General features: G+C 34.9%; 1 protein-coding gene across 1 annotated transcript; it reads left to right on the top strand.

The window, feature by feature from the left end:
• Positions 1–38,713: 38,713 nt before the first annotated feature.
• LOC131066853 (uncharacterized) lies at positions 38,714–105,772 on the top strand. The gene is made up of 8 exons (XM_058001727.2): positions 38,714–39,299; positions 48,606–48,639; positions 48,837–49,073; positions 59,619–59,708; positions 71,227–71,292; positions 71,419–71,510; positions 105,270–105,317; positions 105,447–105,772. The coding sequence occupies exons 1-8, from the start codon at positions 38,950–38,952 to the stop codon at positions 105,562–105,564; spliced, it is 1,035 nt and encodes a 344-aa protein (XP_057857710.2). The 5' UTR covers positions 38,714–38,949; the 3' UTR covers positions 105,565–105,772.
• The last annotated feature ends 38,407 nt before the right edge of the window (positions 105,773–144,179 follow it).

Below are 144,179 nucleotides of genomic sequence, written 5' to 3'. Positions count from 1 at the left end.
ATAACCTCGACTACAGTAGGGTTTTCTATGTATTCAAGTGCAGAGGTGGATGCCATGATGATAAATACCTTTTTCTGTCTTTGGATGGATTGATTGCGTGAAGTGCTTCGCCTCTTTGCTTGAAATCCCTTAGCTCTGCAAATTTCACGCTCTACGAATGTTTGAAATCACGGTGAAATGAAATAGAGCCAAAACCAAAAATTTATAATGTTTATTTGCCATCTACCACATTTAATGCATGTCGGTTAAGTAGTCACTTAACATTGTCTGTCGGTAATGAAGTAATTTCCAACTTCTCATCTCTAAGCGAGGGAATAATAACACATGTGTCATTAGATTGCCAAACCCTCAAGGAAACTTTCTTCAATTTGATGAAGAACTTCCTGTCGATGGAGCACTACTCTGTCCTATCAGTGAAGCATCACTCTGTCCTGTCGGTGAAGCATTGATTGGTTCTACTAGTGGAGGAGTATTCCCAACATGTAGATCAGCTTTTCTAATCCATTGTTTTGAGAATTCTTTCTTAACCTCTTCAACTTTTTCTTTACCTTTCAAGCTAGAACTTTTGTTGTCTGCCGGTGATCCTTTACTTCTACAGAATTTTGCAATATGCCCAATCTTGTTACATGCATAACAAGTCACATTATTCTTCCGAATAGCTTTCCCATAACCTATGCTGGTTTGTGTTCTGCATTGATTAGATAAATGTCCAAATCTTCCACAAACATAACATCTCACATTCATTCTGCAATTTTCAGAGTTGTGACCAAATTTGTTGCATTTTGAACATTGACCGGTGGGTGTGTTGATATTCTGATAATTTCTAGATCTACATTCATTTTCTCTATGACCATACTTATTACAGTTAAAGCATTTTCCATTGAATTTATAAGCATTAGGTTGCCTTACCGGTTTGTTGTGATCCTGTGTGTTTGCAGTACCGGAGCTTTCACCAACTTCAAAGCCAATTCCAGAAGTGTCACCTTTAGGTTTTTTATTCTTCAGCAAGTTACCAAGTTCCTCTGAGCTTTTATTGAATTTTTCTTTATGTTGATTTGCATTTTCTAGTTCTCTTTCTAAGACTTCTTTCTGCCTCATCAATTCATTGGAGTCATTTTGAGTGTGCATCAAATCTGTCTTCAATAAATCATTTTCATAGCTAAGTCTTGTGTTCTCATTTGCTGCATCACTTAGTCTTCTAGTCAATTCATCTTCATTCTTCTTCCTATCTTCAATTTCCTTACAAAATCTCATAGTCATATCCTGCATCTCATTATTTGTTGTCATGTTCTCCAGTTTCAGCTTGCTTATCATATCATTAAGTGATTCCTTTTCATCATTCTCATTTTGCATCTTTTCACAAAGTTCTCTTCTCTTATTTCTTGCAATAGTAAGATTCTCTTAAAGTGCTTGAATGATATCCTGAGCAACCTTTAGATCATCTTCTAGTTTGATATTTTTTAATTTTTCTGTATCATAGTCTGAGAGAGCTCCTTCAAGTTGCTTCATCAGATTTTTCATCTCTACCGGTGTCAAGATCTTCCTCAAGTTGTTAGACTTCTGAAAATAGAGGACCAGGCTCTGATACCAATTGTTAGGATTCCCACAGATACTGAGAAGGGGAGGGGGGGAATCAGTATCTAACCAATGAGGTGAATTTCTTAACTTAAAACATACATAACATATTATAACAGTGTACCGATATGCAAGAAATAATGCAATAAACGGAAATGAAAGTAACCACATAAGAAACACACCATAACACAATGTTTTAACGAGAAAACCCGGTGTGGGAAAAACCTCGGTGGGATTTGTGACCCACAATATTCACTTACTGGCCAATAAGAGAATATTACTGCTACAAGAGGGGCCTACACATGAAGGAAGGCCAACTACCTAGAGCTCACTGCTCAATGGGAAGTCTCACTGACTTACAATGTGGATTATACAAATCCAATATCTTGTACTACTTTACAATAGCATCTATAATTCTAGATCCAGTACCGGTTTCTTCTCTGTTCTTTACATAAAACCTTCAACCTATATTTCGCATAATAGGTCTGACTAATATCTTTTTCTTATCTCTTTTTAAAATGTCTACAATGATCTCTCTTATATATAAGAGTCATTTTACAACTTGCCAAGTCGACTTACAAAGTTTTTACAATAATAAACAAAATATAATATATCAAAAATCTTGTTGGCCTCTGTGCCGGTATGCTTTCTTTCTCTGTGGTGTCGGTGGTTTGAGTGTCGGTATAGAGTTTGATCTGTTGATGTCGGTGAACTATCTTGTTGGTGTAATCCCTTGTCGATGCCATAGGATTGTAACGTTGCCATCAATGACAAAACCTTCAATCATCTACAATGTCTCACTGGAGTGTGCATATGCCAACACTTTCAATTTTTCTTCTTACCCAATTTGAGGAAAAGCTCAAAACAGGGCTACAAGAAAAGGGCCCCAATTAGCCCTCCAAAACTACTAAAATGCTTTTAACTCCACAAATTGCCAAAAAAAATCATGAAACCTTTGCATTTATGGATACACTTTATGGATATCTTTCAAATTTGTGCTATTAGGAGGTTTGACAGGACCGTACAACTGATATCCTATAAATGTGCCTAAAAACAAGGGTTTTCAAGGGTTTTTAGTCTTCAAACACCTTATCACCATTCCAAACTCTTCTTCAGACCACCAAATATTTTGATAAGGTCTATACCATCATTTTTAATCCTTCCAACTTCCTTCCCTACAAGCATAAAGACAAACATTTGATGTGCAACCAAGTTTCAAGAGGAAAAGTGCTCAAAAACCATTGTATTTCAATACTTTGGCTGCTCAAAATGCATTTCTCAACTAATTATTCATTGGAACACTCTTCCATATGGATTAAGAGATTTGATAAAACTTTATTCCACCTTTGGAAACCAAAATAAGGTTCACTTGGTGTGGGTTGGTAGAGCAACTTTTTTTTCACCATGAAAGTTCACTAAACGGGCTATGGGAGCTCGCCTAGTTAGCAACAAAAACCACTTTATTTGCCATTGCCAATAAAAAAAAACTTGTATGTACAAGAAGGATATGTATAGAAACTTGACTCTCAAAGGCCATGGAGAAAGAGCCAAATAAAATCAAGTTCCTTCCATTATTGAAGCAAAACCCTTAACCGAGAACAGGGCAAAAACAAAATAATTTTGCTACAATGCCAAAACTCCACACCAGCACACAAACCCAGGTGAGAAATATTTACACAAAATGGAACAACTACCCAAATTAAAACAATATAGACAAATTCTCAGGAAGTACGGACTATTATACCATTTGGAGCAAACAAGTGTAAGGAAAATGACAAAATCTTGAGTTTTTGTATTGAAAACTTCTTTTCTTCGAATGCCAACCTCATAAAAAGTTGTGTGAGGATTTAAATAGTCACTCAAAACCTAAGTCATTCCCAGGTATGGACCAATAACCACCTTTTGCATTGTTTTTAAAAAATTTCCAAATATTGTCAAAATGTTGCTTGACAACATTGACAATTTTTGGTATAATGAGCATTTTTTACTTGTGAGCCAAATAGAGTTAACTCTAACATGTGAAATGGTTTTCTAGGACCATACAAACATGTTTCAATGCCCATAAAGGATTTATAAGGATTTTTTACCATATTTCCATATTTTGCCCATTCTAGGCTTACAAAGCATAAAAGGTCAAAAATTGACCAAAAACTCAATAAACAACAAAACTAAGACACAAAGGACACTTAAACATACAAAACATACCCTTTGGACATACAACAAGTCCATTATTCAATTGTGACCAACATAGAACATTTCAAACCAAAATTTGATGAAGTGCTCCATGAGCTTCACTAGGTTCTCTTGCACTAGTCTCACTGACTACAAGCTTTTGCTGAAGTAAAACAATGAAAATGAACTCACAAAATGCATCTGCTATGCCAAATAGAGTTCTAGTTCTAGCTCTGCTCTATACCGGTTCATAAACCCTGAACACTACTATCAGTATCACCTTCCCTCCAAGAATGTCTTACAAAACATTTACAGATCATTGCATGATACAATATTCACATACAAATGATCTTCGATTCACAATCCACATCCACAAGTTCTATCCTCATATAAAATCATGATTTATCATAATGACCTAACATGGTGACCTATATACCCATTACAAACAATATGCCTTATGTCGACTTACAATACATTACAAAAGATATTCAATATCAGCCTTGATAATAATTACAAAATGATTTTCTAAACAAATCTTCCTCAATGTCGGCTTCCTTGAAGTACTTGATGCTAGTGTCGGTGTCAGTGCCTGTGTAACCCTGGATACTCCAATGCTGGTGTCTATTGGTAAATGCCTCCTATTTTTGGTATATGACTTCCATCTAATCTTGTTGCCATCAATGACAACAAAATGAATCTCATGAGTGTCAATTGCCAACAATCTCCCCCTTTGGCATTGATGGCAACACTCATGTGAAAAATGGATTCCCTGCCGATTCAACTGAAATATGCTCCCCCTGATAAATACACTCCTTTTAATATTCTGACATCCTTCCCATATATTTTTGTCTGATATTTTTCACATATATACACTCCCCCTTTGGCATCAATGCCAAAGACTGGTGAAAGAATTGAAAGAATTCAGAACAAAAGAATGAATGAATACTGTTTGTTTTACCGGAGCTTGACTAACTTCAAAATTTGCGGGTAAGCCTTATCCAGTAACTGTAGATATGTATCCTAGCTGGTTTTGAAAGTTTCAGATAGATACTAGTCCACTTAGTAATTGTGTCAGTGTTTCCTTCTCTTTGACTTTTGTCGGTGTGGGTTTAGCAATCATGTCCATACACTCTCTTTTATGTACACCCAGTGAATCCAATCTGGGACTCACCAATCCTTTAAGACTCCTTTCTCTCCAAATGATTTTATCTCTCTCCTTCTCAAAAGCAAAAATTTGGTTCTCCAAGGACAAAATTTGTCCATCAACAGATGTTGTCAATGAGGTTAATCCATCAAAAGAATTAGCAATGCTAGCTACTTTATCATGTAATTCCTTTAATCTGCTATCTACATTTGCTGTAATAATTTCTATGTTACAACAGACCCTGTAGATATTTGTAAATTGTTTCAAACAATTCTCAATAAGAATGAGTTTAGCTTCAATTTTCTTTTTCTCTATTTCAATGATCTGGTCAAAGGCAGCTTTCTTAGCCACAATAAATCTTTATGATGCGTGTCGGTCTGATATCTGCTGCGGTGATTGAAAATTGTTAGATATGTTCTCTGTTAGTGTTTTAAGCTTTCCGGAAGGGCTTGCTTCATTCTCAATTTGACAATCAAGGATTCATTTATGCAACATTGTAACTGATTGATCTATTATTCCCTTATCTGCAGATCCCTCCTTTAATAGTTTATAAGTAGCCATCATCATTAACTCAGTTGGACCCATCTCAGTGACTGATTTCTTCTCAACTTGAGAAGTGTCAATTGCCAAAACCTTTGTTGGGGAATCAATATGAGCTATCGGTGTAGACTCAATTCCCTTTACCTTATCTTCTTTAGCACCATTGGCTTCGCCACTTGGTGTAGTGTCAATTACTGTCGGTGGAGTATTATCCATAATATATCTTGTACATTTCCTTGCTCAAAAATAATTTATGTCGGTACAGACTGTACACTTTCCTTTACTGTCGGTTGTGTCTGTATATCTATAGTTACTACTGATTTGGTCAAAATTGGAGTTGAACTTCCCAAAATACCTTTCCCTTTTGATTTATCTGGAATGGTGGAAGTCGTTGCCTTAACAAACTCTTCATGAGATGTAAGAAAGTCTGAATTCTTCTAGAAGAATTTTTCCCAACCCTCACTGGTCTCATTTATCACCTCATTAACTCTACCCATCACTAGGCTTATTTGTCAAGGTTTACTACTGAAAATTGTCCTATTAGCAACATCAATACATCTCTTAATTTCATCATTACTAATAGCACCACATAAAGTCAAAAGTTCTACCTCTTTGATCACCCTATCTCTCTTGATTGTGTCAAGTCTTCTAGTATCTAGTTTATTGTATAATGACAGAGGTATTTCCTTCAAAATTATTACTAAGGATTTCTTATAGATATCTATATGCAACAAAATTGCCTCTTCTATCTCATTCTGCTCACTTTCTTCTAAATCCTCATAATACATAGATACATTTTTCAAAATTCCATCCTTTGTAATTTCATCAATTAATTTAGCACAAGTCATTTTGGTCTTACCGGACTCAACATCATCACTCTTCTACTTTTTGCGTGGGGTTCTCGGAGTAGATGTAACTAGTTTTCTCTTTTGTATAGGCTTCCTTGTCGGACGTGGCGGTGCAGTAGATTTAGTTTCCTTTCTAACAAGTCTCCTCCTAGGCTCCACCTTCTTCTGCTCTACCGGTGGTTGATCTACTTTCTTCCTTTGTACCCTTCTAAAAGCTAGAGGTTCATTGTCCTCAGGGTCAGAATCAGAAGTGATGGTAGAAATGTAAGCTTCAGGCTTCTTTACTTTTGCAGTACTAACCACTGCTCGTTTGGATCCATAACCCATTTCAGTATCTATTATGTGAATGACATTCTGCACAAATGTAGATATATTTTCTATTTTCTTCTCCCTTCTCTTCCTGTTGAAGCCAGTTTTGACTTCAAAGGCCTTCTCTTCTGTCATGCCAAAATGCTCTGTTTTGTCATCCAATGGGGTATCTAGCAGCATTTTTGCATAGAGGTCTAGAATGTTATCATCCACCTCATATCCAAGTTTTGTAACCCATATGGTCCTTGGTTCAACTGCTTCCATGAGAGTTTCATCGGTCTTCACCATGAAATAGATACCAGTGGAGTACTTCTCCACAATGTTCTTTGATAACCTCTCCCTTTGCCTCATGTTTTCTTGGAATGTTTTGAAATAACCCCAAAGTTTCTCATCTCTGTCAGTACCAAGATTGGTGATTGCTTCCTTGATCTGCATACCTACCGGTATGTCATGAGCCCAACGCTTCTTCCCTAGACTAGGTAGCTCATTCAAAAAGTAAAGCATTAAACAAGCAATCAAATTTTCATATCTAAAAGTTCCTTTCTTAACTCCCTTGATCTTTCCAAGGTTTAACATCAATTCACTCCTCAACCATTCACATAAATCATATTTTGCATCATTCCTCAACATCTAATATGCAACATGAATGCAAGAACTAGCAATAGAATTCAATCGACTCGATTGAGTTACCTTATAACATATTATCATGCTTGCAAATTTTACATCAATGTCGGTGATTGTGCTGATCCTCATTGATCTTCTATCATGAGTTGCACTGGTGAGTTTCTCAACCTCATTGTTGGAAATTTTCTTGTCAGGTTCTTGTCCGACTTTGGGTAAGCCGGTGACTGCTTGAATAGCCTCCTTGGTGATCATGTAAGGCCAATCTAGCCAGATGAACTCGTTATGAACCCTGTTCAAAAATGTATCTGATGATCTCATCTTTGAATTCTGGTATGTATAGAATACTGGTTAACCCTAGATCCTCAATTTCTTTGTATTCTGGCTTGATGGTTCCGGAGCTACCTAGTATCATGGATTGATACATGCCTTTCATTTCCTCTATGCCTAGATCCTCCAGGGTGCAGTGAATATATGCCCTCAAATCTTCAACATACATCACGCCATCAAGAACCCTAGAAAATCCTCTTGCAAAGTCTTCTTTCTTAGCAATCAGGGGAACCTCCTTGAATACGGGCCTCAGTTAACTTTGACAATCATTGGATTTGCAATAAAAGTAGGAGCTGAAGATCCAAATGCCATTTTTGAAGAATACCTAAAAGTGAACGTCGGTGGAAGATTGAGTGCTTCTCAGATAACTGCTCGAAATCCTTTCAAAATTCCTTTTCTCACTCTTAATTTGCCTGAAATTGGTCTTTACTTCACTCTAAATGCTTAAATGCAGGGTGAGTGAAAATGAATCCACTTTCCCCTTTTATCAACAAATAAACCCTAATCTTTCTCTATCATAAATGCATCACGATCTACCCTATCGGATGCTAGTTTCACAGTCTTATGTCAGGTGAACCTTCAACAATGATGAACTCAACTCTCCAGATCTCTTCTGATCTCCTCCAAGGGAATATGCAAGATTTGCAATGAATTTGCCAACCCCTAAGTCCTATGCCTCAGTTATCGGTGGAATTTCCTGCTAGTGCAGGAATACTTTGTTCCACTGGTGGAGTTACCGATGTTGTTGCATTTCCACTTGGTTCTTCAAATTTTCTAACCCATCTCTTGGTGTGATCTTGTTGTATTTCATCTACCTTCTGCATTCCTTTCTCATTATCTTTATCATTGTTAATCGCTTGAGTCTTGCTTCTGCAGTACTTAGCAATATGACCTATTTTGTTTCTTGCATAACATGTAACATTGTTCTTTTGAATTACTTTGACATATCCGGTGTCATTCCTTGACCTACAATGATTAGAAAAACGTCCAAACTTTCCACATGCATGACATTTAACATTCATTTTGCAATCTTCTAACTTATGACCATACTTCTTGCAATTTGTGCATTGACCGGGAACAGAATTGTAGTTTTGATTTTCTCTATTTCTACATTATTTAGCCATATGCCCAAATTTATTGCAAACAAAACATCTACCATTGAATTTATAAGCATTAGATTGTCTTACCGGTTTCCTCTGTTCTAATGAGTTTTGCACACCGATTGTCTGATTTGTAGTACCAAAGCTTTCACCTTGTACAAATCCAAGTCCTCTAGAATCATCACTATGCCTTTGTCCTTTCAATAAGTCATCCAATTGTGCAACACTGATCCTAAACTTTTCTTTGTACTCACTTGTAGTAGTCAGATCATCCCTCAAAGTTATTACTTGTCTTTCACGTTTTTGTTCATTATTTTGGGGTTGCACCAAACTAGTTTTCAACATATCATTCTCATGAGACAATCTGTCACATTCCTCAGATTTGTTCTTCAGAGATGCAGCAAGATTTTCTTCTTTCTTCTTTATTTCTTCAATATCCTTAGACATCCTCATAGTTAGGTCTTGCATTTCATTTTGCATGAGCATGGTTGCTTGACTCAGTTTCTGACATTGTTCCTTGAGAGCATTATCATCATTTTGTTTTTGCAAAAGTTCCTTCCTTCTAGCTTGAGCTGATGATAACCTTTCTTAAAAGATAAGAATGAATTCATTTGTAGAATTAAATTCATCTTTCACTTTCAATTTCTTCATCCTTTCAGCATCATAATCCTCAAGAGCCATCTCAAGTTGATTTTCCATAGCCATGTTCAAAGATTCTAGTTTCAGGATCTTCTCAAGATGTTAAACTTCTTCCAAGGTACCAAGTTGTGATACCAATTGTTGGGATCCAAGAACACTAAGAGGGGGGGGTGAATCGGTGTTCTACTGGTAAGATAAGATTTTATCCTTTTATACCATACACATATAAACCGATAAACAAATAAACATATAACTTGAAGCAAATAAACCATCCACATGAATGAACACCATGACACATATAATTTATACGTGGAAAACCTCAAAGAGGAAAAACCACAGTAGGATCTGTGACCCACAATATCAGTTCACTGGCCATATTAAATATATTACATATAATGGGGGCCTGCACATGCAGGAAGGCACACTGCTCATCACTAAAGAGTCTCACTGACTACAAGCTTCTGTTGAAGTAAAACAATGAAAATGAACTCACAAAATGCATCTGCTATGCCAAATAGAGTTTTGGTTCTAGCTCTGCTTTGTACCAGTTCATAAACCTTGAACACTACTACCGGTATCACCTTCCCTCCAAGAATGTCTTACAAAACATTTACAGATCATTGCATGATACAATATTCGCATACAAATGATCTTCGCATTCATAATCCACATCCACAAGTTCTATCCTCAAATAAAATCACAATATATCATAATGACCTAACAGACTGACCTATATACCCATTACAAACAATATGCCTTATGTCGGCTTACAATATGCTACAAAATTTATTCAATGTCGCCCTTGACAATAATTATAAAATGATTTTCTAAATAAATCTTCCTTCATGTCGGCTTCCTTGAAGTACTTGATGCCAGTGTCGGTGTTAGTGCCTGTGTAACCCTGGATACTCCAATGTCAGTGTCTATCAGTAAATGCCTCCTAATGCTGGTATATGACTTCCATATGATCTTGTTGCCATCAATGACAACAAAATGAATCCGATGAGTGTTAATTGCCAACAATTTATACTTGGTATATTCAGTTATATTATGGTTTGATGTGTCCAGTTGAATTATCTTGTTTAGATCATACTTTTTGGTCTAGATATGCATTGAAGGTTGAGTTAGAATATTACTATGGGTCCCACCATGTTGGGTGGAGATTTGCATTAGGTAATTTTCATTGGAAGATGTCTTTTGGTCGACTAAGTGTTAAGCCTTATTGTTTATCTACATATTTTGTTTGGTGGAAACTTTGAAGGATGTGTTAATGTGTGTGGTTCATTGTATTATTACTTGGAAGGATGTATTGTGATGTTTTTGGGTCCCCTCTTCCTCTTGGAGTGGACTACTTTGAGTGTTTCGGTCCAACTGGCCTCTTTTGTGTAATAATATTTATTTTATTCTTGATCTATCCTTAATTAGGTTTTTGATGATCTATCTATTTTTAATGAGTGTGTATGTATGAGTTGTGTATAAGATAGTGTGTGAATTGATGAGAATTGAATGTCAATTATATGCAAGCATATTTGAGACTACAGATGTGTGAAAGTCATTTTGTGAAGAGCTTTGAAGGTGATACATTCAATGAGACAGTGTGTTGTGTGGTGATTATCAGAGATGTTTGCCATGATGTTGGTCACTTGACACAAAGGTTTAATGAAAATTTAATGATTAGCAGATTCTTCTCATATTAGTTCTAATATTCTTTCTATTGTCAAAAGATATTGGCTCTCTTGGCAACCTCCTATGTATCTTGCCCTAAAATAGTGTGCCTCGGTTGAGCAAGTCCATGTATCTTACCCTAAGGTAGTATGCCTTAGTCTTGCAAGTCCATTAGGTGCATGTTGTTGTTGGCTTGATGATGATGTTTTGATGTAATAGGTTGATTGATGACTTGTTTTATGCTGCTATTGATAGCAACTATGTTTTGATAGTCATCTAAGTCTTTTAGGCCAACCGGTAAAGCATAACCACTAGAGGAGATAGTTTATCAGTGAACCGACAAATAGGACTTAAACCGATAAATAGGAACAGAGTTGTATTCAAGAAACCGGTATGAGTGATCAATGAAGAGTTAGGTGGTTTGGTTTTGTAGGAGTGTTGGAGCTTGTATCAGGTAGCCATGTTTTATACCGCAATGGCAGATTCAATAGGATGAGCAAGTTATGTTGTACAGAGCATTGAATCATGAAGAACAACAAACTGATAGAACAAAGTCTTTAAGATCGATAAAGCGGTACACATAATGTTTTATTTTTTATTTGTTATGTCAGTGGCTGACATAAGTAAAGCATGAAGTGCAAGATTGTCCAGATTCATTGAACCTAGGAAATTGTTCCAAGGTTAGTAGCCAACTAAGTTGATGCCTATAAAAAGTGTGATGAGTTATGAGATGAAGTATGAAATCGTGAGAGAATATTGAGAGTTTGATTGTGTGGTAATCTGAGAACCTTTGTATTAATGTATTGTTGAGCAGAACTAAAGTGGATCTTATCAAGCACATAGGTGCTACATGCATATCATTTTATTGTTGTTTTCCTAACAGTTGCAGCAGTCAAATCCCTTAACTGGGTAGGTCCTAACAGGCCTGAAATTGTAAATCCCCTAATAGGGTAGCTCATTAACTTGAATCTAAATCCTCTTGCGAGGTTGCTCCTAACAGGGCAAAGCTTTTAATAGGTTTGAGGTAAATCCCTTAACCGGGTGACTCCTAACAGGGTCTGCTCCTAACCAGGCATATTTGTAAGACCTTAACCGGTCAAAGATTTCTATTCTACAGATAGTGAATCTTGTGGGTATTAACTCCCACCATGGTTTTTCCCTTTTGGGTTTCCACGTATAAATATTTGTGTTATGTGGAGCTTGATATATTGGGTGTTAGCTTATGTGGTGATATTTGTTTTATGTTTATTAAGCTTTAAAATATTTAAAGTGGTGATCAGATTTGTGTTGTGGTTTTCGCTTGCACTGATTCACCCCCCCCCCTCTCAGTGCCTTATAAGTTTATTAGTTTCTCCTTATCACTAAGCCTAAAACTTTGTAATCAATTATATTTATATTGTGAGTTTGATTCTCACTATGGTTTTTCCCTAATTGGGTTTTTCACATAAATCTAGTGTTCATGTGTTGATGGTTGATGTTTTTACTATTATTGTTAATTATTGTTTAACATAAATTAGATTATATTTGAAGTGTTTTAGATTGATTCACCCCCCTCCTAGTCCTACCATGGGTTTAACAGGTTATTGGTTGCAGATAGTTTGTGGATGTCCACATCCTTGGTGTTTGATGCATGCATTGAGTTGGTTGTATTGAGATTGTTGGTAGCATTGATGGAAATAATGGTATGTTGATGTTTAGATATTAAGATGGGGATTAGATGCATTACAATATAATGAAGATGATGTATTGAATGAGAATGCATTCACTAGTACATTCAGGGCTAATTTTCAATGACTGATGGTCAGAATTGTGACTACTTTTTGTCGGATGTCGACAAAAGAAGTCGTCAAAAATCATTGTCGGACTTTCTAATGATGCCTTTGAACGTCAGAATTATGACGACACCGTTGACTCTGCCGACGATGGGCATGATCACTCTTCCGGTCAAAAAAGTTGTCGGACATACAGCATCCTCATCGGATGTTTGTTTAGTTTGAGTCAGAATTTCGATGGAAGCCTGAAACTTTGCACCAATGAGAATGTTGTTGGTCTGACGATTTGGTCGTCAGTCTAGTAATATGCATCAATGACCGTCCGACAAGGAAGTGTCGTCGGAAATACAGCATCCTTGTCGGATGTTTGTTTAGTTGGTGTTGGAATTGTGACGGTAGCCAGAAACTTTGCATCGATGAGAATGTTGTTGGTCTGATGATTTCATCGTCGGAGCAAAGTTTAGTCTCCGTCGTAATTCCAATGACTATTTATTTTTAAAAAATATATATTATTATCTAGAAGTAAATCACACCTCACTGATATGTACAATGAATGATATTATATCCCCATCAACTACCAATAGAGGGCATAGGTTCCAAGCTAATATGAGGCACACTGGTTTCAAGCTAATATGATTAGGCGCACCATGGTTGAGATGGTCCAACTCCTAAGGGGACTGTATGAACTACTGAGTACTGGTAAACCTATTAAAAATGGTGTTGATAAGGAATTAGCTAACCCAAATACAAGAGCCTTTAAAGCCAATCAGGGAGATGAAATGACTTTATCTACCTTATCTAAGTTAGTTGTTCTTGGGAGATACCAAAACTTATCTACTATATATATACATGAAATGAATTTATCTACTATATATACATATATTTCCTATAAGTATATCCCAAATTGATAATCTCATATAAAGTGTCATCCTATGTCAATACATGACATATACCTATTGAATGACATGTATATATGTCATACTAAGTAGTCACTCATTATTATATATTCAACATATATTCAAAGACGATAATCATGCATTTCGGACTACATGAATATCCTCTTTAATAAAATATATCACATGTACAAGGTCATTGGGTTGATCGAGTCCAATAGAAAAGTACAATAGGTAAAGATAGTACTAAAAATAATATTACTAGCATCTTAAAAGAAAACAGAAATGCATTATGATCACCCACAAAACACTTGATATAAAATAGTTTCAACCTTTCTTTTGTTTAAGTAACTAGGGTATTTGAATTTAAATTTTGGTGTAAAAAAATAAAATTTTAAAGGTCATCTCGCCCCCTGTATAGTTCAACATGTCCACATGTTTACTCTTAAAAAATTTCAACTCATTTAGATATCTTATTTTCTAGTTATGAAATTGATCTTGGGACATGTGGGTTATGGGCCCATAATATACTTAAGTGAAGTTAGCATAAACCATATCAATTATGTTCAATTACATCAATCTCCACTTGGAGTGTTTAATATACATATCATCAATGATTACAATGCTTATTTCAATATACATTTGAATTACAACTTGCAAGAATAGATGAAAGAGAAAGAACATGTGTTGAGGGAGGTGGAAGTGCTCTCCAAGGTGATCACAAATTGAGTCCATCGGTCCCCAACGGTGGTTTGCAATGCCACCCAACCACGTGGAATCCTTAGGTCCACCCCATCGTGCTTGTGGAGATAGTTCCAAATATTCAATCAAAGTATACATGGGGGATGATAAGCTCACAGATGCCATACATGATGCATACATGACACAAGTAATGGAACAATACAGTGCAACATCAATAGAGAAGGATGATACCAAGTCATGAATCCACATAGGGTCACTACTTTAAAACTACACAAGGCATTAGATTCTAGAGTGCAATGGAGGAAGTGTCACCGTATGTGCTCATGGGGACGCACCATGTGGAACCAAGCATTCTCTCATATGGATGAGAAGGACGATGGTGAAATCTTTGTGCTACATGAGCAGGCATGTCTCTTTCGACAAGTCCCAACACTCCATGTGTGGGCATGCATTTCATCGTATGTGCTCATGGGGATGCACCATATGGAACAAGGCATTCTCTCATATAGATGACAACAATTATCACACAATCCCTATGCTACATGAGTGGGCATGTCTCTTCGCACAAGTCCCAACGCTCCATGTGCAGGCTTGCCTTTCATTGTATGTGCTCATGGGGACGCACCATATGGAACCAAGCATTCTCTCATACGGACGATAATGACGATCACACAATCCCTATGCTACATGAGTGAGTATGTCTCTTTGCACAAGTCTCAATGCTCCATGTGTGGGCATGCCTTTCATTGTATGTGCTCTTGGGGATGGACCATATGGAACCAAGAATTCTCTCATGTGAACGAGAAAAATGATCACATAATCCTTGTGTGAGTGGGCATGCCTCTTTGCACAAGTCCCAATGCTCCATGTGCGAGCATGCCTTCCCAAGACACCCTTGGTGTTTTGATAGCGCTCAAGGCATGCTCAAGGAACCAATTATCTTGTTATTTATTTTAACCCAAGTCTATTGTTATGTTATCACTTGATTACAAAACTCCCCAAACACGAATGCCAAGCGTACCACTTTCAGATGAGGGACACGAGTGGGAGCCACTCCCTCGACTCACTCTAGGACTAATCTCATGCCATATCTAAATGCAAGACATCTCAAATACATCAAATTGTCTCAATTGAAAAATGCCATTTTCATACATAAGCAAGACATAATCAATTGGGCATAACACCAAGAGAACGGATCCCAATTGATCCCTTATCAAAATTCACATATATGTTATCATGATTCCATAATAGAATATCATCTCAAAATCATCAAATGCCACTTTTCAATAATTCCCAAGTTTGGACCAAAAACCAATCATGAGGCCAATTACCATTGATGAATGAATGATTTTAATGATGTCCATGAGACTAAATACTCTATGGGACCAAGACAAACACCCTTAATTGATGGACCTCAAAAAGCTTGAAATTTAAAAGTGTATAAAATGAAAATGCAAGAATAGCCTTTTGATTCTAATCAACTCAACAATACAATACTCCCTCGATTTTTCATTTCAACATCCCAAATAGAATTGAACAACATAACCTCATATATACTCGTAATTTCCAAATTTGGTTCATACAAATCATATAATCATCCAAATGGAGAGATTTAAATTGGAAGAATACTTTAATTCACTCAACAATTCATTTGCAACAAAATAAAATCAATTCAATTGAAAAACAAAGGAGTAATTTGAGTTCCTCCCTCAAACTTGACCAAATCTTCAAATTGACAATGTAATTGAACATAATTGAGATGAGACATGAGTTTCTTAAGTGAAGTTACCCATAAATTATGTACAATTATTTGAATTATTTTAGCATAAACCACAATGAATCTACACCTATAGTCCAAAGTAATCTAGTGAGGCATGTTATCTAAAATCCAAAATCATGAGTATTGGATCCAAGAGTATAGCACAAAAATTTGGTTATAGCAATCTATTATACATAATATATCAAAGCAATTTGCAACCATATCTATTTAAGAATGGTTCAACATATAAACTCTTATCTTTATTTTTTTGGTAAGCATTATCAGCTATAATGAATATATAATACTGTAAAGAAGTCTTTATTGTTCATTATATTCACATGGTTTGATGGTGCAGGAGCACCCTAGGGACCTAGGTTTGGCCAAAATGCTCAAAATTTGAGAGTTTAGTTTTATTGTTTTATTACATTTAAATAAGGCCATTTGAGGCCATTGTGATGTATTTGGGCCTAATTGGGAAAGTTTGAGGACCATTGGGCAAAAGTTGTAAAAATTGTAAAAAGTTGTCATTATTGTCATGACAACTTTTTAAAATTTGGCTGGGAGGTTGGTTTTTGGCGGTTTGATATTGTAACCCACTTGGATGGGCATAAATAGGCCTTTGTCACACCACCCAAGTTTGTCTTATTGAATTTTGAAATTTTTACTAAATGAAGTTGGAGATTTTTGTTCATATAAAAATGTTTCAGTCTTATTCTCATTATTTTTAATTGTGAAATTCATCATATTTTCATTAGAAGTCGATCGGATATGGTAGAAGTGACTTACCTTAATTTCATATTTTGTATCATTGAGATCCATTGAAATTTGAAGAAGATATCACTATTTTTCCAAAAACAATCAAAACACTCACTAGGGTTTCCAATGAGTGGGAAAAAAATGTATTTTTGGCCTTTTCACCATTAAAAACTCACACTACTAGTTGGAAAGGCTCTTGTAAATATGTATTTTCATTTCTCTTTCTTGCAGGTCTCCAAAACCTCTCAGACGCATGCTAGATTTGATTGATTGGTCTGATATTCTTCATGTATCGAACCTCTGGGATAGCAACATAGAGAAAGTGGAATATAAGATAGGTGAGAGTGAAGTGCCTTGGATGTAATGTTGGAAGAGATGTGTGGGACCCCTGCACACCCCATAGAAGCATTTAGAAGCCATAAAAAAGTGCCATAGACCAAATATTAATGAATGTCCTAAGGGTACCAATTGCGACAATCACAATTGTACCAGTGATACTGCCTATTCAAACAAGTTGTGTTTGGAAACCCCACTAGGTGTGGATATGTAATGGTAATGAAATTTCCTAAGAGTAGCCCTTACACCAGTATGCATAAACCTTGGTGTCACAATGATGTTGGTGTGGCCTTGGGCCAATGGTGATTGACTGTTACAATAAGGACAATGATCTCAAACACACTTTACAATGTTTATAAATCTAATGTCCCAATATACTTGTATATATTTTCACAAAACAACAAACAACCCAACCATAGCTATTAATAAGATTTCCCCATAAAATGCATGCAAAATGTATCATCATTGATAGGATAACTAACTTGCATTTAGTAAGAGACCTCAATGAGTGGAGTTTCATGCTGAAAAGAGTACTTGCAATAAAGATATTGAAATCAATGAGACATTATGCATTCAAAAATCCACAAGGAAGATCTAATATTTATGAATGAAATTGCAAATCAATCTAAGTTACATGTTTGATGTCTTACTTATATCATGGCAACATAAAATGTATGTATGCACTCAACATACCTCTTTGCTTGTTTATTTGAGAATGTTGCTAGCAATTAATAGGTGAATGATACATTGATCTACACATGAATCACTTGCACTTTCCCGATACTTCCATCCCTTGGTCAAGGCCACGTACCACCTATCACTTGAAGATTATTTCCACCCTCTTGATTACTTGAAGTCCATGCTCAAATCACACTAAATGACAATAGTTAGTACAAAATAGTGACCATAGCCAAGGAAGCCCAAATTTACTCATACTCAACATAATAAGAAATAACTAAACCATCTGGACCATTATTCGTAACATAACCTCTTTTTCATATCATGGAAGGCCAAAATTACAAGGATCACGCTTCTTCAAAGGAGCCATTGTTTAGAGCCACCAAACTATCAACAAGAGTAAAATCTATTAGGCTCATACAATTTTAGGACATATAAAGAGTTGAATCAGAAGCGAGAAAAAAAAATGAAAAATTATTGAAATATACTCTTCACAATTCTGTCATCACAAGTGCAAACAATCCAATGAGGAGGAAAAAGTTGAATAGTGTGCTAAGGATTAGAGCCATCCAATCTAGGAGGCATAATATGAGACTCTTTCTAAACCAATGCTAAGGGCTATTATGATTTGAAGCTTCTCTTAAATCCTCACATTTTGTTGTCACATAATGAGGTAGAAGAGGCAGATTCAAAGTCTTGAATGAGGTCAATATATATATGGATGGTAATATATGAAATGATATATGAAAGAGATATGAAGACCATGGTAGAAGAGAATAATTACTTCACACTAAGTGAAGTTATGGAGGTAGTTGCCATGGATGTAAAGTGGGGAGTGTAAAGGAGTATTTGGATTCATGAAGAACATTAAGGAGAAAAGGTTAGTTATATCAAGGAAAAATAAATAAAAAGGGAAGTGATAAAGAAGGGAGGAAGAAAACAGGAAAGAAAGTGAGGAAATAAAGAGGGAGATCTAATTTATTTTGGTATGTAGCCTCTACTACTCTTTTTCTTGTTGAATGATTTTGCAATATTTTGAGAAGACTGCAAGGCATGAAGTAATGCTCATAAGGCATGAAGGAGCTATGTAAAGCACAAACTATACATATGAATACATGCAAGGCATGAATCATACATGTAAACCATGAAGTAAAACATAAATACATATAAGATACAAGAATATATGAGAAAGGTTCTCATGGAGTGGACATGCTGAAGACACATCAATCATGAAGCATACAATAGAGAGGTATTCATGGAATAGACATCTGAAAACATCTCATTCATGAAGTGACAAAATGCTAAAGAAAATGACAAGTAATAAAAAAACTTACAAGGATGAGGCATATTCATAACTTTTGTAGTCCCGCCATGGATATCAACACTAGAAGCAACTCATATTGTTAGTGTACATACAAGACAATATAGGAGTTCATTATACCCAACAACTTGTGGTGTTGTTGTTCGTGTTGGCTCTGTTGGACCCTACAATTAAGATTCAATATACATTATTCAATAAGATTAACTGTGCAACATAATGAAATATTGAAAAGTTTGTTATCTTATTGAGCTTCGCTTGGTTTCGAGAATAGTTTAATATTCTCTACTTAACATGGCCAACCACGTGAAGGTGGAAGCTCATTTGCCCCCCCCCCCCCAACATCACTCTAAATTCCCCATTAACATCTTATAACATTCATTCTACCATTAATAAAATATAACATTCATTCATTAATATCACATAACGTTCATTAACACATAACATTGATTAACATTAATTAACATGCAATATTCATCAATATTAATTAACACATATCATTTATAACCATTCATTAGCACATAATTACATTCATTAACACATAAAAATCAGTCATTATCAAATAAGGTAGATTACAATCATTTCTTTTTTGTTTTTTCTTTGAAGCTATGAAAAGACTAAGTGGAACATTAGTTTCTTCATCATTTCCCCCCTCTGTAGTTGTTCTGCCCTCTACTCGTGATCTCGATGTATGCCTAGTCCTATACCGAGGATGAGGACACTGAAGCGAAGGGGGGTCCTCTTCAATAACAAAGAAATGGGTTAAATTCAAAACATTTTTTATTATTGTTATAAGTATTTCATTAATTTAGAGAACATCATTGTTGTGCTCTTTACCTGATGGGGCCACATCATTTTTTCTAGCCTCAACCTCAACATGTTGAACACCCTCTAGATCATCTGGAGCTGAAATACTAAAGGTTAAATTAATGTTGAACAACAATTGCAATTATATTTGTTTAAAGGAATAACAGTGGTCCTCTTTACCTGATTGGGGAACATCACGTTCCTGATGTTGTGTACCCAGATCATGCTCCACTTGGTCACCCCCGACTACATGCTCTAAAATATTAAAAAAAAAAGGTTACATTAATTACTACTCTAATTATAAATTAAGATGTTTAATTGTATTAATAACTACATAAATAAATTTGAATAGAAAATGAATACCTCCACTACTGGGATGCACATCCAGACCTTCATGTGCAGGTGGTGTTTCACAATTAGCAAGTTGCATTCCAATGTCATGCACATTGTTATCATTTCTTGCTTATTTAAAACAAATATAGACACTTTATGTTGGAACTCAACATCAATTAGATTATTGGTAAAGTATTCAATTTGAAACAATTTCCATTTAGCATATTTACCTGTATGACGGATGCACTAGAATATTGTGTATGCCCACTCAATTATTGTAGCCGATCAGCCACGGCTGTATAGCCTTGTTGGTAGGCAATTCTCTTGTCATCTTCTGTGGGCGCTCTATTGAATTCAGAGCCCTACATTTTTGCTTGGTATTGTGAATTTTGCTTGCATTGTTTGATAATAAAAAAATCGTTTGCAATTTATAAATATTTTGATGCAATATTTAATTTACATGAGATACTTACAATTCATGCAACAAGTTTCATATAACCACCAGAACCTAGTTTGTGTTGCTCGTGCTTTTCTTGTCTTGCCTTGGTTGCCTTTGACGTGTCACTCAGTCTATGAAAAGTTTGAAATATGTTAGATTATATAAATATAAAGAGTAATTAATTAGTACATAATTACATTATTAATAGTATCTCGTACCTTCTTTTAGCGTTTGGTGGTGTATTTCCCTTTTTCCTTTCAATTCTCTCCTTGGCATCCAAAATTAGGTCCTTCCACTCCCTCTCTGGAATCATGCGGGGACGCTCATACTTTAGGTTCTTCTCTAAATGGGTCTTGTATTGGTCCCTCACATACTTTAGATATGTGCCAAATTTTTCAAGAGGCTTGGTTTTGTCAAAGGTGTCATTTCCAAACCACTCAACCATATGGTTTGTCAATTCATCTTTTAACCTTTTTTCTTGGTCATTCTACCTTTTAAAGAAAAAACAAACCTATTAGATTCAGAAATGAACTGAAGCTACATTTATTATAGTTCAAGAAATGGATCAAAGGAAAACTATTCTAGCAATGATATGAAATCAAAATAGTGGATTAGGGTTAGTTCACATATGATGTACCACCTTTTACGTATGGTGGGCCCAAATATCTGCAATGCAATGTCACTAAGATGTTTATTAAAAATATCATTTTCTACAAAAAATTCATGGGATCATTAGTCCAAAACAAGTGATCAGAAAGTAAATTACAATTAGACTATATATAATAATAATTTTAAAGTACCTGGAACCTTCTGTATCTTTAAGGGAATCATTTCTTCGTTGCTCACCACCAATGTGGCCTGCAACGTTCCCATACTAGCAATATGAGAAGATCCAGGAAATGATGGTATGTTATCAGTAGTAGTCACCTCTGGCGCATCCTCATGTGCATCTCCTGCTGTGAAAAATGAATCCACTATGAAATGCCCCCAAGAAAGAACGCTTGAAGGGAAATAAACACATAACAGAAGATAGAGAAAAAGAGGGATCTACCAATAGTGGGCGAGCCAATATGATGTGCAGTAGAGGATGTTTTCATGCTACGTGTTGCCAAAATTGCAGTTGGCAATAGAGGTGGGGCTAACCTCTGATGAGGCGTCGGTGGCATTTGCACAGGAACATTGGCAGCACCTGAAGAATAATACATTAAATATATGAAAAGTGCAAGAATTGTAAACAAGGATGAACCTTTATTATGAACATTGACAGTATCAAGTATGATGTATTTTGGGTACTCAAAGTGATAAGCCAAGAAAATCGTCATCACCTGAAGTACCTGCAACACCCTGATCATGGCCACCAGATTCATGAGGGTGAATAAATTGTTGTAAAAACAACACGTACATATTTTAGTTAATGACATAAAAGAGAATAAAATATAAACCACTATTGAACTTTTGTTATAATTAAAGCTTTCATTACTGCTTACTTGCAAGTTTTTTGTTGTCTGAATTAATACTTGCACCCTCTCTCGTATCTCATCAGTCTGAGGATACATGGATGCCAAAGCAACAATCTCTCTACTAATTTTTCTAAGAGGCATTTTTATCAATTCCATAGGGTGTGTGGAATTTCCAGGGTCATCATCGCTTAATCCTATTGAGTCCACATCCCTAGAGAGGTGCTCAGGTACTGCAGCTTCCTTTCCCTTTCCCTGAACATCCATCTACGTCAAGAATATCATTAACAATTACAAAATTAGTCTAAAACACTCAAAAAAAAGAACATAATAATGTAACAGTTTGCTTCTATCTAATTTGTACAATTGCAATGAGTTTTACCTGCTTGGTAGAAGTGTCGCAACCTACATTCCTATTTGCACTATGTGATGGATCCATGTCACCCTGTGACAAAGAAAAAATATAAAAACGTTAACGAAATTAAACCAATAGACTTAGAAAAAAAACTTCATAATAAAATGGTATATTGGAGTCATTAATTGGAGGTTGGTTAATTTAAATGGTATATAGTACATACCACCCCCATGATATTAACTTTGTTTGTATCTATACGATTCAAACTGTAATCGATTAGAAGCTCTTCGCCTACACATTGATTTTATCACACATACGAATACATGATTTCCCTCGCGCGCCTCAAATATGCAATTGGGTTTTTTATTAGTTGACCCAGGTCACGTACTATTTATAAAACCTACAATATTCCCTGTTGCTTTTGGCCTTCCATCAATGTATACAGCCACTCATTTACTTTGATCATTATCTTTTTGTTGTATATAATTTGCTGACAGTGCATACCTATGCATACTTTTTTTATATCAAACAATCTACATCCAATTATTGTAATTGTAACAAGGTCTGACAAACTCCATCAATTCAGCAACTTTGTTGTAACAGACCTTTATGTCGTCCATGGAAAATAGGCTGAAACCATGTAACAACGAAGGTGCTATGCGATATATCCTATCGTTAACACAAAAATCGGTGTTTATTGGAGGAAGTTCCTTGGGTACCCATTGTTTCTATAAATGTTTGTACCTCAATGGCAGCTCAATGTCGCCTTTGGTCTCGTCATCATAAGAACATGACCCCCCTTGAGCAAGGAAAAATTTCATGTGTTTATTGAATTTTCTACTAATCTTTTGACCTCTAGTTGATCTCCCTATTGTAGACCTACTACATGTCTCACTTTCATTTTCTATTCCTACATTTCCCTCACTCGAGGAAGACACATCTGACAAATACCTATTTGGTGGTACTTGCACTCCATCAAATGAGAGAGTTAGTTGTTAATGAGAGAGAAATTTTGCAAATGAGGGCAATGTTGATGAAGTCTGCCCTAAAGTTGATGTTGGGATTAAAATGTGAATAAGTCCAACCGGGGCCTCAAGTGTTGATAATTGTGTTAGATTTGCTGCTAATGTCGAGGTTTGAAAAACTGAGGAAGTTTTTCTTTCCAAGTAATTTTTAAAAAATAAATTGTTTCTATAGGGTGTATTGACTAGTTATACCTATCGATCCATGAGACTGTGCAAGATCCTCGTCAAAGGGATCAGGTTCCTGCACATGTAATTCGATTATCTTATGTTAACTAAAAATTACATAGTACACAACATGAACAACATGAAATTTGTAGATAAAAAGAGTATTAAATAATAAAAAGATGATGTCATCAAAATCATTGAAACTTTTTTAATTCCTTACCTTTACTTTATGTAGACTATGTGGGATCCTCAACTAAATGGTTGACAATGTCTGTAGTCAATGACCTATTTCCACCAAGGGTGACAACATCACACAGGGACTATACATGAAATCAACACCATCAATTGAGCATCATAAGCATTACATTTGTAAGTTGATAAACAATAAATACATACGTATCATAAGAATCACATGATGTATCATCATATATGTAATTGAGTATCATAATTAGCATCACATATGTGTCATCATAAACATGTAATCCTTCACATATGTATCATAAATCACCATCCATCACATAGGTAATAGACAATCCACATTCTATAAATAAACACAAAGTTTAAAAAATGTCACATGTATCATCATAAACATGTAATCCATCACATATGTATTTTAAATCAACATCCATCACATAGCTAATAAACAATCCAAATTCCATAAATAAACACAAAGTTTAAAAAATGTCACATAAATAGTCACTCTCCCTATCTCCATCTCCCTATTAAAAGGTACATCATGAATTAATTATGTAATGTCATTAGAGTTCAAAACATAATGAATTAATTATGTAGCCATATAAGTCAAAAAAAATTCTATCAAGAAATCAATATTAAATAGATAATATACTAATCACATACCTCATACATTTCATTCATCATCATGAACATCATGATCATCATCACCATCATGATCATCATCATCATCATCATCATCATCATCATCATCATCATCATCATCATCATCATCATCATCACCACCACCACCACCATCACCACCACCATCACCACCACCACCACCACCACCATTGTTTTTGTGACCATCACCATCACCATCACCATCACCATCACCATCACCATCACCATCATCATCATCATCATCATCATCATCATCATCAGCTTCTTCTTCTTCATCATCATCGAGAAACTGTCGATCGTGATCATCATCTACTTCATCTTCTACTTCTTCGATATCTTCTTCTTCCATCACATTATACTTTATCGACCTTCCTCTTGGATCATGTCTAACAACAAATGACCAACTCGGTTTATGTGGAACCTCTGAGTAAAATACCTGCTCACATTAGCTTGGAAGAACATAGGGCTTATCCCCAACTGGTTCAAATGACCTTGTATTAACCATTGTAAAACCATTATCATGTTCAATAACAGTTCTATCAGGATCATTTTTATTCAATCATAGCCTATACCGTTTGACGACGAACAAAACTAATTTGAAGGAATTAAAGTCACACTCAAGTATATCATCCAAAATGTCATAGTATCAATTTTGAGACTCTTGAGGATGTATGTCATTTCTCGATGAAATATTTGTCACCTCAAAGACTGCAGTGATGCCAGAATCACAAGTTTTCTTCGTATCATCCAACTTTTTGATGCAAAATTTATGGCCATTACAGCACATAGCGTTGTGGTGTTTGACCTACGATATGTCAAACATGTAAAAATTATCACATTGTGAGTTGATAAACATATGGGTGATTAATAAATTTATACGTTCCTGTTTATCTCTTAAACCATATGCTAAATCAATTTCCCTTTGCGTAACATTGGAATCTCCATTACGGTGAGCTTCTATAACCAATGAAGCCACATATTCCCATGTTAATGTGTGACTAGAATGTTGACAATGTTCAATCCATACTATCATCCAATCAAGATTGTTTGCAATATACAAATGTCGCACATCCCACTCTCGACCAACTGTACAAAAAATAAATAGACGTCTTACAACCGATTTATTTTGAAGATTAAGAATTAATTAACTACAATAACATCTTATAATTACCTCTCACTTTCCTCAATCTACCTTTCCCAGTCAAGTACTCCCCTTCGAATTTGTTAATGGGGTTGGGATCCCAAATGCGATCCATGTGGATCTTTGCTGCAAACTTAGGAAGATATTCATAAATGTACACCATAGTCTGGTATACCATATATCCCTCCACCATAAAACCCTCAAGATGTGCTCTTTGTCGAACCAAAGCCTTCAAAAATTTCAAGTGCCTCTCAACTATCCACATTGACCTAGTGTGTATAGGTCCACACAATTTAATCTCCTCAACTTGGTGTATGAGGTAGTGTTCTTGTGCATTGAAAAAAGTTGAAGGTAGACACTTTTACATTTCACACATTAGATGAGGAATTTTTCTCTTCCAATATTTTATATCTTCTTTATGGATTTCTTTACATGATAAATACCTACAAGATATTCAAGACGCAAAAAAATATATTACATAACAAGTAAAACAAATCGCAAATATAATATCTATACAACGAACTGAACAAATATCACTACTTACCTCATATATTTTCCAAGATCATATATGACTTGCTTGACATTATTGTCGAAGTCGTCTGGGAGAGATAGAAGTAGAACGTACTGCAACAATTATAAAATTATCTTTTCATTTTTTCTAACATAATACAATGAAAAGTACATGCGTGGTACTTAAATATATAGTAAAAACACAATAACATGAATTACCTTAATGAAGGTATGTCAATCATGTGTTTTCATCCCTAGCCCAAATTCACTTTTCTTTAATATGAGATTGTTTATGTTCGCAACAAATCCTGTGGGAAATCGAATTTTTCGTATGACTTCTTTTATAGCATTGTTTTGCTGGTATGTTAATTACCAAGGAATCTCACTTATATTAATCTGGTCTCCATGACTATTTGATTGAATGACATTTTTCATTGCATGATTGGAATCCTGAATGTCACTACAAATTTTGACAATTTTTTCTTTGTCATGCCTTCCACCAATATTTTCCATAATGTCTCTGTTATATTCTTTCCAACATGCATAGTATCAAACAAATGCACAATTTGTAACTGCTCGTAGTAGGGCAACCTACTAAATTGTCGGAGATAACTTTTTAGTCCCTTAACGACCTTTATGCCTTCACGACCTTCACGATCATCAATCACATCATCAGTAAACAAAACACAATAGAAAAGATGTTTTATGACATAAACCATTAGATGGAATGGCATTACCTTGACAATTAATTCTATTATATTCCAACTTCCACAGGTGAGGTGTCATTCTTCGTGGCTTTGATGTATTCTCTTCTTTCCCATTGAAAAGATATTTTTTCAGTATTTTGATACTTATGATATTTGTGGAGAAAGTGCCTATACTCATCAAACACTTGCTTTCCTAAACTTTTTGAATGATGAGATTTCAACTTTGGACCACAAATTGGACATGCAAATTTTCCCTTTGTTTGAAGATCTACAAGATAATGTATAATTGGATTAAATATGTTAATTTTTTGAATTATAATTATCATGCGCAACTTGAACACTATAACATACCACAAAAATGTGTTAGCCCTAGGGCATCATGTATTGTCCATAGAAGCATCACATGGAATTGAAATTGTCTTTGTCCTATTGGTCTAGAGACGTCATACATAGTGACACCATTCCATAACTCCAGCAACTCGTTGATAAGAGGCTCGATATATACATTCATATCTTTAACTTGGTACTTACCTAATCGAATGAACAAAAACATTACATAATTATTATGACCATTTTACTGCAATATTTATAATTAAATGTAGACGACTATATTTAAATGATAAAATACTTGGAACAATCATTGCCAACATTATGTGCTCCCTATTTATTGACATTCATGGAGGAATGTTATTGTTGATAACAAGCTGAGTAAATAGATCTCATCTCTCCAAATGGATTGACACCGTTCGCTGTCAATGAAAGCCTAAGATTACAAGGTTCTTCTTTAAAGTGTGGCCACTTTTCCTCTTTGTCCATAAATGTTGAACCATCCACAAGCATTCAAATAATGTCATCTCGACTTCTATTGCATGCATGGTAATCCATAAATTGTGCCAAGCTAGTGCACTTGAATAATCATTGCATACGTGGAATAATGGGAATATAGCGAAGAACCTTGCGAGGAACCCTTTTTTTATTTGATCTATTTGATATCTACTGATATGACATTCAGGGCATTCAGTTCGAAATTCATGTTGTTTGTGATATATAATATGATCATTGGGACAAACATCTATTGTTTGATACTCTATTCCAATATCTTTCATAATGGCAGATAATTCTCGGTATGAGCGAGGTAGAATATTTGATGGTGGTAACAAAAACTCACCTATCAATCTACAGCAAAAAAAATATAATTTGTTAATATAAAGAATATTAATGGTACAACATGATTCACCATTTATTATGACATATATGACACACCTTAACATACGTGAGATTGTTATGTTGGATAAACCATTCATAACCTTCAAGTTCACCAAAAACAATACAGCAGAGAGAAGAGTTATCTGGGAGCCTTCGTAAAGGGCCTCAGATGCCTTCTCAAGTAGAGGGACATCATGAAAAACATCAAGGTCATCTTCATCATCATGATCAGTTGCGCCAGTACTAAATGTGTCATGGATCAATGTATTTGTACCATCATCTTCAATTGTGTTTTGTGGCTCATGATCGTCATCTTCCATGGGATCATTATCTTTAGCTTCGATATTCACACCTGTATGTTCCTCCACTTTGAAAACCATATTCTTCGGGTTGTGTTGATTCATATCATGTACTCTGGGGTGCTTGACCTATATAAAATTGATAAACATAAATAAACCATGATCATGATCTCATCATCAAGTGATTTCTTATGTATATAAATTGTTAAAACGATATAATGAAAAACTTACCAATGGATGATAATCATGTCCACCTTCAATGTGACCATGCAACCTACAATGTTTCTTAGTTGTTTTGATTAGAAGTCTTCTAGTCTTTAACCCCTTACAAATTTTGCAGGGACAATAACATTTTCCATCACCTTTTCTTTTCAAGTTAGACCACAATCTAGCAATTGTCTCCTTATTTTGTTGTTCATTGATATTGTTTGACATGGTCTTTCTTCACAAGCAAGAAAATCGGGCTATAGAACTAGTTATATAGAAGTTCAAATGTTAATTATGAAATCACGTTTCAATATAATATACCAAATTAAATTACTTGAACATAGAAATTATGCAAATTGAACCAAAACCATTTAACTCTTTTTTTTCATCTCAAAACATATTTAATGGCTTTGTGGTATGCAATCCTTGTATCATATCTTTAGTTGACTAATGTCTAATTGGGGTAATCCATGAGTGTCTAATGTGAATTCATTATCAATGTTGTGAAGTCATCGAGAGTATGGTGATAGTCATCCTTATAGGATCCTCTCAATACTGTCCAAAACAGTCTAAAAGGAAAGCAACTATCCATTCCCATGCTCATGCATACTTACATGACTAATGTTGTCCTTGTGTATCCTAAACATTGGAGAGACCTTATTTGACTTGCCTAATCAATGTGGTTGTTGTCCTAATATGAAATACTGAGTTCTACCCTTGCCTCTACATCAAACTTCTCACATCATGTTTCTTCAACAAAACACACTAATATGGCAACTAATCATAATACATGAAGATGAGATTCACACATAAGTGTTGGCTCTCAACAATGCCACACTTCCAAAATTGCCAGTCTCAAGACTTCTCCTATTGGGTCAATCACTCATTGATGGCCACGAGGCCAAATCAATGTATCTAGGCTTCAAACTCCTTACTCTAGGCTTGGAGGACTCTACACAAGGTCTATGAACACTCACTTGGTATTACAATAGAAAGAGCCTTCCTCGAGAACTTTGTTTGCAACACACACATAATTGGTAATCATTGTTATGATGGATGGTCTATTAGGATGGTAAATAAAATGCTTATTCTTTTTCCACCATTTGAAACTACAACAAAGTATTTGACTTGGCAGGGTCCCCACACATCACTTCAACACCAAACATTAGGCAATTCAACCTTTTGCCTTCTCAATGCATTTTTTTTTGTCTTTCACTGGTTTTCTCAGTCTGATACATAGGGATATCAAACCTTTCATGGTATCATCACAAGCACCTTCCAATATGTAGTCCTTTCATATTTTAGGTGCCTACACACTATGTTCTTGTTAATTATTGATGTAGCCTTACGACATATCATGACTCCATTACATGTCCACACTTGGGTTTACAAAGACAACTCTGTCAAAACAAAAACAATATCACTAGTAAAACTATGACTGTGACAATTAATACCCTTAGGACAGTCATAGAAATTTAGTCTATTTCATTTGGTTTTGATTCACAAACCCTTCCGAAGGTTGCATAGGGTCCCCTCACCCCTCTCTCTATCATCAACCACTTCAAAATACCAATCACTTGGTCTTCCCACCAAATTCTTCACTCTTACTATCTTTTACTATCGGATACATAGAGATATCAGACTGTCCTCATGCCCAAACACATACCAAATCTAATTTGGAGCCCCGCACACAACATAATATGATACATAACACGAAAAAAAGTCTTCCCACACATTTGGGTGAATTTATATGCATGAGAGACCAAACTATACATTATTTACTCCTCTCGGTAAACACTAGGCAAGGTTTTGACATTTTTTTGGAAAAACTATGATATCTTCTTTAAAACACAATGAAATTCAATACCACAAAAAGACAAAAAGAATTTAACTCACTTATCTACCACATCCAATTGACTTCCCATCAAATTATGATGATTTTCACAATGAAAATGAAGAGAATCAGACCAAAACATCAAAAAATGCACATAAAACCCCAATTTCATTAAGCAAAACTCTTGGATGGCATGCAAAAGGCCTATTTATTCCCATCCAAGTGGGTTACAACCTCAAACCACCATAAACTAACTTTCCAACCATATTTTTAATAAGTTGCTACAAGAAATGCAAAAGTTGTCATGGCAATATGACAACTTTTTTACCAATGGACCTCAAACTTTCACAATTAGGTCCCAATACATGAATATTTGAATGGTATGGGAGCTTCCAAAGAGGGTAAATCTTTCACACAAATTGAACTGACATAAAGATTACAATAAAATATTTTTTTTTTAATGCAATTAACAATCTCCATGCACATCAATCCTCTTACACATTTAATGTCTCTCCCTAGCGTTTCAATTTTTTAGATAGTTATTGATTTGATCAAACACATGGCAATTATATTTATGGTAGAGTTCAATTATATTTATGGTATTTTCTATTGTTGTTTCTTGCATAGCCTGTCTCTATATTGTGCCACGCACCATCTCTACAGCCTTCCAAAGTAGTGTTATGTTTGTTCATTGCCCCTTTTACTAAACTCTAAAAAACTGCAATCTTGTATTTATTTTTAATCGATGTTTTCCTACATTGTTTGATCTTCCATCTTGTTAGAAATCTCATCTCTATTATGCTTTGATGGATGTCGCATCCTGTTACAAACCTCACATTTTGGCACTGGCAAAAAGGATATTAGCAAAGGTTGTGGAATATGGCTTTTACATCTACCAATTGTCATTCCATCTTGTGTATTGATAAATAGGCCATATGGTGGATGATAAGTGAAGGATGTAAGTACTAAAGGTGTGGTACTAGTGGCTTTGGTAAATGAAGGTGACTATATGTTGTGGAAGGAGAAATGGTGGAAGTTGGATCTATGGTAGAGGTGGGAGTAGATGTTATTTACACATGAAAATGTTAAGCTAATACTCATAAAATAGCTAGGAATCCAACTTAAGGCATTCTATTTGTTAATAAAACTCTCTACCATTGAGCTACTACCCCCTTTCTTACCATTCCATTGTTGGCTTGAGTGTAGATTATTTTCAACACCCATTATAAGACACATTATAGGTTCTTGGGGCTCCTAACCTAACCTAGCTTTGATAACATTTTGAGCTACTACTCATGGACTGGTTAGGTTACCAAGATACGACATTCTATTTGTTGTTAGAATGTGATCTATGACTAAGTATTAGAGGATCTTACTAACTTGGGCATCATGCTTTTATGTGTCTCTGGCATGACTCCTAGTAACTATATAAGGATCTTACTAGTCCTAGATCTATTCCTTGTCTTTTTGATATGGTTCCTAGTGAGAATATATGAATCTTACTAGTTCTAGATGTCATAACTTTGTGTTTTGCATGATCCATGTGTGTTACCAATCTTACTCATATTACTCACTTTGTACTTCCCTTTTATCTCTATATTGTAGATTGACAATATCATAAGTCTTGGGAGCTACCACCTTTCCAAACTTGTAGTCATCTTGACTCTTCAATATCTTGGTGAAAGAATATTTGGTATCTCCATATTTTTCCAAGAGTACATGAGCATAATTTCATACTCTTGCTAAGAGGGAGCTAAATATTGCATCGTAAGTTGTATCTCTTTATAAATATACACTAGGTTTGGACTCACTTTAGTGGTTGTGCCTTATTTATGCCTAATTGTACTAAGGTTTGAGAATGTTTCCATAAATTTGGTTCATTCCCTTATTCATGATGCTCCTCATGGCTCAATTTTCTAGGACTACTGTCTTGGGAACCCTTATTCATGGAAATTGGACCTAAAATTTGAAAGATGAATGTTGGATTCACAAATAGTAGGAATTTTCTCTCCAAATTTGGACTTTTCCAAAAGTTCAATTTGAAAAGGTGCAAGCTGCATATAGATACAAGTCTATTTCTCATTTCAAACCCCTGTCAACTCCAACCCACATCTACCAATTTTTCAATCAAGCAATTCAAATCAATTGAGCATAGATCTATAATCAAGGAACAAGGCATTCAAAGATACAACTTTGTTACATCAGTTATGATCAACTAAATTATGTTTTTCCATGATGAAAGCATACACTAACATTTTCTAGAAACATTAAAGCATTTCAAAATTGAGGTATATTTGTCAATTTTTTATTTACATTTATGTTTGGAACATATTAACACAAACTGTAATCTTATGAAGCTTCCTCTGCTAGATACCTCCCTAGAACTGGTTCAAGATGACTCTCACGCACATTTATAAATGTGCAAGGAAACACAATAGACAAAAAAAATAGTAGAAAAGGAAGATGGTTTTTCAGCTAAAGACGTTAACAAAAAACATGAAAAAATTAAGTAACTATCTGGAACTACTTCACTGTTAGAGGGGGTGTGGTTGATAACTACAAAAATAGTTTGACAATGGCCTCTCCTACTCTATCTTCTAAATAGAACTGGAAACTCATCAATGCTACCCGCAAAAGGTTGATCCTTTAACCGGTTAGCTCGTTCTTCATTGTGTATACATCCTAGTGCCATGGTAGGGGCAGGATGGGAGAGAGAGAAAAGAGAAAGAGAGGTCGATTGCCCTCTGGGCCGTATAGAATTCATGGTGGCAAAAGACTTCCGATGATGCTGACCTAGGAATGACAAAGCACGGGTAGTTGTGAAATACAGTGGATAGCTCAAGCAATGGGTGGGACGCAAGCAATTCCTCATATATGCAAATCAATGAATGAAGGTGAAGATTCAACTACCTTGAATGGTGAAGATTCTACCCAAGCAATTCCTCATATTATGCAAATCCGAAATTCCTAATGCAAATATTATGCAAATCCGAAGATTCAATGAATGAAGGTGAAGATTCAGAAATTCCTCATATTATGCAAATCTGAAATGAAGGTGGCGATTCTACCTCGAATGATGAGTGTGCGAAAGTACCTCGAATGGTGAGTGTGTCGTTTGATCTTGCCAGGGGTTGAGCTCGACACGGAAGCCTGTGCGGGATTGCGAATGCACAAATGACTTGCCCTCTTTTGTTTTTTTTTTAAGTATAATTCACATTGTCATCGAAATTTTTGACGATCGTGAACACTTTTTTTAAAAAAAAAACAAATTTCATTGCTAATGCCTTCTCTGTCGAAACCAAATGTGAAATTACCGTCAAAATTCCGATGAATTCGGGCATTTCTTAAAAAAAATCAAATTTGGTCACAATATACCTTCTCCGTCGGAATTATAGACCAAATGTATTAGTGATTGTTTTCAAGACATTTTGGTTCCTAGAAGCCTAATGAAATAAGTTGGTATAAAAGTATATATTGATGTGTGCCTGAAATAATGCCATGCATTCCTCTACTTTTGTAGATATGGTCTTATGAACTTGTATATAATTTTTATGGTCCATGAACATTGCACTCCTATCTTTTCAAGTCATTGGTGTTGCAACTAATGTGGTTAGTAATTGTTGTTGGTTGATAGTCTAGTTTTTTGTTCAAGAGTGGTCTGGGAAATGGTTTGCATTTATCTGCATTGATGGTTCTAATGTTGCAGCTTGGAGAACATGTTTACAATGTTTGTTTTGTGTCCCAGATCAATTATTAGATGACGTTGTGGTCTGCAAGTAATGATATTTTGTTTTGTGATTGACTGGCTCTTCAAAATGAAGTGCTTAGTATCAGTTATGTTGTGCCATTATGATCTTAATATGAAGAATTAAAGGAAGGATATGGTAGTGTTGTTCGATGTTCATGGAACATCCTAGTATTCTCCACATATTGGTAGAAGGTTTGTTTGATGATGCATGGTGATTGGAATCTGCATTTTAGGGTAATTGCTTTGGTTCAATTGACTAGTGTGGGTCCTTGGCATGCGGTGAATCCTTTAATGTCTCCACTTGCTAAGAAGTTTATGTTGCATTGATTTTGGGTCCTACCTTGGCATGTAAGGATCCACATTGGGATTGTTCACACTTCATATGGAAGATATATTTCGGGCCAACTTGTGGCATGTTGTTTGGTGTTTCTACATGTTACCTAGTTGTTCACCTTTAGAGGATGATTGATAGTGTGTCAATTGTTCCTACCTTATTATAAATAAGTGTTAAGATATTTTAGGTCCTCTTTATTTCATGGATTGGATCCCTTTCACCACAATTATGTTTTGGTGGCTGATAGGACCTATTCTTGTCCTCTATTTTGGTCAACATAATCAATGTTTGCAATGAGGAAGAATTGGTGTTGAACATGTGCATGGATGCATGAGTGAGTGTGTGTGTGTGTGTGTGAAAAAAAGGAGTCTATTGTGCCTACATGATTATGTCATTTGTAGAAGTCAGTTGTGACAAAGTTAGTGTGTGGTGATTGCTATGGAGTTGGTTGCTTGAAACAAAGGTTCAAGGACATCTTTATGTTTGGAGATTGTCGGAGGAAGTATTGCTAAAGGCCTATTTGTTTTTAATTTATATATTCATTGTACATTTCTCTAGAGAAGTGATATTTAGACTATAAGCTTTGTATCTTTCCTTAGGGTTGTGCGCTCTATCCTGCAAGTCCCTTAGGGAGCAGTGTGCTTCCTTGGCAATGAACCTAAAACTATATTGTAATCATTTCATATATTGTGAATTGACTCTCACCATGTTTTTTTATTGTTTGGGTTTTCCACTTAAATATGGTGTTCTCTTGTGTATGGTGATTCATTTTTATATCTTTCATTGCTACGGATAAGAATAAGGTTAAATATTTTGTGGATTAAGTAATAAAAGTATTAGGTCCAGTCTAATTCACTCCCCCCTCTTAGTCCTAATGTGTGTTCAATAGTGGAAATACCAAAATGTGGTTCTAACTATGATAGATCTCTAAATCATAGCACCAACATTTCATCTTCATTCTTTGTATCTAGGTTTGTCAAGGGGAAGTGCTAGACTAGTTGGAGGCTACATTCGCTACACCTTTGTAGTTTTCCTCTTCATCATTTTCATCTCTTTTGTTAGTGTGTTATGTTCAGTTTGTCATCATTTTTTGTCTTCACCATAGGTACTGTGTAAAACCCTTGGTTTTTGGTCACTCTATACTTTTTGTATGGGTGTCTTTACTTTGTCCATATAGGATGCCTGCATATCGTGTTGTTGTCCTTGACTTGTGCACGTATCTTGGACAAAGAGTGTACGAAGCTTAGCAAACGATCTTTGTGATTAGTGCTTTCGGGTTCTATAGTCAAAATATATTTATCTATTGGCATTAGTTAGTTTTGTGCTTTCATTTAATTTTAATGAGTAAACTTAGAGGTTAGAGGACTTTGACATTTGCTTCAAGTGGAGAGGAGGATAGTGATTCCTTAAGGGGTTTGACCACCTTTCATAGCACTTCACATTTCATACTCTACAACCTTGTGCATACATTTTATCACAGCTTATGAGTTTACGATTTTTATTTTGTACGTATGTGTGTGTATTTGTAGGTATGTATGTGTGTATATATGCATGTATGTATGTACGTGTGTATGTATGTATGTATGTATGTATGTATGTATGTATGTATGTATGAGTAATGTAGAACATTATCTATCTATATATGTGTATGGTAAAAATCGTTCATTTTTAGTTGTATGGATGGTATGCCATTTTCATGCTTAGTAGGCATGATCTTAAGTTAGAAAAAGAAAAATATATATGAATGCATGGAGATGCATGTAAATAATTTCTTATACTATTTAGTATTTCATGCAGTTACAAAGAAATATAAACATATAAACATGCACATGCAGACATTTGTATTTGATTTATTACCTAGAAATGAATGCTAGCATATCTAATTGGTTCAAGTATCACAAATAGATGGTGTATAAAATATAAGAAAAAATATTAGAACTAAATTAGGAGTAGGGTAAATTCAGTTTAGTAAATGTTCAATTCAAAGTAGTACCATTGGGATAAAGATTTTAACTAAAAAGCTAAAAGATTTAGTTGAAGTCCATATTGTGGGTGAGAAAATTAGTAATGCTGAAAAAATGATCAAGGATCAACCAAACACTAAAATCAAAAGTAGCAATGAAATATTTTGAGGAAGAAAACAAAGATCTCCAAAATTTTGTTAATTTACATGAGAAGTTAAGGCTACTAATATCCTTAAGAAAATGTAGTTGGTCATATTTCTTTAGTTTTTGTTTTTTTATGCTTAGGTTGGGTGTTCCTTAGCTATTGATGTTTGTATTTATCAGATGTGAATGTTTTGCTTTTTTTAAACTATGTTTATGCTTATCTCTTTCTATTATAAAGGATTCTAAAGCCCCTTCAAAATTTGTGTTACCCTTTAGTCAAAGCCTTAAGGATAGGGCATGTCAAGAATTTGGTAGTTATTTTGACAACCTATAAAAAATAATGTGTTAGTATATTCTTTGTGTTCCATTTTATGGTCATTCTGGAAGAGTCAAGCAAGAGATATTTGAACAAATGACCCTCATCTAAATGTAATTTAAAATTAGAATTTTTTGTCAAATTGATGTTATAGTTGTGTAGATCATTATTTCATAGTTACTTTCAAGATTGCATGTTAGTCAAAAGTCATAAATAGCAAGAGAATATTTGGGGTTTGTGCGACTAGTTACATGTGATATTGATTATGCATTTCTACACTTGGTTCTTAGATTTGGTTTTACTATAGATGTAATTACCCATCACCCTCGTTGAAGGGTTAGGCCACTTCGAATAAGAAGATGAGCAAGGGACCAACTAGCCTATGGTTGGAGGTAAAGCACTCAAATGATTCTCTCCCTCCATACAACTTGACAACCACATTTCTTGCACTTAAATGAAATGATCCTTTGACCATGGAACACTCATATGTAATGAAAAAAATATATTTTTGTAATCATAATGTACACTTGTAGATTGATAGGAAAACAACCCTTATTTTGATTTGAATATCATTGTGATTGTAACATGTATCAAGTTGTACTATGTAATTGCTTAATGTATGACATCTATATCTTGAGTTATGACATTTTATATGTTGATCTTAAATAATTTGTCCTTTATGTATAACTTTTAAATCCATTTCTTTCCAAGTAGATTATTTTAATTAAACTTGAATTTTTTTTAGGATTTTAGTCATAGTCGGTGTCTAGGTTTTGGGTTAGCATTTGGTTTATGTGTTATCTTCATGTGTCATTAGAAAACATGCACTTCTTGGGATATTTGAAGAATTATTTTGAATAAAAATGATTTTCCTAGGTCTATTAGATGTTCCTATCATCTCAAATTTTCATTTAAATATGTCATACCTCAAACATTATCTTCTCTTTCGCATTGAGATATGTTCCATAGTGTGAAATAGACTAGTGTTTTATTCAATTAGTTGAGACAATGTACCTCCTATTGACCTATCTCTTGTGTATTTTTAATATTAAAGCACTAGTAGTTGTGGCTTTATATCATTTGTTGAGCATGTTCCAATAGCTATTATATCATTTGTTGATTTATTGTCCAATATTTTTAATATTAAAGCACTAGTAGTTGTGGCTATAAAGTTGTAAGTGTTGATCATGAGTGCTCATACTTGAATGAAACGTATTCTTTAAATCTAAAAAGCAACAAATCATGTGATGCCACATCAAAACACCAATAAAACATGACTTAATGCACAACTATTTGTCTAACATTTTTTTGTGGTAGTTTGCACACCTCAACAAAAAGCATGTTGATTTGGCATCATATTTGATGATGTAGACTTAAAACCTTAGTTATTAGTGAGGGAGACTTGCTAAGTGAGTTACTGTTAAATAAAAATAGAAACAATTTGAAATTGCCATATAAGATTTTGGGAAACGCAAAATTAAGACCTATGTCCTCTCCCCTATTAATATTTAAAATTATTATAAAAGTAATAAGTGATATGCCATAAAGATCATCAATTAAAATAATATATGTTTCTAAAATTGCGTTGGCAAGAAAATTCCAAAGAATCGAGCATGAAACCCTCATGAGGTTTAGTAAACACGGAAAGCATTTCCACTGTTCATAACACTAGCACCGATTGAAACAATGAAAGAGAAAAACGTTTCTTTTCCCCAAAAGAAAAGCGAACCAATAAAACATTCAAAAACCCACCAAATTGAACAACACCTAACATTCAAATCTACCAGTTCCTCATCCTTGGTCTGAGAATAGACTAGCAGGTGCCACAAACATCCAACACCCATTTCAACAAACGAAGCTGCTCAAACTCTCCGCAAATAGCAGAGCAGAAAAGCAGATAGAAAGAAACCCAACCAGTTAGTTCCTCATGCTTGATTGAGGGAGAGATGGGGCTGGTAATGTACTGGTATGACATAGTGTGTGTGGGAATCGTGGTAGCTGCAGTGGTGGGAGCAATAGTGGTGCTGATTCAGAACGAAGGGAAGGGAATAAAGGCATGGTCAGGGCAAGGAGAGCCCAAATATGAGAGCCTTGCTCTGCCCGCATTGGAGGAGGATCAGGAGGCGCATTACACCAAGGGATTCGTCTCCTCTATGTGTCTCTGGATGACCTGCTGGAGATGTCTTCATCCTGCGATTCTCGGGGTTTTTCGCTTTGTGGCCTTCATCATCATGCTGCTCCTGCTCATCTGGGATATCAAGATCTGGACTTTAACCATCTTCGCCTACTACACAGAGTACGCTTGCCTTCATTCATTTTTGCTCTGTTTCTTTTGAATTCAAGTGGGTCTGTGAATTGTTTGTACAGCGTGTTTTAAAACTTTTGTCTCAGTTCCATTGCAAGATGTTTTTTCACTTTAGTCCAGAGATATGTTGGTCTGATGAACAAGAGCTCATAAATGGTTGATTAGTTACTGACTTGCAGAGTTCTAGTCTCAGTTTACAAGAGCATAGAATACAAACTAAGGTTGCCCACTTTAGGTTACACTGAAATTTATGAAAGTTTTAAAAATGTGTGGTTTTACAGTGATCACTAATCTTGGGAAACTACTTTTCTATACATGAGAAACCTAGATCAAGCTCTCTTTATCATGAAATTCTCCATTACAACAGATCAATGATTTTTTTAAGTAGATACAAACAGATAAAATGGCCACCTTGATAAATGGGCTCCTATACAAATGTAATGGAAAATAAGATTTCCTCAAAAGTTTAATTTAGGCATCCAATTATAAACCAATTTAAATTAAATCAATGATAGTTATGGGAATAGGAAATATAGAAATGGCAAATATTAAATTATAAAATATAAGTGTACTAATTAAAGATGGAATTTTTCAAATGAATATTTTAAGATTTATAATATGTTGGGATTTGAAAAAAGTAATAATTTTTTTGGAACAAAGTTTGAAGGGGTGGTGGTATAGTTGGCTAAGGGTTTTAGGTTTGTCTCATGTAGGTCATGAGATCGATTCTCTCCACCTTAGTTTATCAATTGTAAGCTTGTTCAGGTCCAATCTACAAACCAAGGGGTTTATACGGGGGCTCACTTTGTCTTGAGCGATGATGCAAGGTAATTTTCAAGTGAAGCTCCAAGTTGTTGGGTTGCCCCTACCAATTCCCTGTTGTTAAATATTCTCTATTGAGTGTGTGAGGAGGAATTTAGAATTTAGGGGCAAGTTCATGATCTCAAATATGTATTGTACTCACAATTTTGTTCTATGTAATTTGTAAACTCCTTTTCTTCACTTTACATAATGAATCTTTGTGTCTTCTACTTCTTTTGGTGTCTAGGGGCTTGTAGCATTTTTAATATTTTACCATGTGCACTGTAGTTTATAAGGGGGAGTGTGTATATATATATATCAATTAAAGTGTGAACATACAAATTGTAGGTGAATTGATTCCATAATTAGGAGATGTTCCTTGATGTCTAAAATGAATGTATTAAATGTCTTTCAATATAAGGAAATGACAACCTACCATGCAAATTTGTGTTTAGTCGACCTTAGGTGGATGGGGTACAAACAAGAGTTAGCTTAATTTTGAAGTTCTAAATTTAAATTGGAGAGAACAAGTCCATTGAGGATGTCCTTGTGGCATTAAAATTGTCTTGGAACGTGAAAGGGGACAAATCAAAGTGGTAACATGTGTATGAAAATGCATGTGTATACAAGCTAATTGGTTGAATGTATAGGGATGTGCAAACAAATGAATAGGGTTGACTGATAAGTGTATAAAGATATGTGCAATTGATAGATGGGTGGCTTTGGCGTGTAAACTTCACCATTATATTTTTCTCCACTTTGAGGTGCAAGTGAGTCCTACTCTATATACACTCTCCAATGGAACTAAAGATGAGTGTTTGTAAACACCTATAGCCATATGGAAAATCAACATGAAATCATTACGAACAAGATATGTGCCCCCACTTACATTTGGTTGTATCTATAAGACATAAAAAAAACTAGAGGAGAAGGAAAAATAATAAATGAAAAGCAAAAATAATATAAGCAAGTATATAGCAATGATTGTAAAGAACACATCATGTAACAATCATTTGGATATTTCAAATGATAGGTGTGATAAACAATTGTTGTAGATTGTATCAATGTTGAGCCTGACATGGGAAAATAATAATGATGCAGCCCTGAATGGCCAAAAAGACTTGCAATAGTACATAAGGAAATATGGAATGAAGCCGAAATAAGGGCACAAAGCTAGAACAAATGCATGAAATCAAAATAAAGGTATAAAGCCAAAATATTGGGATAAATTTAAATGTGATAACATATTTAGATTTAAAGTTAAATTAGATGGGCATACATGAATATAATCCTTGGAAAAATTAGTAGGGCATATATGAATAGTATTCTTTGCACCTTTTAGAAATTAGTCAAGTTTATGCCTATCTAAAAGATCATGTACTCATAGCTTAAATCCATTGTATGAATTATATCATTATGTGTTGTCTATCTAATCGTAGCTAATAGATTGGATAAATATCTCATACTTGGATTATAAAAAAATAACTAGTTTTTAAAAAAATATTCACCAAATATTCCATCAATTTTATTTTGTAGTCTATTTAAACCATATGTGTTGTAGAGCTTCCAAATTGACGAATTATATATATACCAATTAAGTAAGATATCTCATGCATACCAAATAGTTCATTTACTTGGGATACCCATGTGAGAGGATCTAAACCACAAACTTGTACATGCATGTTAATTTTTGTACTGAAGAATATTTTAATTGAAGGATTTTCATCAAATGGCACTCATGATGTGAGAATTAATCCTCTAGTGAAAAATCTAGGTTCCTCCAATGTGAATCATTTGTGTCCCTATATGGGTTGATATTTTCATGTGTCTCCTTTATTAATGATGCCAACTCATTAAAAATATTCTCAACCTTCATAGATTAACAATATCTAGATTAAGTGTTGATTTATTGTTAAAACTTAAGTATTTATATCATTCTAGTGTCATCTCCTCTTTTGTTGATACTGATTTCAATTTCATGTCTCATTTGGAAGGAGTCTTAGGTGCAATGGTTTTTTTTTATGCCCAGGGTACCCCCAATCCCCACGGCCCTGGCCCCACGTTTCCACTTAAGGGTGAGCTAGAGGCAATACTAGTCCCTAGGGGGTGAATCCACAACCCACAAGAAATCCCCCCTCTTAAACCCGAGAGAGAGTCAAACTCGAGACTGATGGGGAGCAAACCCATTGCCCAAGCCAACTCACCTACCCGCGTGGGCTAGTCTTAGATGCAATGTTACAATATATACGATCTTGCCTCAATTTGAAAGACCTACCACAATGTCCAAAAGTCAAAAAGTAGGGTTATTAATAATTGGAATTATTGCAATATCATCATTCATCTCATCAATAGATTAAAATATTCACTCGGCTCATAACAATATAGTCTATGCAAATATTTTCCTAAAAATGATTGTCTTTTCCCGAGTTATCTACTAAAATTGCTTAAAATTAAACTTGATGGTCAACTTGAAATTACCATATTTTTCTGATTAGACTTATGATGAAAAACAAATCATAAAATTCTTCAAATTAACTTTCTAATGACTCAAATATCATCTCAATTGAACATGTTTGAAGATAATGACTTTTGTAAGTCAATTTATTTTTATATTAAAACTACCAAAAACAATTGAACTATCAATTTAAATATTCTACCACTTTTTCCAAGTTGATGGTATAATACCATTTGTAATGAAATTATTCTACATAAATTTAAATAGAACAATGAATGCGCAAATGATAGAAAATCTACATAAAATGAGAAAAATAAGGTGTAAATTCTTGATTGAGGGCATAACCTTCACATGTATTACAACAAGAAAAAAATTACAACATAATGGTTGATAAATACCTACTAATTCTTATATATTAAGACTGGGCTATACAAATGTCCCTAATCCTAGTGAGGTTGACTACTACTATAAATGTTAAGTCTATGTACTAACAAAGGATTGTATATATTCCTAACTCAATCATGGCATCCCAATAAAACCAATAGGTTATTGGTGTGACATATTAAGTGTGGTCTTCAATACATTTAGTATAATTTTTAAATAATACTTTTATTTATACAAAATGAATGGTAAATTGAGTAGAATTTTTATATAAAATGGGGCCCTTTATATAAATTAGATTAATCTTATGGCTATGTGTAGTCTAGCTCTATTTTAGTTTGGATAAAACCCCAAAATTATCTCTTTTTGTCACTTTAACACTAGTGACTCAAATGTTTAGAAATAAATTAATATTTTACACTCTTAATCTATTGGGTTTAAAATGCAAAAAGGTAATATTCAATTTGTAATACAGTCATTATCAAAGGGTTGAATGAATAATATTCCAACCATGTAGCTAAATAAACAAACTCTCAATAATTGAATGGTCCAACAAATAATGGATCTTTATTTACTTATAGTCACAATAACATTACAATCTACCATGATAAGCCTCCAACAAGCTATGCCTCAATCATTTGATTATAATACATAAATAATAAAACTCAATGGATATTGCAATGCAATTCCATGCCCAACTTCATCTTACTTTTTTTTTTTGATAGGTAATTGGCCGAAGCCTGAATAGCTTTTGACTGGAGCTATGAACCAGTGGGGACACAGTAGGGGGCCCCATCCCCATTACATATCTTTGAATTATTATTATTATTATTATTATTATTATTATTATTATTATTATTATTATGTTTTATTAGATTGACCCCAAGACCTTCCCCATCTTATGGAAGGCCAAGAGTCACAGCTTAGAATTCCTCTTTAGATGTCCCTATTGAGAGTTGAACTTGGATCTCCACAATGAGAACCCAGTGTTTTAACCAGTTAAGCTCAACCCCTTGGACCTTCATCTTACTTTCTTTGTTGCTTTCTAATGATCTTAATTATAGAATGATCTATATCTATTCCTAGTCTTACTTGGTTGGCAACAAGGTGACACGATGCTCAATATACCACATGAAAGATGTAGTTTATTATATATAGTTGAATCTCCCAAATTGAATATGGTGATGATGGACCTTCATATGGTGCAAGTCATAAAAATTCATGGGTCCAATGTACCTTGCTATGTACATTCCTTTTCTATCACAAACTTCAAAGCATTGTCACAAGTCTTGGACAATGAACTAGGTAGAGGCCTATCAAGCCTAATAAATTTTAAAGACCAATAGATATCATTTTAATAATTATATTTTTTTAGAAAGTGAATATGGCATCGATGAATTAGAGTAGAGCATCTATCTCCTAATGCAAGCTCAAATATGCAATTGTGGTGAAATGCAATAGGATCTTTATAAATTGATTAATGACTAGAATGTAATAAAAACTTGCAAACAAAACAAATATGTAAAAAAATAAAAATTGATTGATGCGAGATAGCTCTTACACCCTAGGATGCTCCTACTTGAGATTTAAAACTCCTTATGCCTTCTCTTTTCATAATCTTTCTCCATATATTTATCATTCATTTTCTCCATGTGGCTTCTTACTTCTATGTGTACTTATTGCATGTATTCTATAAAATATTTCACCTCTACATTTATATTTTCTTCCTTACTAATAAATCTCAATTTAGGCACATTCTTGGGCTATTGCCATAAGTGACTATAAAATGGTGTCTTCCCTATACTCTTGCTAACTAAGTTATTATATGCAAACTTTGCCTACATGAGAACCTTGTCCCAATTTCCATTCTTTCTCCAACCGACCATCTTAAAAAGTTACCTAACTTTTATTTACTATTTGCATTTGTCCATAATTTTTTGGGTGGTATGATGAAGTAAATTTCAAGTTTGTATTTATCTTCTTCCATAATTTCTTCTAGAAGTATCCCAGAAAAATCTTGTTTATCTAAAATTTAGAAAACTGTGCAACCTCATAAATCTTTTGAAAAAAAAACTCACTATTCTTCTTACATGGGATGAAATATGTCATCTTGGAAAACCTATCCATTAGAACAAATATGACCTTTTTGGGTTCTTGGAAATACCAAAACAAAAACCATAGTTATGTCCTCACAAGGTCTCTTTGGGATAGGTAATGGCTAATACAAACTTATATTCTAGATACTCCTTTGTCACTTGACACATGTTGCACCTCTAGAAAAAATTCCTCACATACCTATTTTTTTGTAACCAAAACAAATTATCACTTATCAATATTGTTATATTGTTTTTATTTCAAAATATCCTACTAAATTGTCACTATGATTCTCCTTAATCAAATTTTCTTGCATTGAACTTCTAGGAATGCATAATTGACTAACCTTGAATGATATCATATCATTATAAATCAAATAGTCAAGCCACTTACTTCTATCAACTCTTATTGGATCCTTAAATTATCTCCATGCCTCTACAAAATCAAGATTAAGCCTCATACAATTTCTTCAATTACTCAAATCTGGTTCAACCTCTAGTCTCATTTATGTTAAAGAAAATTGTCTCCTACTTAGCAAATACACAACCTTATTTAATTTTCACTCCTATGCTTCAACATAGAAGTATATTTTTTCATGAATTATACCCATCTCATATGTATTTGGTTTAGATTACCTTGGCTATTAAAATACTGCAATACCTTATTATCAATGTACAACATAAACTCATTTAGCAATAAATAATGTCTCCACTTCTTCAATGATTGAATTATGGTCTTAAATTATTGGTCATTAATTGAATATCATTTCTTTGCATCATTCACTAAAATATGCTAATAGTCATCCATCTTGACTTAACACTACTCTAATTGCATTCCCACTTGTGTCACAAGATACTTGAAATACCTTGTCAAAATTTAGTAATTTCAATAATAGTTGTTTTATCAATTTCGTCTTTAGCAACTCAAAAAAAATTAGCTACTTTGGAGGTCCACTTGAATTCCTTCTTATCTCCCCTTATTTTCTTAGTTAATAGTGCACAAATGCCAATGGAATTTCTTATAAACTTTGTATAAAAAGAAAAATTCAAACCATGAAAATATATTACTTCTCTAATATTTGTTGGTTTAGACAGTTCCACAATCGCTTTACCTTCTTTAGATCCATCTTCAATCCTTTAGTTGAGATTACACAAATCCCAAATATACCAACTCTTTCTTCATGCAAGTGCACTTTTTAATGTTTGTCTACAATATTTTGATATCTCAATCTCTACAATACCAATCTAATATATTCTAGGTGTCTATTCTTATTCTTACTAAAAATCAAAATACATCCAAGTAAACAATTATAAACTTCCCCAAAAGTTTCTTCAATACCTCATTCATCAAAATCATAAATGTACTTTGGCACATTAGTCAAATTCTAAGGGGCATAGCTAACCACTCATGGAGTCATTCATTTTTCCTAAATGGTGTCCTTCATTTACTCCTTTATAATTTTTATTTGATGGTAGCTCCACTTTTCAAATTAATCTTGGTAAAATATCTTACTTTTCTCAAACAATTTATTGGTACCCATCATTCATGGTGATCTTATTTATTGTTTTAGAATAGGTACACATCCTCCATTAACCATCCTTCTTGGGTGCTAGTACTACAGGTACCACACATGAACTTCAAATTTATCTAATTAATCCTCTTCTCAATCGTTTCTACACTTGCTAATTCAACTCTTCTTTTCTTGTTGTTGCTGGATCCAATGCACCACCTTATTTGGTAGAGCTAACTTGGAACTAGATCTATCTATGGTGATTTATACTCCTTACTTGTAATGGTTCCCCAAGCATGTTATTTGATATGATGCCCTGGTATTATATCAATACTTTTGAAATTTCTTCATACAATGCCTCTTCTACATCTATGGTGGTGTATGTCATTCTTGTGGTGGTGAAAACCTTAGGAATCATTGCAAAACACATAGTTTCATGCCTCAATCCATCCAAAAACATTCTTCCATCCACAAAAAAAAATTGAACTATTATTGTGAACTTGTCCTTATCTTTCCTTTTGTATAATTGACTTGTGCCTCTTACCATTTATTGTTAGATTGCAAGTCTTTTTTCTTCTATCTGTGTGCAACAATTTTATCATATTACTGTGGTCTCCCTAACAATATATGACACACATCCAATAGTATTAGATCACACAAAATTTCATCAAGGCAAGCCTTTATCTTAAATTTAACCCAACATTGTTCCTTCTCTAACACTTTATGTTCTTTCTTTTACCAAGAAATCCTATATAGTCTAGAATTTTCTAGCCTTTTCAATTTTCACTTGTTAACCATCTCATCAAATATTGATTTGTCTATGTTACTAGTTTCTATAGCAATCTTACAACATGTACCCCCACATTTGTAAATTGTTTAGAATAAAATTTGCATTAGTTCTTTCTTATAAGCATGTTTTAATTGAGCTCTTCTTGTGGTAAGGGTTCAATTTCAGATTTGTTTGATCTCACAATCTCTTCATCAACATGGGTGTCTCTTGCTCTTTCTCTTAACCTCTTACAAGGAATTTTCTGACCTTGATGACATTCAAATGTTCAATGTCCTTATCCACACCAAACCCCTAAAGGGTCTCCCATCACTCTATTATAATGCAACTTTCTACAAATTCCCTTCAAATATTGTCCCTTAAAACTCTCTTCTTCTCATAAATTTATTGATGTAGTTTGTGCATTCTTTTCCAAGGAATTAGTGGCTCCAAAATTTGTAACAATCCAACAAAGGCAAAGAGGTATCTATATTAGGGAATATGGGAAGGAATAAGAACTATGAAAGGATACAAATGGTGTTAAGGAGACTTTTTTATATCTAACATAAATATGGATAATAATTTATTTTTCAATGCAATTGAATAAATGAATAAAATATGTATAATTTTGTAATTCTATGATATTTAATTTCAATGGTTAAAGATTATTAAAGCATAACGACCATGCTAAACGTTTGTTGGAGACATAAATTTACACAAATTATTTCTTTGGACATTAGCCATGGGATCCACCTTTTCTCATCCAAATTTGACTACCAAGCTACAAATCCGATGGAAAGTAGTGCTAGTGTTTTGGTCATGTGACTAGTTGAAGATTAAGAAATAAAAATGTGCATGTTAAATTTTGTTGGAGACATGTTTAACATAAAGTGATAAAAAATTTGTATCTTTCACAAATTAGCCATGGGATCTATTACATGAACATTTATCTCCTCTAAATTTGATTTTCTCACTCAACAAGCTATGATCCAATAGAGAATAACTCAATATGTTATACATGCATGGTTGTATAGTACAAATACAACATTTTTAATTCAATGTCTAACTTTTAATTATGCTTAGTTAGAGTAGATTAAAAAAAATATTATTAAAGATTTTAGACTATCAACATCAAACAATCATGATGTTTATGATTTCAATCTTAATTTGTAGGGAATACTTATTTGTTAGGATATTAGTTAATCTACTTCATATAAAATAGATCACCATATTCTTATGGTGAGATTTCACTCTAATAAGTACTTTCTATTTATATGTTCTTTTTTTCAGGTGGACCTTTACCTTATGCATTATTTACTTTGGGGTAACATCTTTTCCTTATATATACATTTTTATTTTTAAAAAGTTTATTTAAGATTATTGATAATTTTATATTTTAGTTTCTTTAGTTTTCAAGTAATTATAATTAAAAAGCATTTATTATTATTTATCAATTTTTTTTTAAAAGCAAAATATTAGAGAATGAAATTTCTAATACTTTAATTTTTTTTATTGTTATAGTTGGCTACTTTAGTTTCAGCACATGGATGTAGTCAATTAGCCAGAAGATATTTTACAAAAAATGAAAATGAAAGAGCCAAGTTCTTGAAGAGAAATCCAGAAGAAGAAGAAAATATTTCAGAAATAGAAAATCAATTAGAAAGAGGCTTACTCAAAATAAATAGCCATCAAGAATGGGAACAACAACAAAAAAAGAGAGCTAATTTTTGGGGCTATGCAATGCAAATTATTTATCAGGTTGGAGTTCATTATTTTCCCTTCCTTCCTTTTCTTTTCCTTTGTCCTTAACAAAGTATACAAGCAAAAAATAAACTCCTATACATGTATTTATTCATTTATCGAGTATTTTTAGTGTTTGATTTGTATTCTTTTATGTTTCCATAGAAATGTGAAGGAAACTCCATTTTGTTATGAGGAGTGAAGGAAACTCCATTTTGTTATGAGGAGTGCTTAGATAGTTTGATTTGAAAGGAATGTCTTCTACTACTTGGAAATTTATTTTAAATTATATTGTTAATTTAATCTTGTTAAAAAAATATTAATTTAGTTTAGTAATAGTCATTAATCTTAAACCTAAAAACAAATTGTTATTTGAAAAAACTAGAAAATGTTATTATAAAAGTAAACAATTTATTATTTAAGGTAAATAGAAGAGATGAACATGTGTAATTTAAATAAAATATAATATTGGTTTAGCAAGGGAAAACATTGTGATTTGTAAGTAGTTTTCAAATATAGATTTTGTGTGTGTGTGTTAACATTTCTTTAGGGTTGGGATACACATTTCTTGTATTTCTTTACATTTGATATAGCATCCTTGATTTTATGTCCTCAAAAAGTTTTATTCTAAACATTTGGATACTCCAAGGAAAAAATTATTTACAAACATTAGGGAAAATACTATATATAATGAAAAATATATAATATAATATAATATCCAAATGTGATTGAAAGAGGTTAATGTCACTTAAAACTAGATTACCAATAATATCTATTAATTACAATATTGAAGTAAAAAATAATAGGTTTTGGAAAGTTGTTGAACCCTAAATACTAAATCGATGTTTAAAAATTGTACAAGGTAAACCCAAATCCACTAATTTCCAAAGCCATATAATCCAATAAAATTGCAAATGTGGATTCATTTGAGAGAAATAATTCCTAATGGTACAAGGAGTTAATGAAGACCAAATTTGGATATAGGACTAGAAACTAACATAGAGCCACATGTTTGTCTTGAGGAACACAACATACCTATAATCATAGCGAGTATAAATACGTATAAGAGATACAATAATGGGGGTAACTATACACCAAAAGGTAGATTATACTTGCAAATCACAAAATGAAAGAGGAAATAAATTATTTGATATGAGAATTTAATTTATTGATTACATAGAGGGGTAAACCTTTATTTATAATAAATAAGTTGTGTCTTATACAAGCTACCTACATATTACATCAACGAAGTTCAAAGAACCTTTTAGTAACTTCTTAAATAATCCACCTACTAATATTAATGGTTTCTCACAAGAAGTATGCAATGTCATCCCTAAGTAAAAGATTAAAAAAAGAGGATTAAGCATGATCAATTTTTGAGACAAGGTTCTAGTTCACTTTGTTGCTCTGTTTATTTGCACTCCTTGCTAAATGTGTCAAGGATATTACCAATGGTGAATAGGGTTTTTGCAAACTTGCTCCACCCCATTACCTCTTTTATATTTCACTCTCTCACACCTTTTGGTAAATGACACCCTTGAACATTTATAGTTCAAATTGTGACCAAAAGTCATCTATAATGAAGTATTTAGATCAAAATCTATCCCCTCAATGTCCTCAAACAATCATGTTTCTCCACTAGACTCCACTTCCATAGTGAATTGCTTATTGAAAATGTATATACGCCATAAAGGAGCATGTCCTAGTTTGTGAATTCATTGAACTATGGTTGAGCCATTAATACATGATCATGATTATCTTCTTATGAGCCATTGATACATGGTCATGAATACTTCACAGTAATATTTAAGTCCAATGAGGAGTGAGATATCATTTTTTAGGAAAATTCTTGGTTCATGGATCTAGTGCTTTATTTATAAAGTGCCAGTTTGATAATTTGAATCCACAAGTTGGATGTGCTCAAAGAATTTTTAATCTAGGTAAGGGTTCCTTAAATATCTAGAGTAAACCCTAACTAGAAATTATTGGTAATAAAAGAAATTTTATAATTAGATTCCCCTTGAATATCTCAATGTTGTAGGTTCTCATATATGTGTGAAAGTTGACCTTAAAAAGGCCTCTCCAAAACTGTTGACATTAAATTTCTAGATTGGATACATATCCATGCGTTTGATATTGATTGCTTGACTTTCAAATGTTTATCCTACAATGAATATAGTTTTTTGGGGCTTTCCTCTCAATAAGGAAGCTCAATCCATAAAAAAAAGTTACCTAGATATGACGGGTTTGAAAAGGTCCAACACAAGAACAAAAATAGAGTTTTATAAGAAAAAACCAAGCCTACCAACTCTCACCATAAGACTTCAAATAAATTTGTTTCCCTTGTTTTTTATTAGGATTTAAAGACTTGCAATTTGATTCTAATCCAAAAGAAATTATTCAAACAAAAATCAATTAGAATTCAACACATAATGACATAGTGAGCACTTAATTGCCACATAAGGATCCACTTGAAGAACCTCTAGAGGAAATTAACAAAGTAGATAACATAGAAATAGTTGAGGAAGTTATAGTGATTGGATATGGACATGGTCACATTCTCACTAAATCCTCTACTAAGATGGGAATAAAAATAAACAAGGAAATTAGAGTTGAAGAGAAAAGAAAGAGTATTGTGGCTAAGATACAAATGACTTTAAAAGGTTTCCCTTAAGGTAAGAAATAGTCTAACAAATTATAGCAATTTCATGAAATTTTTTAGGCTTATGCAGTTCACATAAAACAAACTACCTCAAGGGTCTAATTAAAGATCATATCCTTGCTCTAATTAGAATTCAAGAAACCAAACTAGATCAAAGAGTTGCCCCTAATTCCTAGATATCTATTTGTAATGGTTCCAAAATGAAAGTAATTAATGCTAGAGGAGAATTTGGTGGTATCCTAATAGCCTAGGATACTAGTAGTTCCTTTAAGATTGATGGTCGCCAAAGTGATCATTAGCTCTCTCTCTCTCTCTCTAACCTTTGCATAAGCAGAGTCATTTTCACTTATTTGATTGTTTATTCTCCCATCTCTCATGTCAACAAAAGAGAGCGTTGATTTTCTATTTTATCCTAGTATAAAACTTGTAATATATTTATTGCATGTGACTTTAATCATATTCTTTTTTATTTTGAGAAAAGAAATGATTCTAAAATCATAGATCCCTATAAAGAGCATCTTCAAGATATTATTTATTTACTTGCATCCAAGATATCAAGTCTCCTTGATGGAAATACACTTGAACTAATATGATATTTGGAGATGATTTCATTACTAAAAGGCTTGATAGGTTTTTAATTTATGAAGGCGCCTTGTCCTTTTACCTTTAATCAATGACAAATTCATCTAGAGGATTATTTCTTATCACATGTCAATAATTTTAGAAATTTCTACAAGAAAACTCAAAGGGACTATACCCTTTAAATATACTATAGATTGGATGTGTTTCACTTACTTTCTCTTTGGGGGTTGAATGTAGTTGGAATACTTGGTGCCCCTCCAACAATGCTTAGAAAATTTGCAAATTCAATTCTGTTGGGTGGGATGGTGGGACGGGTATTGCAATTGAGGCCCTATTCAAATTAGAAATTCATTTGAGAGTTTGGATCAAATTCCATCTTATCTCCATAAGAACTGAATGACATCTGCTTCTCATACTTAGAGAAATTAAAGAACATTTGAAAATGAAGCCTCTCTTGGAAGCTCTTAAAAGTGAGAGGGACTTTATTCTCTTAGAGATATAGGAAAAAGGTTAGGTAAAAAAATACTACATGATTTGGCTTCATGATGGTACACTAACACTAGACATTTTCATCTTGAAACCCACTAGAAGTATTAAAGAAACATGATAGAAAAACTTAAACTTACTAATGGGGACATGATCTCTAGCAATAAGGGGGTCATAGAAGCTACTAATGACCATTATGAAATCTTATATGGAAAAATAGATGGGACCTAAATATGTAATCCTTCTTAGTAATATTCCTTGTGTTGTTACGAGGATTTAAATTGTTTACTTTGTCAAGTTGTCACCATGGAGGACTTGAGTTTATTTTTAATATAACCAAAGAAAGGTCTTGAAACTAATGGGTTCACTAATTTTGTATATCATGAATTCTTTATTTTTATTGTAGTTTATCTCATTGAATTGGGTGAATATGTATTGAAAAGGATAAACTTATTTTTTCCCTAAATTCCACTTTTCTAGGTTTGAAATTACAAAGGAAAAGAATGTTGTTATCTTTAGCACATTCAAGATAATCAATGTTTTCAACTCCTACAAGTTCATAATGAATATTATAGCTAATAGAATTAATAAAATTCTAGGCCTTCTAATATTTGAGGAGCAGCGAGGATTTACTCTATAAACATAAATCTATGACAATATTGTGATTGTCCACAAAGCATTACATTCCGACAATAAGGAAGTTAAGTAAATGTTTGCCAAAAAACTTGACATGGCTAATGCTTTTGATAGAGTTAATCTAGACTTTTTGGTGTGGGTTTTGCAAGCTTGTAGGTTTCCATTATCCTTCTTGAATTATATCTTTGGCTACATCATTTATCTTTGAGATTCTCTACTTATTAATGGATCTACTTCTAGTTTTTTTAGGTGGCCAAGGGTTTGGACCACATATACCTCATGTCTCTATTTTTATATATTATTCTTGTTGAAGCTTGGGTAGGTCCCTTTCTACCAAAAGAAGAGCCTTGACCATCAGTAGAAGTAAGGTTGCCAATGGGATTAGGGAGATCACTCATGCTTCATTTGATGATGATATCATCTTGCTAGGGGTAGCCACTAAATAGAATACTATAAAATTAAAGTGATACCTTGACAAACTATTGCTCACTTCAAGAGTTGTGATTAATGCCAACAAGTGTAGAATCTACACTATAAGCACTTAGAACTAAGGTTGGTAATGGGGTTAGGGTGATCACCCATGCTTCAATTGAGGATAATACCATCTTGCTAGGGGTGGCCACCAAATAGAATATTATAAAATTAAAGTGCTACCTTGACAAACTATTGCTCACTTCAAGAGTTGTGATTAATGCCAACAAGTGTAGAATCTACACTATGAACACTTATGCTTCTAGAAACAAAATATCCTCTTAGATCAATGTTGTGAATCCTTTCAAATATATGGTTGTCTTCATGAGCTTTAAATTAAAAAAGTATCAATTATTGGTTTAGCCTTCTAGAAAAAATGATAAGTTATGCAGATGAAACTTCAATAATTGATAGCTAAGTCTTTGTGTGTAAGCCAATTTTAGTTTAAATCAATTATTTCTAGTTTGTTTATCTACTTGTAATATAGAAATTTGCATACCTTGTAATTATCACATTATAATTTCCACATAGTTTAATGTTCTCTCCCTAAGAATGTTTTAGGGCACACTTAACCTACAACTTTTAACTATTCTCTTTCCCCAATTACCAAAGTTTTACGTTGTTTTGATATACTTTAAATATTTCCAAATTTCTAACACTTCACTTGGGTTTTTCTCTTGGATGTTAGTGCAACTATGCTAATGTCTAAATAATCAACCTATCATCCCACAAATTAAGTATTTTAAAATATTTATTCATCCACTTATTTGATTGTTGAAGCCAAATGTAACACCTCTTCTTCTATATAGCATCTTTATACTTACAAATGTCAATATCCATCTTCTTATCCAACCTCTTGTAAACCCCATTGAAGAAAATATCTAAGTGCATGAAACAAAGAAAGGAATTTTTTCTTTCGGTTGTAGTTTTTTATTGCAACTACTCCTTTGCTTAGATACTTCTTCAATGTGTTGAACATCAATGTTGGTGTATTTATCTATATTTCATTAGCAAGCTCTTTTATTATGGTTTTTCTTTAAATCTCTAATGAAACCTCAATGAGCAACTATTCCCCTTGAGATAACAAGGAAAGCAAGGAAATGACAGTGTAAATCTTCCTCACTACACATTATGCATTTATCTTTTGAAAATATTCCTTACTTCCATGATAATTAGCATTAAATGGGAATGTATCCCCAAAGATTTGGGTGACATCTTGATACCCCTAAAACTTAGGGACTTAGAAGGTAAGATTATTTTCTAAGATTGAACAACTTGTTCTATTTGGTGCAATTTTTTATTATTATTATCAATAAATACTTTTAACTGAAACTACAAACTAGAAAGAGATACGTTTTTTAAAAGATCCATACCATTATACAAACATGAGACATCCAACCATGAAACCCATTTTGAAACAACCACACAACAAAGCCACTTAAGGAAGAGGATGTGGACACTAAGGTTATTGATATTGGCAATGTGGGTGATCGCCCCCCACTGAAATTCTACATAATGTAGACCTAATCATCATGAAATAGATATTAAATCAACAACTACCATCACAACAATTGAAACGAATCAACAACTACTATCATAACAATTGAAACGCTCTCAACTACTAGATTCTTTCCCTGTAACTATAGATCTCACTTTTTTTTTAAGATACCTCATACTACTCCTACTACTAGATTCTAACAAGATTATATGCACACACTAGAGGATGGAAAAGGCATTCGACGGAAACAGGGCGGGAAAATTTCCTGGAAGGGCAAAGATAGGGCAGAGGAGCTGTGCGGGAGAGGCATTTCTAAATCATTATGCATGTGGTGCAAAAAAATATTGTACATTCAATAGAAGAAAGATTGTCGTTGCAGATTCAAAACATGGTATTTACTTATTGAAATTTTGTTTACCTTAGTCTGATAATCGTCCCCTATTGTCCCCAAAATTTGAAAAATATTGCAGTCCCCAAAATGGCGTCTCACCATGTCTCCTCGCAAAAACTCAGAAAATTACTGATAAAAATTAACAGTGAATTAGAAGATAACCAAGATTCATTTCCTTGGAATAACTCTCGCAGCGTTGAATGGGCCTGCAAAACCCTTATTTGTCAGAACATCCTGATGGGTAACACCCTCCTACAGGTAAAACATATTAAGTTCATATTTAGTTGTTCACAGTTCAGAACTCTTCAGAGGCAGCCTCTATCTATATTCACTGTATTCACCTTCTCGAATTGATCTTCGAGCTCTTGAAAATCAAACATTGAGTCTAAAGCCTAAAGGAATTCGATTAAGCCGGGCATCGGCCTGCAAAACTTTTTTTTTCTTCGTTTCGGTGTCTGGCTAGAGGTAGGGTTTGAAGAAGTATGTTGTAATTCTGATGAGGTTCAGAAACAAAATCTCTTAGAGGGTTTTGGGAAGTGAAGTTGCTTTCAAGGCTTATATCGTCCAGATATTGTCTTCGGTGTGGATTCTTCCTGAAAATGGAAGAGATTAAAGAGATGGGTTCCCATTGTTTTGCATTTTCCAAGCTCCTCCTTGTATTAAAATTTAACCCAATATTGAATTAATCCTTCTGCCTGAACCTTGTAAATTCTTCACCAATCGAAGATCTTGTAAATTTAAAGAAAGTTTGGTCCCGAGTCTCTCATTAATTAGTGTTGTAGATCTTAAACGCTACAGAAGGACCCTTGAGCTCCTTGATCTTTGTTTATAGGCCAAGAGGATTTGTATTTTCCTCAAAAGAGAGCTATTTCACCCTTTCGAGATTTAAAAGGTTATAGGAGGACTTCTTTAAAGATTTTGGATTTGAGTATATTTTAAACGTTATAGAAGATCACACAAAGATCAATATTAGTGGAAAGAGCCTAGACATGGGTGCCTATAAATACCATTGGATGGCCATTAACAAATATAATTTTGGAGAATATGAATGATTCAATCAATAGAAAAGAACAAATCAATTGGAGAAAGATTCCATGTAATTATTGGATTCATTGTGGATAGGGAGGTAAAAATTGAATATTGAATAGGTAGAAGTCTAAGATTGTGTAATTGCTCATGCGAGAAAGAGTTAATGAGTGGATAGGTTGTTTCAAATACATTATCAAATGTCATTGTTCTTGTATATTGTTACATATTCTTATTCTTATTTCAAGAGGTCAATGTTGTCATCATTATCGGAAACCTTGTTGATATATTTGGTTCTTGCTTTATCTTGTTTGTCTTAGTGTAGACATTCATGATGAAATTCTTTTTTCCTTTTACTTGATGGTACTTTAGGTGCTTAGTGCATGTTTTGAATGCCACTTCCACCAAAGCACTCTATTCATTGGTGTTAGAGAGAATAATGTTATTGAATATTCTATGGTCAAATTATCATGTCTATTTTCAACATTTATGATATTGAGTAAATGTAATAGAAGTACCAAAATCTAATTTTCTACATTGCACAATTAACTCATTTCTATCTCATGAGGAACACAATGATGGCCAAGTTTGAACGGTGTCGACTCTAGACATGTAAACTATGGCTTTAGGAAGAAACAACTTCTAATTAATATTAATGCAATTTATTTATGGTTGGTGTAGTTATTATGTATTCCTTAGTTTACACTTAATTTGACACCTTTTATGATGCATGTCCCAAACTATCATTATGATACAATTTGAGAGAATTGCTAATTTAATGAGGGTCATGTAGCCATAAACCATTGGGGATTCTAAGTTTCTAACTGAGATTCACTCTCTAAACTCCACATATATATTTCATTGTCGTCTTTGGATGCGATAAAACTATTTAATTGAAATAGTTTAAAAATAAAGTAAGATTTTATCCAAGGCATGATATAATCATTGCATGTTGTAAAAAAGAGGCCTTAACTCTTAACAAGGAAGGGACTGGGAATTCTTGATGATGTTACATGTTTGAACTTTATTTCTCTTTATATTGTCATTTCACTAACTTTTTAAAGGTAAAAAAAAATTAACCATTAGATGCTCATTTGCTTGAGAAGATATGTATTGTTTATTATTTGTACAAAAATATTTTCTTGCTCCTATATGTACATGCAACATAAAAGGAAGCAATTAATATGAGTTGTATGAAACATTAGTTAGAACTCTCCCTTTTGACACACACATTTGTGTTAAATTTAATTTTACATATAGCCACTAGCTCATTGTTACGACATGCCAAAACCCTTACCCACACATTATGATATTGGCTTATATCTTTAGAAAAGTTTTGAAAACATAAGATCTAAGGTCTACCCTTTATAGGTGAATTATTTATACAAAATCTACTATTGGTAATGCATAGTATGAGAAGAACATAGAAAAATTTTCATAAATAAAAAATGGACCTAATCTTGTCCTATGATCCCATCTAATTAGTGTTAGATATTTACCATGACTTTAATAATATACCTCTATATCAAGAGAACTTCTAATCTTTTGACATTAGCAAAATATTGAAAAAAATTATAACCATAAGATGGAGTTAATATCAAATGTTATCTATATAGATAGAATAGATATAATTTGTTCTATACCAGAGACATTCTCTTAATTTAGATAATGAAATGAAAAACATCTAATAAATTTTAGTAATTTTAACAATCCTATCACCACTCACTACAAATTAAAAAACAACTTGAATTTTGTTCGTTTAATATATTTCCTGGAATTATTAATTGATCTACTTTTATTAAGGAAAATAAATCTCTTAAGGTTCTCACGATAATTATAACATGCTTTTAGACTTTCATCTATCATTGATGTCAAAAGTTAACTATAGGCTAGCCAAATAATGAGGAAACTCATTGTTAGTTTTACCACTTGGGTTTTCCATCTTGGTATTTACTCCTTTTTGTTAGGCTTATCTTGTTTTGGTGTTGAGTTACTTTTTCCAATTTCTTCTAGGTTCTTTTGGTCTTAATATTATATTCTTGTATTTTTTTATTGTAAAATAATATTTTTATTTCAATTTATAAAGAGATCTTAATATTTTGTTTCAATATGATATTTATTTAAGTATATCTTTTATAATATTGTGCAATAGTTTCTTGTCGAGGGATATTGTTGCACTAATATTACTCATAACTTTAACTCAATTTGCAGCCTATTGGATTAGGGCTGCTGGTTTTTTGCAACCTGTTGGTTTTTGGTGGGGGTTACTGTTGTTCCCTTTCTTTTGATTGGCTGGGCCGAATCTCTTTTGTGTTCTGTTTCTTTGAGTGGTCTTTCAAGTTTATCTTTCGGTTCGGGTTGCAAGTCCTTCTAAAACTTGTCTTGTATAGGGTTTTTGGTCCCTTTAAAACTTGTTTTTACTTAATCAAAAACATTAACTCAATTTTGTCTGTAGATTCTCTAAAAGATAAATTGTTTGAATGTCATATATCGAAAAATAAAAAAAGAAGAAATAAATTATAAAATATGCATTTATGTGATTTATTTTAAATATTTTGATTTTTGTTGTCAAACTATTAATATTATTTTATTAAAATTTATTTATTTAATTAAAAAGAATGTAGCATTAGAAAATGTCAGCTTAGAAATGGACATGTTATGAATATTTTATCATTTATCATATTGCACTCAATTCCCTTGTCTCTTAATAGAAATTGGGTATAGTTATGAATTAATATGTGCAACTATTTACCACCAAAATAATTGAGCATTTAAGGTAGCATTTGAGAATTGACTTGATAATTTGAACAGACATGTGCAGGTGCTGTGATGATGACAGATATTGTTTTTTGGCTCGTAATTGTCCCCTTTCTAAGAACTGAACGTTTCACTGTGGATTTTGTGAGTATTTTAATAATCAAATTTTCATTTACTTTTTATTTATTATTTTGCTGAAAGTATATATATCTATACAAATATTGATAACTATATTTAGAAGACAATTTTTAAATTCTCAAAATGTATGAAACAAAGAAAATTGTTTACAATATTTAGAACTTCTCATTTTCTTTTTTAATTTTCTTTATTAAATAAGAAAAAAATCATACAATCTTCTAATTATAAGTAAAAGAAGTTAGACTAATACCCTAATGAGGAAGAGGTTGCATTCATCATGAAATAACATTAAAAATAATAGAAGTATTTAAATATCATTATTTAAAAAAATAAATAGAAAAAAGTTCTTATTGTGACATATCACTAACTATTCACATATTTTTGAAAATGGCTTTGGATAGTTTTTCATCGAGTGTCATCATGGTAGCATTATAATTTCATGATTAAAAATAATTATACAAAAAATATAATGTCCTAATATACAAAGTAGTGGCTTATGATTACTTTTATGCTTCTCCACTTTTGGGCTTCTTGGATTGTAATCATGCTTTTATATGTATAAGTTATCTACAACTCTTTTGATTGGATTTTTCTTAGGGATGCCATTATAACATTCTCTTTTTCTTCATTTATATAGTTAATTTATATTTATTGTGGTTTATTTAATTGCTATTAGCTATTTATTGTGGCTTATATAATTACTATTAGCTATTGGGATGTCATGATATTGATTGATTAAAAATGGAATATTGATACTTAGCTTGTCTTTCTTATTGAGATATGCTTAAAATTAACCTTCTTCACTTTTATGGAGTGGTATACGAGTGATCTTATGGAGTTGTGATGTGATTCATTCAATCATCAATTGTAGTAAATATTTCTATTAAACATTTTGAATAATCTTTCTAAACTTCACTCCCCCCTAATTAATAAGGTGGAAATATTGTGTTCATGAGACTTATCTAAGTTGGTGACATTATATAGACAAACTTGAGGTATTTTTCTATTATTTGAACAACATTACGAAGAGAATTAAATTCACTAAAGAGCTTAAACACGACAATGGGTTTCCCTTCTTGGGCATTCTTATTCTTAATAAATTGGATGATTATTTGCATATAAAGTATATAGAAAATACACCCATATTGACATTTACCTTAATGGATGTTCTCATCAACAACGTATCCAAAAATTAGGCACCTAACAAACTCTTATCACGTGGGCATTCTTTACTTGTGATGAGAAGCATATTGATATGAACTATCCCATCTTAAAATGAAGTTTTTTAAGATGAATGAATACAAGAATAAAAACATTTCTAAATCTCTTGAACAAGACAAAAAACATCTTGAAATTCATATAAATGGTTATGCCTTCCTATTACACAAATTGCTTTCCTTGTGTTGAATATATTTATAACGTGATTTCAAAAAACCTACAAAAAAGGAATCAAATGTTCTTTTAAACCTCTAAATAAGCTCAAAATTTTATTTCCCTCCTGACATATTATATAAGATCTCTTTAGAATTCTAGATTCTATGAGATAAAGTTCTTATTTTGAAATCCCTAGATTGGTGCAACTAGTTTCTCATTGGAAAGAGCCTTGATGAGCATGGGGTAGACACTCATACATGCACTAGTAAATCAACCTTTGCTACAATACCAAATACCACATCTACTTAGAGGCCACTTATGTGCTAAAAAAAGGATAATCATTATAGGTGAAATTTGAGAGAAGTAGAGAAAATCTCTAAATTCTTAAATAATATAAAAAGAGATCAAGTATGGGGGTTATTTCTTTTGGAAACTCATAACAAATATTTTTAGATTTATAACCCTTGATCCCCTTATTTATTTTCTTATACTCTTTTCCCTCTCGTGGTCGCCCTCTTCCTTTTTAATTCTTGTGGTTGCGTCTTCAAACATTTTATTATTCTTTTATCCCATCCTTGTCTTCCTATTAATAGGAAACATATGCAAATCTCACCCCTACATGTGCCATAATAGTCCTGGTGGTACCACACAAAATGGTCAAGAGTACACAACATACATGGGTTTGTGTGGTATCACACATGTTCTTAAGGTCCTTTCTAGACCTAGAAAGGGCCTTAATGAAATTTGTAGTAGCACACAACCTCTAACAATATAAGGACCTTGATAATATGTGTATTTCCACACAACCTCTTGTATATTGTATATTGTGCACTCTAACCATTTGTATGGTGTCACTAAGACCTTTCTAACATGTGTTGGGATCAAATTTACTCAAGTTTATTACCAAAAAGTTCCTTTTTATTGTCCATTTATTTTGACCTTATTATAATTGATAACCTTCCTCCCTCTCCTATTCTACTCCTTTTTTTTGAAACCCACAATTCATTCTCACCCCTTTATTATTCAAGATAGTTCCCCATCTTTCTCCTTTATGACTATTTCCATTCCTTTCCATCTTATTCTAGTTTGAAAACCTTTCATGAACTACACCTATAATATTTTTTTAATCACCGACTAGCATTTTTTCTTCCTTTTGACTTTGCAAGCCCTCACTGTTTACCCATCTCGTATTTCCTTTGTTTTAATATATATATATATATATATATATATATATATATATATTATCTTTATAGTTTTTATCAACCCTAATTTTATTTTATTTATTAACATTTTTAGTATCATTAATCTTCTTGTTGTTGATCTTGTTATGCTTCTTGTTGTTGTTGTTGTTATTGATCTTGTTAAATTTTTATCTTCCTCTCGTGTTCTTCCATTATTCATTCTCTTCTTCATGACATATCAATTGCCTTTCTTGTTGACCAATCTCTTTATATTTTTATCATTTTTATTGATATCACTGCTTTTATTTCATTTTGTGATGCTTTTATTTGTGTGATTATTTTCTTTACTATATCTTTTATTAGTATTATATCAATTATTATTAATTAAATCCTTATAACTTACATGTTTTTACCCACAATTTTGATCATTTTTTGAATTTATTCTTTTTAGGCTCATTAATTTCCCTCTTATTTTTAACCTTGTCTTGTTCCCCCTTTCACTTCCATCAAAGCCTTATCTTAATCTTCATGATGTAAGAGTCACAGAATAAACTCAAGCTACTATACTCACCAACAGAATCAAAGATAGTCTTTCACAAAAGAGTTTCAAGAAACTAATTACTTGACTATGGATGAAAACTGATATAATGATACCATAAGGTATAATGATACACAAAGTACATGAGGAGCTTTGCTTATATAGGTGAGATGAAAATATAAGAAACATAAGATCATGACAAACTTGTCTTAATCATACAACATAAGACATAAGATGTAAATAACTTAAAGTTCCTTAAGTAAACTGGCGAGAATATGAACTAAGATAATTTTCAATTAGGTAATATACCCTATCAAACTAACACATTAGATATTTTTATTGATTATAATTTATAATCTACATCCTAATGAAATATTATAGAGTATGATCTGAAATAGTGATATATTGATGTTAAAAAAGATTAGATATTATTTTACTAGAAACATATTACTCAACAAATAATTTGACGAATTTGTATATGTAATAATTTTCAAACTTGATAGTTTAGATAATCCACCCTTTAATAAAATTTTAGTATTCTTATTTTATATATTTTCAAGGCATTGATTGTTTGATCATTAAAAGGAGGGCAAATGATTTCTTTATGAATTTCCTAATTTGAATCATGATTTAAATTCTCACGCCTTATTTAAATTTTTTGCTATGCCTCCATTCAATATCATAACTTTGAATTCAATTTATTCTAATCATTCAAACGTAAGTGTTGTCATGTTTGGATCTTCAAACATATGTTAACAATAACAATAACCGTTGTTTCAAATATCATTATGGTTGTCTCTTTTTGGCATCATGAAGCAAGGTTATCCACACTGTAGTTCCCAATTCATTTTCATTATACAATACTTTTTATCAACTTAGTGGTTCTACAAATTCCTCATTGCTACCGACACTTATAGTTACTTAATGTTGACATCTTGCTTAAGCATATGAATTAGCACTTACTCGAGGCATGTGAAACCTAGAACATGTCAAGTGGTTTGTACACTAAATGACACTTATGCTAGCTTATATTAAATTAATATGAAATATGGTTATGACACGTGTAAAAATAAAATGTGTCATTTACACATTTTTAGATTATGCATATGACTTTATTTTCATTTATGGTGGCTTACATTACATTTTTAAGAAGTGCACTCACACTAATTTAAACACCAAATTAATCGTAATAATAGCACATCTCTCTAAAAAGTTGATATCTATAACGAAGGCCAAGTGCATCCATTTATAGGTGGTCATCCAACCATTAAGGTTGGAATAGTGTTTCCTTCGTGTTGTCATGTTTCCATTAGCTAGAAATTGAACTAATATTTCTATTTCCTTCTACTTGTCCATGTTTCCACCTAACATTTACTTCCACTTTTTTTATATTTTCATGCAATATGATGTTGCTTGTCCTTTCTTATCTTTCTTTGCATGTAACTCCACATGTTTTTTGTTTGCTTCCTTTTGCACACACCGTCTCATTCCTTACTCTTTATCTATTTGTGTAGCGAAGTTTGCTCTTCCTTCTATTTATTAGAGTCCAAGCAAGCATCTATACAATTCAATGTACTTAGATGTGAAAAAATATATATACACAAAGAAGAAAATAACAAAAAGATTTAAAATATATCTATATTCAGGAGTAAAGATAAAATAACAAATATCTATATTTAGGAGTAAATGAAATCAATGAAAGTTGCATGATGCTAATGAATAGTATAATGAGGGTAGATATAAAATATGTAAAAAAATATTTTTTAATGGTGAGTTAATAGTTAAGAATAAAAAATCCTAGCTTGGGCAAATTATAATGTACAAAAAGAATGCTAAAAGGAATTTTGTACCAATTGTGTGGGTGAAAAGAGAGAAAGACAAGGAAGAATTTTTTGAAATTGTTGAAATCCTTGTGCATAGAATTTTTTAAAGATTTTTGAGGTAGAGAAAGAAAATATCAAGGTAGAAAGAAGAGTTGCTATATAGGGAATCTTGAGGCAAAATAGAAATTCTAGGTAGGAAAGGAGGTTAGAGAAGCAAATTTTTCAATTTTTTAAGAAATGAATATGAAAAAAAAAATTCTTCTTATATGACATAGTAAAAGAAATATAAAAGGCTCAATGAAGATAGAAAACATAAGTTAGATATCATGGAATAAATAATGCATAGGAGCAAGTATAGTGATATGATGCCCTACATAGTAGGTGGTTCAAGGGATAGGGATATCCCAATATTAGTTAAAGATGGGTTTATAAATTATTAATAAGTTAATTAGAGACATAAATTATCGAACACAGAGTAAAAAACATAACAATAATTTTAGCAAATATGTATAATTTATAGTCAAATATAAATAAATAGTAAACAACTTATATACACAGATATGAAATCAAGGAATAAGAATTCATGTGATCAAAATGAGGTGAACACATCAAATTGGTTTGCTAAACTATTCAATTGTTCTCTCCTCTCATTTAAGAATAAATGTTTATTTGTACACTATAGTTAAGAAAAGCATTCTAAGAATTTGGAATGACTCATATTCCAAATTACTTGACCTTTCAACTACTTAGTAGTTATGTTCCTTCTATTTATTAGAGCCCAAGCAAGCTTCTATACAACTCAATGTACTTAGATGTGAAAAAAAATATATATACAAAGAAGGAAGTATAGATAAAATAACAAAAAGATTTAAAATATATCTATATTTAGAAGTAAATGAAATCAATGAAAGTTGCATGATGCTAATGAATAGTATAATGAGGGTAGATATAAAATATATAAAACAATATTTTTTAATGGTGAGTTAATACTTAAGAATACAAAATCCTAGCTTAGGGAAATTATAATGTACAAAAAGAATGCAAAAAGGAATTTTGTACCAATTGTGTGGGTGAAAAGAGAGAAAGAAAAGAAAGAATTTTTTAAAGATTTTTGAGGTAGAGAAAGGAAATATCAAGGTAGAAAGAAGAGTGGGTATATAGGGAATCTTGAGGCAAAGTAGAAATTCTAGGTAGGAAAGGAGGTTAGAGAAGCAAATTTTTCAATTTTTTAAGAAATGGTCATGAAAAAATTAATTCTTTTTATACGACATAGTAAAAGAAATATAAAAGGCTCAACGAAGATAGAAAACATAAGTTAGATATCATGGAATAAATAATGCATAGGAGCAATTATAGTGATATAATGTCCTACATAGTAGGTGGTTCAAGGGAAATCCCAATATTAGTTAAAGATGGGTTTAAAAATTATTAATAAGTTAATTAGAGACATAAATTATCGAACACAGAGTAAAAAAACATAACAATAATTTTAGCAAATATGTATTATTTATAGTCAAATATAAATAAATAGTAAACAACTAAAATATACAGATATGAAGTCAAGGAATAAGAATTCATGTGATCAAAATGAGGTGAACACATCAAATTGGTTTGCTAAACTATTCAGTTGTTCTCTCCTCGCATTTAAGAATAAATGTTTATTTGTACACTATAGTTAAGAAAAGCATTCTAAGAATTTGGAATGATTCATGTTCCAAATTACTTGACCTTTCAACTACTTAGTAGTTATGTTCTTCAATGGCTTGCCTCATAATACCATAGATAGATGACGAAACTTATTCAAATGCTATGAGTAAAGGGACATTGAATTTAAAGATATTCTAAGTGGAATACAAAGTGCATCAAGTCACATGCATTAAAGAGCATAGAGATGTGATAAATTACATGTGGGGTGATGTTGAAGATTGCACATTAACATAAAGTTGTTGAGTTGTTCACATTAGTTTCAAATTTTACCAAGGTATGTGCATAGTTCCTTAAGACTACATGTATGCACATTGATCATCTCTCATTTCTTGAAAAGTGATAGCCCACATTATATCTTTGATGAGTTATAGAAACTAAACACAAAAATGTTGAATATTATACCACTTTTTTTGATTTACATTGTTAGAGCTTAACTACTCTAAATAAATGATGTGAACGTCAGTAGGTGTATGGTATTTGTCTACATGATCTCATTTTATGCAATTATAAAAAGTTCTCTTTTATTCAATAATAAAAGACGGTGACTTCACACTAACTCAAAATGAGGAGTAATTAATAAAAGAAGGAATTTTAATGATGCCCACAAGACCAAGTGCTCTAAGGGAACAAAAGCCACAAAATTAACACATTTTTATATTTCTTTCCATGTTAGCTCTTCTATTATAAATCTTGACCAAGGAAATTGATAATTTGTGAAGCTTTGTCTCCAAAAGATCAATTAGATTGCCCACCTTCAAAATATTTTCAAACCACTTACAAATATCCTCATATATTGCACACTCTATGATGAAGTGCCACTCGATTTCAACCATGTCTTTGCTACAAAAGATGCAAGCTCTATCTTCCCACTTTTCTTTGGGGGGCAATTCATCTACTTGTTTCACATCTAAGGTGATGAGAGCCAATCTTTAGTTGTATTGTTTAAATTTTAGCCTTCCTCTTAATTGCAGCCCTCAAATAAACTTATTCATCATGCTTCCACATGAGGTTGAAGTCTTTGACATATTCTACTTTTTCTGCCATTCTGTTTTGTCTACATGACAATTCTAAACTTTTCTAACACCATCTTCATCCGTTGTAAGGTATGAATAAATTTTAAATTTTGGCTTGAGGAGTTCCTCCAAATAGTATAAAGTATGGCTTGCTAATTTTTGAAGCCTTGTCTCCCCAAAAAGCTCGTTTAGATTACCCACCTTCAAAATATTTTTGAATTGCTTATGGATATCCTCATGTGTTGCACACTCTATGATGAAGTGCCAATTGGCTTCAACTATGTCTTTGCTATAAGATATGCAAGTTCTTTATTCCTAGTTTTCTTTGGGGGCAGTTAATCCATCTAAGTACATTGGCCATTTCTATGGCATTGTATGGAATAAATTGGACATGTAACTCAATTATAGCATCAAATATCATCCATAAATAGAGGTTGTTATTCTATTGGTAACTTACCTAGATGTTTGGTTAAGGATAAGAATATGTAGTTGGACTCTATAGTAGGGAAGTTTTTATACAACTTGGTGAACAAATAATCCTTAAAGGAACCATTCCGAGTGGTATATGGGACATTCTTGAAAGGTGTCACATATCTATTGGGGGTGGAGTAGAATCTATAGATGTGTGAGCATAGAGGCCGAGGACTTTCTATATCACATGAGAGAGATCCTTGAATATCTCAAGAAGCACTAGGAGGAAAGTATCACTAAATATGAGTTACACAAATGAGTTTTAGAGGGATAATACTTTCTCACAAGATGAGTTAGTTGTGACACATTTGAGAAAAGAGCAGTTCTAGATAGGAATATAGAACAAGCTAAAGGACAAAACATGTAAAATTATATAAAAATATTTGAGGACACATGTAAGATAGAGCTAATGGAAGGGTTGGATATCTCATTGATATGTAATGTATTTGATTGGTATTCCCATCATGCACCTAGACATCTCGATGGTGTATGGATAATGAAAGTGCTTGATTGGAGAAAAGGAGATACTAGAAAAGTAGCAAGAGTAAATCGCACAAATCTTGAACATGTATGTATAAAAAGAAGATCCAACATAGTGAGTAGAAGAAATATCTTATTTGTTGGATGAGAAAAGGGATTGAGGGAGAACCATGGATTTTTGGATATGAAGTAAGTTGAATTGGGTGGTCAAATTAGTTTCTTGCATAATCCTATTTGTAACACACATAACTCATAATATTTTTCTAATGGTTTTTGATGCAAGAGCATCCTTAGGTCAACACAATTTTGTATCACCCAAAAATTGTTTGAAGTTCCCTATGCACATTCTTAAATTATGTGCTTAATTTGAAATGTGTTGGACAATTGTAGTGTCCCATGCAACCCATATTGATGCAAATTTATTTGAATATGATGCAAACCTTATTGGTTTGGTGCACTCTCTACACTTGTGCATCTTTGCCCATGCTCAACATTCTCTTCATTGTGCAATATATTTCTATTGTGTGCACAAGATAGATCAAATGATGTTAGATGTCAAAGGTTGGCTATTTAATTAGAGCACTTATGTCAAATGGAAACAATTAGATTTTTCAATGGCCTATTAGTTTTTGAAGGTTACAAGTATACTAGGTCCTAAGTGCACATTTATGGTGTGAACCTTCTTTAATCCCACATGGAAGCACATCTTACCAATGCTCTACATTGAAGAATCCTGACCATTTAAGGGGTAAATGTCTACTTAAAAACTTTGCATTTTGTATTTGTATTGTATTGTAAGTTTTGTTCTTAGTGAAAGACTTTTGTTGTAAGAGGTAGCATCATTCTTTCTCGTATATTCTTCTCGTGTAAGAAATTTCATGACAAAGATTGACTTAAGCATTGATCATTTCCCCACAACTATGGGTAGAGGTTAGGCTAGTTCAATTAGGAGTGTAGAGTCTTTGTGTAGATCTCTCCAAGGGGTTCAATAGAATAGCATGCCAAGTTCACATATTGGTGGTCCTTTGTAATTCTTTCTTTCTTCATAAATATAGTTTCCGATTTCTCATTCAATCTCAACCATTTTTTCTAGTTTTATCTTTCATCGTGTGCTCTATATAGTTGATTGATGGTTATTCATTTTTTTTGAAATTACTTTGGTCCTCTAACCACCCAATTAATTTAATTGCAATATAAAATATATTGGCAAGTATTTGTAGGCTTAGAGAGCCTCAAGTGTAGTTGATATTAAGGAGTTTTACTCCCAACTTTTTATTTACTCAACTCATGTCTTTAATAGGTATTATGTTTGATACCTTAGTGAGCAAACACAAATTTAATGTTTTTTTTGTATGACTTAAGACAAAAATGGTTGCATAGCTTATGAATTTATTACTAGATCGATAAACACAATGTTAAAGATAAAAGTTTGATAAATTGAAAACCTTCAAAGATTTGAAACTTACCCTTCTCGCTTTTGTCTCTTCAACAACTTTATTGAAGACAAACAACAATACCTTCCTAACATTCCAAATCTAGAATGTGTTATGATGCCTACACAATAATTCTCATTGAATGGGAAGACACACCAAAATTTTAGAGATGTATAATATTTCCTTTTGGGGAGAAGCATTTGAAATTTTTTTTTAAAAGAGGATTTAAAAAAAAAATCAACTATGGAAGAAAAGGAGAGGTTTATGCACAATAATCCACCAATCAACCATTAGCACATAGCAACGCCAATCAACCATTAACACTTAATAACGACAGAGACATGAACAAAAGCTTACGATTAAAGATTTCAACCTGAAAATTTGATAGACTCAACCCTGAGACCACGGCCTGCAAGAACTGACCATATCATTGTTCAGCAGAACCCAAGAACAAATATTTTCAGTACATGTCATGGAGTCTTTTGGGGAAGCTCTCCCAATTCTGTCTTCATTTATGTGTTTAGATGACATTAAGTGTCATAGACCTTCTGAGTGTGAGAACCAAACATTTGGTAATAGTTGCACCATCTTTCTGAACGAGTCTGCTTTTAGGTTGATAGTACCTAGCTGAATGATCATATTCACCGAAAGCTTCAGTCAAGATGCATTGAATGCTAGCCAGAACACACCAGCTTCTTATCTTCACGTGGAATCAGGTATGTTAATGCATTCTCCTTTAGGGTTTGGCTGGTCAAAAGCAATGATGCTTCTTAGGGTTTTTGAGTCGGGAAAACAAAACTTGTAACAATAATTCTTGAATGAAAAACTCCATTCTTTTAAACACAAGTTTACACTTGTGTGTTTCTTATTAGTTATTAGTTTGAAATTTTTGATTATACGGTGAAAAACAAAATGGAAATTGGCTATTTTCAAATTTATTTCTGAAATTAGTTACTACATTGATATAGATTAAAGTGGAAAGGAATGTTTGTTCAGGTTCTTTTTTAAGGGGTCTTTTCAGTGATGTTGGTGACTTTGTTTGAGACCTTTTTATTCTCTTCCTTTAATGCCTGAAGATTTTGTTAAATTCCTTTCTAAAATTTGCCTCTCTTAAATAGCTTGCTCTTATGAATCTCTACAATCACTCTGGTGGCTGATTAGCTTTAAAATATAACAACTGATCCTAGCCCAGGAACGTTGTGTTCTATGATTATGCATATGGAGACGATACTTGAGGTACCTGATATAGCCATCAAAAAGAGCTCTTCTATATTCTAATGGGCATATGATATTTTTCTTAGTAAATGAGCTTTATGAGTTTTATATATAGTAATATTTGTAATATCAATACGCAATTACGAGAATCTCTATTTTTTATGATATGAAAACATATGATAAATTGGCAAGTACTTTAATCTTTATTTCAGATTGGCTTTCAAAATGTGAATGCTGAACTTTTCATGAGTGCTCATATTGAAAACTCTTTCTAATCTTTTCTTGGCAGTTGATGGGAAGTATGCATACGGTTAATGCTATATTTCTCTTCATTGATGGTGGTCTCAACAGTATGGTATGTATCCATTGATACCCTAACTTCTAAGAGTAAGAATAAGTAACAAATTGTTAGCTAGACTGTTCCTCCTTTAGATATCAACACTTTCAAAAACTCATTGAATGGAGTTCTCTCGAATGACAGCGCTTCCCCTGGTTTCGAGGTGCATATTTCGTGCTATATACTTCACTCTATGTCATTGTCCAATGGATTCTCCATGCATGTGGTATGACTTGGTAAGTTACTTGAGAAAATTGTGACTATTCATTGCAATTTCAAAAGAATATGTTTCCTGATTTGTAATTTTCACAAGGTCACTTGTTAAAATTTTAAGGAGAGAAAAAGTTAGAAAATGTAGTTTATATTTACTTTCATCTTACTTTCCATTACAATTCTATATTTGATGTATTTTTGCTTGTGTTCTTTTAATTGATCTTTCAACTAAATAAATGAAATGAAAAAAATTAAACTTAAATATTTAGTTATACTTGTAGAAAATAAATGACACTCTGGGCTTTAAAATCAGTATGTAAGCCACAAATTGCCTTTTTCATTAACCCAATGTCATCACTCAAGCAAAAAAATTGACATAAGAAAGAACTAAATAAATGAAATGAGAGAAATTGAACTCTAGAAAAATATTTTCATCTACTTGCAGAAAATAGACAACACTCGGACTTAAAAATCAATCATTATTCCTGAAATTGCCTTATTCATTAGTGCGGTGTCATTACCCTATGCAAGCAAAATTTCTGGTGAATGATGACAACAAAATTTGCTACTGTAAAATTTTTATCTGTTAGGGCTAAAACTTTGTATGGATAACTTTTAGGTGATCTCACTAGCATTTGCTCCTCGAGCACTAATATTTCCTTATTGGGTAGCCATGATGTCATCATAAAGGTGGTACAACATGGCATCAAATTTGTTTTGCATGGAAGGTTGCTGTGGAAAAACACTAGAACATGGAATAACAAGGTCAACGGACAAGGAAGTGCAACATCTCCCCTAAAATAGAGGTAAAATATGAAGAACTATAGAAACTTTGACATGATTATGTATCGATAAGGCTGAAATGCAAAATATAATTCAGCAAATCATTGTTTTGCTTGATATGGCAACTAGAAGAAAACAAAAGACAATGATACATACATGATATTGATTAGTAGGTCATGATAGATAACATTCGTGGATGTAATGTTGAGTGTCTCAATAAAATGTTCATATGAGCATGGTAAACTCTTAAGAGAGATCACCACCATGTCTTCTTCGTCCATCTTGTGACCAATAGCTTCTGGCTGATTGCGTATATCCTTGATCTTCACAAGATGCTCCTACAGAGACATCTTATCATCCATCATTATTGAAAACATCAAGTTCATCAGAAAGATCGCTCGGTTCTTGTCTAACGTCTCATGGAGATCCTTCAAAAGCGTCCAAATCTCCAAGCAAACTTGCCAGGTGACACTTGTTGAAGCATGTCGTTGGTGACTAATAGTTTGATGAGCACAACTACTTCCTGTTTATGCTCATCGTACTTGTCCTGGTCTTTTCCTGCCATTGTGGCACGAGGAGTCGTACCCAAAACAACTTGGTCTAGACATCGATATTCAAATATTGTGAGCATTCACTGTTTCCATGTGTTGTAATTTTTGTCATTGAAGTGTTGATTATTTTCCAATATTATGTTGGAAAAGATGCCATCCCTCTTGCTTTTCAATGCACAAAAAATGAGGTAAAACTGCAGCAACAACGAACAACTAATTTTTGTGGTAAAAAAATAGTCAAAACCCTATCATGAACTTCGAGGCACATATCCCAAGGCACAGATCCCGAGGTGCTCATAAGAAAAAAAACCCTAATTTTTTATTTTTTAAAAAATCAGTCAAAAAAATAAAACCCTTGCAGAAAATCCACCAAAGTCGTTGAAAACCCTAGGTTTTGGGAAACCCACGATTTGTAAAAAATCACCAAAAACCTTGGTCACAACCTGCAGACAAATGTAGAAAGCCCTTGCGAGGGGCAACCGGAGGTTGGAGCCGTAAAAATACTTTGCAGAAATTCCTCGTCACAACCCAATGCACGAACCAACCAGTCACAGAAATTACATTGGGAAAAAATGTTGTGAAAATAAAAGTCCTCACTCATCATGCCGACTTGCAGAGGAAAAACGTGCCACCAAGCAGATTAAAAAAGTGCCAATTTTCACAGAAAAACCCTTTGCTATTTTGAGCAGAACCCTTATTTCACTTTCGCAAAAACTTTGCGGGTGTGGTTGTCATTTAGAAGAAACAAGGAACTCCCGTGGCATGGAAAAGAGTTGTCGGCGTTTTTGAGCAGAATTTTTTATTTGATCTGCATACACAACTAAAAACGTGATTTTTCACTATGATTTTGCTGCGATTTCTCGTAGAAAACCCCTTGCGAACTGTAATGAATAACTTCCACAATTCTCAGACTTGCTATTTTCCACAAAAAGTCAATCAAAAAACCTTTCAAAAATTATTTGAAATTAAATCCACGATTTCTTCAGTAAAAAACCCGTTGATTTTATTTGAGAAAAATCAAACACAAAAATCTTCTAAAAATTTATGAGAATTTTTTAGGATTGATCACGAATTTTATTTAAAAATTTGCCCTCTTTTTAATCCCGCACTGATACCATGAAATGGTAAATGCCTAATATTAATAAAGAGAAACGAGTTACATATTAGGCAATTTACATTATGATGTTTCTAAACGAAACAACCAAAAGCAGAAGACGAAATTAGAAACTAACTAAACTAACTGATTAACTAAATGACCATTAAATAATAATTACTCTAATAGATATGGCAACTAGAAGAAAACAAAAGACAATGATACATACATAATATTGATCAGTAGGTCATGACAGTAAAACTAAAAGTTAAATTACCCGAGTCTATGGAAAGTATTCAAGACTAACAAATATAAAAATCACCATAAGTCACAAGTCATATGACATGACAATTTATTAATTACACTAATACAATTGGTAAGAACAAAGCAACCTTGTAGCTAGGTTTGAGTGCTTAGTCCTTTGCTTCCCTACACTGTAATATTGCCTCAACAACACCATTGCTCTCTTCCTCTGAATCCTTCAGGTCATTTAAATGTGTTTAGAGGCACCTTGATCAATCCTTTCTGAAATCAATGCCCTCATGTTCCTTGCATCATTTGGTTCAAGGTCCTATCTTGTTGTAGGTGTTTGTTTGTACTTAAGTGTCGATGTCAGACTCAAGGAAATGTAAACTAAACATGATTGTTTCACACGTCTAGATGAAATTCCATTCTTATTGTGAGACTGGATGAAACTATAAAGTGGAGTGATTCCTCTCCACAACAAAGTAACTACAAATTGAAGAGAGAAGATGGATGACCATCATTTGTGGCTTTTGAGCTCTGTCCCGTGCATGCTCCACCACCTAATTAGTTTCTTGTGAGTGAATAGTGATTTCCTTCTATTCTTCTATGAGTTGAAGGGGTAACCAAGCTCCGAAAGCAATATAAACAACCACTGAAGTGTCTTTACCTCAATTAGTTTGAATTTTGAACATCATTAGTTCCTTGTTAGAGGGTATAGGTTGGGGCCACCTTCCATGGAGTACTTGCCCTTTGCTCATTCTTATTTTGCAATAATTTTCTATTCTCATGGCTATTTTCCTTTGTTCCATGGGGATGCATCCCCCCACCAAAATTGGCACATTCTTGAAATAGGGGCTCCCACATCCCTCAAAGGCATCTGCTTTTAACTGGTTGTAGATAATTCCTAGTCACAGTTCTAAAGTGAACATGATGGAATTGGAAGTTTATTAAACATGCCACTATAATCTGCCTTGTAATATCATAATGTTGATGCATGTCTAACAATTGTCCTAATTTCAAATTTAGCCTGCGTCATTTTTAAGTGAACCCCATGTTTAGGTTAGGTTTGGCTGAACCATGTTTACCCCTATGTACTGGTGTTTATTAGCAATGACTGTCGTTGGTTGATAGGGCTAGGAAGTCTTGTCATCTTATACACCCCATACCTTAGAGGTTATATTGGACCTATGTAAGAGGGGATTGTAATGAAGTCATAAATACTCAGATGACATGATTTAAGGCTTAGCTAACATCTATTGTAAGACTAAAACGTGCGAGTCTAAGTCCTGCACTCATCTTTAGCTGTCAACTGTGTTAAAAATTAAAACTAAAATAATTATTTTAATTACGAGCTACCTGATAAAGTAATTAAAATAATTAAACAGTCAAGTTTGAAGTCATAGAAGGAAAGTAAATTTTTGAGTTGGAAGTTAAGCCTCCTGGGAGAAGTAAATAAAACAAATATTTCATTCATAGCATTGAATGCCATATTAATAATGTCTGAAGTAAAGGCATGAAGAGGATAATGTTTCATTATTAAGGATGAGCAGCGTCAAAAGGAAGGGGAGGAGCAAATGCCTGCAAAATTGTATTGGCGGTATGGTGTTCATCTGTTGCAATTGTACCAGAAGTAACAGTTGTTCAATTTTCCCAGACAAATGGAAAGGATAAGAAGGGCACTGATTGCTGGGAAGGTGGAGGTCATTGAGGGCATGGAAGCCATGCAATGGGCTTGCCAAATGCATGGAGAAGGGAGGTTCCTCCAAACTGACACACAACACATATTCAACTCCCCTCTTGTTGTTCCTACCTATAGGAACCTCCAAGATTCTTGGAGGTTGCTTTTGGTGAGAAATTTGCTCCATTGACATGGATTCAACCCCTTATTGATGCTTTGCATTTTGGGATATTGTGTGATGAGTTTTTGGTTGATTGAGAGTGGTATTGACTATTGAGAGAAATGTGAGATTTGTACGTTGCTGGTTTGCTTTTGATAGTTGAGAGAACCTGGCAAGTGAGTTTTAACACCGTGGAGTGTGACCTATGTTGTTTGAGATTGCTGTATTATGGATTTGGGATTTATTAGAGGAGATCAGATGCAGATGGGTGTAGGAGTTTTGGAGGGGGACGTTGGGAATGATAGAAAAGGGAATGAAGGAGAAAAAACAGAAAGGAGAAAGGCAGGACAAATTTGTTGGGCCAGATGGGATATCCAGCACTCTGTTGTTCATTATTTCATCCAACAGAAGCCAGGCGCAGCTCCATTGCCAGAATAACATTTTTCTTGTGTTTGGGGTTTGATTTTTGCGTTGTTTATTTGCGGAAAATGATAGGAATGTGTTTGGTTGCTGTTCAAGGAAGGGGTTAAAAAATTGATCACTGGTAGGGGATAAGGGCATTGGAGTTGTCACAAATCATTATATTGTTTTCGATTTGTTGCATATCCATTTACTGATATACATGTGAATGACTGATTGCATACACATTTGCTGATATACTTTAAACTCCTGTTGGAGATCTTACGTTTGGCCAACGAATGGTATTACCTAGGGTAAAAATCTGAATAGAAAACATGAAGGGATTTGTAGTCACTTAAAAGAGGGATTTAGGAGTAAGGAATTAAGCATAGCCATAGTATATTTGTTGGTACATGGTTGAATGTTCATATATCTTACTAAATATTTGTTATAATGCCAACTCACTTGACTTGCATAACTTTACAGACTATTAACTTCAACCTTATCAAGGAGGTGAGTTCCAATGTTTTTCACCTTGAAAAGTATTTCCCCATTATTTTATATGCTGGCATTATGGGTTGCCGAGCTTTTAGTTGCCAACAAGATCCATGAATCTCTGTTTGCTTTCATGAAACATTACAAACCTTCTTGCTGCTAGAAACAATATCCATAAAGATTGGGAGTAATAAGACTTTTGTTTAGACAATATGCGAATTTGTGGGAGTCTAAGTGCGCGCACACACACACACACACAGGTTGCACGTATGTACCTAGAGTGCAGATATCTGATTTCGATTGCTCTGCATCTCTATCAAATGTGTGTGAAATCTTTATAATTTCCAATGGTCAATTCTGCCCTTCAAACCACACTATTGGCACAATCATGGCGGAGAATGAGATGTATATGAAACTATGTTACATGGGGATGCATCCCCACCCCTCAGACACCATCCCCACCCCTCAAACACCTGTGCCCATCTGTTGAGGTATTTTGGTGACGTCAGGATGGATGCCCAATTGCAAAATATAGGAAATGTCTCGGAACATGTCCTTGAAGTCACAGATGGTAGGAAGCTTATAGGGGATGCTTAGCCGTCCTCAACATGGCTGGGAACATCCGCAACATCCATATACTATCTCAGGCATGTCCAAATATCTTTTGCAAAACGAACAATATTTCAACTTTTTTTTTAAAGGAAGACATGTGACATTTTTTGGTGGGTTTTAAAGGGGTGTGGGGTTCCCACAAACCCTTGCACACAAAAGATACATTCAATTTTATAATTTTATTGACTTTGATGGAGGTTGCACCATTGCTGCTAGAGATCATTACAATATTCGATATCATTGTTTAATGTTTACCAATGCTCCTTGGGGACACAATCCTTGCTTTGGTTCCTTTCATTTCAGAGACTCAGGGATACCTAGGAAATGCCTCCCCCTCCTCCTTGTTCAATGCCAAAAAAGGGAAAACTTTTCGAAACTTTCAAGAATTGATAGGGGACGGTGGGGGACAACTTGCCGTTCCTATGATGACCAAGGAACATCCAAGTGTCCCTCGACCATCTCAAGGAATAGCCATCCCCACGGCCTAGCAAGGATTTCACTTACTTTTAAAAAACACATTTTTAAATAAAAGAGAGATGGGTAGGCCCACAAGGACCACCCCTTTAAACAACATCTAAACCTAATTCATTCATCAAAACAACAAAAAAGCTAAGTTGCTGGTTAGGGTTCGGTTATGCAAACCTGATTTGTTGGTTCGACAAAATTTTGAAATGGGTTTTGGGTTCATTAGTACAAAAAAAATGTAAAAATAATGCGTATATATATATTATAATAATATATTTGAAATTAAATTATATTACAAAATAAATAGTCAAAATGCATCATTTATTAAAACAAAATGCGGCGCAACGGTAGTTGCGAGGCCCTGTTGTCGGGCTATGCCAGGTTCAATCCCCCCTCGCTTGTCATTTGCTTTGCATTCCCGGCTGCCACAGGCGAGAAGTATGGTTGACCAAGGCGTGATGTCAGCGAAAAGACCATTGGATTGCAAAGTAAGGGTGTTAATGCCCCAAAAAACCCACAGCTGATGTATCAATTACATGGACGGATCTGCGTAGAATGGCAACCAAAGCTGCCACATGATCATCGAATTGCATGCCTCGAGGTGTTAAGGCCTCGACCATGATTGCAGAACTGAATGTGTAGTATGGTGGCAACAACGGTGGAGAACAAAGTGATAAGGAGGGAGTAGTGGAGTGATAAGGGGCCGTAATTGGAGAGATAAGGAGTTATGCCTTGGTGTAGTGGAGAGATAAGGGGGTTGCATGGGCATGGCGGCATATGGAGTGATAAGGATTAGATAGCATAGAAACTTCCGTAAGAGCCAAATCTAGGAGGCATTAATGCCTCTTCAGAATTGTAACCACGGGGATGGGGTCCCCCAATGTGACCTCATTGGTTCAAAGCTCCAGTCAAAAGCGAGTAAAAAGGAACCATTTACCGATCAAAAAAGAAAATTGTATTAAATTTAAAATTAATAATAATACAACATAGTCGCCATTGTTGAGTAAGATATCATTTTTCAGCCTTCGATGTCGTGGTCTCTTTCTTTTTGGGCATATGATGTATTGCCTCGTTTTGGTTAGTCTATGATTGTGGTGTCTCTCTACTTTGTTTGAACGTGTTTGAATTGATGGAGTTTCAGAGTTTTGGCCTCAGTGATTTGGGTGTCTTTTCTTGGAGCTCAATGTTGTCTCAAGCTGGAGGGTTACTTATTTTCATTGTGATGGTGCGATGGTGATGTGTCTGTCTTTTCTCACATATGCCCTTGGTTCAAGGTCTATCATGTTTTGCTGGCTCACAATGCTTCTGAAATGTTTAGTGGGGCCGTGGTAGGCTTAGCTATGTAATGTGCAATGTCCTAATGGCTTTGTTAGCTCCTAGGGTTTGGGAGTTCAGAGCTATTTTTATTCTTTGTTGACTGTTATATTTCCTTGATAAATTTGTGCAGACCATAAAAATGTTATAGAGAGAAGCGTATCTACAACGAATTGAAAGCCGCACCGGACTTGGATCTAGACCCGCATCCGAGCTTCCAGTGTCGAACCCGGTAACTTAGCAAAAAAGAATTATAAAACTCTTTCATTTTGACATTTGCAAACTTGTGTTGAAGAGCAGGCAGAAAAGACTAGCAATTGAAAGAGAAGAGAATAGTAGTTGAAAGAGCAGATTAGGGCATCAAGTCCACTACATTAGGGGTAAGTTTTTCATTTTACATTTGTTTTTTCAATCGTTTTTCATTTTTTAAAGCCTTTTTCTTATTTTTTACCACATAAGAAGGGTATTGTGAGTTCGTTTTTTTTTTAATTTGAATTTGTAGCTCTCTTTTCAATTCTTAACCAAAAAAAATCATTAGTAGTGATAGTGAGGAGGTTGAGGTTCAAATGCAAGAAGTAGATTTAGAAGTATGGCAGCCATTGGGGGCCCTTCAGGGAGTGGGAGTGTAGCAAGGCTAGCAAGTTCAAACCCACTTGAATGTCCTTTTGAACTCCCCAAAAAATACGCAAAAGGCCCATTTAACCTCAAGAAATCTCTATTACAATTTGCATCATGAGTTGACAAGGATAAGAAAAAACATTTAGGGGGGAGTAGAGAACAGTTTTGCCATTTGTGCATAAAAGAAGCTATATGAGAGATTATTGTCATCTTTTCTGGATAGGTGGTAAAGGGGTAAAAGGTTGTGAACAAATAAATCTAATCGAGAAGATTGAGGCAACTAGATTACATATGGAGAGAGGCAAAAAAGAAAGGAATTCCATTGGAGAGTTTGCAGCCTAGTGTGTCATTGCCTATAGGAGCCATGGTTGTTGGATTTCATGGGGGAGAGGGTTCTACTTCTACTTCTACTGGAGGAAAGAAGAAAACTACTACTGTTGCAGATATGTTTAGCACACAATTACAAGATGTGGCTGAGTCCTCTATTGCTAAGTTTTTTTAATGCTCATGCCATACCATTTCATGTGGCATGTTCACCATATTTTAAGCAGATGTTAAAAAATGTGACAGTTGTTGGTCCTTCATTTTTTCCACTTGGATAACATAAGTTACATACCATCCTCCTCGATAGAAAATATTTTAAGATGCGCATGTTGATGGAAGATATGAGACAAATTTGGATAAGGGATGGATGCTCCATCATCATGGATGGTTGGACCAACATTAAAAATCAGCTACTCATCAATTGTATTGTCACAACTTTAGTTGGCTCTTATTTTCTTAGAGCTATTGCTTGTATGGGGAAAAGGAAGGATGTAAACTTCCAATTTCAAATTTTGAAAGATGCCATGGAAGAGGTTGGAGCCTCTAATGTTGTACACGTAATGCCCAATACAACCTATGTGTGTAAGTTAGCTGGCTTGATGCTGGAGGGTGATTATAAGCACATTTTTTGGACCCCAAGTGATGCTCATGCATTGAACAATACCTTGAAGGACATTGGGAAAATAGATTGGGTGAAGGCAACAGTGTAAGAGGTTGGAGATGTGCAGATGTTCATTTGAAACCATCACAGTTTACTTGTTTTGTTTAGGACATTTTTGAGGAAGGAATTCCTCAAGCCTATGGGCACTAGATATGCTAGTTACTTCATTTTATTAGAGAGGATGCTTGATGTTCAAGAGGTTTTACAATTAATGGTGGTTAATGCAAAGTGGGGTAAATGGTCAGAGGCAAACAAATCAGAAAGAAGAAGTGTGAAACAAAAATCCTTAATGATGATTGGTGGTCCACAATGAGGTAACAAAATTGCTGGTTTTATTATTTAATTTTCAAAATGTTAATTTAATAATTTATTAATGTTTCTAACTTGTAGAATGTTTTCATTCTTTTAGAAGATCTTAATTTTGGTAACTTGTTTGCAATTGCAAATATGTTTGCTCCTTCATTGAGCCTATTGTCTGAGTAATTATATATGTTGATATTGACTCTCCCAGCGTTGGAGAGATTTATGAGACCTTTGATAACATGCTTGGGCAAATGAAGCAAGCAATTCATCGTATGGACCCACTTTGGGATTTTATGGGTAGCATCTTAGGCCCATTGTGACGCGACAGTGGAACACCCCACTTCATATGGAAGCCTGTGCTCTAAATCTGAAATGGTATGCAGCTAAGCCTGGAAGAGTGCTACCATCTCATGATGAAGAGGTGAAAGAAGGGTTCATGAAGGCCCTTTGGAAAATAGATACTAAAGAGGAATCTGCTTTACTTCGCACATAGTGGCTTGCAATTATCAATCTTTGTGGTCCAACCTTCAAGAAACTAGAGGCAAGGTTAGGTAGAGCTACATTAGCTCAAAAAGACCCTATTAGATGGTGGACGTGGCATGGCAAGGATGCATTGGAATTGAGGTTATCAGGAAACTATGTTAGTGTTCACATGGGTGTTAGTAATATTAAATTATTTGTTAAGTTTGTTAGTCATATTTATAGGATAATATAGAATTATGTTGTACGAGTGTATGTTTCTTTGAGTCGTTAAAACAACTTTAACAATTAGAGAGTTGTTCCTATAACGTAGAAACAAAAACTCCTAGAAGTATGTATTGTATTTGTTAATGCATGATAGCTTGGGTAAGATAAATGATTGAATGAGAGATAAATGAAGTCTCTCATTCAAACATTTATCATATCGATTATTCAATTGATAAGCATTCCCTTTATATTAATCATAGTATCCAAATCTGATAATCTATTCATATTCACCGATTGACAAATCGAGTTAATTCTTGCAAATAAGACTTAACAATTATCGGTTAAACTATCATTTAGATTAGTCTATGTTCACACCGATTATATCGGATGTTAAGGATACACCGCTTGGCATACATCGATTATATCGGGTGTAAAAGATAATGCCAACATTACCATGCGCCACCGATAATTATATCGGGTGTTAATATAAACCATGCTCCACCGATAATTATATCGGGTGGTAAGATAACTATACACCATTGATAATTATCGGGTGTCTTAATATATGCACCGGTTGGTACGTAATATGCCTTGCATTATTATCGTGAGGGGGCACGATCAAGTGATGTCTTGATTGGCCATGTCCAAAAGACATGGCCGGTCAAGGCATCGCTTGACCATACCCAGCCCACTACATATACCAAATGAAATGTGTGAGAATGGACATTGAAATTAATAAATGCTCCTCCTCTCCTGCAACATAAAAGAAGACAATCAGATTTATACAACAATTCAGTGATAGATAATACACAGAACAAGATAAATTTTAATTCTGATCCATAAATTTAACATGGTATCGGAGCCAGGTTTCCTTCTATAAAGCCTAACTGCCTGAAGGAAGATCTGATTAAGATCAGATTGATATCTCCTTGAAAGTTTGTATTTTAAAATGACGAATGGAATCAGATTCGAAGACAGACTTGAAGGTGCCTCAAACTATGATTCATGGAAACTACGAATGATGTTGGTACTAAGGAAGAATTAGTTAAAAACAATAATAGAGAATCCTTCTAAACCTGATGGAAAAGACGAACAAAGTTAGTGGGAAAAGAACAATATTAAAGCAATGGAGTTATTAGTAGATGGAGTAAAGAGTCATCTACTACCTATCATTACAAGGTTAGAATCTGCATATGGCATGTTCAAAGCCTTGAAAGACATGTTTGAGATTAACAACACGAGCAGAATCCTCACACTTAAAAATCAACTTTCTAATATTAAAATGAGTAAAGAAGAGACTATCACTTCATATTTTATGAGGATAACAGAATTAAGGAACCAGCTCTCATCAATTGGTCACATTTATGATAATAAGGAGCTTACTATGATAACTCTAAATGGGCTCCCTATCTCATGGGAAAACTTTAGACAAGGAGTTAGTGCTCGATCCAAAGTTCCCAAATTTGATAGACTAAAAGCTGACTGCATTCAAGAAGAGTGAAACCTAATATCAAGAGGAATCATGAAACCCGTTGATGAAGATGTTCAAGTTCTAGTCTCTAGTTTGAAAAGGAAAAAGGACAAAAAGACATATGGTAATCGATCATTCAAGAAGCCTAAAGACTCCTCTAAAGTACAATGTTTCATATGTGACGAACATGGCCACATTGCAAGAACTTGTCCTCTCAAACTTAAACTACAAGCGTCCCTTGCTGAAGTCAGAAATTCAGACGTATGTTCAGAAAAATATGTTCGCTAGAAGAAACTCAAGATACCTTGTGATTGAGAGGGAGCTTACTAATCAAGATTGAGCACTTCTGAGGTAAAAATTGTAAATATTGATTATTATTATTAATACTAATAATTATTTTATGGGCCCTGTGTAAATCATAAAGAAGTGACGACTTCCAAATGATTTCCACTTGTATTTTTGAGGTTATTGGAAGGTGACGATCTTACAATAACTCAAGATTGTGGATAGAATCGCCGACTGAGGCAATCCACGTAAGAGCTTGTGGATAGAATCGCCGACAGAGGCAATCCACACAAGAGCTCATGGATAGAATCGTTGACTGAGGCAATCCATGTAAGAGCTTGTGGATAGAATCGCCGACTGAGGCAATCCACGTGAGAGCTCATGGATAGATTCGCCGACTGAGGCAATCCACGTGAGAGCTCATGGATAGAATCACTGACTGAGGCAATCCACACGAGCTTGTGGATAGAATCGCTGACTGAGGCAATCCACACAAGAGCTTATGGATAGAATCGCCGACAGAGGCAATCCACTCAAGAGTTTGTGAATAGAATCGCCGACAGAGGCAATTCACATCTTGAAACTATGGTTCCAAGATAAGCATCATACGATTTATGAATATTGCTCCCAATACCTTTTACATTTATCTTACCTAGCTAAGAGGGAGTGTTAATGCATGATAGCTTCGGTAAGATAAATGATTGAATGAGAGATAAATGAAGTCTCTCATTCAAACATTTATCATATCGATTATTCAATTGATAAACATTCCCTTTATATTAATCATAGTATCCAAATCTGATAATCTATTCATATTCACCGATTGACAAATCGAGTTAATTCTTGCAAATAAGACTTAACAATTATCAGTTAAACTATCGTTTAGATTAGTCTATGTTCACACCGATTATATCGGATGTTAAGGATACACCGCTTGGCATACACTGATTATATCGGGTGTAAAAGATAATGCCAACATTACCATGCGCCACTGATAATTATATCGGGTGTTAATATAAACCATGCTCCACCGATAATTATATCGGGTGGTGTTGACGTGTATTTTGTACACCATCATACACAGAATAAAATACCAATAGGCATCTTATCCTCTCTTGAGAAAATAGTCTCTAACTGCTGAAGATTCGCGTAAAGGATCAGTTAGGTAGACTCCAAGGTTCTTTGATGTAGGGTCTCTACGTGTGGACAAGCTCCAGTGGTATGATGTGATTTGCTGGGATCACAAGGGGACTTACATTTGGTGATTGAATTTCCGATCTGCTTTGCTGGACACAGGCTCTTACTAACTTAGATTTGAAAAAAATGAAAAAAGGATAAGGGCGAAGAGAGGATCTAATCCTAATACTAAGAATGTAGGAGTAATGATTTGATTTTTGATGAAACTCTAACTAGATCTTGTTTTGACATCAATGGAACATCTACACAAGGCTAGTGCGATCTTCTAAGGGAAGCTTTATGATGTTCAAATCATCACCGCAGGCATAGATACCATCCAAGTTGATGCATATCAATGAAGAGGCGACAAATTGAAATTGAGCTTAAGCTGAACGATTCCAGTTGACTACACAAGGCGAGTCTGCAATCAACAAACTGCTAGTAGTATGGATATACGAATTCCACCATCAATTAATCACATTTCCTCCATTCATCTAATCATCTACCATCTAAGATTGAAGACTCAACAAGAAACCATGCAAATTGCAAGAAAACGACATATTTCACCATTACTTCAATGAAAATGGAGTTTGTTTACAATCAATGGCAACAATTTCTTGCCTTGTCCTCCTATTCTACTCTAATTGCTATTCTAATCACCTTCTAACTACTTTCTATCTTCTAACTCTCTAGCTATTGCTAATTAGCTTTTACAAATGAAATGCCTGGGCTTATATAGTGCCCACAATACAATTTGATGGCTTAGATCAATTCAAGATCAATGGCCAAGATTTTACAATGAAAACCCTAATTAGGGTTTGTTACAACCATTACATAACATTTAGTGTTTGACCAATGATAAAATTGTATTGCTTGGACACATGTCCTCTCTAGAAAAATCGACCAATGGATAGCCAGGGTAGGTACATCGGAGTTTGTGCCACCTTCCATGAGTTAAGTACATTGAATCTGGACATGCTGAGATGGACCTCACTGATTGGAGACGTGATGACTAGGATGCCACCTCATTTGACACTTATAACTTGGTAGATATTCAACTTGATGTTGTTGAGAAGCTTGCTTTAATTAATTCATCTGGAATTATTTGCTTCTTCAACGAGCCCTTGTTCTAACTCCTTGTGTCCTTGATGTGCAGGATGATGATGTACCTCGCCTTGGAACGTTGGATTGAAAGAGGTTGCCCATGTGCTTACTTGATCGTCCTGGCGAAGACCGTCCTGGCGAAGACCATCCTGGATCCGGCTTGATTTTCCTTGAAGAGATCTCCATTTGATGCCTACACAACATTTCAAAATTAGTACCATGATTTTGCAATACATAACATAAATTAGAGAGCAAATTTTAGGAAACTTAATGATAAGTCCTTTATTAATCATTTCCTAAAAACGACTATTGAGCTAAGGATTCAAAATTCAAAATTCAAGCCTAAGGCAATGACGATCAAAATTCGAAATTAAAACAAGAGATCTTGCCATACCTTACTTGAGAGCTTAACTCTAAAATGCCAAAATAAAGGAAATCGCCTAGGCAAAAATCAAAATTTGATGGCCTCAACGTGATCTCCAATGATAAGGAACGTCCTCTTTGTTAATTCGCCACCCTTGGGGATATCTTTGATGTGTTCTTCAATGTCCTTGGCAAGTTCGCTCAAGTGGAAACTCGAACTCCTTTGATAATGCTTGTACCTTCCCTTTGAAATTCGCTCCTCCCCTTGAATGATCTTGGCGCCTTCCTTTGAAATGACTCTAACACACAACTCGCACTTCTCCTTCCAAGATCGCATGTAAGATGGTGAAATGATAATGTGAAAATAATGATTTTCACTTCTCCTTTATAAGCGCTCTCACCACAATTACCATATAGGCCGACTTTGGAAAAATTAAGCAATTAAAACGATTTTTACATCAATAACAAGGCCGACCTCATAACCTTAGCGCTCCTTTTGTTTTTTTATTTAATTAATAAATAGTTAATTAAATGCCTTTATTATTTAAATAAATAAATTTCGATTTTTATAAAGGCAAAATAATTAATAAATATTAAGCGCAAATTTTAAATGCCATTTTTAATTAAATTTTCAATCTATCGATTTTAGCATTTAAAATAAATTTAAAGAAAATGTGTTTGAGCGCCAAATTTTGAAAATGGAAGATACGTACCTCATCACCCTGGTCCCTTGGAAAGGGACAGGAGCGATCTAGATCTTTTCACTTGAAGTTCTCCATTTTGATATCAACTTTTCCTTGTATGGTGAATAATAACCTTGCTTGTTCATTCCATGCTTGTATCACTTGACTTTTATGAGGCATTTGGACGTTAGAAGGATCATCGCCCTTGTCCCTTGGAGAGGGACAGGAGCGATCCTTGTCTTTTCTCCATTTTAAGCTCAAATTGGTAATATGTAACGTCTATCTCCCTTTGTATCGCCTTCCAAACGATGTTTAAAACCTTGTGCAACCTTGTTTTAACGTGATCTTTAAAGGATATCATGTGTTTTAGTAAATATCGCCCTGGTCCCTTCCTGAGGGACAGGAGTGATCCTAGTGTCCTGGCTCAAATTTGCAAACTTTTGATCTTCGTTCTTCGTTCATTGCCTTCCAAAGGACGTCCTTGACCATGCCTATCTTTGCCTTGTCTTGGTTTTGAAAGAGCATGAGTGTTTTAATAAAAATCGCTTTGGTCCTTGTCCAAAGGACAGGAGCGATATAAGTCCCTTGCACAAATTGGTAACACTTTGACGTTCAAAACTCTTGCATATCATCTTCAAAAGACACCTTATACCTTGTGTGACCCCGAAAAACCTTGACTTGGCGTGAACTTGAAGGAAAATGAAGAATCCTAAGCAAATCGCCCTGGTCCCTTGGAGAGGGACAGGAGCGATATAGCCTCTGTGTTAATTTGATGATCATTTAACGTTTGAAGTCTTTGTATATCACCTTCTAATCATGCCTTGGACCTCTTACGACCTTGGAAAACCTTGACCTCACGTGATTTTTGTATGAATTGGCCAATATAATAAACATCGCTCTGGTCCCTTGGAGAGGGACAGGAGCGATCCTCAAGGTTTTGAGTTTGTTCTTGCGTTCTTCAACTTGCCATTACCTTCAATGCGTGAAATGACGTCCCTTGATTCCTCTTGGTGGCTTGATGCTTGTTTAACTTTCGAAATCTATGCCTTTATGCAATTTTCGCTCTGGTCCCTTCCTGAGGGACAGGAGCGAATTAGATGTCTTGGTGCAAATCCTTCATCTTTGGCAATTTTTGATGCTTTGCGCTTGATGGAGATGTCTTAAAATGTCTTCACCACCTTTCACCTTGACTTAGAGTGATTGAACTTGGAGGAAAAGGCAATATAATCATTATATCGCCCTGGTCCCTTGGAGAGGGACAGGAGCGATCCTGATCCTGTAGGCTTCATTTCACTTTGCCAACCTCGAAAATTATCTTCAACGGCTTCGTAATGTACCTTTTCACTTATCCATGCCTTGGGATTCATTGTAACTTGGCAAGAAAATCATCTAAGACAAAAATCGCTCTGGTCCCTTGGAGAGGGACAGGAGCGAACTTGGGCATTTGGGTCCCTTGTTGACGTTTGATAATCTTCAATTTGTCTTCAACGGGCTCAAGTCACATCTTTTCTTGTCTTCAAACCGAAAACTTGCTTGATCTTTGCCCAGATCGTACCTTATGAAGAATTTCGCTCTGGTCCTTCAGTGAGGGACAGGAGCGAATTTGACCCTCTAGGCAAAAACTTCATCATTTCGTTGTTTTTGATCAAGTCTGGATGCTCTATCATGCTCATTTCGTTTTTCACCATGCCTTTGATGTCTCGATTCGTCCAAACAAGGTTAGGAATGGCTCAACTAAGCATTTTCGCTCTGGTCCCTTGGTGAGGGACACGAGCGATTCGCCTTGGTCCCTTGGAGAGGAACAAGAGCGCTTTTCGCTCTGGACCCTTGGAGAAGGACACGAGCGAAATTTGACTTTTCGCACTCTATATCAGGATAATTTTAATGGATTATAACATTTAAGTATAAGTGACATTTCTCACTTATACTTTAAGTTATATTCCATATATACTTTCAGGATGTTTGAGAGTGGTTTCAGACCTCCAGGAGTTATATTGCAAAATCTAGTTTTTGGAGGGTTTTTTTTTTTAGTTTCCAGACTTAGTCAAATTCAGGATCAGGGCATTCCAGACTTAGCCAAATTTCAGGATCAGGACCTCACTCAAGCCGGACTTACTTATCCATGTGATCCCCTGGGCAACGTTCAAAATGCAAAGGCTAGCTAACAAAACCCTAAAAAACCTAAAGAACAAACCCTAAAAAGCAAAAAAAAAATGGGTCCCCATTTGCAATGGGGCGATGTGTGAAAACGTCACAACAGGTGGTAAGATAACTATACACCACCGATAATTATCGGGTGTCTTAATATATGCACCGGTTGGTACGTAATATGCCTTGCATTATTATCGTGAGGGGACACGATCAATTGATGTCTTGATCGGCCATGTCCAAAAGACATGGCCGGTCAAGGCATCGCTTGACCGTACCTAGCCCACTACATATACCAAATGAAATATGTGAGAATGGACATTGAAATTAATAAATGCTCCTCCTCTCCTGCATCATAAAAGAAGACAATCAGATTTATACAACAATTCAGTGATAGATAATGCATAGAAAAGATAAATTTTAATTCTGATCCATAAATTTAACAATATTGAATGATAGAAGGGTGGAATGAAATAACAAATTATTATAATTGTCTTGCTCTTTGAAAACCAACATGGTATCAGAGTAGGAAACAACTTGGTGAAGCTCAAGCTTTGGCTTGGGTTTAGTCTATTGTTTGGTCAATCATGCTCGGGATGATTTATGCGGAAGGATCATCACCCATAGCCAATGGCAATGTTAACAACTCAAATTCGTTGCCTCTAAAATCCTTCTCGGAAATGTCTTTGGCCTCTATACAACATGCCATTAGTAGCCCACATTTCTAGCCATGGCTCTTTTAGCCTCTGGGTTGGCAGAGCTAAAATCAAAGTGGGGCCTATGGCTAATTGAGCTTCTCAACATGTGTGCAAACCATATGTCGACAAGGAATATGGAGAAGAACAATCTTTGCATGGAGCAAATCTCGTATTTGACATCCCTGATGGGTGATCCCATGTAATGGTTGGCCACTAATTTCATGGAAGGATTGGCGGCTAGAATCACCAAGGCCTGGCATGGGTTGCATAGGGCCCTCAATTCGACCCAATTGCCGTCCATTGTGGAGCTAGTTTGGCTAGGCAATTGTTATACAACATGTTTCCTTACTTCAGTTTTGCCATGGAAGTAGTGAATTTGATAATTTTGAAAGCCATAAGCTATTGCAACAACAAATATGGAGATCCTCCTACTGCGATAAGAGTAGCAATGACTTTGGGGGCAGAGGAAGCAATACCGTATTGATTTGTGTTTTGTGACACTCGCGAACACAAAATAAAATACTATGTATTCTATCCTCTCTTGAACAAGGAAACCTCAAATGCTAAACAATGTGATCAAATAAGGCAACGCCAAGGTTTACAATGCGAACAATGCGACTTTATGTTGGATAGACTTAGTGAGAATATGTGATTTGTTGGTAATCACAAAGGGACTTATGCTTAGCTAGAACTATAATTTGAATACTAAAATAACTTGAACTTCAAATAAAAGACAAAAGGGATAAGGTTGTAGAGAAATATAAGTTAACACCTAACAATGCAAGAAATGATTGCTGAATTAGTGAAACCAAACCAAGATTTGCTTCACCACGAGGGAACAACTACACAAAGATGGTACAATCTCCAGTGGGTATGCAAATGATTTTCAAATCACTTATGCACATCAACACCATGAACAATGAGCATATAGTAATTGAAGTTAAGCTTTCAATATGAGTTCAGACTAACCATGCACTACAGTTTGCAATCAACAAATTCCAAATGGTATGAACATATAGGCTTCACCATTAATCAACAATAAGATCTTCCATTCAACTAATCAACTCCATGTAAACAAATCTAAAACTTCAAAAGTAGAATCTATGCAATATGTTGAAACTCATACAAAGATCCACCATATCTTCAGTGAAAATCATGTATTTATTTCGACATAATCTTGGCAACAATCTCTATTCTCCTCCTCCTACTACTTCTACTGCTGGCTCCTAGTCTATTAGCCTTTATAAATGAGAAGAGAAAGCCTTATATAGAGTTTGAGTTACAAAATAAAGGGTCCAAGTTGATTCTAAATCAACGACCGAGATAATTCTATGAAACCCTAAAGTGAGGTAGTTACAACAACCACCTCATAAGATTTAATATCAACCAATGAGAAAATTACACATCTTTTGATTATACGTCCTTCTAGGAAAAGGACCAATGAAAATTAACATGGCCTCAATGAAACAATTTACAAGGAGTAGATAAGGATAAGGCATCTTGGACATGTCAACGTGGGATCTCTTGATTGGTTGAGGTGAATAGGTGCCACATCAGCTTGCAATTCTTGTAGATCATCACAAAGAAGTCATTGCATCCTTATCAATATCTCTCAACATCATCATCTTTTCCTATGATTGATTGTGACGGTTCATATTCCCAAATTGCATCATCTTTCTCATATTTTGTATCTCCATCAGATGAGTTTCTAATTTTGATTAACTCTTCTGGAACTATCTTGTCCTTAACCTTAGGCTTCATTGGGCATTTTCTTCTTCATCTTTGGAATCCTTCATGATGTTCTTCTTCTTGATATCTTGGATGTCCTTCACCTTGATCTTGGAAATTCAAGGTTGTTGTTATATTCTTCCTTGTCAACTTCTTGAATGTCTTGATATCTTGGATGTTGATCCTCTTTACGTTGCAAATGAGTGTTTATGTTGTGATCTAAACCTTCTTTGTCATTTTCCTGGAAGTTCTTGAGTTTGTCTTCCATCTCCATCCATTTCTTTGCATGACCTTGATTCCCTTTACATTGAGCTAGTTAAGTCCTTCATAGTTGCTCCATTCGCTCTTTTCACTATCTTGGTCCCTGACTTCTCCATGTTGTTGAGGTATCTTCCTTGTAAGGTTGATCTGCCGTTCAGCTTCTTGTATCAATTCTGAAATGCAAGACATTATTGATAAAATAAAAATTCAAGATTTTGCACAAATTGATTCATCTTTAAGGATTCAAAAGAATTTTAACTTAATAAAAAATTTGTGGAACAATACCAACAACATCATCAGCAATTCATAAAAATTCGCTTAACAAAACCCCTCCTACAATCTGGAAATAACAGTCTCTTTTAAAATCAATTTTCAGGTCTGGAAATGTATGCAATTGGTGAAGGAATTGATCTGATTTGCATGTGAATGACCTTATTTTCCTTTACAACTTGCCTCCCTCTCCTGCTGTAGCTTCTCTTGCATCTGATTGAATTCGGTTTTCTTTGCTTGAATCCACTTGCAATCTGCCTTGGATTCACTTTGCCTTCAAGTACTTTCTTCTCATTTCACTTCTTGTCTTTGAAACCTGATGTCCTTATAGGAAATCACACTTATCTGCTGGAAAATCTGCTCTTCTCCTGCTCTGCTTCTTAATTCACTTTGAATCCTGATTCACACCTTGCTGCTGTTGTTGCAATTCGCTTTGTATTTGGATCTGACTTTGTTCTTACTTCATCTCTGTTCTGCAATTAATTTCACTTGGATCTGCTTATTGATTCTGCCTTGGAGTGGTTCGAATGGCATTGAATTGATCATGATGGAGAAGTGCAATGGTATTTGATGAATTTCTTAAGTGTTCATATTTTTGGTAGTTTGCTGATTGTAAGCTACTGTGCAAAGTTAGCCTAAACCTTATGATTATGGTTGCTAAGTTCAATTGTGGATGATTGCTCAAGTTGCGCCAGTATTGGGTATTTGAATGAATGATCCTCAATATGAAATTTTTTCGACTCCTTAGAAGATCACACTAACTTGTTGTAGTTGTTGCTCGTCTTGGCGAAGCCAAGTTACGTTTGGGGAAATTTGTCTATCAAAGCACCATCTATTATCTTCATTGCCCTTAAGAGTAGATTAATCCTCCTAAACCCTTTCCTCTTGTTCTTTCTTTGTTAGATGAGTTAGTTTCCAAGCTCCAACAACATTCATGTACAACGTAAGTCCCCTTGTGATTCTAGCATTATCACATCAAACCATTGAGCTTATCCACAAGTCAAGACTTGACATTTTGTAACCTTAGAGTTGCCTCATTTGATCGCGAAGCATAGCATTTGAGAGACTTTGTTCAAGAGAGGATAAGATACCTTGGTATTTTATTCTGTGTTAGATTGTGCATAAAAATACATCAACATGACCCTCTTATGCCCCCTCTCGAGAACATAAATTGCACACCTCACTCCTTGACAAACAATATTCAAAGGCGAATAAAATGGAGGAGATAAGATGAACATGGATAAGGACTAGTTTTTCCATTATCATGGATGTGTGAATTTATATTCAACATCAACCACTCATTATTATTGTTACATGTCTTGTTGATTCATACTTCTTAGAACTATTGATTGCTTTGGGAAACATTTACCAGTTTGCCATTTTGAAAGAGGCCATAAAGGAGGTTGAGCCTTCTAATGTTGTGCAAGGTGTGACAAATTCAACTTGTATATGTAAGTTATTTGGTTTGATAGTTTAAATTGCTTAACATACTCCTTGTTGTGTACATACTTTGAAAGACATTGGAAAAATGGATTGGGTGAAGATAGTAGTGGTGAAAGCTAGAGACATAAATATTTGCATGTAACCATCACACTTCACTTGCACTATTTTGATCTTATTCAAAGAAACAATTCCTCAAACTAGTTGAGACTAGATATGCTAACCATTGCACTTCACTTGCAATATTCCAATCTCATTCAACGGAAGAATTTCTCAAACTAGTTGAGACTAGATATGCTAACCATTGCACTTCACTTGCAATATTCCGATCTTATTCCTCGGAAGAATTCCTCAAACTAGTTGAGACTAGATATGCTAACCATTGCACTTCACTTGCAATATTCCAATCTTGTTCAAAGAAAGGATTCCTCAAACTAGTTGAAACTAGATATGCTAACCATTACAATTCACTTGCAGTATTCCAATCTTATTCAAAGAAAGAATTCCTCAAACTTGTTGAGACTATGCTAGCCCATTTATTTTGTTGGAGAAGAGGTTGGAGGTGTAGGATGCTCTACAATCCATGGTGGTTTGTGGAAAGTGGAAAAAGTGGGCTCAATAAAAAACAAAAGAAGGGAAGAAGGTGAGAGAAAGGTTGCTTAATGGCACTTAGTGGTCCAATATTAGGTAGGAAAATTTTATTTAATAATTTAAGTTGATATGTTTGAGTTCCTACTTTGTTTTTATTTTTAAATCTTAATTTGGAATATTAATAATGTTAATCTCATAATTTTTAAGTGTTTCTTGCAAACATATTTGCTCTATCATATTACGTGGCGTGGGGTTAATTAGGTATGCAGATACAAACTCTTCTAGCCTTGGAGAGATTTATGAGACTTTTGATAGCATGTTTGATCAAATTAAACAAGTAATTCGTGACAAGGATCTTGGATTACAATTCTATGAGAAGCATATCAGCCTTGTTGTCACAAAGAGGTGGAACACAATGAACATCTCTCTTCATATGGCTACCCATGTTCTTAATCTCGAGTGGTATGCACCTAGAGCCGGCTGAACTCTTCCTTCTGAAGATGATGAGGTGATGGAGGGATTAATGAAGGCCCTTTTTAAGATGTATAGTAGTGAGGAGGCAACCATACTTCGAGAGTAGTGGCGGCTTCAATTTTCCAATCTTCATGGTCCTACATCCAACAAACTAGAAGTTGGGATGGATAGAACCACTATTGCACAAAAACATCCCATTAGATGGTGGAAATTTATGAGAAAGATACATCGGATTTGAAACAACTTGCTATTTGTCTACTCACAAATTATTAGTTCCTCTATTGTAGATAGGATTTGGTCCACTCACAAATTATTAGTCCCTCTATTGTAGATAGGAATTGGTCCACCCATGGCTTCATCCACTCTATCAAGAGGAACATGCTTACCTATGAATGGGCGAAAGAGTTAGTTGCAGTTCATAGTGCCTTGGTATTTCAAGATTGACAAACTATTGAGTATTAGTAGACTCTAGCAGCACATGGGGTGTTGATCCTGAAGATGTTAGGCAAATTGATGAGAAGGTGGTGCAATCGAGATTGGTTGGGATTTCGTTTTATGAATCACTACTTCAACGAGAGTGACATAGAGTCAGAGTCTTTTGATATTGATAGCCTAGATGAGGCGTAGTTGTATTTTGATGTTTGAGATTTAAGTTTAAACTTCAAATTTTAATTCAAATTCTAAACTTTAAAATTTAAACATTAAATATTGTTGTTATACTATTGCCATGGTTAAACTGTTGAAATACTATTGGTATGTTGCTATCGTGATTAAATCTAAGCATCTCCCTTCTATATATATTGTTATACTACTGCTATTGCTGTTATACTTGTAGAAATTTGCGTATCTCATTCTCACCATATATATATCAATATAATTAAAACAAAAGCACACGCACATGCACACACATACTTGTTTTTGAAAAGTTCATATATATTGCTGTCTCCCCATCATCCCCCAAAAATGGCCCTCAGATTGTCGTCCCCTGTTGTACCCTCATCCTCATTCTTGTTGAAAAATTCATATATATTGCTGTCTCCCCATCATCCCAAAAAATGGCCCGCGGATTATCGTCCCCAGAATGCATCCCCTTCCATACCATCATCCCCGTTCCTGAAATGCTTTGGAACATAGGTCTGAAAGAAAATCCAAACATAGCATTTTTAAGTTCAATCCCCTTCCTTGCTATGAGGATCTAAAGACTATTTGGGTTATATTTAAGAAATATTTATTATAAATGCTGCTAGTTGTGATGTCAAGTGTTCAGGGGTAGAGAGCTTTTGAACAGTCTACAGTTAGCAGTCAACAAACAAACTCTTACCTTTCTCACTTTGGTTACCTCTACTATTTTTACGATTCTCTTTCATTGCTAAAATAACAGCCTTTTATTAGACTCGTGTATGCATAAGGTTACAGTATAGCTAGTTTGTGATCTACAGTTAGCAGTCAACAAACAAACTCTTACCTTTCTCACTTTGTATATCTCTACTATTTTTACGATTCTCTTTTATTGCTAAAATAACAACCTTTTATTAGACTCGTGTATGCATACGGTTACAATATAGCTAGTTTGTGGTATACATAATGATTCATTACCTTCTTTTGATGAATAAGTGTCTAAATTATCATTTGTGAAATAATATTACACACATTCACAAAAAAAGGTGGGTGGATATAAAATCACACGCCTAGCGTCCATATGTGGTTGTAACCTGTGTTGGGAATTAAGGTGTCTCAACCTTAGCGATTACAAATTATTTATTTATTTATTATTATTTTACATTTTCCCATGGTTTACTTGGCATTTATGCTATTAAATAATTGTGCTCTATCATAAGAGGTGTGGATTTTATGAGTTGGCACTTTTGCCACATGTCAGTGCCTTTAAAATCAAGTTATTAGTTGTCAAAAGATGCCCATCAAGTGGCATAAGATGGAAAGCCTATTTTTAGGAATGTTATGCCAGATTCTATGACAAGTGTAAGGGCTAAAAGTGTGATGGATCATTTTGAACGTGACAATCAGTTATTATGGCACATGTATGAGTATCCTTACATAAGTTATTGATAGTGTGTGATTCATGTAAGAGTATCTCCTATTTTTGGGGGATTCTTATGACAACATGTAAGAAGGTGTAATGTCATGTAAGAGACTATGTTTGGGTATGGATTTTTACCATGGTATTTTGGAACCTTGGAACCATGGTATTTTGGATAGAATCAAAATAGGTGCTTAAACAACTTCGGCTGCCCACAAAATGGGCAATGGGGGTCGAGAACTTCCAATTGGATAATTAAGAGCCAATAGGAAGGCCTTTGAAAATGATACACTAGACAACGTGAGCGAATTTGGGTTCCAGAATAATCAACCAAATGGTATGAAATCTGAAAGGAAGGCTAGAAGCAATGCATTGTCACTCAAGATTTTTTTTAGGCTTCATCGCCTTGAAGGGCATGAACAATCCACTTAGTGCAAAGAGTCGAACCCTAGTGATGGGTGGATAAAAGCCCCAAACCTCTAGAATCTTGGGGTTTGTAGCGAAAATTGCAGGCCACCTTATGAAATCCCTTTTGATTTTTTGAGGAAGCACAAAGAAAATCACAAAGAAGTTTGTGGAGTTCCATATAAGCAGCCTATAAGGAAACCTACACGAGGAGTAATAAATATGTGTGGCTACAAGAATCTTAGAACAAACTTGAGTTTCCTTGCCAAAGAAAGGAGTCTGGTGATCTAGTATGCCAACTTATTTTTGATTTTGGTAGGGGCAACTTGCCATAAGGATACTTGTGAAGCCTAGAAGGTGAATGGGATGCCCAAGAATATGAAAACTTCTCTATGACCAATCCATTTCCAACCATATTGAGCCAGAAAGGTGTGGTGAGTAAGGATTGTCTATAACATTGAGTCTTATGCTACTGAATGGCAGAATTAGAAGCCTTGTTAAAAATATTCAGGCACTTAAGGGTTTGTTTGATATTTTTTCTTCTTTTCTAAGAGAGTTTGGAATGAATCTCCGCAAAGTGGACATTAACAATATGAGCCAAGGAATTAGGTAAATCTATACCTTTGACCAGCCCTTGAGACACGGAATGTGCTAAAAGGTAAACAAATCCTTCAACAACAAGCACAAAGAGAGCTGAAGCCAAGGGAAAACCTTGGTGAATTGATCTGAAAAGCTCAAAGGCATTGGATTGCTGACCATTAATAGTAATGCAAGTCAAGGCAGCCACAAAGAGCATGGTAACAAATTGAATAAAGTGGCTTCCAAAACCCATAGCTCAAAGCATGTCTAGAATAAAGGGCCATTCACTATGATCATAGGCTTAGCAAAGTCAATTTTTCAGGAATAGAGTCTTCTATTGAGATTTCATAACCCATTCCATACCTTCTCAAACTGCAATAGTATTGTCTAAAATATACCTTGATATAATGAATCCAATTTGTTTAGGCCTCATAATTTGGTGAAGGAGGTGGCACACCTTCAGTGCCAAAGCTTTGGCAACTATCTTGTACAAGATATTGAGCGAGGTGATGGGCCTCCAATTACAAATATCATAATATAACTTGTTTTTGTAGTTGTCAGTTTTAGTTCACAATGCAAAATCATATTAGAGGATGATATCAACCCGTTGGGGAAGTATACTAGAGTTTGAGAGACTGAGATTCTCATAATTCCATGAAGTTTTATCATAGGGGTATGTGGGGATGGGTTTCGCGGATGGGGGGACCAAGGGCCTAAATTTGGGGATGGCGGGGGAATAGCGACAAAGTGGTGCTTGGGGGGTGATAGTGACATACATATAGTACTTGAAAAAATAGTTATAAAAAGATGCATAGAATTACAAATGAAATTTTGGAAAATTAGTAAAAATTAAAAACTACTATACTTTGAAGTGAAAATAAACAATTTAACAATGAACGACAAAAATGTCGTATTCAAAATTTATATTATATTTAAAATTTTATAATGATGATCACAATGTATACAGAGACGATTACAAATGTTCAAAATAACAAAATGGAGTGAAGTGAGGCCTCCAAGCATCCCCTAAATCCTCATCACTAGAATTGTTAGTCTCCACATGGTCAAGCTCCTCCAAACTAATACTAACCAGCACTGCCTGTGTAACTGTAGTATCCCCATCAATCTATGCTGGCTCCTTTGGCTCTACATCCCATTGTGCTGCTGGACTCTCTTTGTACAAAAGTATGTTGCAATTGTTAGGATTCCCACAGATACTGAGAGGGGGGGGGGGGGTGAATCAGTATCTAACCGGTTTAATGAATTTCTCAACTTAAAACAGGTAGAGCAAATTAGAACTGTGTACCGGTAAACAGAAAGTAATGCAATAAACAGAGATTAAAACAACCACATGAAAAACACACCATAACACAGTATTTTAACGAGGAAACCCAGTGTGGGAAAAACCTCGGTGGGGTTTGTGACCTACAATATTCACTTACTGGCCAATAAGAGAATATGACTGCTACAAGAGGGGGCCTACACATGCAGGAAGGCCAAGTGCCTAGAGCTCACTGCTCAAAATGGAATTCTCACTGACTTACAAAATGGATTATATAAATCCAATGTGATGTACTGCTTCAAAATAGCATCTACTATGCCAGATCCAGTACCGGTTTATAGCTCTGCTTCTTACATAAACCCTTAACCTATAATTCGCATAATAGGTCTGCCTTAATTCGCCTAATTACATTCATCCATCTTACATCTATATTTTCACAATGTTCTACAATGAACTCTCTTATATAAGAGTCATTTTACAACTTGCCAAGTCGGCTTACAATGATTTTACAATAATAAACAAAATATATTAACAACAAAATTTCTGTCGGCTTCTGTACCGGTATGCTTCCTTTCACTGCCGGCGCCGGTGGTCTGTGTGCCGGTGTAGATTCTGATCTTGCTAGTGCCGGTGGATTGCCTTGCCGGTGACATAGGATTGTAAGGTTGCCATCAATGACAAAACCTTCAATCACCTACATTGTCTCATTGGAGTGTGCATTTGCCAACAACAATCAATGAGATGCAAGGCACTATGTACAGCCACAAGCTTCTCTACTCTCCTAGAGGTAAGTCTATTCTTTTTAAGAGAGTTGATGAAGCTATAAGTAGACTAGTTCCTCTCAGTAGCAGAAGAACTAGAAACCTGAGATAGAAAACAAGTGGCTAGAGAGGTGGTTGAATAATTTAGTCCATGCATAGTCCACCACAAAATTGGGTCCGCCCGTGCCATAGTTGCCCTATCCATCTTGGCCTCCTTAGAATAACCCCCAAGAATGGCAAATTTTGTCCACTTAGTACGAATAATGCTGGCCTCTATAGGATAATACACTCTTGGATGGCCCTCACGAACCCTGCCTTCCCCTCAACATCTTGTATGAGTGTAAACCACTTGGGGTTCAATGCATAGGCAGCCATGTGCAAGGGAGTGTTGAGCTTCTCCCATCTCTAATGAATGATTGGTGTAGATGTTGGAATCAATGAAAAATTTATATTTTTTAATTTTGAAACTGCCTTTTTGCCATCCAGCTGCAGGAGATGCCTGGGCGTCATTGGGACGGTTGGGAGACTCCTAGGACAAAGGACTGCCTACATACTCCAGGATGTAGGAAATGCCAGTGGCATCAAAACGAGGTGTCCTCGTCATACTGACAACGTTTCCTCACATGACCTGCAATGTTAAGGGATGGTGTAGTATCTGTATTTATTGCATTGGGTAGCTGATTTCTGGCTTATGCTCTTTATATAAAATATTTGAGGTGTATGGTTTCCTTTGGTTGCAAGAGATCCTTTAACATCTCTTTTTTGGGCGTATTAGGGTTGTTTAGTTACATCTTGCCAGGATTCCCTCAAGCTCTTCTGTGGAATTGGTTCTATAGGATGGATCTAAGTCTTTTTACAGATATTAAAAAATGTTTGATACCTATGATTGTTTTCCATCTATGCCTCGAGCTCTTACTTCTCTGTTTTTTCTTTTTCTTCAGTTTTGATTTTTGTAATGATTGGCTGCTTCATTGTAGAAGACTTCCATTTGGCCTTGGGTGCCTTTGAAGTGTGTAAATGTCATCCTTGAGAGAGACAAATCCTTTTTTTCACTTTCAAAAACACATTGATTGGATCTGACTTATCTCCAGGAAATAAATGCTTGTGATTGTTGGAGGAGAAAATCTATTTTATCGAATTTTGGTGTTGGGAAAATCTTTGTGACTGCATGGATTTAGATACAGTTGAACTCTTCAGTGTTTTCTTTGGCTACCTCATTCTGCATTGACTGTATGGGGTGCTGGGACATTAACCCTCAAATTGCCATAGTATAAATCTAGAAGCCACCTCAATTGTGACATCTATTTTTTATTAAACTTGGCTTGATACTTTGGGATTAGCTTATTGTGGTGCCTCCTTGATAAGACTAGTCCCTTCAAATATTCTTTGATTGTGCTTGAGCCAGATGTGCCAACCTGTGAGGAACAACACATTCTTGTGAAGAAGATGAATGAATGCCGACTTAGATCTAGTTTTGACCGAGTCAAAGATCAATGCAAAAGTAAATGATTAATAGATTCTGTGGTTCGCTAACAATATGGGCACTTGGAGGATGTCATCCATGCTTCTTTACAAGTGTGTTTGATGTTTGAATTTTCCTCTGCTGTAACTGTAGAACACAATACTGAGAGGGGGGGCAAATCAGTAGTAAACAAAATTTATATCCTTAATCAATTGAATCTTTTGAAGAACTTATTAGAAACTTTTAAACTGAAATCTGAAATGAAAGCAACTTGAAATTGAAATCTGAAAGAGATGCAGCACACAATGAGACAAATACACAAAAAGATATGTGGAAACTCAGGATGGGAAAAACCACGGTGAGAAATGCTGTTAGGATCTACTATCCTAATCCAGCCTCATAAATAAACTGTTTACAACACTCTAAGGGCACCAACCCTAAGGAATCACCGAATTTCTTGCTAAAGAGCATCAACTCTTGTTATCACAATCTCTTCAATCTGAGCAACAACTCAGTGTCCCTAGGCACCAACTTAAAAATGTTACAAATAAGTTATTACTGATTTCAATCTGCAATATTGTACTTCACAGTTGTGAATGTATGCAAGCAAAGTATTACAACTTGAAGAATATCACCCTTCAGATATCTTGATCTGTTACAACAATGGTAACCTGCAAATAACTTTTTACAAACTCAAAGTTTTATCAGCAACCTTCAAAAATCCTTTCTGAACAAACTCAGAACAAAAACCATCAATAAAATGTCACTATAACATTGCTATGATTCACACTTCACAATAACCTGAATCTGCAAGCAAGTATTATACAGAATAAATCTGAACCATTTCTGATGTTTCTTAAAACAGCCTCACCAAAGAAACATGACTGCAAAAATACTTGTCAAACTTCTATGAACAATGTTACCCTTATTTATGTGGCTGTTGTTCGCAGAAAGTGTTTCGCTACTGCCTTTTTTATTTTAATCTTTTAAACCAATGCTTACGCATGTTCCTTCTACTCGATGCTTTAAAGACTTGCAATCACAAAACTCATTATCAAAACCATGTTACTACAACTCTCATTAAAAACAATGCCCAAACTGTTGATAATTATAAATCGGTTTGAAGTCAGTTTGCAATTGTCCAAACAGTTATGTCAACTCATCGAACTAATCACTTTATTAGTCTTTGCCTAAGACAATAACATTCACTCTTCTTTCATTGAACTTCCAATGAGTTTGAAAACCGTTTACAAATGAACCAGCAGTTGGTTGGCAGTTACAACCAAACCTTGAACTAACAAAGTCTTCATCGTTGAAGAATATACTCCTCTTGAGACAGCAGCCATAAACAATAAAGTTCGCAGCCATAACAGTAAACAGAGACCAAATTCAATCAAATCACCAAAACAGACCTTATTGATCCTACTGTAATTCATGTTTATAAACAATGTTTCGATCATCATGATGATTACACAACAATACATGGAGAGACAATCTGAAATCATCAGAGTATATCAGAATACATGATATTCAGATCTGCACGGACAAAGCTATGAAGTATACGAAATTCGATTGCAAAATAAAATCCTTCAGACACAAGAAATTTCAGTCTGGAGCAACCTGATAATATGTACAGGATAAACAGTCTTCTATACCAGATGAAATGTACAAGGCGTTCTTATCAGCAATATGAAAAAGAACATCATTCGATGGCACTTATGCTGTATTGACAGTTAAAACGAATCCCAATCCAATAACTTTCATATCTGAAATCAATGCAAACTGTGTAAGAAGCAATAGATATGTTTAGTGGGTTTGCAACTGTTTGACATCAATGCCAAGTTTGCTAACAGTAACCACCACGTAAATATTTAATTTTAGCCAGATTTTGTTTTGTCACAATTCCTTCCACAAGTTATGTCTATTGTAATTCTCTATTAGTAGTGCTCGATATGCTAGACTGGCATACAAATTTAATATGATCTCCTTTTCAAACAAGTTTTTCCTCGTAGATATTCAATACAAGCCATATATTATGAAGCTTAGTTTCTAATTCCCCTGCTGCTGCTGCTGCAAGTTTAGCTCTATACAGATACAGAAATCCTAGTTCCCTATCCCCATGCTTGATCTGTTTTGATTCTCATGGCAGCTTGGGAAGACCATTGCATCTCCATTCTTTGTGTAGCTCTATCAGTGGTTGATCAAATCATAAGATTGGATAACTGATTCATTTTTCATGGCAGAATTCAATGGAGTTCCCCTTGTTTATTTTATTTGCCTAAATAGGATATCTTTCATTTGGAGATTTAAAACCGCAAAAAAGAAATCCTTGGCACAAGGGAAAAGCTCGATTGCTCCATTAGAAAGAGGCCTCCAAGACTCCAAAACCCACTTATGCAGGTCCAGAAGAGAGATCCAAAAACAATTAAACTTGCAGATCAAACTACGATGGACGTTATAAGATTCATTATCCAACACTTCTTTCCCACAGGTCATGATAGGAGGGACTTTGAACAAGACAGGGGTCAAGCAATTCCATGCTAAGGAAGGCAACCAAAGTTAGATGGAACCCTTGCTTGAGCCATTGCTGCAAAGGAAGGACTCCCATTTGCACCACAATTTGTGGAGAGTAGCAAGTAGAAGAAGCACTGAACCTTCCATTAATGTGGCCTCCAGGCACAAAATAGCCTGCTACCCTAGCAGTCAAAGCCTCACCAGAATTCCATTAGAGCACAACGTCACTAGTAACCTCACCCGCACCAGATACTTGTGCAGGAAAGGTCGGTGAGCAGGCACAAGGGCTGTGTGGGAGGGGTGACAACAATGAGGTTTCTTCTAGAATGGGTGGGTGTCATTCATTCAAAATTGTTCTTTGGCTTTGTTACCTCACTCATAATCTAAGAAATTTGCACCACAGAACCAAGGCCACGATCACACCTTCACCATTAAGAAGCATAAGTGTCAATTGACTGAGGCTATGTAGCAAACTACAAATTCTAGGTACCAAGTTCTTCATCTTCAATATTTAGACATTGATTAGCAGTTAGCAAAGGAGTTTGTCCTCAAATTAATTTTAATCCACTTAGAAGTCCTACCTCTACACATTGAGATGCAATAAGTGGTAATAAATACAATCAAGGAAAAAACGAAGCCACTGCCAACATCCTAAGAGAGCTCTTTGTCTCATTGTGGACACAATTGCCATTGTTTTCAATTTTTCATGAAAATGACTGAAGTAGGAAATAATCTTTCTAGAAAATAAAAAATTAGAATGATATTTAACCCTAATGCTCTAGTGGAATTTTCTTCATATGCTCTTGGTTGTTAATCATCTATCTAATTTGTTAAAGGGTTTGAATTTTTCTCAATGCTTTTGTTTTTAATAAATATTTTTAATCTTTTATTAAAATTGATTTTAGTGTCACAATAAAATTCATGTAATATTCTAAAAGATTGATAACAATTAGGGAACCATCCTCTCTCCTTAATATTTATTAAACAATTATCTTTTAAATCAATAAGAATAAAATATGAAGATTATTGTATTACAGGATAGTTAAATTTAAGCGCATGACTATCCAAATTATAAAATTTCAGAGATAAAAAGGAGAACCATCTTTATCTATTAATTAAAATGAAGGGTTTAAATATTTCTAAATGCTTTTGTTTTTAATAAATATTTTTGATCTTTTATTAAAATTGATTTTAATGTCACGATAAAATTCATGTAATATTTTAAAAGATTGATAACAAGTAGAAACCGTCTTCTCTCCTTAATATTTTTTAAATAATTATCTTTTAAATAAATAAGAATAAAATATGAAGATTATTTTATTACAAGATAATTAAATTTAAGCACATGATTATTCAAATTATAAAACTTCAGAGATAAAAAAGAGAACAATCTTTATCTATTAATTGAAATAAACATAACATAATTGTATTATATAAGAAGCCCTGATAAGGAAAAGTAATTGTTTTCTTATTATAAAGACTAAAGATTGCAATCAAGACATTATAGGAGATTTAGAATTTTCTAAATATAAATGTTAGTCATTTCATTTTAAAATTTTGCATTTTTCTTTTCTTTTTACTCTTCTTAAATTTAAAATCAAAGTTACATTTAGTTAGTGACTAATTCATTTTTTAAATCTTCTTGTTTGGTGGATTCAAGGTGGCCATATCCATTCCTTGAGCTCTCAACAGCCTGGGCTCCATTATGGTAATGTCTCATTCATGACTTTACCTTTACACCAAGTCTTTTTTGCAGTTTTTGACATTTACATTTAATATATAAAATATTTCAGCTTCTATCAATACTAATAACTAGGTTGGAAATAATGTGGTGCAGGTACTTTTGTTTGGCTATTGTGTGTATCATATGTTATGGGATATTTGCTTTGTTTATAAAGCTCAAAGAGTCTTGCTTCCCAAAATGGTTTCCCTATGCATATCAATGTTTATATTGATAATTTGTTTGAAGTGCTTGCCAAAGATGTATAAATTAATCAAAGAATATCCCCACATGGTTTCACCTCTTTATTATAAATTATATATCGAAAGCATGCTATTGTTAAATGAGGAATTCATTGATGTTCATATGTAAACTTTGGAGAACCAACTATAATTTGTTGGATTTTGTAACAAATATAATCAAAAGTTTATTTTTTGATCGGATATTCATATCATAAAATTAATGTTAGGTTACTCGTATTTTTAGTGGGACAAAGAAGTCCTATGATATATTTTCACAAGCCAAACAATGCCAACTTGTGTATAAAAAGCTTATTTAAAGAAACAATATCTTACAAATTTTGTATTATAAATATATTTAAGCTATTTGATATCAATTTGAGATCATGGAGGAATTAGAAATATATAATAATGAAGAAATTGTATGTTTATTATGGAAAAATTGATGTAATTTAAAGACAATCATAAATAATATGAACTCATTTTATTTTCAAAAGACATGGAAAGAATGTCAATGAAATCAATTACTTCAGATTTCTAATAATTTTGAGTGCGAAGAATAAACAAAATATGTAAAGGACATAAATGCCTTATTAATTTTAAAGATATATTTCCATGTCTTTTATATTTGATTATTCAATATGATTTTATTTCATCGAAGAAATTTTTAAGGGAAACTCCATTGAATTGCAGGCCTCCAATATAGATGTAATGATTTTTATCCAATATATATGTATACTTAAAACCTTGTCTTACAATTTTGAATACTCAAATAATAAATATGTGATATGCATGACATGTAATGTAGTCATTTGTAATCATTTTGTATCTTATTTAATGTGACTTAAGGCATACTATTTTACACACAACTTGAGAATTAAATCTCTAATACTTTAAAGAGTAGTAAGCACATTTTAATTTCTAATTTTTATAATCAATTACAATGCATATGGATTTTGAATAGATTTCTTATTCAGTGTTATTTCTAAAACCATCTAGAGGTCCTATTGGATGATCAATATACCCATAAATAATCTTATTGGTCAAACATTTATTTTTATTTATTTTATCAAATTCATTTTATGTGGTTCTTGGCTAATATAACTATTTATATGTGCATATTAACCATCCAATAGCACCTCTAAGAGTTTTGACTAGTTTATTGCAATCTCATAGGTTTAATAATATAAGAGATTTTAATGAATATATTAAGTGACTTCTAATGTCATAATTCATCAATATCAATAATTATTTGTAATGCCAAGAATAACTATAGAATGTATTAAACATAAAAATTTTAATTTATTATTATTTTTTTAATTAAAAATACATCTTTATATTACATTATAGCTATTTTAAAATAATGCATACATTAATTTATATCATATTCATATACAAATGCAATATTTTGTATATAATACAAATATATGTAGAAAAAAGTGACCAAGATATTTAGAAAACAATGAAAATGTGAATTGTATTAACATTAAATACATAGACATCATTAATATGTCATACATTTTGTTATCGTGTAATTATAATCTACTTATCAAATATATTTAAAACATATTCAAAATATGTGTCATAACATCTAAAATAAATCATTTTCTTTATACATAAGAAACAATTTGGTTACCATATTTGAATTTATGTTCTCATTTCATTAAAAAAAAACATACAATGTAAAGGAAAAAAAGTTTACACTATCAATATGGGAGCTAAGGATTAGCAAGAGACAATATCAACTATAAAAAAATTGATTATAATTTATTTTAATAGAAAAAAAATTGTGAGGGGAAAGAACTAATTTTAATTTGAAAGTTGTAAGAAATAACATTCATAATTCAAATGAATTAACTCTACTAACTACCATTGAAATATTGAGCATTAAGTGAAACTTTGCAATTAAAGGGGATATCAATTCACAAAGCTTATAAGCTTTGGACTTGTTAAAGAGTGTTATCCTTGATTTGTAGTTGACTCAAATTGTGGGATAACCCCTACGAAACTTGTCCATTTCGTAGCCCACAAACTTTAGGCACATTTTACGAGGTGTTTTTAGTCTCCTCCACGTGTGAACCAATTCTCTCGAAAATCTCCTCGACTGGGTCAGGTGTCATCCTTTTCTTGTTTTTGTTAAGTTTTCATGTTTAGGAGTTAGTATTTTTCCTTCATTTGTGTAAATTTAGGTTTAAAACCAAATTTTACATCTATTTGCAAGAATTACATGTATTTTGGGATTTGAAACCCGAAATACACAAGGTCACTTGAAAACATAGCAATTTATCAATTGATGATAGGGTGAACTCTTTTGCCTCAATCTCCTTTTGGACTAATGCATTAAACTCTTGGATAATCGAGTTTATGAAAAGTGGCTTCTGATTTTCATCGAGCAATTTGCAAGGAAGAACAGAGGCTTTGGTAGTGATGTCGACCTCCTTCTCCATACATTCCTCGTTTTCTTTTTGAAAATATTTAATTAATTGCTCGAGAGTTTCTTTTTGAAGCTTTATTGCCTCCCTTTGTTGTATGTACATTTTTTTGGTGGGGATCACTCTGTTGTCCACTAGCACTTCTAGCTTGAAGTCCTTGAGCTTTGTCCAAGCTTCAAGGTCCTCTTGTGTTTCTAGTTCTTGAGATAGTAAATCAAGTGTTCGGTCTAATTCAGACCTTACACTATCCAAATCATTCAACAATTTGATTCATGAACTTAATAAGTGAGTACCTTTTGAGAGCATTCTGTCTATCCATGCGCTCATTGCTCTTCCCCGTGCTCCAATGCACTCAACTTGTTTGATGGATTCTTCATCCACTGATGTACCTACTAGTTCAACCACCTCAGAAGACTGAGTGATCTTGATTAGCACAACAGTAGGTTGTTCCACCTGAAGCTTTAGTTTGTCCTTGATGGCCTTATCCCTATCATACCTCAAAATCAAAGCTTCAAGTGCATCTTGAGCATCCTTTTTAGTGCTTTCATCGGTCTGCTTACCTAGTTCAATCCTACTTATCTCAAATTGTCTTTGGAGTAAAAGGCCATATACCTAAGTAAGCTTGAAGAACGAAGGAAGGAAGTAGTTGATAGGATAGTGAGACACCAACAGTCTGCGAAGAAAATCTTTGATAAAAAGGCTAAGCAAAGGCAGTTTGTGGTTGGAGACTCAGTCCTACTATGGAACCACAAAAGAGAGCAAAAGGGTGTGCACAAGAATTTGATTCTTTATGGAGGGGTCCATTAACAATTAGAGAAGTTATTGGAGAAAATTCTTTCTTGCTGGCATACCCAAATGAAACACATCTACCTCTTACGTATAATTGGCAGGATCTGAAGTTGTATAATTGGTAGTCCAACCAGTTAGTCTTGTCTTGTCTTCTAGTCTCCTTTTTCTGTCCCTGTTTTGGTGTGACACTGTAGCCCTTAGGAATAAGGCTTGATGCCTACTTTTTTTAGATCCTTTGCATCCTTTTAGTCTTTGTCCCCATTTAGAGCTTTTTGTTACCCATATTTTACTTTTTGATTTTAACGTATGTTGATTCAAATAACCAATTTGCAAACCTTTGATCGCTCAATCGGTCCTTTTCACCTCTTCAGAACCAAGTCCACAATCTCCCTAGTTCTTGTGACATCCGATAGACCGACCCCTTTGAAGCGTTTAGACATTAACGATGTCCAAAATTGTTTTAAGGCCCTAGCTCCTTTGTAGTTGAAAAATTGCAGTCTTTCAAAATGCAGTCACTCATAGTCTGTGGTTCCCAAGTTCTATCTTTCTCCGATTGCTTGATATCCTAATGTGTGTGAGTCATGGTAGTTAGTAAAGGTCTTTCACTTGTATTTGTGATCAACCGATCACACCATTTAATAAATTTTGCACACACTTTAAATGGTTCCATGATTCCAATCTTTGCCGATAGCTCAACAACGAGTAGTTCCTGTTTCCAAGGCATGTATCCAGTCGTGGCATCAATGAACATAAAACATTAATGAGTCTTAAATGCAAAAATGAAATGAAAATGTGGGGAAAGTGTTGATGCTCTTAATGAAGAGAATGTTAGCTCATTTTTATGAGTTTGACAGTACGATGTGGCCCCAAGAAGACACGTTTTAAATGCTCTAGGCATGTATAGAGCTATTGCCTTTTGGTTGAAATTTTGCTACATGTTCTACGTGACAAATAAAAGATAGTCTAAAAGATCATGTTAATGGTGAATTTGCGGACACATAAAAACCAAGTTTGAGGAAAGATTTCTCCTTCTCTACCACTACTTTGTTAAAAATTTAGGGCTTTGCAGGTGAAATTAGAAAGGGGTCTCCCTAGCCATGTTCATGAACTCATATCTCTTCCCTCCTCTGCATATTCTGCCAATTAATTAAGTCTCCATTATAGTTACAAAAGCCCTAGCCTATTTTCTCCTATGTAGGATGAAACCCAAAATGTCTCCTACTATAGACAATGCCTAAGATGATGTGATAGAAATGAACATGGGGTATACTCACCTTCGTGAAGTCTTTAGAAGATTACAACACTGTGACAGGTCTCACATTGCATAAAAAATACTGGATATTGGGCTCATACAAGTCAGAGGTTTTCCGCTAGCTATTGCAAGTCCGAAGTTAGTCCTTGCATGTGCTCAAAATTATCACCCAGATTCCCAAGAAATTAGGACTTCAAATGAGTCTATAGTTTTAAGTATTGATACTGAAGTCATAGCCTCGACGTTACGTATTTTGGAAAGGGAGAAATACGTAGACATCTCTGTACAACCTGGGTGGGAATTCTTTCAGAATCACATAGATTGGTGTTTCAGTTGTATTGCTCGGAGTTGGTTAAAAGTAGAAAGAAGGGGCAAATCCAAACTTCCCGCTAGGATAAAAAGAGACTTAAATATAAGGAGGGTATCTCAGACATGATTGTGCTTCTGCATCGAGTAGCTGGAAGTCCTAATTTTGAATACTTTGAAGAATGGATGTGCCAATTTGTATTGACTATTTGTGATGAGAACAATTATGTGGACATGGCAAGACTAATAAGAGAACACCTACATGAGCAAATAGTAGGTTATCAAAATAATCCATGATTCTGTTTGTGTTCCTTATTGTTCTATGTACTTGTTGGTAGCGAGTCGATTTGGATAGGCTAGAAAGTTGAAGGCTCTCTTGCGACGGGCTTGCTTGTGTAGGATTGTTTCCCTCAACTGTGAAAGGATGTCAGTATGATAAACTTCTCGCATGATGAATTTTTCATAACCCTAATGAAAAGGATTAAAGGGTCACTAGAGAGAAGAATCTCCATAGAAGCCGTGACCGTGGTCATGCGATTTGACAACTATTACATCCAATTCCATACATTCTCTTATTTGAGAATCGAGGGTTATGAAAAGGCCCCGTTAAAACTGCCAAGGTATGCATTAGATTATCTTATTTTCTTAGAGCTCTGTCTCTAGATGGCCTTTGTTAATATCAAGTATGTAAATTGAAAAAATAAAGAATATTCTTTTTCCCTAGCTCTGTCTAGTTATTCTTGTAAGAACAATGAATCTTCCAAGAGTACTGACAAATTGCTGGCCGAGTTTGGTTTTTGTTCTTTACCATTGAGACCTAATTTCAACAACAAATTTTTTGTTAGATATAGTGAAGAGAAACAATATCTTCATGTGCCACAATTGGAAGATTTTTGGGAATATTGTGTAGATGAGAGACAAGTCCAAAGGAGAAATTTGATGAAGTTAACCATAGAATTGGTTATAGCATTTGGTTTGTCTCTGTCGGTTCCGAAAAATGCGACTAATGATGTTTTAGAGCTGATTGATGAATCATATCAGGATGTCATTGCTCCACTTCCCCAAATCTAATGGCCTGAAGAAGAGGAAAGGGCAGACATTAAGGTTAGGTCCTCAGAATGTGCTAGAAAGGACAAGGAAATGACAGGAAACAAAATAAGAGAAAATGTTGGTTCTTCCTCATAGAAAGGAACACCTAATGCAGAGAGGACATCTTCCTAGAGTTCCTCGATCATAAAAGCCACATCTAATACAAGGAAAACTTCTCAGAGAGCTTGTTCACAACCTAAAGGCATGAGGAACCACGAGAAGAGAATAAGAAATTGAAGTCTTTTTGTGAAGGGAGTGTGTTGAAATCACTCAAAAGGAAAAGAGATGGGAGGTTAGTAACACCTGTATCTATACCTAGCTAACAATTGCCAACTCTGAAGCAGTCACTGGCTAGGAGGGACCTCAAAGAGATCAGTCTAGACTGGTTAGCGAGAGTAAACACAACGGAAACACAAGTACATGATGGAGGCAATGCAAAACAAATTGAATTATATCATGAAAACTAATTACAACCAATCGGTAACAACCAGGTTACAAAAACTGGCTCATAGGTCTGCTAAAACATGCTCAAAATACAAAACAAGTCACAACCGGGACCTCAAATCTTAAGATCTATCTTCTATGCTCATTCTAACTTCTTGGTTACATTCTAATGCTCTATTAAAATAATTTATATGGTCCAAGAGGATCCGGTGGGTCCAAAAAGGATCAAAACCCAAAGAACAAGACCCAATGTGTAAAACCAACAAGGTCGACCTCCGCTAAAGAAATTCCTCTAGAAAATCCAAAGGATGAAGAGTAGATCATTGGAAAAGGTTGGCCAGATGCCAAGAAACATCGAAATCAATGCTCAGGGCTCCACAAGCTATAGAAGGGGATCTAGTAAATCACCAATGCAAATAGGTCCAGGCAACCGGTAATAGTAAACTGTCTCGAAAACCGGTAGCGATAACTTTCTGAAAAATGATCCAAATGCTCCACGGTTTGGGAATAAGGAAGAACATCAAGTCTTCAAGAAAAATCCAACTCCACAGGTTCCAGTGAGCCAAATCTGTGACACACATAAAGAAATGCTAAAATTGCAAACATAAAGGAAATATTTTTGGTTGATGCAAGATTGCTATGAACCGGGGATGCTCCTGCATCAAACTCCCACCATGATTTCTCTTGATAATGAATCCCTCATGTTTTACCAAATTGGTGAAGATAATGTTGGGATGTAATTTTTTTGCTTTGATACTAAATATTGCTTGGGTTTAAGGCCTAAAAGACCATGTTTTACCCCTAACACCTCAAACCCTAAAGCCTAATACTAGCACCGAAGTCTCCTCCTTTGTTCTGTTATTTTTTTAATTGACTTACTGTCATTGGTTCCCAGTCACTTAAGTTACAACTTGAGCCTTTTAAGTCATTGTATTGTCCTAACCCGCATGTTAGCCATCTCGTCATCGTGGTCTTTTCCCTGTGGTGTTCACCATGCAAAGTTTTCAAGATCAACAACTTAGATTCATGTACACTTGCATGATTAGACCAAAGTGCACACCCAGGCTAAATTCACAACCCCGCTTCATGTACGTGGTGTGAGGGCCCCACCAAAGATGAGTCATTGTACGTGGACTAGTTAGCTTATGCCACATCTTTACTATATGACATTATAGATTGGTCGCCCCCACATGTCCATGGTGTCACTAAGATAAAGTGCATCCACATTGGTGAGATCGATGGTTGAGATTGAGTGTGTAATTGTGCAACTCAGGGAAGTTGCTCATCAAGCCTAAGTCCGCAAATCCAAAAGCTTCTTAAGTGGTATCTCTTTTATACATGAAAAAGGCAAATGACATGTCATTTTCTCATTTGTTGCCGCTTGAGAGAGGGAAATAACTATTGATATTGTAACATTCAAATATGAAAAACAATGGCTTCTTCGTGCCAACCTAACACATATGTTCCTGTAGTAAATGATCCAAATTCACCGTTAAAGCTAGGATTCTGATCCAATTTGCTTCACTTTAATTTTATTATACTCTTGTATTATTTTCTCATGCTCTATATATTCTCTATAATTTGAATTTTCAAGTATTAGGGTTTTACCCTAGGCTTTACACACTGACAATTATACTCTATTTCATTTCGTGGTCTCTATGCTTTATTATGAGCTTCACTTCCTTGAATTGTTGTATAGTCAAGGGATTCTAAGGGGTTGTCTTCTACAAGTTTGAAATTTGAAACCCTAGTGGTTGTCTATCTCTGTTTGTTTAAAACCCTAATCATAGAAGATGGTCGAATACTCTAGCCAAGGCAAGAGACAGTTCTTAGAAGAAATTATTGCACAACTTCCAAGCTCAATTGATACTTAGAAGAGGGCCAAACTTGGTGCTAGACTAGATGAGTTTCTGATTGGTTACACAACTGCATGAATGGATGCTATAATTGAGCCCTAGGGTTTCAGTCTCTAGAGGAGATGCTACAACAAGAATAAGGACCAAGTACAGGTATACAACATTTGGAGCTTGAACTTACTAAGCTTTGTGGTTCCAAATATTTTTGTAAATATTGATTTGGTCACTGCAATTGCTCATAGCTGTAGGCCAGATATAAGGTAAATTGTGGCCAAGGACATAAGAAGGTTAGTGGCCATAACTAAGGAGGTAATTGAAGAAGTCTTTATGATAAATGTGAACACTGATTTGTCTATAAATGAAGAAGATTTGGAGAAGGAATACACGACACATGAAAGCTTGTATAGGAGAAATTTTTTTGCCTTTAGGTCTACACACTTGGAAAGAGACAAGAAATATCTTACTCCAAGGGACATAGCACCCTACAATATTGATCTATTTGCTAGATCCTTCAAGGACACATATCATGCTCCGTGTCAGGTCTATGGAGTTGATGCTCAATGAATGATCCTTAATTGGATGCTCATATTGTGCATGGATATTCAAAGCAATGACCTAAATAGGCCCTTTGATTGTGCAAGTTTATTGGCTGAGAGAATTCATAAGGCCCTTTGTGATTTGAAGAAAGGGCCTTCTTTCAATTTTAGGCATTACTCTATCCTCATGCATATTTTCTTGTACAAGGGTCTTAAAGTTTGGCAATCGGACCTGAAATTTGTACGTTGTTAAGGGTGCTCTCCTCACTGTCCAAGAATAGACATATGTTTGAGATTTACATTCTAGGCAATCCAATAACCTTGTATTTGAGAACCATTTTGTCAAAAAATGATGAGTATTCTCCAAGGGGAGGTACAATGGCTTTTAATTAAGGAGGAAAAATAATTATTGAGGCTTAAAGACCTTTTGCCTAAGTTAGGGATTGATCATAATTGGGGGTCATGGTTTTATTTTAAGGACTATACTATTATTAGAGTTTTTGGTAGCCCTATGGTCCCAATGCTTTTTCCTATAACAATACTAGATAAAGTTGCCTTCTTTGAGATTATGCATCAATTGGCTAAGGTAGAGAAGTTCCTTATTGGGGGATCTCACAAGAAGGGCTCACTCCCTTCTCAAGTCAAGGTAAGAATGTACCAATTTACTAATAGGAAAGCTTATGATATTTTGGTTAGTATGTTGAATAGGTATAACCTCCCCTAGGAAAAATTTAGATTCTATCATTTAGAATGGTTTGTGAAAGGTCTTGGAAAGGCTAAGATCCATCAGCATGAGTGAGATGATGAAGAGGACCTCATAAGGAATACCTCATATTACAATGAGGTCCTGAAGTAGAAGGAAAGGTGGTACATGATATAGTTTGTAGAGAACCAAAAGAGAAGAGCTGATAGATCTTGTTCCTATTCATGGGACCAAATCTTGATACCTGAGGTGAAGATGAAAGCTATCTCCAATGCTTATATTTATGCGGATCTATTTTCATTGCCCCATATAAGGCCTAGAGTAGTGGAACCTCAAGTTCAGCAAGTTGAAGAGGAGGAACTTGATTCACCTCAATTTTTTGGTTCTCTCATTGGCCTAACTTCCCCTCCACTATCACCTCCACCTAGTTTTGAGGAATCATCATCTGGCCCCTCCACTACTGAGACATCACAAACCCCTTCTCAAGAGCTCCTTCCACCACCTAGATTACTTGTTGAAGCTACTATGAAGAAGCCAATGATTGCCTCCTCCTCAAGTGGACAATCTCTCCTTGTCCAAGAAAGTCCTAGAGAAGTCCACCCTTGCACAATTTGTATCTTGGTAGAGACACACCCTTTCAATCTTATGAGGTATTTGATTATCAAGTGAAGAACCTCTACCCACACATATATTTGACACCGCACTTGGTGTAAGGATTGAAAACCCTTCTCAAGAGTGGGCACTTGATGCTTTCAAGTTGGGAGGGGACCTTATTAATGACATAAGGCTTAATTCTCATGAAGAGTTTATGAGTGATGATTAATTCATCCACACAAAGGAGTTACAACATTTTATGATAAGGAACATGGTGGATGAGATGCAGAGAAGGAAAGGAATTCAACTTGACCACTTAGATGGGGAAAGACTTAGAGTAAAGGAATAACTCGTAAAGAATGCAAAAGAAAAATTGGCTATTAGGACATGGGGAGACAAGTGGTGAATAAAAGTAGTATAATTCTTCTAGAGGGATGGGACATTTCTTTTGCAATTTCATTTGATAGTTTGAGAAGGCATGATATATATATTTGGAAAGTATGGATCTGGAGCAAAGACAAAAGTTGCTTTCTGAAATAATATTTGGTAATCATTTGGACTAGCTAGCTATATGGTACTTACATCTAGTCACATGAAGGCTAGTAATGAATGAAGAAATGGATAGACTTTATGGTAGTTTTCTTATAAAAAGAGTGGCAAATACTTCTTCCACAAAGGCTATTGATATGACAATGAATGTAGCTAAATTTTACCACAAAGTGCCCTTGAAGATAAATGAAGAGCTTCAAATCATGAGGGATAGAGTGAAGTAGCTTGAGGGCCAATTATACTTAGGGCCCACTTACAAACCTCCATCTCTACAAGAATATCCTTCTGAGGAAGGCATAGAACTAAGTAATGATCTAGCTCAAGCTAGACTTCATATTTCAAGAATGAGGAATGAAATAGAACAACTAAGGTTAGATGTTGCAAGAATGGAGAAGAAAGATGCCACAAAGATGATAGAGGCTATATTAGAATCTAAATCTGATGCCATACTTGATCATGCAGATGTAGCTTGGGATGAGCACAGGGAGCTCTTAGGGTTTTATCAAGAGCATCTCAGGTGGTAGAGGAATCTTTCTTTCTCTCTATCATTTTTGACCAAGATGACTACATTGGAGGTTTCTTTTGTGAAGTCACTTCCTCCTTATTTACATGAGTTTATGATGGAGTTGAGGTCAGGAAAGGGTGTGATGGAAAAAATCTTCATCACTCACAGGATGTACACCAAAAGGATCAAGTTAGAGTTATGTAGTTTCCAGTGCTTGGTAACTTGTCACATGCATATATTGTTTGATAGAGAAAGAAGAAGGGATCTTGAAAGGAGGAAGGTCTTAAGACCAAAGTCATAATGGAAGTTAGAGATCAACACCAATTTGGATCCAATGTTGATTGACACCTTTGATGAGACCATAAATTGTCTCATATTTGTTGGTGTAAATAAATATTCATTTTGGATATTATTACACTTACTTAAGTTAACTTAGGATAATGCATCTCTTCGTAGTTTGGATTTGAGACACTTAGGGAATTGTGCACATAGGGATAGAGCTTGTAGGAGAAATTCCACCTTTTGTGGTCTTATTTTGCTGTTACACTCCACATTCGGTGGGTCATCCACCTCTTGTGGAATATTATATTATTTCTCCTACCTACCCCTAGTATTTCTTACCTACCCTTGTTTCTCATTGAGCCACATGTCATATTTGTGTGCTCATACATCCATATGGCCTTGCCTATATAAGCAGGCCTATATTCATTGTATTGGTTAATCCAGTTGATCATTTGCATATTGATGAGAATACAGTTTGTTCTTGCCATTCTATTGTCTCTTTTATGCTTTTCATTGTGCCCTTGATCTTGGAAAAATCCTACATGGTATCAGAGCTATTGGGGCTTCATTGATTGGTTTTTGGAGACATCGTGGAAGGCTTCTATTTTTGGATTTGGGGATCTTCTTTTTTGGGGGGCGTCGTACAGCGATTTGGACATCACTGTTGAATCCGGGAGGCCGTTTCCATAAATTTCGACTATAAAGTTGACCTATTTTGGTGAGAAATTTTTTTTCCCCATTTTGGCTATTATCGTACGGATTTCGAAATTTTTTTTCAAAAAAATTATTTAAAAAAAAAAAAAAATTCAAAAATCTGAAAAATAGCGATAAAAAATCAAAAACAAAAAAAATGAAAAAAAAAAGGTCTTTTTTTTGCGTTGGATTTGGGGGTCTGTAGACCCCCCGTACTTTGCAGTACCCTGTAGGTTGCAGGTCTTGCCGCTGACACGTACCTACCGTGTACGCCACTGCGCCCCGCTCGTTGCTGTTGCCGCCGCTACACGCTGCTGTCACCGCAGCCGGTCGCCCAAACTCCCGTCGGCCCCCTCAATCACCGGTGGCCAGGTCTCCAACCGCCGACCGAGACCTAGCCATCGCCGCCGGCAGGACCTCTAGTGACTGCCCAATCACCGCCGGCTGCTGCGCCTTTGACCCCGCCATGCGGAGCCCAGTCGGCTACCAGGACCCCACCACGTGGAGCCCAGTCGGCTACTAGGACCCTGCCACGCGGCTCACACACAACGGTCCCTATGCCACATCACACGCCACGCCGAGCCATTGTCAGACCGCCACATCATCAGACCGTATGCCCAGTCAGCAGTCCGTATAGTACAGACGCCCAGTTAGCAAGGAGGCGAATTTTTTGTGACGGTCATACGGCCATAAAATTTAAGCTCGTGAATTGCTGACATCAGTACCACATCAGCAGTTTTTGAAATTTTTCAACCCCTCTCCATTGAGCTTTTCAGTTTTGCAGTCCAACTTTGAAAGGCCATATCTTGCTCATTTTTGCTCCTTTTTTGGTGCAAATTTTTTTGAAATGAGATAAAATTTCATGATCTTCATAGTGGTGTGGTTATTTTCTAATTTTGGTGCATAGGTTTTTGGGAATTTTTGGATTCTCTCAGCTGTACTTGTCCAATCCTCAATTCTGCAACTTCAAAGGCCTCGTTTGAGCTCATACGACCTCCTTTTCAGGTGCCATTTTTTTTGAAAGTGCATATTTTTTCATCTACTTTCATAATATATAATCAGATTTTAGAGATTTTGAGTGGAAATTATACTTCAATATATTGGTCTTATTTGGCCTATTAGGTACTTGTAAATTGCTTGGATCTTAGTTAGATCTCTTGCATTATCAGTTTGAGTCTCTTTTGGCCTTATTGAGGTAGTTGTAAAATTGTAATCAGAAGTCCACTTTGCCATTTTTTGCAAGTGGCCCATTGTATACGCACTAAGTATAAAGTGCCAAATCATCACTTTTGGGGGGGTTCTTTGATTGAGTGAATTTGGGGGGGTGTCTTGTGTGATTGTGCCTCTCTTTGTGCTCTTTCCATTTTTTGCAATGAGTCCTAATAAATTTCCACCTTTAACTCTACATAATTATGCATCATGGAAAATTAAAGTATGGAGCAAATTAATGGAAAAGGGTCTCACACATTACATAGATGGAACAATAATAGCACCACCTAATCCTAAGGCTGATCCAAATGCTCAATTAGAATGGCTCACAAAGAATTGCATGGCTCTTGGAACCTTGCGCAAGTATATATCAGATGACCTCATTTTTCACATTGAGAAGTGTAAAACAATCAAAGAGGCTTGGGATATGTTTCAGAAATTGTATGGTCAAGTTGATGAAATTAGAGGCTATCAGATTGACAATGAGCTCACCAACTTGGATCCCAAGAGTTTTGATACAATCCAAGATTATGTCACCAAAGCAAATGAGCTAAGAGCAAAGCTTAAGGATTGTGGAATTGACAAAAAGGATGCTCAGTTGATATTCAACTTGTTGGACAAGCTTGCACCAGAATATGCAGCATTTGTGTCTAGCTTCCAAACTCATCGTTTGACAGTGGGGAGTTCTTATGTTATGCCTTCATTTGATGCTTTCACAGAAATGTTAATATTGGAACAATCTAAGTTGTTGAACATGGGGTTTCTCAAGTCTTCAAAGTCCAAGGCTTTGGTGGCTAATCAAGGGAATCAAGGAAGTCAAGGCAAAGATTCCAACAAGAAGAAGAAGCAATCTAAGTCTAAGCCACACCAGGAAAAAGGACAATCATCCTCTCCATCACAAGGCGATTTTTCATCCTCTTCCAAGAAGGGGACACCACCTAAGAAGGATAAACCAACTTGTGCATATTGTAAGAAGTATGGTCATGATGAGCATCAATGCCACGCAAAGCAAGTTGATGACTTAACTAATCTTCTCAAGAAAAACACATCAACGTCCCATCTACCTACACAAAGAAGGATTCATCTCCTTCCTCTTCCTCACAGTCTAAGGGAAAAGGGCAAGCATTTGTGGCTACAACAGGTTCTTCACAGCAATGGATACTTGACTCGGGTGCCTCACATAGGTGATGACACACAAGTAGAGGTTGAAGGGAAAGGTTCAGTTGACATGGATGATGGAACATTTGAGAATGTTCTCTATGTTCCTAACTTGTCCACCAACCTTCTCTCCATCTACCAAGTCACTCACTATGGGAATGGGAAAAAGGTTGAGTTTACACCAGATTCAGTTGTGGTAAAGGAACTTTATGATGATGCCTTGGTAGCAGTGGGACAAGTCAATGACAACTCGAGGCTTTATTCATTCTCCCACTTTGTGCCAAGTTCACCTTCTAGGGCCTTGCTTACTCATTCAAATTCAGAAAGTAAGCTATGGCATGAGTGGTTTGGTCACCTCAACTACCGCTATCTTCAGCAGCTAAGCACTAAAGACATGGTCACAGGTCTACCTCAAATCAGTTTTTCAGAGGGTGTATGTTCAGGTTGTTCCATGGGCAAGCATCTCGAAGAGAAGTTTGATAAGGGGAAAGCTTGGAGAGCTGTGGAAGTTCTTCAACTTGTTCACATCGATGTAGCAGGTCCATTTCCAACACCTTCATTTAGTAAGGCCCGCTATGTTCTTACCTTCATTGATGACTACTCCTGCTTCACTTGGGTCTACTTTCTCATTCATAAGAGTGAAGTATTTGACAGATTTAAGGACTTCAAGACTCGTGTGGAGAAGCAATTAGGGAAAGCGGTCAAGATTCTTCGCACAGATAATGGAAGGGAATATGTGAACAAAAGACTTGAGGATTTTTGTACATTTGAGGGGATTGATCTTCAGCATTCTGTCGCATACACTCCACAGCAGAACAGGGTTGCAGAACGCAAGAATAGAACTCTCAAAGAAATGGCTAGCTATATGATACATGCACGTTCTCTTGATCTTGCCTTTTGGGCAGAGGCTATCTGTTGTGCCACACACATCTAGAATCGGGTTCCTCACAAAGCTTTGCAAGGTATTACTCCTTTTGAAGCTTGGGCTGGTAGGAAACCGATTGTGAGACATTTCCGAGTCTTTGGGTGTCCAGCATGGGCTCGCATACCTCTGCAGAAATGCAAGGCATTGGAACCTCAGAGTCGGCCTTGCATATTTGTTGGATATCCTAAGGGTGTTAAGGCATACAGATTGATGGATCCAGAGACACATGAGGTGTTCATTAAGAGGAGTGTTCACTTTGAGGAAAGCTCTCCTAGCTTAGCCTCTCTACCTCCTCCACCTTCCTCCATTGTGGATAGTGATGTTAGTGATTCAGATGATGAGACTCCTTCAACTCCAACTCACAAGGTTACACCTCCGCAGGGTCCACTTGCAGTTGAGGAGCCTCATTCTCCACCTCCACCTAGACCTCGTTGGGCTCGACAGACACTTGAGTCCGCGGGTTCTCTTGTTGGGGATCCTTTAGATACACGGAGAACTCGATCACAACATCAGGATCTACCACATGCATTCATTGCTACCGCTTCTGATCCACAGACATTTAGGGAAGCATCAGGGGTTCCTGAGTGGGACCAAGCTATGGAGGAAGAATATAGTTCCTTGATGAGGAACAACACATGGGATTTAGTCCATCTCCCTAAGGGGAGAAAGATGGTTCGATGTAAGTGGATCTATCGGACCAAGTTTGCAGCGGATGGTAGTGTGGATAAGTATAAGGCTCGGCTTGTTGCAAAAGGTTTTTCTCAGGTTGCAGGTGTTGACTATACTGAGACCTTTGCACCCGTAGCCAAGATGAACTCCATTCGTTTGCCACTTGCTATTGCTGCAGCTCATGGTTGGGCTGTACATCAGATGGATGTGAAGAGTGCTTTTCTTCATGGTGATCTTGATGAGGAGATTTATATGGAGCAGCCACAGGGTTTCATCTAGGATACTTCCTTGCTTTGCAGACTAAGGAAATCTCTCTATGGCCTTAAGCAGGCCCCCAGGGCTTGGTACGCCAAGGTGGATTCCTTTCTTCTCTCCACAGGGTTCACCAGGTGTCATTCCGATCTGAATGTCTACATTTTGCGATAGGATGACTCTCACTTGATACTTGTGCTCTATGTTGATGACTTGACCATTACAGGGAGTACTTCATCCATCATTAGCAGGGTCAAATCTGCTTTGCATGACAGATTTGCTATGACTGACTTGGGTCTTTTGCACTACTTTCTCGGGATAGAGATTTCACAGTCACCTTCTGGGATTACACTATCGTAGCCCAAGTATGCTCTTGATCTACTTGCATGCTTTCATATGGCTGATTGTAAGCCTACCTCGACTCCCTTTCTTTCAGGAGTCAAGCTTGAGGCTCAGTGTTCTTCTCCACCAGTTGATGCCACTTTGTATCGTCAGCTTGTGGGTAGTCTCATCTACTTGACTCATACATGCCCTGATATTTCATTTGCAGTTGGCATGGTTTCCCGCTTCATGTAGGAACCACATGAGCTTCATTGGAAAGCCGCCAAATGCATCCTTCATTACATCCAAGGTACACATCACTATGGGATTCACTATGCAGCAGGCACAGGACTTCGCTTGGTTGGTTACACAGACTCCGATTGGGCTGGTGATCTAGTTGATCGTAAGTCTACTTCTGGTTACAGTTTTCACCTTGGTTCGGGCCCCATTTGTTGCCAGAGCAAGAAGCAACATTCTAACCGAGTTTGGATTCACCACTCCACGGTTGACAGTTCTACATTGCGACAATCAGAGTGCTATTGCAATCTCGAAGAACCTGGTCCAGCACCAGCGGACCAAACACATCGAGATTCATATGCACTATATCCAAGAGCTCATCCAGGAGCAAGTCATTGATTTGCAGTATTGTCCTACAGCAGAGCAGGTTGCTGACATATTCACCAAACCTTTCACCGAGAGTAAGTTCTAGCAGTTGCGAGCACTCTTGGGGGTGCGGGATGTGTCATTAGGGGGGGTCAGCTGACCTCTCCTTCCTCTCTTATGGGGGGGACTTTTTCCTCTTTGAGGTTTTGTCCTTCTTCTTTAAGAGTCTTTTGTACATTCATCTCTCTTTTGGGGGGGAGTTTTTTCCCACTGGGTTTTCTCCCTTTCTCCATTTGTGAGAGATTGCATTGCATAGTTTTGCTTGCATTTGCATATTGTACATGGGTACCTATCATGGCCTAGTAGCCGGGACCCATCTTGCATTGTTGACTTGAGTCTTCATTCCCCTAAGTTGCACTTAAGGGGGGGGTGTTGGTGTAAATAAATATTCATTCTGGATATTATTACACTTACTTAAGTTAACTTAGGATAATGCATCTCTTCGTAGTTTGGATTTGAGACACTTAGGGAAGTGTACACATAGGGATAGAGCTTGTAGGAGAAATTCCACCTTTTGTGGTTTTATTTTGCTGTTACACTCCACATTCAGTGGGTCATCCACCTCTTGTGGAATATTATATTATTTCTCCTACCTACCCCTAGTATTTCTTACCTACCCTTGTTTCTCATTGAGCCACATGTCATATTTGTGTGCTCATACATCCATATGGCCTTGCCTATATAAGCAGGCCTATATTCATTGTATTGGTTAATCCAGTTGATCATTTGCATATTAATGAGAATACAGTTTGTTCTTGTCATTCTATTGTCTCTTTTATGCTTTTCATTGTGCCCTTGATCTTGGCAAAATCCTACAATATTTAACCCATTAAAATCATGTATTTCTTATTAGTGTATTGTTGTAAAAGTGGATTTGAGTAATGATTGAAAGTTATTTAGCTTGATTAAGGTAGAATATAAAGTAGATATTTGGTTTATTTTAGTTAAATAAATATGATCCAAAATGCTTCTAATATGTCTCTATGAGTGTGCAATATGTTGCAATCTATTTAAATGAGTTATTAAATAACTCATGACAAAACGAAGCTTCAAAAACACTTGCAACAGAGAGCTCCAGAAATTAAATCCAAACAAATATTGACAAGGATTTGAAGACATTAAAATAAGATAGAGAATATTCTTGAAGACTCCCAACACACTCCAACAATCATGCAAAATCATGGAGCACCAGTCATTCCTAAATCAATGGGCAAATATATGTTTCATACAAGTTGCAGTTGCATACTATACTGTATTATCCTTCTCCAACGAAGATAAATAAAGTTACAAAAGAAATCCAGTGTAATTGTATGATTGTATAATATTATTCATAATGATTTACAATGATTTGGTCAACTGAATTGAAGAATAATTCCTTCATTCACATTGATAACTTGAGACTTCCTAAAATTCAGGCACCTAGAAATTGTGAAAAATGCAATCTCTGTAAAATGGCTATATCTCCCTTGTTTCTCAATGAAATTCAAAAATTCAAAAGGATATGGAAATTAGACTTTAGGGGATACAATTCCTTTTGAGGGTTTGGCAAGATTCACAATAGTGAAGGAGCAGTTTGCATCAGAAAATGACTGAGATAGATTGGCGGGATGAAGGACAACAATGTTAATTTTCTCAAAGTTTTGTAAACAACCCCTCAAAAATAGGATCCTGGATCCAAATTTTTAGTAGATTGGTTGGGTAGATATGGAATGACAATTATATAAATATATTGTAATAAATCAAGAAAAGGGGGGGATTAGAAAGGGTTGTTTCAGCCTGAGGAAATGGGATAGTTTGTAGTTTCATTTCGAACAATGTATTTTCAGATTTCTAGCTTAAATTTGAATTCAAGAAAGAATTTCATTTCCAACAAGTGTGAATTAGATTAGCCTCTTTCCTTTCCAGCAAGTGTGAGATAGATTAGCTATTTACTTTCATGCAAGTTTAGTTTTTTCAATTTCTGCAAGTGTGCCTTAGATTAACTTTCCTTTCTTGCAATTTAGAATAGAATGTCAAATGAGTTTTCTCAATTCTCTATTGCATACAACCATGGACACTGCCCTGGATTGATAAATTAAATGATGAGGATTACAACGACCCCATGATTTTTGGTACCGTTGCCTGGGATAGGTGTCATTAGGGAACCATGAAAATTAGTTTGGAAGCCTTCTAGGTTTAAAGGTTCCTCAAGAAATATTTGTCTCTCAAAACCCCCCCAAAATACCAAATCAAAACCCCCAAACACCAGATCCAAAAAGAGAGACGGTGCTATTTTTTTCAAAATATCCTTAGTTGGAGGACCATCACTCCAAGTCCTAGCAAAGGATATTTGTTTAAAGAAATAATTGATGGTTTATTTCTTGCAAGAGGTGGAGAATATAATGAAGAGATAGTATCTTCATTACAAAAGCTTGCAAAAAAAAAAGACTTATTTGGAGACCTTCAAAGCCCAAGAATGGTTGCCCAAGTAGATTTTGAAGTCAAAGGAGCCCGCTGCCCAATATGAAATTTGAAGAACAAGGAGATGATTCCAGTCATGCATGCACCAGATCAGAAGAAAGGATTGCAATATCTCTCCAGTCAGCCCATACATTTTCTAGAATAAGATATCATGGAGAAGGTTTTCACTTCAAAAGAAGGTGAAGCATTGGATTTCAAAAAAATTGTCATCTTCTTTTCATTATCTTCTCTCAAAAATATGAATTCATGGAAATATATTGTGAGAAAGGGAAGATATTTTTCACAACTAGTTAATGGTTATGTGTAACCTATCTACATCATTCAATAGAGTAGGTTAGGGTAGATTTGTTTTCTGCAAATAAGTTCTTTGCATATGCTATTTCCTCTTCTCAAAGGTTGTAAGCATGCACTTCTATAAAAGTTGTTGCACTCAAAAATTGCTGCAAATATTTTGGCACCATGGATGATTGGTTGTTCTAGTCTTGGATGACTGGTTGTTGTAGTCTTGGACTTTAGTTCTAGCACTAAATATTCAAAAGAATGGAGGCAAAAACAATGATGAAGAAATCTGAGTTGTTAGTCAACATGAAAGATCAAGTTGCAGCTCTCAAAAGTTGAAGATTCTTTAAATTTATCATGGGGAAAGTGAACTTCAACTCATGCAAGATGGTTGCATGAAAAGATAAGGTAAAATCAAGTATTTTCTTTATTATTTTACTCTTATTCAGCTTAAATTTCTTTCATTATACTCAATCCACTCAAGAATAAGAATAAAATGTGCCTCAAAGCTTATTCCAAGATATATGGAGCTGTCAAGAGCTAAAATTTTATTTTAAATGCTAATCGGGAGCCATCAGGAGCTATTAGGAGCTACCTGGAGCATCTGTTACAAAAGTGAATTTATCTAATGTGAAGGCTTATTATGAGTTGCAGAGGGACCTTCAACACTTTAGGTATCAGGGAGATGATGAGACCATAAATTGTCTCATATTTAGCCCATTAAAATCATCTATTTCTTCTTAGTGTATTGTTGTAAAAGTGGACTTGAGTAATGATTGACAGTTCTTTAGCTTGATTGAGGTAGAATATAAATTACATATTTGGTTTATTTTAGTTAAATAAATATGATCCAAAGTGCTTCTAATATGTCTCTATGAGTGTGCAAGATGTTGCAATGTAGTAGAATGAGTTATTAAATAACTCACGACAAGATGAAGCTTCAAAAATAGTTTCAGCAGAGAGCTCCAAACATTAACTCCAAACAATTCCTTACAAGGATTTGAAGACATTAAGAGAAGATATAGAAGATTCTTGAAAACTCCTAGCACACTCCACCAATTATGCAAAATCGGAGCACCAGTCATTCCTAAATCAATGGGCAAAGTATATGTTTCATACAAGTTGCAGTTGCACACTAGACTGTATTATCCTTCTCCAACAAAGATAACTCAAGTTACGAAAGAACTCTAATGTATTTGTATGATTGTATAATATTCTTCATGATGATCTATAATTATTTGGTCAGCTGAATTGAAGAATAATTCCTTCATTCACGTTGATAACTTGAGACTTCCTAAAATTCATGTGCCCATAAATTGTAAAAAATACAGTCTTAGTAAAATGGCCATATCTCCTTTTAATCTTAAAGGATCCGGTTAATACTGAGAGGGGGGGTGAATTGGTATTAACAACAGTTTCAAACTTAAAACTTGAACTTATAAAAATTCACCGAATCAATCATAAACCAATAATAAACTCTTTATTATTACCGGTAATCACTAACAACCAACTGTTAAACAGGTTTATCAAGACTGCTCATTAAGTGTTCATCAACATGCATAACCTGAAAGTAAAACATAACAATACATAAAAACATTTACCATATGAACATCATGATTTTCACGTGGAAACCCAAATAGGGAAAAACCACAGTGGGAATTGGTACCCACAAAAATTGTGCACTCTTTCAGAATGTGCCTTGTTAGGAGCCTAGCCTGGTTAGGAGCTTACAAAGATACCCTGTTAGGAGTCAACCAGTTAAGGGATTTAGATGATAAGCTCTGTTAGGAGCTTTGACCTGTTAGGATCAACCTCGGAAGAGGATTTAACACTCTGAGGTTGAGCTACCCGGTTAAGGGATTTACAATGTAAGGCCAGTTGGGACCTACTCGATTAAGGGATTTTGTTGCTGTAATTGTTAGGATAACAATAGTGAATGATCTGGGTATAGCACTTAACTTCTTTATTGATCAAATCCAATTCTACTCCAAATCTACTACACTCTGGCAAATCTCTCACACTCTGATTCAACTTCACACTCTTCTCAAAAACCACCGACGCAACAAACATCAACTGTACCAACCTAAATAACCTTTACAACTTAGTCGATTACAAAACTCTAAGACTTACAACATAGATCATCACAGATCTTTTACAAGTCATTACATATCATCATTGACCACCATGTGGATCATTACAATCAATTAAAAATTAATTACAACTGTTGAATGATCACTGCAACTCGATCTGATACACATTCAAACCCTAGCTCATTCTGCTAAGCACTTTGCACATTCCCAAGAAATTCCATCTTCAAACGTGCCAAAAAATAATTCAAACACTTTACGTGGTTTGTTCTATGTTACCTCTAACATTTGAACTTGATGTAGATCACCGCCAAACCAAAAATCATTACCGGTCAAGAGGATTCTTTGCCGGTTTTAAACCCTTCTTAAACCCTAGCAAAAATAAAACAGAAATCATAAACATGATTTTTTGATCATCAAAGCATGATGTGGTTCTGATCAGAGATACATTACAATGGTACAAATTCACATTCCAAACCACAACACTTCAATCATCACCAATCACCAGATCTAATCAAAACATTTCCTTGTTTACCGGTTAAGGTCCTAATTCCTAAATCACTATCTTCAATACCGGTAAGGCATTTCTAGTAGACCAAAAAGAATTAGATGACAAAATACAATATAGTAAACATCAGTTTCCATCAATGACAACACAAATAACTGATCAAAGTCATCCATTCTCAATCTCTTCATCACAATGTCATCTCAAATAGTCCTTTACCGGTTCAGTCATCATTCTTCATCTGCATCAGTTATGCCAATCAAGCCAACATTGTCCCCCTTTGGCATTGACGGCAACACCAACATATTCAACTAAAATCATACTGCTTAGTTATTCACACTTCTCTGTTACAGTTTACTCTTCTACCAGTTCTTCTCTTCTCCACCTAGAACATTTCTTCTCCCCCTTTCTATTACACACCTTCTCCTCCTTAGGCTAATATATTTCTTCTCCCCATTTGATAGCAATGCCAAAGGTGCATATGCATTGCTGGTCATCAAATATGTTGTTGCTGTCTTCAACATCTCAACAAATCTCATCTAAGCTGCTCCTTCTATGGAGTAGGCACCATTTCATCAATCCATAGTGAAAATTTGTCAATAAGCATGCTGGATTGATGAATCTCCCACATCTTAGTTCTTCTTATGTAGGGGTTTGACCCCCAAATTTACCTCTGAGGTACTCAAAGGTAGTCTTCGGCAATGGTTTTGTGAAAATGTCTACTTGCTGCTCTTTGCTTGTCACATACTCCATTTTGACTTGTTTTTCCTGTACTCTCTCCCTTAGAAAGTGATATTTCAATTCTATGTGTTTAGTTCTTGCATGTAATACAAGATTTTTTGAAATATTAATTGCACTTGTATTGTCACAATAAATAGTTACTGGTTTAGACATATCAAGTTTAAAACCTTCTAACACATGTCTTACCTAGATTGCTTGCGTGCAATTCATTGATGCTGCAACATACTCCACCTCTGCTATTGACTGTGAAACACAACTTAGCTTCTTACTTGTCCAAACAACCAATCTACCTCCAAGAAGAAAATCTCCACCGATAGTGCTTTTCTGGTCATCAACCTTGCCTGCCCAATCGGCATTAGTAAACACTTCTAAAGAAAAATCATTTTTATAAGGATACCATAAGCCATAATCTATTATGTCTTTCAAGTACCAGAATATCCTTTTCACTGCTACCAAGTGTGTCTCCTTGGGATCCTTCTGAAATCTAGAAACCAAACCAACATCATGTGCAATATCAGGCCTACTGTGAACAACATAATGCAACTTACCAATCATGTACTTGTATTCTTTTTCATCAAAACAGAGTGAATCATCTTGTTTAGACAATTTACAACCTGTCACCATCAAAGTACCAACCGGTTTACAATCCTTCATGCCAAATGTTTTCAGTACTTCTTTTACATACTTACTCTGATAGATAAATATTCCACCATCCAATTGCTAGACTTGCAACCCAATGAAAAACTTAATCTCACCAATAAGAGACATCTCAAATTCTTTCTTCATCTCCTCAGCAAAAGCCATACATAAATCATCATCACCTCCAAAAATTATATCAACTACAAATACTTCAGCTATCAACACTCTGTCTCCATTAGTCTTATGATATATGTTATTGTCCTCACTGGTATGCTGGAATCCTATCTTGATCAGGTGTGCATGCAATCTTTCAAACCATGATCTCGGTGCTTGATTCAATCCATACAGTGCCTTATGTAGCTTGCAAACCATATATTTAACCTCAGACAAAGAGAATCCATCTGTTTGTTCTATGTACACTTCTTCCTCAAGGACGCCATTAAGAAAAGCAGATTTAACATCCATTTGGTAGACCTTAAAGCCTTTAAATGGAGCATAAGCAAGTTACATTCTTACTCCTTCCAATATTGCCACTGGTGCAAAGGTTTCTCCATAATCTTCTCCTTCTTCTTGTGCATATCCTTTGCATACCAATCTTTCTTTATTCCTCACAACCTTGCCTTCTTCATTCAACTTGTTTCTAAAGACCCATTTAGTGCCAATCGCATTCTTGTCATCTAGTCTAGGAACAAGTGTCCATGTCTCGTTCTTCTCTATCTAATACAATTCCTCATTCATAGCATCAATCTAATCATCATCCTTCAATGTCTCTCTTATTATTTTAGGCTCAATAGTAGAAATCAGATAGGAGTTTTCTCTGATTTTCCTTCTTGTTTGTACACCAGCATTTTTATCTCCTATAATTTGTTCTTCTGAATGATTTTAACTAACATACCTTGGTATTACCAGTTTTGGTGTTGTGCCTTCTGCTTCATGTTCTTCATCTTCTTCATCGCTTTCTTCATTTACTGGTTGAGCACCTATTTTTGCATTTTCCCGCTCATCATTCTTTTGTACTTTTGGTTCAATAAACACAAGTTTTTCTTCATCTTTATCAGGTTCATATTTGCTGGTCTTATCAGATTTATCAGAGAGTTCATCTGCCTCCACATTTGTACTCTCAATGATCCTTTTTGTTCTCTTGTTATAACATTTGAAAGCCTTACTCTTTGTAGAGTAACTAAGAAAAATACCTTCATCACACTTTGCATCAAACTTTCCAGTGAAATCATCACGTTTAATGAAACATTTACTCCCAATTTTTTTAAAGTAACTTACATTAGTAGTCTTTCCATGCTCATAAGGTGTTTTGTTGTTACCTATCTTGACAAGTGCCCAGTTCAAAGTGTAAACAACAATGCTAGCTACTTCTCTCCAAAACATTTTCAATACTTCACCTTGAATCAACATGGTTCTAGAAACTTCAACAATTTTTCTATTCATTATCTCTGCTATCTCATTCTGTTGCGGATTTCTAGGAGCTGACATCTGCCTCTTGATTCCCTATTCATCAAAAATCTTCACAAACTTATCAGAAGTAAATTCTCTCCCCTGGTCAGATCTCATACATTTCAAATTCTTCCTGGTTTCTTTCTCAAGTAAAGCTTTGAATGCTTTGAATTTATTGAATGCCTCAAACTTTTCTCTTAGAAAAGTTACCCACATCATCTTGGAAAAATCATCAATGAAAATCATGAAATATCTATCACCAAAATAGCTCTTAGTCCTGATAGGACCACAAAGATCAGTATGAACCAAATCTAGAATATTATCTGAAGAGAAAGACTTACTCTTAAAAGATACACAAGTAATCTTACCCATCTGACAATCCTTACATAATACATTATCTGGTTTAACAAGCTAGGGCAAACCTGTCACAATACTTTATTTACTAACCTTTATCAAATTATCAAAATTCACATGACAAAACCTTTTGTGCCATAACCAACTGTCTTCAATCTTTGCCACCAAACAACTATTCACATTTGTATTCAGATGAAAAAGATTACCCCTTGTCTGCTTTCTAGTAGAAATCAATTCTCCATTACTTCCAAGAATCCTACATACTCCACTTTTAAATTCTAGAAGATATCCCTTATCATTTAATTGACCAACACTCAAAAGGTTATGTTTTAATCCATCAACCCAAAAGACATCATCTGCATTGATTTTTCCATTTAATGAAATATTTCATTTACCTTTAACCATGCAAGGTGAGTTGTTACCAAACCTTACCACATTGCCATCAAATTCTTCAAGGGATATGAACCTGTTTCTATCACCGGTCATGTGGTGTGAGCAACCACTATCTATTATCCATTAATTACTTCTATCCATGTGAGACACCAATGTCTTTTTATCAGTCACATCAACAAACACTATCTCCTCATTGTCATCTTCTTTTGATTCTTCATTAGTCACACCTTCATCCACTGCAACATAGAAATTTTTGTCCTTTTCCTTTAAATTTCCTGAACTTTTCCTTTCTATCACCGTTAGGACAATTTGCAATAATGTGTCCAATCTTATTGCAGGAAAAACACTTCAAGGGTAATTTACCTTTATACTTACCAGTGGCTCTAGGAAATCTTTTAGCCAATAGTGCCTCAAGTTTTATTAGATGATCCTCATTATCATCCTCACCTCTGCTACCGCCATGACTAGACCTGCAGTCATGATTATGACAAATATCATTTCCTTTCTTCGAAGATGTACATGTTATAGAAGCTTTAAAAGAAGATTCATATGGTTTTGAAACACTATTATCAAAGTTGTTTAACTCAAATGCAGTTAACTTTCCAATAAGAGAATCAACAATGACTTTATCTTTAGAAATAGATCTCAGTTCTTGAATTGTAGAAACTCTAATAGCATATTGTGGTAGGAGAGTTCTAAGAATTTTACTAACAACAATATCATTATTAATCTTACCCCCAACACTCTTAATACCACCTACAACTTCTTTAATCCTTTGACCATATTGTGCAATGTTCTAACCATCAACCATTTTCATGTCATCAAATTTACCTCTTAAACTTTCTTCTTTTTCTCTTTGTACATGTTCATCTCCTCCATAAATCAATTCTAATTTCTCCCATACCTCAAATGCAGTTTTTAATCCATGAACATCTATATACTCAGAATTAGATAAAGTACTTACAATTGCTTCCAAGGCTTGAATATTTTATTGTTATTCTTTAAGCTCATCCGATGTCAAGGGGCTAGTATTAGGAGCAACATACTTGGTTACCACATGATTCCAATACTGAGCACCCAATCCTTTAATTTATACCTTCATCCGGTCTTTCCATATTTGGTAGTTATCCTTGGTAAACTTGGGAACCTCCTTCATCATCTTTCTTCAGGATCTTTCCCTCAAGCCGTTAAGCTTTCTGCACACAAAGGACCAATGCTCTGATACCAATTGTTAATCTTAGAGGATCTGGTTAATACTGAGAGGGGGGTGAATCAGTATTAACAAAAATTTCAAACTTAAAACTTGAACTTATAAAACTTCACCAAATCAATCACAAACCAGTAATTTACTAATTACCATTGTCGGTAATTACTAATAACCAATTGTTAAATCGGTTTATTAGAACTTCTCATTAAGTGTTCATCAACATGCATAAACTAAAAGTAAAACATAGCAAAACATAAAAACATTCACCATATGAACACCATGATTTTCACGTGGAAACCCAAATAGGGAAAAACCACGGTGGGAATTGGTACCCACAAAAATTGTGCACTCTTTCGGAATGTGCCCTGTTAGGAGCTTACAAAGATGCCTTGTTAGGAGAAGACCTTGTTAGGAGTCACATGGTTAAGGGATTTAGATGATGAGCCCTGTTAGGTGCTTTGACCTGTTAAGATCAAGCTCGCAAGAGGATTTGAAAATCAGATGTTGAGCTACCTGATTAAGGGATTTACAGTGTAAGGCCTGTTAGGACCTACCCGATTAAGGGATTTTGTTGCTGTAACTATTAGGATAACAATAATGAATGATCTGGGTATAGAACTTAACTACTTTATGTTACTACTTATTAAAGTTGCCATTAGTTTTTTATCCAAAGTCATTCTATATACTCTAGTCGGTTATCTCTACCGAAACATTCAGTCGGTTAAAGAAGAAAGTATTCACAGAGGCCAGTATACACCGAGCTGTCTACTGAGTAACATTCCATGTCTACCGAGCAGAAATAATGATACATCGAGTGAAACGTGTTACCAGATTCATTGAATCTAGACACACATGTGGAAACATGTTACAAGATCGAGGAACATAGAACCGTTATCGCATTGGAAATTGCACTTAAGGATTGTGTATGATTTTGAGGTCATTTAACCAATGAAATATTTTGTATAGTTATTCATTCGATAAATCATGTTTGTAAGATCAAAGCAATGAATCAAATCACCAACATAAGAGATCTATTTATACAACATGGATTAAGGAGAATAATGTGACAGTGACAGAGAGAAATATAGAGGTGTATGAAGCAAGACATGTGTGATACATAAGAAAGCACTAAGTGTTATGACTGTTACAGAGACATAGAGGTCACCGAGAAGGATTTCAGAGAACAGTCAAAGAACAGAGTAAATAGAAGGGTTTACCGAGTTACTTTATGGGTTACCAAGGTATGCTATAAGCAGGTAATCTTATTTTGAGCACATAGAATCTGCTATAACATTCTAGATGTAAAGTTGCAGATATTTGTAAAGATTTTATTGTAATATTTTGAAGTTGTAAGAGAAACCTTTAACAGGGTAAAAGACTCTAACTAAGTCTATAAATTGTAAAGCCTCTAACTAGGTGCAACATTTAGAATAAGTGTTGTAAAATCCTTTAGCAAGGTAGATCTAACAGATCTTGATACTCCTAACAGGGTAAGCTATTAGAAATAGCTGAACATGTAGCTCTAACTGAACACTCTTTCTTATTGCAGTAGTGAAGTTGTGGGTGCCATCCCCACCGCAATTTTTCTCTGTAACCAAGAGTTTCTACGTAACCAAAATATATGTGTTATGGAGTGAATCATGTATGATTGTTAATTATTTGTTTTAGCTTTATGTTATGTTGTAGCAGTTTTTGGTTTATGCATAATAGTGAAGTTATTGTTTAAGAAGGGTTTTGAAGTACTGATTCACCCCTCCCCTCTCAGTACATTAGCTTTCCATATTGGGCCTAACAATTGGTATCAGAGCTTGAATCTTGGAAAAAGGTTTAACAAATTAAAGAGAAAGATCTTATCAATGGAAGGCTATAAACAATCTCAGAAAATTGTGTATCTACAAGAAGAGTTGGATCATGCTAATCAAGTGATTGCAGGCATGCAGAGACAAATGCAAAAATCATTGAAAGTAAGAAGAAGATTATCTGATGATTTACAAGACTCTCAAGAGTTAGTGGAACAAATTGAAACATCATCTGAGAATAGTATATCTGAAGAGACTGAAGAAATGATTGGAGTATTGAAAGAAAAGAACAAATCACTGGCTAATCAGCTAAAAGCAATGAAAAGAGGACATGAACATTTCAGCACACAGATGACTGAGAATCTTGATGCATTGAGGACAGCTGAGGATAAAGTAAGAGATCTAGAAAGAGAAAAACAACAGCTTGAAGCATTAGTATCTGAAAAGAATGATGAAATCACAAGGTTGACTGGAATTCAAAGTAATCTGTCAGATCAATTAGGTTATGCACATCATGAAGCAAATCTGAAAGATGATGAGAATCAAGCATTGAAACTTGAAGTATCAAGGTTGACCGATGAACTTGAAATAGAAAAGAGATCCAAGGAAACACTGAAGAAGAGATATGAAGCATCAAAGATGTTGGATGAACAACTGAATACAAGAAGACCCAACAAAGATGCAGGACTCGGTTACAAAGGAAAATACTCTACCGAGAAGGGAATTCATACTACCAAGAGAGGAGAATCATCAAAGCAAGTTGGAAATAAGAAGAATATCAAAGGAAAGAAGCCTATTTGCAACTAATGTGGAAATCAAGGTCATACTGCTAACTTGTGCCAAATCAGAAAAGGTAAGCAACCAAATGTCACTAAGTCTAACGATTTTTGTTACAATTACAATAAATATGGTCACACATCTAATCAATGTAGGAAAAAGTCTGTTAGCAATTATCAGAAGGTAAAATTAAAAGGGTTTTGTAAAAACTGCAATAGATATGGACATAGTACTGAGAAGTGTTGGTTTAAGCAAAAGAACTATATGTGGTCTGCACACCGAGCAAATGCTAGAGGTTACTGAGCTCACACAGATCCTTACCGACAGTATTCTATAGTACCATGGGATTACAATACATGGATATGGTGTGAATGTTGTGGAAGATATGGACATATAAGTGCCAACTGCTTTATAAGGTTTAGAATGAACAACCGAAGATCATGAAGAAATCTTGGTATGGCATGTTTTCATTGTCACAAAGTTGGTCACTTGGCTAGAGATTGCAGAGATCAACCTAGAGGAGATATTGAAGAAATAAAAGGCAAATTACAGATGATTTGGAAAAAGAAGGAAATTGTGTCAAATGAAGAAAGCACCTTACCTACTAAGTTAGGTGCACCTATTCCAAATTAATCGGTAAAGGTATGAAGGGACTGCATTATCTCAAGGTTAAATCTTAACAGTTCCTATTTTATTATGTACTTAATTCAAAATCTGCATAACTAAGATGTATTAGTAAGTTTGAAATTCTATCAAAGTCTTTTGGAGCACTATATAGGAAGCCTGTCAAGTCGGTGAATACAGGAAGCCCGACTACTCGGTTAAAGCACAAAAAGGAAAGAAGGTTTAGTGGAACTGAATGCATTTAATGTTTTTGTCCTAACCTGCACGAAGCCCGATAAGACATATTGTGTACTTAAAGCATTTATGCGGTCATTGTTCACTCACCAAGTTTTCAAGAAAGTAGAGCAAAGCGAATCAAGGCGATCAAACTACCTCCTAAGCAAAATTCAAGGTATTTACATCAATCTCAATGCATTGTTAAGATGGTTTACCGATCATATCAAGTTGTTATTATCTGCTAAGTGTGAAGGGTCTGCCATTTGAAAATCTTCAAACCCTAAGGATCTTTTGTTAAGTATTTATCTGAAATCTGCCATGGCACCTAAGATCCAAGATCCTGTTGTTGTTGAAAACATCGAAAAGCTCTCACTGAAATACTCTTTAACTCCCAAAATTGCATATGAATTGGATGACAAAACTGCATTCTCACTCATTTCAGATAGAGTTTTATTAGTCGAGGATGTGAGAATCTTTACCAAATGTCGAGTTGAAGAACTAGGTCACGTTGAAAGCAAAGACACATATGATGAATTGTGCACCGATGGTAAAATGGATAGCAAGTATGAGAACATTAAGATCAAGGGATTGACTGAAGCCCTAACCTATCCCTGTGTCTTCAAACCCCAGTAGGTCAAGTTTTTTCTAAGCAGAGTTCATGATGACTTCATGTGGCTAGAAGAGCAACCGTTTAAGATCACCAAGGAAATCATTCATTTGATCACCGACTATCCTATTTATGATCATGCCCGAGCCCAGAAAATGATATCACAAAAGGAGTTGATCAGTTTAACCGAAGTAGAATCTGATTGCAGGGGACTGAAATTGAACAATGTCACTGATGTAGAACTAAAGTTTTCCATTAGAGTAATAGGTTATTGTTTCTTCCAATCGGCAAGGGAAAACAGTGTACCCTGTGCAACAGTAGACTTAGCATATAAAATTGTGAAGAAAGGCATGAAAATTGATGAATGACCTTTACTTGGATGTAGAGAATGAGACCAAAGAAAAATGGTAGGAAATATTTCAAATTAAGAATGCTGGTGAGCAAGCTGAAGTTGAAATAGTTGATGTCACCGAGCAAGATCCTGATATCACCGAACAGGACCCTACTAACACCATACAAGTAGATGAAGATACCATGGATACATAGGCACCTGACAAGAAATGATCGAAGGAAATGCATATGTCAAACTGGTATCTAGCGAGTCAGTTTTGGAGCAAGTTCAACCCTACCCTCTGGTCAATCAACCTACTTCAACCAAGGCCACTAAGGATACTAAACAAGGGACAAAAGGTCACAAATCTACAGAAGGAGAAACTGCTTCTCAGTCCACTAGGGAACAGTCTTCACAAGCTCCTTCCAACATTGAAAAATGTTACATCTGAGACCCCAAGCACTGAAGCACCGAAGGAGACACCAAAGGACACTATAGAGGCTAAAGTAACTGACCAAAGTGTTGCCTCTACCGAGCAACCTACCGAGGGTCAACAAGCTTCACAAGCCATTGTGTTAGTCCAACTGGTGAAAGGTAAAGAAAAGAAGATGAAAAAGCATAGTTTCAAATTAGATTTGTACAAACCAATAGTGTTGCCCAATGTTGATATTTCCAAATTAAAAGGGCAAGCACTCATTGAATTCGGTGAAATATGCAAAGCCAGAGCCAAACAGGAGAAGAAAATGGCTATTCAAAAGAAAAATAAAGTACTTCGGAAGGTAAAAGCACTCTTAGCCAATATGATACCTGAAGCTACAATAACCAAAGATGTAGCCATCCACATTCAACTAGATGAACTCCTAACCAAGATAGAGACATCTGGAGTAGATGCATCCGAATATTTGAGTAAGTTAAAAGAAAAGGAGCTTATTGCTAAAATGATTGAAGAGGTACAGAAAGCTATTGCCATTGGAAAAGTTAAACTTGTAAAATTTATTGCTGAGTTGTCCCCTCAACTCAAGCACATTCTTTATTTATTTCAGAAACTCTGTACATTTTCTCTATTCATTAAGGACATTAAGAATAAAACTAAAGTGATTGAGAAAGAGATCACCGATCTCTCTAATAAGTTGACCACTGAGCCACATTCCATTCAAAATTTTTATACCAAGCTTCAACAACTCATGGGTCAACAATTGGAACTAAGGAATGAAGAGAACAAGATAAGGATGGACATAATGACACTTCAAACATTATTCCTTCCTCATCTTTCATTCGTCCAAGAGCAGCTCAACAAAGCTACCTCCCTATCCACTCAACAAGAGGGAAGCACCTTAGATGGACTAATCTCACTGTTAGCTGACATTACAGCTCATAATTCACTTATGGACAGTGTTAAGGATGCCCTCTCTGCCAATCTCACTGATGCAAAGACAAAGTACAAATCCATTTTTGACTAGTTGCCACCACCGAATGGTAACTAAGTTTTGATGTTTGTCAAAAAGGGGGAGCGTATAGCATCAAAGTCTACAAGAGAATATAGTATACAGGGGGAGTACATACCAAGCTGAACAAAGTATTCAAACAGAGAACATAGCAGTGAACCGAGCAGTTTTCATAGAACATTGATCACTGAGCATGCAAAATCAGAGTTTTGGACAGTATATTGATAAGGGGAGTATATCTGAATATACTATTTCATTGACTAATGTATATACTATGTGTTTAGTCAAATTTTGTAAGTATATAGATTTTTGAGTTATGACTTTGAAAGTAGTTTTGTCAAACATCTCAACTTTTGTCAAAAGGGGAGATTGTTACTAATTAAAGTTGCCATTAGATTTTTATCCAAAGTCATTCTATATACTCTAGTTGGTTATCTCTATCGAAACATTCAGTCGGTATGCATAGAACAGTCGGTTAAAGAAGAAAGTATTCACAGAGGCCAGTATACACTGAGCTATCTATTGAGTAACATTCCATGTCTACCGAGCAGAAATAATGATACACTGAGTTGATATACACCGAGTGAAACGTGTTACCAGATTCATTGAATCTAGACACACATGTGGAAACATGTTACAAGATCGAGGAACATAGAACCGTTATAGCATTGTAAATTGCACTTAAGGAATGTGTATGATTTTGAGGTCATTTAACCAATGAAATATTTTGTATAGTTATTCATTCGATAAATAATGTTTGTAAGATCGAAGCAATGAATCAGATCACCGACATAAGAGATCTATTTATACAACATGGATTAAGGAGAATAATGTGACAGTGACAAAGAGAGAGATATAGAGGTGTATGAAGAAAGACATGTGTGATAAACAAGAAAGCACTAAGTGTTATGACTGTTATAGAGACACAGAGGTCACTGAGAAGGATTTTAGAGAACAATCAAAGAACAGAGTAAACAGAAGGGTTTACCAAGTTACTTTATGGGTTACTGAGGTATGCTATAAGCACCTAATCTTATTTTGAGCACATAGAATCTGCTATAACATTCCAGATGTAAAGTTGCAGATATTTGTAAAGATTTTATTGTAATATTTTGAAGTTGTAAGAGAAACCTTTAATAGGGTAAAAGACTCTAACTAAGTCTATAAATTGTAAAGCCTCTAACCAGGTGCAACATTTAGAATAAGTGTTGTAAAATCCTTTAGCAAGGTAGATCTAATAGATCTTGATACTCCTAATAGGGTAAGCTATCAGAAATAGCTGAACATGTAGTTCTAACCGAGCACTCTTTATTATTGTAGTAGTGAAGTTGTGGGTGCCATCCCCACTGCAGGTTTTCTCTCTAACCAAGAGTTTTTGCGTAACCAAAATATATGTGTTATTGAGTGAATCATGTATGATTGTTATTTATTTGTTTTAGCTTTATGTTATTTTGCAGCAGTTTTTGGTTTATGCATAACAGTGAAGTTATTGTTTAAGAAGGGTTTTGAAGTACTGTTTCACCCCTCCCCTCTCAGTACATTAGCTTTCCATATTGGGCCTAACACTTTATTCATCAAATCCAATTCTACTCTAAATCTGCTACACTCTGGTAGATCTCTCACACTCTGGTTCGACTTCACACTCTTCTCAAAAACCACTGACAGAACAAACATCAACTGTACTGACCTAAATAACCTTTACATCTTAGTCGATTACAAAAATATAAGACTTACAACATAGATCATCATAGATCTTTTAAAAATTATTACATATCATCATTGATCATCATGTGGATCATTACAATCAATTACAACTGTTGAATGATCACCGCAACTCGATCTGATACACATTCAAATCCTAGCTCATTCCGCTAAGCACTTCGCACATTCCCAAGAAATTCCATCTTCAAACACGCCAAAAAATCATTCAAACACTTTGCATGGTTTGTGCTATGTCACCTCTAACATTTGAACTTGATGTAGATCACCGCCAAACCAAAAATCATTACCGGTCAAGAGGATTATTTGCCGATTTTAAACCCTTCTTAAACCCTAGCAAAAATAAAATAGAAATCATAAACATGTTTTTTCGATCATCAAAGCATGATGCGGTTCCAATCATAGATACATTACAATGGTACAAATTCACATTCCAAACCACAACAGTTCAATCATCACCAATCACTAGATCTAATGAAAACATTTCCTTGTTTATCAGTTAAGGTCCTAATTTCTAGTTCACTGTCTTCAATACCGGTAAGGCATTTCTGGTAAGCCAAAAAGAATTAGATGACAAAATACAACATAGTAAACATCAGTTTCCATAAATGACAACACAAATAACTGATCAAAGTCATCCAATCATTCAATCTCAATCTCTTTATCACAATGTCATCTCAAACAGTCCTTTACCAATTCAATCATCATTCTTCATCTGCATCAGTTATACCGAACATGCCAACATTGCCTCCTTCATTTCTCAATGAAATTCAAAAATTCAAAAGGATATGGAAATTATACTTGAAGGGATAAAAATGCATTTGAGGGTTTGGCAAGATTTTCAATAGTGAAGGAGCAGTTCGCATCAAAAAATGACTGAGATTGATTGGTGGGATGAAGGACAACAGTGTTAGTTTTCTCAGAGTTTTGTAAACAACCCCTCAAAACTAGGATCTTGGATCCACATTATTAGTAGATTGGTTGGGTAGATATGGAATGAGAATTCTATAAACACATTGTAATCAATCAAGAAAAGGGGGGCATTAGAAAGACTTGTTTCAGCCTGAGGAAATAGGATAGTTTGAAGTTTCATTTCCAGCAATGTATTGTCAGATTTCTAGATTAAATTTGAATTCAAGAAAGCATTTCATTTCCAGCCAGTGTGAATTAGATTAGCCTCTTTCCTTTCTAGCAAGTGTGAGATAGATTAGCTATTTAATTTCATGCAAGTTTAGTCTTTTCAATTCCTACAAGTGTGCCTTAGATTAACTTTCCTTTCCTGCTATTTAGAATAGACTGTCAAATAAGTTTTCTTAATTCTCTGTTGCATACAACCATGGACACCACCCTGGATTGATAAATTAAATGATGAGGATTACAATGACCCCATCAACCTTTGTTGATGATACACAGATATTGAGAAAGTTGGGAGCCTAATTTGATGCATTATTAAAATTTGACAATTGGATGACAAGAGTTGAGGTGGCAAGGACTTCAATTGATGATGAAGACTACCAATTAAATATCAAAAAGATCCAACAACTCTAGCAAAGTGGAGTGGGATCTTCCTAATTCCTCTCTTTTTGTCTTTAAATTTTTGAATTTTTGAGTTAAGGAACTAATTATTATTTCCTACCCTTTTTGGTTTCTTGCTTTTTCTTATTTCTTTGGTATGTATAGCTGTAAAAGGATATTTTCTTGGTTAAATGGCAAATTTATGAATTTTTCAGAGAGAATTTTGACCAAAGATCTCTTTATTTAATGCAAATCTTTTTGAAGATATGGTCAACTGCTCTCTTTCCATGTGTATTTAATAGGTCTGTAGGGTTATTTGATTCTTTAGCTTGATATGAGAGATTGTGTAAGATAAGGATAATTCTAGATCATCTGTAACAACTACAACCTATAGAGAGAAGAAGGAGAATGTTTGTCCCTATTAGGATATCTAAAAAGCTATTTGTCTTTTTCTGTCAGGTAGTCACATACTGCCTTTTTTTTGAGATTGTAAAAGGACCAAAGCTTGTTGCATCCTTATTCTGTAAAAGGATAATCAAGGCCTTGTGTTGAGTCTCTAGATAGATATTTTTTAGGTTTTATTCAAGTCTTGTAAATATTCAGAGAAGCATTTTTCACTAAGAGTGAACTTGCAAAGAAAAAGTCCAATGGGTTGTACAATACAGTACTAATTTAGTTTCATGTCCTATTTGCAGTTTCTTTGCTATGGATATGTGAAATACTATGCAATTTGATAAGCATCTTAGAATCAATTTCAATGATTTTCATGTTGTCCCACTATGTATGCTCCAAAGTCTTGTTGAATCAATGATCAAGGATTTTTTATTTTACCTCTGCACTATGTTGCTGATTGTGTATGATTTTAGGATTTTTCTAAAGTAGGAGATTTAAAATACTTGAATTATTCATAGGGGTTTTGTAGAGATCATATTAGACTATGGTACAACTTGTTAATTTATATTCATGCTGTGACTAATATAAAGTATTAGTCATATAGACTAAGGATGTTTTTGATCATGGATATTGCAGTGTTTCCATATTTTATATTGTAATAATGGTTCATCTATCCCAATGGACATGCACTGGTCATGCTTTTTGTATTGCTAACCTTGGTAGCCAAAATTTAAAGAAATTATCTTTTACAATCAATTTTTTTTTGAACTTTTAAGTTTTCAGTATTAGGATTGATTACTTTTCAAAGTAATTCAGAGTATATAAATCAGGGATAAAAGCCATATCCAGTCAACTTTAATAATTTTCTGATTATATAAGATATTGAGAGTATATCTGTTGCAGTACTTAAAATAAAGAATTAGTATTATGAAGTACTGCTAAGAGGTCCACCCATCTAGCTCTAATAGAGCCCAAGGTGTAGAGGATATAACTAGCTCCTTATCCCTAGTTGTTATCCTGTTAATTATCCATTGATCTAAACCTTGGAACATTGAAATTGGCTACTAATAGAGGTTATTTGGACACATCATTTGGAAAAACCAACATATTATATTTTAAATTATTTGTTCAAAAATATTAATTCTCAGATCCCAGGAGAACATTACCCTCAATTCTTCCTCTTGCAACCAAAAATGGTATTGTTACCAATGTTGATAGTAGCTCTATTGCCATTTCTTCCCCTCCCTATTTAAAGAAGGTTGTAGAAAAGAAGAAAAAATATACCCCTATGGATAAGATGCATGTAGATATAGTAGCCAAGCTACTCGGGGATACACCCAAACCAAAGAAAGCCAGATGAATGTCCAGGATGATCGTTGACTCGAATATCGAAAAACATATATTAGAAATTGCTGATCCTGTAGTGAGAAAAGATGAACATGAGATGATAGAAATAGATTTCAAATTGAGCTGGATCGATATCGGTCCCTCCACCATCAAAGGAGATATTTACCATGCCAAGTTCTCAGTAAGTAACTTGTCAAAGAGAATAAAGGTAGAAGAACATAAAAAATAAGAGATGACACAACGACTGAGTGTTGAGGCTACCTTCATTCAACCTATCCTGCAAGCCTACATCCCACCCATAGAGGGAACTTCAAGGATAATAGAATTGGAAGGTTTTCAGTTCAAATAAATTAGAACAAATTAAGAGATGTAAAACCGTTACAAGGGTAGTTGATGCATGGATGAGAAAAGTTGTTCTGAATGGCATGGTATTTATTGAAAATGGTTAATGAGCCTACACCCTACTCATATAGAAAATGATTTCTCTGATGAATGAT

Source organism: Cryptomeria japonica, chromosome 8, assembly GCF_030272615.1.
Source record: "Cryptomeria japonica chromosome 8, Sugi_1.0, whole genome shotgun sequence".
NCBI lineage: Eukaryota > Viridiplantae > Streptophyta > Pinopsida > Cupressales > Cupressaceae > Cryptomeria > Cryptomeria japonica.
Note: the sequence above shows the minus strand (reverse complement) of the source record. Positions and strands in the feature narration are given on the sequence as shown.

Coding starts and splice junctions, on each gene's coding strand:
- LOC131066853 (XM_058001727.2), top strand. CDS start 38,950: ATGGGGCTGGTAATGTACTGGTATGACATAGTGTGTGTGGGAATCGTG. Junction 49,074..59,618: donor CAATGCAAATTATTTATCAG/GTTGGAGTTCAT, acceptor TAATTTGAACAG/ACATGTGCAGGTGCTGTGAT. Junction 105,318..105,446: donor ACAGCCTGGGCTCCATTATG/GTAATGTCTCAT, acceptor AATGTGGTGCAG/GTACTTTTGTTTGGCTATTG.